This window comes from Catharus ustulatus, chromosome 4, assembly GCF_009819885.2.
Source record: "Catharus ustulatus isolate bCatUst1 chromosome 4, bCatUst1.pri.v2, whole genome shotgun sequence".
NCBI classification, from domain to species: Eukaryota; Metazoa; Chordata; class Aves; order Passeriformes; family Turdidae; genus Catharus; species Catharus ustulatus.
Window position 1 is genome coordinate 8117446 of NC_046224.1, and position 131361 is coordinate 8248806.

General features: G+C 41.6%; 1 protein-coding gene across 3 annotated transcripts; it reads right to left on the reverse strand.

The window, feature by feature from the left end:
* Positions 1–5703: 5703 nt before the first annotated feature.
* On the reverse strand, positions 5704–107876 carry GRM3 (glutamate metabotropic receptor 3). Of its 3 annotated transcripts, none has more exons than XM_033056993.2 (7): positions 107193–107876; positions 69507–69605; positions 49611–50214; positions 36069–36924; positions 15201–16267; positions 11527–11701; positions 5704–6250 (listed from the first exon to the last, which is right to left on the reverse strand). In XM_033056993.2, the coding sequence occupies exons 3-7, from the start codon at positions 50106–50108 to the stop codon at positions 6177–6179; spliced, it is 2670 nt and encodes an 889-aa protein (XP_032912884.1). In that variant the 5' UTR covers positions 50109–50214; positions 69507–69605; positions 107193–107876; the 3' UTR covers positions 5704–6176. The 3 variants fall into 3 exon arrangements, with proteins under 3 accessions (XP_032912884.1, XP_032912883.1, XP_032912885.1); XM_033056992.2 differs by having other exon boundaries at positions 69497–69605; XM_033056994.2 differs by lacking the exon at positions 69507–69605.
* Between the last annotated feature and the right edge of the window lie 23485 nt (positions 107877–131361).

The window sequence follows — 131361 nt, forward strand, 5'->3', positions numbered from 1 at the left end:
TTATGGGGTAATGTTGAATGTATATTAAATACACATTCCTTTTTGTATATTTTGTACCATTGTACACTTATTATTGTACATTGTATTTGTTGTCATGATGTCATTTATATATGGTTGTCAAAGATGATATGCTCACAGAGTAAATGGTTATGGCTTTGGGATTTCACTTCTTGGATCTTTTATGATGAGGGTTTTTATGTTGTTGATTTTTATTCAACTAGTGTGTTGTAGCATCAAAGATATATATCTGATGGACATTCATAAAATAAAGTAAAAATATATTTGAAATTTTGGACTTGAGATGTTTGGTGGCATTGCAGCCTTTCCTGAACATTGCAGGATTTCAGTCATGAGTAGAGCTTTTCACTTCCATCAAATTGCATTTGTCTACATCTCTTTTAATTTTTTCCCTTCTCTCTCCATATGTTTTCTCAGCCATAATTACAGTTCATTCTCCAGAACACCACTTCTTTTTTCATCACTGGACCCATATCCCTGTAATGCAGAAATGCCTTAATTTTTATGAACTATATTTAATTTGACTTAATACCACATAGGTTTCATTTGGTTCCCTTCTCTTTCCATTATATTTTCCAAATAAAACAGAATGGAATTTTTTGACAGCTGTGACAGACTTTGCTGTATGACTCTCCTCAGCTCTGCTTCCAAATGGTTTATCATGATGTTGTCGAACATTCTCCCAGGCAGTCTAATGGTGTAGCTGGTGCAGTGCTACCATACCGGGATGCAAACCAATACCATAGACTTTATTTACCTTAAAATAAGAAAATTGCATTTTTCAACAATTAGGGAAGTGTAAACGGGAATATTTGAGCTGACTTCTGCTATTCTTTTCTTTCTGTGTTAAAGATGTAGTAGAGAGGGGAAGTTTCCATTTTCCCATAAGAGACAAATTTTGGAAGCCTTTAACAGTTCACTTAGAAATCAGCTGTCTGTGACCTCTTCTAGCAGCCTCCCCCTTTTCTTCCACATGGAATCACATTAGAAAACTGTAATTTGATGCCATAAAGCAATGTGAATCAGTCTGTTATGTGTTCACTTGATTAAATGGAATACATTTTATTGCTGCCTTTGCATGCTCTTCTTTGAAATCTGGAGTCAACTGAATCTCTTTGAGGAGTCAGCACATTTTAGTGGTGTCTGTATAAATTATTGGCAAATTAGCAGAACGACATTGTCTCAGCTTTGACAGTGCTTGCTAGGAGGGAAATGCACAAAGAATGTTCTGGCTTGGCTCTGACTGTGTTAGTTGGTGTTTCTAACACAGAATACAATTGATTGAGGCTTGGAGAAAAACTACCTGTCTTAGAGCCACAGTGAGAAATTACTGAGTATCTTCAATGTTCTAAATTTTTTGTTCAAAGAAAGAATTTGACTATTCACTTTTGAAAATAGGTTTTGGGGTTGTTTGATAGTAGAGGGGAAAGTTTGCAGGTTTTATCCTTCCAGAGCCAGCAGTACCCCTAAAATCAAGGTACTTAATTATAATCAGACAGCAGCAGGTGTCACCATTTAGGAGCCAGTGGTTGCTGACTCTTCTCCAGCCAACACAGATGCTTCAATGTAAGTGTAGAAGCAGCTACCATTCATGCTGACACACCAGTGGGGATGACATTTCCTCCTCAGCAAGGAATGCTGCTGGTTGGTCTGTACCATGAAGCATGGAGGACTTAAATAGCTATTCTAGATAATATTCCACAACTTCTCTGGGAAGCACATTCCAGTCCCTCACCACCCTCACAGTATTTTCTCCTAGCATGTAATCTAAATATCTCCTGTTTTTGTTTAAAACCATTCCCTCCTGTTCTATTACTATCTGCCCATATAAAAAGTAACTTTTAATAAGCCCCCCTTAGGTACTGGAAGGCTGCAATGAGGTGTCCCCAGAGCCTTCTCCTCTCAGTGATAACCTCAAGAGAACTCTTGTGAAGTTCTGCTTATCTTTGGTGGTGTTCTCTCTTAGTCTTTCCCCTTGTGTGCTACATTCACTGAATTCCCTTGTTTTTATTTCTTGTTGAAGACTTCTGCACTGTGCTGCTTTGATAAGATGTAAGGGAGGGGAATAGGAATAAAGGGAAGTCAGGCTCACCCTAGAATATGCAGTGTGTGTCACAGTGTGCAGTGACATCTCCAGTCTCCTGGCTGGATGTGCCCACACTGAATTCAAGCAGCAGGAATGAGGGGGACATGAGAGTGGAGGTGATCATAGGCTGCCACTGTGTTCTGGTTGTTCCTCTGGATCTGTAGCGCAGGAGTTCATCAGGAAGAATTCTCCAAGGTCCGTGTGAGGCTGCTGCTGTAACAGCACTAAAAGCCACAGCAGGCTTTTGTGATGTGTATTTGCTACCCCATCCTTTTCCTCTTGCAAAACCAGCCCAGCCTGGTCTTGGCCTTTCCTTCTTGCAGTAAGAAAGCTAAATTTTGACTTTTTTGTGTTGCTGAGAAGCTTTGAGGTGACTCTGGATAAACTTTGTCTTGCAGAGTGCAGGCATTGACGAGTAGGCAATGGCACCATGGACATCAGATTGTGTTTGGTGATGAGTTAAAGATTTGTTTTGCTCTCCCTTACTCTAATTGTACTAACTGGGTGAAAGATTGCTGTGGAAATATCCTTAATCAGAGCTGAAATTTCTGGGTGTGATCAGGATATTTTGGACATCTTTTTTCTGATTCCTGGAATTTGTACCATTCTGGGAAAACATAATATATTTCAAACAGCTTTTGATTTTTCAATTTGAAAAGACAATTCATTGGTTTGGCTATGAGTGAAGCCAACTGTGTTCAATTAATTAAGGAAAAACAATCACTTGAAGAAAAAATAAAATATTTTGGTTTTCCACAGTAGACTTTGGCCTTGTTTTCAAAATTAAAGATTTAAAAAACAAATAACTCTTCTAAAAAAACCAAACCACCGAAAAACACACCCAAACCCATGAACAAAGGCAAAACACCCCACAAACCTTGTTTATTTCAGATTGACCTGCAATCAACTTTTTGAGTCTTATTTTTCTATTGTGTCAATAAATAAAAAGTGATCAGTTTTTCACAAACCTTTCTGCAATTGCGATTTTTATCAGAGAGCTGAGGTACTTGGAACTTATGACATCTGAGTAAAAAACTGAAGTTTTCTTTAGCCTCCAGTCAGGCATTGTAGATGCTGGGTTAAACATTGCTCTCATCCACATAATTTCTTCTGATTTCAGCATTTCACTCCTGAGGGTGCAGGGCTCAGAGCAGTGTGATTACTCTCCAGGCTCACAGTCAGGGTACTTGGGAGGAAGTCTGACAGGACCCCTCTGCTTTGAGGTTAATTGCTCAAATCTTTAAATGTGATGGGAGCAATAAAGAGATGAGAAGAGGTTTGTACTCTAAACTCAAGTTTTACATAAATGGGTACAAGTACTATAAGTTGTTTTAAATAGAGAAACTAAAATAGTGATGTGAGCAAAGAAAAAAAAAGTTAAAATTCCCTTTCTTGAAAGGGTTTCACGCCAGTATGGTGTGGAAAGCCTCTGCTTTGTCATTTTCCTTTTCTGTCCTGCTGGATTTTGAAATGGGATTACTCCATCAGGCAATACCAAACAATTTGCATCCATGGACATCCAATGGGAAGTAGTGAAAGGCTTTCAAGACAAAGCCAAACTAAGTAGAAAAATGTCAGGAGCATTCAGTGAGGATGGGAGTCCAGAGCTCTGCATGTTTTGGTTGGTGTTTTTTTGTATGAAAATCTCCCATGCAAGTGGCTTTCAAGCCAACTGAGTATTCATAGCAGGTGTTCAGACACAGACACCGGGTCATTTTCTCAACAGTGCTATCAAAGTGAAGGAAAATCCTGGCACAGTGAGATCCTCACCTGCTATAAATTAACTTCAGTAGTGTCAATTTTGAATCTGGGGCTGGAATTCATCTGACACAATACCTTAATTTTTAGTGCAAACTCTGTGATCTGAGCAAGCTGTGCTTGCCTTTATTTGGAGAGTTTCATCCCTGCCTGAAGTGTCTGATTGAGATAAGCCAGGAGAATTATGCCTGTTCCTTCCACAAAGGGAGAGGGGCTGACAATCTCTGATGTAGCTATTTACTTAGTCCTTGCAAACAATGAGTGTTAGATGAGGTGCATTTGACCCTGATTGTAGCTTTCCATAAAAATTGAAAAGAAACTCTCACCGGCCTAGACATTTTTAAGAGCTCCATAAAGACGAGACATCAGAGTTATGGTCAGATATTCTGACCTTTTGTCACACTGTGACCAGCCCCTTAGTCCACAGAAGAGCACACCAAAGTCCAATGGATGTAGCTGCCCAATCTGAGGTGCTTTAAGAGGTCTTGATTTGGAAAGGAAGGCTCCCAGCCTGTCAAAACTTGACCCTGGCCCCTGCATCAGAAACAAGCCTGAAACATCAGGCATGCCAGAGGTGTGGAGAGGAAGAAGCTGAATGCAGAGCTCTGCAGGTAGGGTGGGCTGATCTATGCCTGCTCTGGGGAAAGTCACAGGGATTCCTGTTCTGGACAGCTCCATGATGCAGAGGCTGAGATGGCTGCCTCTGTCATGGAAGTGCTGACATCAAGTGGTCTTCGTTGGTGAATGTGTGGATATTTAGAAAATATAAACATCCATCTATGAGTAGGGATTTTAATTTTTGCATTCCAAATAACACCTACTTCCTTTGCCAGTTCAGCCCTAAAGGACTTGCAGCTTTCCAGAAATGTGTGAAAACGTCTTCAAGTGCAGGAGAATTGGACTCCAGAGAACATGTACATCCCACCCTATGTATCCACAGTGTCTGACTTTCAAACCTCTCTGGTGTTGCCTTTGAAGTCAATGAGAATTTTGCTATTGACCTCAGCTGGAATGAGATCAATGGGAACAAGCCCTTAGGTAAATACGCTCAGGCACATTAATCAAAGGTGTGTTTGTTTCCTTAATGACTTTTTGGACCTGGCAGAAGATAGGATTTCGGGTTGTTCCAATAGAGTGAGGGCAGCTTTAAGAGTGCAATTTCAAAAGCCAGACTTTTAAGGTACTTTGCAATTGTCTAGGTAGGTGGCATGTGTGTCTTAAAGCATTTGGTTTGAATGCAAAGGTCACCCCAGAGATGTGTGTAAATGTCTCCTGCATTTCTCTTTTTTGACTTTCTGGTCTCTGTGGTGTTCCAATTACCTTTCACAGCACTGTTGATGCAGACAAGCTGAACCAGCTTTGTTTTGGCTGGCGATATTAAACAGTCTTTGCTAATTTTTTGACAGATTTTCTTCCAACCTAATCTAAATTCTCTTTGTTTTTATATGCTACCAATCTATTGTGTGCATGACAGCATTTAGTTGTGCCAAATGAGTGAACCAGAAATCAAAAATTTTTTGCTAATATCTCATTAAGATGAAAATAGACATTTTCACATTTTAAAATTAACCTATATTTTAATAACAGAAAAATAAATTGAGATGCTTTAATAATGTGTGTGTGTTGGGAGGGGGTCTTAAGAAGAGGGAATTTCTGAATGACCTTGAAAAAGCATTAATCATAAGCACATATATTGTAATAAGGATTTTATAACACAGGCACCAGCCAACACACAAATGCCTGTGTACACACACTCCAGACTTTTTACCCTTTTTATCTAACCTTCTCTCTAGAAAAATGTAATGACCTTGAGAGAGTAAGAAACAAAAATAAAACCATGCTGAAAAACTTTTATCTTTTTATTACTGGCGCCTTTACATTAATACTGCTGTTTTGTGCTGAGAAAACCAACCTGTTACACGTAAGGTAACTGTAATATACAACATAGAAATGCAGTCTAGGTTAATTACAACAAGGAGCTACAAAAAAAATCCGTAGGAAAGAAGTCACCTAACATTGCAACTGTGCTTGCAACAATCACTCCCTTACTGCAGGACTATGCACATTGTGAACCATGGTTATTTACACGTCCCTTACAACCGTTAACAACAGAAGGGCTAAAATCAGTCTAAAAAGTTCCAGAACGTCACTATATACTGTACAATCCTCAAAAATAATTTATTACACTGTTTCTAAAAAAAGGTACTAATTTTGCTTGGATGTCTTTTGTTTTCTGGTGTTCTCTGGAGTGCACAACATGTGCAAAATTTTTCCTAACAGTCTAAAAACTCAAGAACTGAACCACGAGCCACAATCACAGAGACGAAGTGGTGGAGTCCAGAACCTCCCTCCCGTTGCACACGGTTGGCACGTACATACTGGCTGATGCTGGAAAAGAAAGAGAGGGGGAAATCAACCAACTTCAGGGCAGCAAAAAGGGACAACACACAGCTTTAGAATTTCTATTGGTCTGGACCATCTCACCCCATTAAAGCAAGGTGCCCAATAAAAAATCACTGCCTGTGCAGCAGAGCTGGTGGAGGTGCTGCTTGCACCTCTACATGGCAGCTCAGACCTCAGCCTGAAGCATCCTCTGAAGAAACCTGATTTGGGTTGTTTTGTTTTTCTTTTGATGATTCTGTGCCACTGGATCTCACTTTGTAGCACTTTGCATGTGTGTGTGAATTAATACAGCTATAATGATGTTAAAATATCTCCACAGAAAAACAGTGAACCTTTGGATTTTTGTGTTTTATTGGCAAGAAATGCTAAGGTCTGATCCTTTGAGCTTTCACATAATTGGACAAGACATTAATGCAGAAAATATACCTAATTTTAAATCCAGGAGGTAATCTACCATATTAGAATTCTGTGTCAGTCACCTTTTAATTAACAAAAATAAGAATTCTAAGAACATATTGGGTGAAATGAAGACATTTTTAATAACTGAATTTAAAGCAAGGTAATTTCTCACCTAATCCCAGAATAATTTCTGCCTATAATATGCTTCACTTCTAGGAGTTCTGGATCAGGATTCAGTATGCATCCAGAGGTGAGAATCAGATTCTGATAAACTTGTTTACATGGTATAACATTTTATACATCAGTTTTTCATTGCTTTAGTGGTATTAGGTGACAATTGAATCTGAGCATACCATCTGTTTCCAAATGTATTCGTACTTTGAGCAGAGAATATATTACCCTATTCTGCTTAATTTTTTTTTTTTTTTGGTGGATTTTAATTTATAAGCAAACTGTTTTGTTCATCTTTGTTAAAATTATCCATTGGGCATCAGGAATGTGTTTTCAGATGCTCTGTGACATTTCTGCTCAGGGCACCATAATGCTGCTTTTTGAAAGATACATCAGGTTAATGGTAACAGTGACCCAGAGAAATGTGATGCCTTCATCAAAGAAAACACATGGCAAGCAGTGACTAAGAAAACTCAATCATCCAGTGTAAAAAGCAATTTATGCAGCTGACAAGGGCATGCTCAATCTTCCACATCTGCTGCTGGCTGCACTCTCAGTTGCACACTGGTTCTGTAAAGATGCTCAGTATAATTTTTTTAGAAAAAATTGTTCTTTTTTTCAAATCAGCTGGTAATTTTCTTTTTTTTTAATTGATTGAATAAATATTTAATGGAAAATAGAGTTGCTTTAACAAAATAAATTTAGAGGCATCTACTGGACTAACCTACTACTCAGAGGACAGGAGAGACAAGAACGGGCCCCTCTTCTGGATTAGGTCAATGGAATTTGATTTCACAACATGGATGTGTTGTGAGATGTGAGTCACAGGTGTGAAGCAACTTTTGTGTGTAAAAACCACAGAGCATCATGTCTGTGATTTGTAAAAATAATTTGTATATTGTATTCTGGTTTTTATTCTAGTTTTAGCTGAGTATAACTGTATAACATTGTGGCAGCACAATAACCTAAGCTGTTGGATATTTTTAATTGTTGTTACTTTTATTTCTATTTTTGTTGGAAAATAGAAAAATCAGTTCTGCTCATGAAGATTTCTGATTCAAATCTCTGTTCTACTGCAGTATGGCTACAGGCAAAAGCATTTTGTTTCCATGAACATCAGTCACTTAACCAGAATTTTTTTAGCTCCAGGCTTTTTTTTTTGAAGTCCAACACACTGACAAGCATGAATAGCTCAAATACTATGGTAACTGGGTCAGGAGGATATAAAAATTGGACAGAAATATATGGTGGTAGGCGAGAAATGAGTGGCCTTGCCTTTTAAGTTTCCAGGCTTCCTGCACAGCATGTACCTCTCTTGCAGTGCTGGGATGCAGTTATTAACTCTGCTGGGTGAAGTGAAGTGCTCACACTGAGCATCCAGCTCTCCTGAGACAGAACAAAAGACCTTGCTGTTCATTACAGACCTCAGCAGTGTTAATCACTGGCCCTGCAGGGTTCTGAGCTACACTCTGTGTCTTAGCGCAGCCACCAAGGGGTTTCCTGGAATTCTGCTGGATATGCAACAGACACTTCACCTTCACTTTGTGTTGAGACCAAGGACAAAAGTGTGACATCAGCAGAAGCTGTGATTTGGCTCAAGTTCATGCTTTTGATCTTCCTGGCTGTCCCTCATTTTGCTTAGCTAATCCAAGGAAAAAAAACAGAGGTGCAATGCAAGAGCCCAGCACTGCCATGGTGACCTTGCAGCTTTGCCCGCACAACCAAGAACAGGCAGAGCTGAATTTGCTGTCAGTGTGCCACTTAGAATCATAGAGCCATAGAATATCCTGCTTGGAAGGGACCCACAAGGATCCAATTCCCAGCTGTGCACAGGGCAACCCCAAGAATCACACCATGGCCTGAGAGCATTGTCTCCTCCACTCATGCTCACAGCTGGACAGCTGTGAGCTGATCTCAGTTATATCAGGGCTAGTTTGGAGCCAGGCCTGGGAAAATAAATTCAAAGGGAAAAAAATTGCCAGTCTGGCTATAAACAATAGGTTCAATTCTCCTCCTGACCCCTGTGCAGGCCACCTGGAGGAGCTCAGCTCTGTGTGCAGCTCTCCACATGGATGTAACTTGGATAAATGACACCTGGGTGTAAAAGTTCAGTCTGAACCATGAACGTGGTCATGAATTCAGGAAGGCGAGTTCTGTGTGAAGTTCCATGGGTGCTGAAGCCCATAAAAGAGGAAAACAGGGGAGTATCTCAATGGAGGAGACACTGCTGGGGCAGCAGAACTTATGCAGCACACTGTCAGATAGGAAATTTCAGAACCAAAACAATGTGCACAAATAGACACATTCCAAAACATGTCATATACCTAAATAGACTCTTACCCTGCATCTATTTGGCTTAAATCTATATTATTTTTTTAGTCCAGACTTCAGCTATCAAAATGATCAAAGCTCCACACTAACACTTAGACTACCCAAAAACGAAATGACTGTCACCTTTTCTCAGAGTGTTTGACCAGTTTTCATGGTTCAGGAAGCCATGTTAAAAACTGTCTCTGTGTCACTTGCTGTTCAAGAGCTGCTATGCTCATGGCATTCATGATCAGTGGTGGCAACCCTGAGATGCCATGCAGGTGGGAATCCATGGAGATAGGAAAAGCCCTGACCTCCAGAGCTCTGATAATGCAGAACTGGCTTTTCAAAGTTCCTAGAATGCCCTAGAGCTAATTTTGATGAGTTTGGTATTAAGGAGTTTCTGAATGATGAAAACACCATCAAGACCAAAATAAAAACAAGCTGACAGCTCCAGGAGTGATGAGAAGAATATTTTAGACAAAGAATAGAACTAATTTGGATGGCAGCCTTTTTGGAGTTTTATAAATGACAAAACAGTTAAGAAAAATAATGGAAATTTATTTAAAATAATTTACAAATTAATGGAAGGGAGTAAGGGAAGATTTTTCATCTTGAAATTATTGTCACTTTGATAGACAGTGTTATTTTCCCAAATAATTGTCCAAGATGGAAACCATGGGGCCATTTCCTTTGTGTGTGATGAACCTCTTAGCCCTACTTCCTTGCCTTTCCATGGTCTAAAAAGCCCATCAAAGTGAGCATCCCTGATTCAATTACGTGTAAGCAGTAAAAGTAAATAACTGCAGCAAACTTTCTAAACAATGAAGTCCTAAGAGATTGTAAGTCTGGATTTTTATGTTTTCTTAATGTACTCAAGCTGTTCACAAGCCTGAAAATGCAGGTTTTAATGTGAAGATGTGCACTGAGGATGTCTCTCAGTTGCATGCATGCTTACACAAACATGTGTTTTCCAATAATTAAAATAGAAGTATCAAATTCCAAAATGCAATCCAGAATCCAATACAAAGTATTTATGAATCAAAATTATTTCTAAGCTCTTTCCATAGCATGAGAATATTAAAAAACTTGGAAATACCACTTACACAAAATTGATAATGAATGAAAAGAATCTTGTGGGACTTACCATTTCACCAAGAGCCCGCACTGGTAAGAGATTTTGGGAATTGATTGGTCTTTTGGGAGTGTTCAGCACTTCAGGCACATAGTGCCATCTCATTAAATTCTCCAAAATAGCAAGGAGTGTTTGCTCTCTGGTGTCAGGACTGGATGCAGTCCTGACTGATGACACTGGGGACCTATAGAGCCACATGGCTGATCTCTTTTTAAGGGACTCTGGGCGTTCTTGCACAGTGTGTTTTGGGATGCAGAGCCAAGGATGGCTGGGATCCCTTCATTTCCTAATCCCTGCTAATGTGATACATATTAGGGTGCCAATTTACTTCCATGCTCTGTCTGAAATCTGAAGTGCCAAAGCTTTTGAGACAATTTTGAAATTTAAGTGACACTCAAAAACCTTAGGCTAGGTTATTGTGGACTTGCTGGAAAAGCCTTGCTCTGTGTCCCCACTTTCCAGTGTTTCTTATTCCCTTCCTCTTTATAGTTGCATTGCACTTTTCAATTAGATTTCCAGGGTGGACATGGTGTCCAGAGAGCTCTGTGAATGCTGTGTGCTCCCATCTTAGATGAGTTAGTTAAGCTAGACAAAGAAAAAATCCCCCAGAAATATACAGGTGACCTATTTTTTTTTTTTTTTTTTTTGTAATCCATGAAACTCTCTGAGCAACTCACCCAGAAAGAGAGTGACAGCCTCAAAATCACAGCTGTGAACCTGCTTGTGATGAAGAGAGTGAAGATGAAGGAAAGAAGGGAATCAGAGCAAATGAGCTGTCCTTGCAACAGAACACTGATTGCTTCTCCAGGCTGTGGCACTGACAAAGGCTATTGATCATGCTCAGCATACAGATGCAGTTTATGGCATCCCTTGGATGCATTTTCTGCAGACTTGGAGCCTTTCCTTATGATGCAGGTGATGAGCCATTGAGAGCACGCTGCGTTGTGGCCCAGATCGTGTCAGTGCTGCTCTGACAGGAGCATTCCAAGGCAATCTGCTCCTGTCACACTGCCAGAGCCACGCTGAGACACGGGGGCTGCTTGGTGTGTGCATCAGCCTGGGGGCAGTGCGCCCCAAAAACCTTCTGCTGACTCCAGTGAGCTTCAGAGCAGGCTCTGAGCTGACTGCCATGACTTTCCTCCCCAGACACAAAGGAAATGATGCTTTCACAGGGTTACATAGCTCAGCCCACCTTGTCTTTACCCAAGCCCATCACAACCCCACAGCTGGCAGTCTGGGTACTTACACTGGGAGTAAGTGGTGCCGGTGCCACTGACACTGAACCTGTTGAGGTGGAGCCTGTGAGTGACCACGTTCTTCTGGGGCTGGAAAAGGATGATGTGCACCTTGGGTGCAAACAAGCAGCCCAGCACAACAAAGCCACTGAGACTCACAGAGATGCACATGGTGGTGGTTTGCACCTAGGAGAGAGTGGGCACAAAGCACTGTGTTTCAGTATGGAAAGTCTGAAATGCAAAATATTAGAAACATTACTACATAACAGCACAAGCCACAGTCCTGGGGGTTTGCACTGGTGCAGGCTGGTGTAACCCCTGTTGTATCCTTATCATCCACAATCCCAGTGTCAAGGGAATGAGGTGCTGGTGGTGCCCTGTGTCTCTGCATGTAAGGGAGAGATTGAGTGTATTCCCCCTCCTTTAGCACAGAAAGGATAGATCTGCTCTCTTTCTCTCCTACCCTTGATCTTTAGCTGGATGAGAGAACCCTCTGTAATGTTTGTCATGCAATATCTGAGCAATGTTGGCTGCAGTGGGAACCAGCTCACACACAGTGTATGTTCTATTTTATATCAGGTGTCTCATGCAGAGCATCCATCTGAAAACCAGCTCTAGCTCAATCCTAATCAGAGAACTTGAGTAAGCCCTTGCTGAAATAGAGGTGTGATTTGGAGTAAAAATAATATCTGGTGACTGTTTTCAGACCGGGTCTGAAAGGTGTCCTGATTTTGAGGCATCATTTTTTGGGCTCAGAAATGAATTGTTTGTAAGTCTGCAGGATTTTAGAATAGCTGCCTTGGGGCATTTGTCAGCGTAGCTTTGCTGGCACTGTCTATCTTTTATCCTTTTTATTCAATAGCATAACTAGGTGCCAGTTTACTGCCTCATTTTCAGTTTATAGTCTTTTCTTCCAAGCAGATTCCTTAATTAAGATGTTGAATTAAACTGCTTTAAACTCTATTGCTTAATTTGAATGATTATACATCTACGGCTCATTTTTCCTTAGTTATACTCCTGCAGTTCTTTGAGATTAGCCTTCTTCCAGGGTAATGCTTCTCATATCTCCTTGTCAGAAATAATGGGTGCAAATTGGAAAGTAGAGTAAGGAATGGACACTGTTGCTTTACATATATACTGGTGTTTATCATCAGTGAGGATAATTAATGTGACCATTTAATAATCACTGCACAACGTGGATGTTGCAAGGACCATGAAATGTGCTCAGCTTTCACTGGGTGAGTGAACGTGGAAGATCCAACAGAGCCTGCCTGAGGAAAGAACACCTTAGCTTCACATTCTCCTCACCTCTCTGCATTTTGTCCACAGACCTATGCTGTCAGGTCAGGTGAATATTGACCTGGGTGCTGTATAGGTAAGACAAGACAGAGTTTTCTTACAAAACAACAGTAAACGAGGCTACCTTTACTTTCAGTAATTTCAAGTACATTTTTTTCACTATCAAAGCCCTCTTCCCCCACCCTGCTTTTCCTAGGGTTTGCACTGCCTGGAGCAGCTCAGCTGTGCTGGCATAATTACACACTCAATCAATTAAATGATTTGGGTTAAAAATAGCTCCATCCCACAGGGCTCCTTTCAATCCAGGTCACTCCAGTGGTTCAGTGTGTAACCCAGCCTCAGAGACAGGACTGGTGTGCTGGCAGAGTGGAGGAAATCCCACTACACCATGTGTTATGCTAAGGCACATGGAGAACAGGGGGATTTGGGACAGCCAGCACTGTTTAACTAAGGGCTACAGATGTCATTTATCTGGAATTCTGTTAAGCCTTTGATAGGTTCCCCCCAGCACCAATCTCTCTAAATTGGAGAGATACGGATTTGATGGGTGGGCTGTTAGATGAGTAAGAAATTGGTTGGATGGTCACATCCAGAGGACAATGGCTTGGAGTCCTGATGGGCATCAGTGAAAAGTGTGCCTTCAGGTGACATTTCAGGTGTCCTTCAGGTGTCCATATTTGGACCAATTTTATGCAATATCATCATAAATGACATAGATGAAGGGATCAAGTGTATCCTCAGAAAATTTGTGGATAACTCCAGGCTGAGTGGGGCTGTTTCCAGGGCTGTTTATTGGTGATGCTACCAGACTCCATTAGGAATGCACAATTTGATTCAGAGTCAATGTGTGACACTGCTTGGAAATTGAATATGGGCTTTTCAAAGCAACCCCAGAAGTGTAGACTTGTTATGAAAGTATCAAAAAGATGTTAAAAGCATTTTCTGCAGATTTTATAGTGCTTGAGTTGGTTTATTTTGGAACCTTGTATATAAATTCAATGCCCACAAGTGGTTTTGAAAACTCCACTTGGGAGATAAGGCTGTAAAATTCTGCTTGAACAATCAAAGCATGCTCCTCTTGGCCATTACTGTCTGTACTGCCCACTCATGTGACTGTCTGCACTGATATTTCCCTCCTACTGTGTCTGTCTTCCTGATTGCTTTGGGTGTCCAGAGCTGTTCCCCAGTGCCTTCCTTAAACTCTTCCTTCATTAGCTTCAATCCATTACTTGCTATTCTAACTTCTCCTGAGACTGAATAATCCCTTCCTCTCGTTTTGTTGCCTTGAAATTATTTATAGTCTGTGATCACGTCTCCCTGGGTTTACTCTTGTCTAGACTAAATATATTTAGTTCTTTTACTGTCACTCTGCATGTCTCACTGCGCCATTTGTTACTTATCCTTGTTTTCTAGGGGTTTTCTGTACATTTCCTAAGCTGACCAAAATAGTACTAAATATATTGTTCCAGGGTGGCCACACCAAAAGTATGTTAAGTGACATTATTAGCTCCACAGTTTTATAATCTATTTCATGTACTCACTATTGGCAATAAAACTCCCCTAAGGTAATCTACCTTTCTTCTGGGCAGAAAGTTGAACTAATTCTCTGCAAATTGCTGGAAGGGCACTTCTCCCCCAGTCACTTCTCACATCGTAATAACTGTGAGATTTCCAGTGGAGCAGACCTGAATCTTTTTTCTGAGACAATTTCCTTCTGTTCAAAAGTATGATTTTATTGAACTTGAAGCTTTGCAACACTATCTGACAATTTAAACAGTTTAATGTTTCTAAAGTTTGCTGGTGAAGGCTGACCAATATTTGCTGCTCAGTGAGGGATGTGTTTTAAAAGTGCAGAAAGAATAAGAAGTTCTGTATCTAAGTAGAAGTTTGTTGATTTTTTTCTAAAAACCCGGTTTCATAGGAAATTTTAAAATTCTATCCTTATATTTTTTATTTGGAAGGAAATACCATGTTTTAATAGCAGATTCTTTTCCACAAGGAAATTGGTTAGTACAGATTTTATTTTAAGCTCAATTTCTGCTAAATAACTCATTATGACTAATTTTAGGTCATGATCTACTGGGTTTTTCTGTTAGGACTATGATTTCAGAAAGTGATGAGCCCAAAAGAATACTTAATCCATATGTTATGCCTCTATTGCAATCAGACTAACAAAATTAATCCCTTCCAACTCTGGCTGCACATGCTGTTTTAGAAATGAAACCACCTTTCTTAGAAGTAAGCCAAAATCTGGTAACATTGAAAGAGAACTTGTTTTCAAGGGACCCAGGGGACAACAGAAGTGAAAAAAAGCCTTTAGTGAATCCTGACATGGTCCTCTAAAGTGTTGCATAAAATTTATGGAAACAGAGGTCCAAAGACTTACTCTGTAGTCACTGGATGTCACATAAAATATGGGAAGAAAGGCCAGCCAAATGATGCACGTTGTGTACATTGTGAAACCGATAAACTTGGCTTCGTTGAAGTTCTCTGGACACTTCCTGGTTTTGAAGGCATACACAGTGCATAAAACCACGAGGATGACATCATATGTCAAGGACATTAACATACTGGAATCTTTGACATTGCATTTCAGGATGACAGTCTCTCTCTTCTCGGGAAGCGTGTATCGCCTGGTGCCCGGCGCCTCCAGGATGAGCCACACGGACACCACCACCACCTGTACCAAAATGAGACTCAGGCAGATGAACACCTGAGAGCTGGGGCTGATGAACTTGGGCCTCTGAGCTCCGTTCTTTACGCCATCAAATATTCTGGCGATGCAGTTCGTTTTTGTCAGGAGGGCGGAGTAGCAGACGGCGAAGGAGCTGCCCAGCCCCAAACGGCGCAGGGTGCAGATGGCTGGAGAAGGCTTGGCTATGAAGAAGAAAGTCATGCTGTAGGACAGGAAGACCCCAAAGAGCAATATGTAGCACAGTTCACGGCCAGAGGCTTTGACCAGGGGCGTGTTGTTGTGCTTGATGAACACTCCAATGACCATGAAAGTACAAATAAAGCCCAGGCATGCGATGGTGACAGGACCTATTGCCCAAGCATCTTCCCACTTGATGTAGTCTTCTGGTAGGTCATAGCAGCCAGTCAGGTCAGCTGTGGGCCATTTTCCAGGCCCACAGTCTGCACAAGTGAATTCATCAGCCAGGTACTCATAGGTTTCACAGGGAATACAAATCCAACAGCAGACGTCTCCTGGTTGCATATTCTTCATCTCATTAGGAGCACAGGGGTCGCTGCACTGGGAGACAGGGACAGCGCTCCTGGACCAGTGGATAGAGTCCACCTCCAGTGACAGAGTTTCTGCCCACTGACCAACCTTCACATAGGAATATCTGTCTCCAGTGAACTGGAAATTGAACACGTTGTACCGTCCTATCCCATCTCCATAGGCATCGAATTTGACCATACTGTCTGCATCATTGGGAGGGTTGAATGGAGCTGTGGAGAGAAAAAAAGAAAGAAATAGAGAAATGTTATTACCAAAGCTACATCAATATCTTTTTCATCTCTTTGGCAAGCACAGGCACATGACAGCTTATAGAACACAATTCAGTTGTCAACAGGTAAGTCAAGAGGTCTGTGTCTGTCTCAGTTTTGAACTTGGAAGAAGAGCTCAGATAATGGAACTCTATTTCACTTTACATTCATAAATCTAAGATGACCAATTTTGTCTAGGATACAAATCAGTTCTCTAATTATTTTTCTCAGTATGCATCACTCCTGTCCCTCACATTTTCTCTTGAAAGAAAGAGGTCTGCTTCTGAGTCTCAGCATTTTTTGGTGAAACTTGGCTGACATGATATAAGAAAAATTAAACAGTCAGATCATTAAATGTTGCCAGTTTTGATGCCAACAGTCTGGAATGCAGTCAAATAGAGGATTCATTTTTAGGCTGATGGAGAAGTAACCGCGAAGTCCTCAACAATTTCTTACTACACCTTTTTCTCTTCTCCCTCTGTTGTAGAAGTTTTGAATCCCTTCTATTTTGCTTCATTTTTACCAATTTCTGATATTTCTTATATGGTCTGAGGTCCCCAGCATGTGCTTCTTTGGTTCTGTATCTTGTTTGGAGAGCAGATGAAAAAACCACAAGCTGGATCTGGGACCTTCTGTGAAAATAATATTGTAACACTTCTACCTGGTAAGCTCTGGAGAGTTTTGTTTTTCCTCCAGCTGAGGCCAGGGAATGAAGAAATATTAAAAATCTGAGAGGAAATTGCATTTACCATGTGATTTATTGGTCATTTGCTGTAGCATCAAAGGTAAAAAGCTTTACAGGCAGGAAGCAAAAGGATTTTTTTTACCATTGATGAACAGTAAAGGTGATTTTATTTTCCAGTGTCTTTGGCCATAGAATTGGTTCCACCGTCATTGCTGGAATAAATCTTTTTCCCTGCCTCTGTGCCCATGCTGTGCTTGAGCTTGAGCAATATTGTTTAAGGGTGTAATACCCTCCTTCACTTCAATCTCCAGATACTTTGGATTTCCTGTGGTAGATTTATTTAGCTTCTTTAAAACACCAAGGCCAACTTCTTTCACCTTTATTCCTGCGGAGCATTGCCTCATTTTTCAGTACTCTGGCTAAGGCCAGTAAAAGGGACACTGGGTTTTGGCACAGAAGCTCCACCTGGAGGGTTGAAATTGTGACCTGCACATCCTCAGGTGCTGCACTTGGAGTGCATTTCTTTCCCAACTTTCTGCTTATTGTAGGGCAAAGTTGGAATAGAATTTAAAGACACCTACACTCTCTTCTGAGTCAAGACTCTGCTTGCTCTCATCCCTGCCCTCTCCTGCTGCTTCCCACCTCAGCTGTGTCAGCCCTGGTTTGCAGGATTACAGAACCATGGAATTATAGAATAATTCAGGTAGGAAGGGACCACCAGTGGGGCCCTCTGCTCCAACCCCTCTGCTCAAGTAGGGCCATCCCAGAGCACATGGCACAGGATTCATCCAGACAGCTCTGGAATATCTCCAGTGAGGTCTCCACAGCCTCTCAGGCCACCTGTTCCAGTGCTTGGTCACTGCACATAAAAGAAGCTATTTCTCATGTTCACATGTTCCAATTTCTGTGTTTGTCTCTATCTTACTGCCACTGAGAAGAGCCTGGCCCTCTCCAGATACCCCCATGCACTGGTGAGGTCCCTCTCAGTTGTGTCTTCTAAGGGCTGAACAAGCCCAACTGCCCCAGCCTGTCCCTATAACACAGATGATACAGTCCCCTTATCACCTTTGTGATAAATCCGCCCCTCTGCTGGACTTGCCCCAGGAGCTCCATGTCTTTCTTGCACTTTACAAATTAGGACTGGGTAACCCAGAAACCTGTAAGAAGTTTAGTTAATCTTTTTTTGGCTTTTTGTTTGTTTGTTTGTTTGTTGGCATCTAGTTCTAACACTCTGTAGTCCAGCAAGACCTCTGAAAGCACAAAATATAAGAGCAGCATAATCCTCTCTCAGATGGCTAGTCCTGCTGGAAGGGACATGCTCTAAATTAAACAGGTAGATAAATTCAAAATATAGGTCAACAAGAAGAATATTAAGCAGCTTTCCTCCTCTCCCTCCTCCTCCTCATGCACAGGCGTGCAAGCTCCCTGATCCAGGAGCAGCATTAAAACAGAATCATAATGCAGCACTTAACAGCTCCTCAATAATGTGCTGTCATTGCCAGTGTCTTATTTCATTATTCATAACACTTCTATAGATTGCAGAAGCTGTTAACACAGCAGCCCAGCTTTAAGAGCCAGTTTATTCACTTCAGTGTTACCCGGTGAGGAGGGCTCAGAGCCTGTGACTGCGCTGGCACCAGTGGAGCTGCAGGTCAGGAAGGCAAACTGCAAACTGCTTGTTGGACCTCTGCTGTCAAGTGCATACCTTGGAGGCCACAAGTGCCCCAGCGCAAGTTACCTGAGGGTCTGAAGCACCAGCACTTTTCAGAATTCCCTCTGTGTAATATGTTTATCAACCTTTTATAGAAGTTCTGATAGAATATTTGTCATTTAAATAGAGCAAAGTATTTTCCTTAGACTTTGCAGGTAGGTCCAGAAGGCAAAGCAGGTAATCTCACACAGAGGTAGCTTGAAGCTCAAGTAAAACTGCCTTCCACAGGGCTGTTCCCACGCTGCAAGAAACAAAGGATTTTTGTAGGACAACATGTTCTAAGTTAACCAAAGCTTGTAGCTTGAAACATTCATTTTTAGTGGCTGCTGATAGAGGAAAATAAATCACCCTCTTTCAGATGGAAAGGATGAAATCATTTAACCAAACAATGATGTATTAAATTATAGTATGGTGAGCCAAAGCCTACAAACGAGCCCACTGGGTGGCAGCAATTAATATACCCACTGATTATATATAAAATCACTGAGGCATTTTTATATATCATTTATCAACATGTTCTAGGTCCTGTAGGATCACTTCCAAAAAGAAATGTTTTCACAAAATATGATGTAATAATAATCATAAAATTAAGATGCTGATAGGTAAGAAAGATGCTTATCACAAGAAGGCAGGACCATATTCTTTAGAGTAAAAATAACCATTTTTGCAAATTAGTTTTCCCAGAGATGATGTCAGGCTATCATAAGTCACTCTGCAAATTTTTTATATATATATATCTCAGTTTTGAGAGGAAACCTACAGTCTTTATAGCAGGTATTTGTGGCAGGTCTATTTCAGAGCTGTAGCTCAGCTCTTTTACATTCATCCCTTGGGAGAGGACAGACAAGAGTCTCTGGATCTCATCAGCTGCTAGCTAAGACAATATGAACTTTGCCTCCTTTGAGCCTTTGAATCCTCTTCTCATGCACTTCATGAAATGAATTAGCCCTGTGTAAGAAGTTATCAAGTAAAATAAAGGATAATTTAAAAAGACTTATAGCAGTGATGCTTTGTGTTCAGCTTGCAGCATTTCAGCAATGAAGAGGCAGCAGCAGTGACATTTATTAGAGCAGGAGGGCAGAAGACAGAAATCTTTGGAACTCCAGTGGAGGCAGCAAACTCTGTCAGCTCCCTGGAGAAATCCTATTGGAGGAGAGGATTCCATTGTGCAAGTGGAGGACAAACTCCTTCAGCTTCAGATAAGAGAGGAATAAATGCAGATTTATGACTGTTTTAGTAGCAGATACAGATAAAAACATAAAATAACATCATAGCTTTTATGTAGTGAATTATGTCATTTGTTTCCATCTTCCTAAACAGGATCAATTTTTCCAACAGTCACATAACTTGCAAAAATGTGCTTATCTGCTGTTGGAAGCAGGTGAGTTGCTTTTATTAAAAAATCTTTAATATTTTTGGTGTTAATGATGTACAGCTTTTGATGACATGAAAAATTTCAGAAAGAAAGTTCTGCAGGGGAAATTTATTTTATCTTTGGGCAAAATCTTTATTTGAAGAGGTATTATGAGAAATACATTTAAATACTTCTAGTTGTGCACATTGCCTCAGCTGAGTGAAAAATACTCCAGGATTTTTTAACAAGGAATGAATAGATGAGGAAAACAAAGCAGTTTTCATCCTAATTAGGCACTGGAAATCTTTTAAGAGGCTGAACAGCATAGGGAAAGGTGTGTGTCATCTTAACTGGCTTGGAATCAGACTGGGTTTTTTAGTCAGGAACACCTTCGGGCCAGGAAGGATATTTTGCAGATTCTTGCATGTGTCTGGCACAGATTTGAGTGTGTAGATGCTGTCCTATAGAAAACATCCTCAGTAACACTTCCTGGTAGGAATGACAACAGCTATCCCTACATCTAAGAGCATTCCTCATGTCCACTAAATCACACATCTGTTCTTTGTTTGCAGAGTATTCTTTCTACACAAGGTGCACATCACAGAGGCACAGCTCACTAGCTAGGAGGCAATTCATTAATAGCAAGGCTTGATGAAAGCACTGCAGTGTTTCAGCTTGGCAGTTGGCAAAGCTGGGAGATTTAATGTTTGGAAAGAGATGTAAAAAGGACTGTTGGGTCCACTGGAAGTACCTTCTTCCACAGTTTGTTGACTCCAAAGATTATGAGGAGATCGTGATTAAATAGAAATGGGAAAGTAAAGAGGGAACATACTGGAGTTTCTGAAAAGTTGAGTAAAACATCCTTAGTCTCACTAGATGGTGCTGCAAAAACTCCAAAATCCTGCTTTAAGACTGAAAAATAAGACATTTTTTATGTAACAGAAAAATATAGTTATTTTTTAATCACCCCTCCCACTTTTCCTGTTACATATATATCCCGGGCAATGTCTTTTTAACAAAGAGCCTAGATAATAATATAATAGGATATGGTGTGTTTGTCCAACAGGCTCATCTGTGTGTATGATGCCTTATCTTGAAAAGTATCAGAAAAGACCCTGAGAAGGCACATTTCTTTTCATTCTCTTTTATTTCTACCTCAATATGGCTACTTGAGGTCAAAGTGACTTATTTCTGCTTGGCTGCACATTTAGACTGAGCAACAGAGACCTGATGCACCCACTCCCATTTCTGCTCCAGCACAGCACAGTTGGTTTCATACCTGATTGGCAGAGGCACATTGAAATTTGGCAAGTTAAAAGTTACTATGGGGAAAGATAAGAGTGAAGTGTCACTAGATTGTCCCTCTCCATAATTAACAAAATACTACTTCCCACAGAGACAAGCAGTCACTTTTAACCTCTGCACCACTGTCTCTGGATGTGTTTGGGTCATATGCAGCATTGCTTCTTCTCATTTAAGAAATTAATGAGACAAATGAGACAGATTGGTCTCCTACAAATGTAATTTTCCTATCTATGACTACAGATTTTCCATTCAGGTCTATAGTTTTTCTCTTAGGTTAGACACTTGTAAGGAATTTTAAAACTAGTCATAGACCCCCACAACTTTTACACTGGTCAGAGACAGAAATGTTTTCCCCAGGCCTTGTTGCAAACATCTATTAAGGGATACATGTGGATGAGTCAGGTGTCCCAAACTCATGTCCTACAAAAGAGAATGAGGATTTCCAGGGCTCACTTCAGAGTGGTATCCAGAACAGCCCAGCCAACCTGTTCTTTTCCTGTTGACCACCATGAGTGTGGCTGTCTGGAGTACATCACTGTTTATGTACCTGAAGTCAGGTGAGATGGATGGCACCAATGTCTGGAGCTCAGAGCTCACAGCTGGAGCACCAAGTGCTGCTGCATGTCCCAGCTCTCTGCAGTGCACCGAGGGCAGGAGTCTCAGCTGTCTGCACAGGCTGCTGTGGGGTGCTACCCATATCTCTACTATCACAGAGAACAGCCTGGCAACGTTTGCAAAGTAAGATAAAAAGGTCTGAAAATGTAGAATTCCTTCAGTTTGTCATTATCCTCACTATCCTCAGCCTGGCTGAGCACAGAACTCCCAGGCCACCTTTCCTGTGAATTGCTTGCCTCAAGCATAATGTTTTACATTTCCAGGTGTCCTCTTGCTTGTAGGGCTCTTGGGCATAGGTGTGGTCTTTAGGACGTGGGGAGAAAGAACTTGATGTTAAGTTACAAACCTTCCTCAAGGAAACTGTGAAACTGCCCTTATGCTTTTTCAGGAAATTTAAGGAATTAAAAAAAAAATTTCTTCTTTCTTAAAGCATTTGGATTTTGAGACATGGAAGGTAAAAGCATGTAAAAATTCTGCACTCATAGTATTTCTCCTTAAAAATACAAATCATCTCTGAAATTAAGAATATTTCTTGCAGTTCTTTGGGTAAGGTTGGATTAGTTTAAGATAAAACAAATACTTATGGAAAATCATCCAAGGTGTTTTTATTTTATTTTTTTTTTAATAAATCTGCTAGGTTGATAATTATTATGTGTAATTCATGAGATTCCAACATAGAAATGCCTTTCAACTGACACCATTCTTTTAATTTAAGTGTATCCACTTAAAGAAATGGTTGGCACAAGAGGTAAAATGCATGCAATGTAATTCAAACCAGCAATCAACTTGCAATTACAAAGGAAATTAAACCATGACTTCAAACTGCCTAACTCCTCCCTCAGGCCAACTCACTGCTCTGTACTCAGAAGCAAGGGGAGCCCAGCCCCATTATGAAGAATTATGGCCCCTCTTTAGGGTGACCAACACATCAGCTCAGGAGCTGGAAGTTCTGGGCTGGCCTTTGGTAGCTCCTGAAACGTTTTGATCTGACAAGAATTTGAGTTGGCTGGTGAGTTCTCTGTCAGGTGCTGAACATTAATGTTGCTCTCAGTCTGTGGTTTTGGTTGAGACTTTCTGCCAGTTCAGGGGTTTTGGGTACCCTGTGTCCAGTCTGAACATTGGGTGAGGGACATTCCCATGTAACCTCAGAGCTGGGAACTGCTGCCATGCCTTTTACCCCTCTCTTCCCAGCACATCCAAGGTGCAGCTGGAAGAGACTGAAGCTGTATTTTAACTTTGCTAAAATTCAGTTTTGGACTAAACTGGGGACATGGTTATATCACAGGGGATGAATCTTTCTCTTTTTGGAGGCACTGTTCCATGATGTGCAAGTTCCACCCCCAAAGTGCATACACAGCTGTCTAAGGAAGTGTTAAATACCTAATAATATTTTTGCCCTTCTTTGTCAGCCTGAAGGAAATATGAATAGATTTAGTTATTAAGATATTAAAGGAAGTTGGTTAAAACATTCTCTCCTCTGTGGGGACTTGAGGATTAGAGAGGTGTTTCTAGACAAGGCTCTGAATAATTTAGTCAGATAGTTTGCCCTTAGAGATCAGAAGCAAATGAACCATGAAATAAGACCCTCAGGCTGTTATTTCCTAATTGACTTGATATGAAGACACTCCCAAATCAGGTGGACTGACATGGACTTAATTACTTATACAATGCTATTATTTAGTAGTAGAAATATTGTAGCTGTGACAGTCCAAGATGCAAGAAATTCCAAATGTCTAAGAAAGGCAGTATTTCTTATTAGACTTACAGCTGGAAGAAGTGCACAAGCTTTCAGGCCCAAGGTCACTGCTTTAGGTCATCAGCACCATTGCTCAAGAAATTCGACCTTCATTTATTTTGAAGGAACAACTCTGCCTCGAGTTTAGTATATCAGGTTTTTATTTCCTGCTGGAAACACAATTTCCCTTTGCAAACAGCCTCATTACTATCCATTTGCAGAGTAATTGCTGAAAGCTTTTTTTCACTTCTTTACAAGTACAGAGTTCAGAAACACAAGGTCTGATGGAGATGCAAGACAAGATATGACAAAAGATGTTATGCCAAAAGCTTCTTTTTTTTTTTCTAGATATGTGGGCAGTCTAATAAAGGTATTGCTTCTTCCTACAAATCTTATGACTCTATGCTATTATTTTTGTTAAGGAGCTACTGAAAACTCTCAGCAATCATCCTACAAATTGCTAATAATGAGGTAATTTGCAAAATGAAATTGTATTTGCATTAGGGAAATAAAACCCTAAGTAGTGAATTCTAAGGATTGCATGTATTTGAAATAATTGAAGCTTAAATTTATTGAACAATTTGTGGGGGAAAAAAAAAAGGAGTTGTAGAATGCCTCAGAGCTGGAATGAAGACTCAATACCAGAGTGAAACACAGGAACCTTTAGGCTCAGACATGTTATGCAGCTCAGTTATAGCATTTGGCACATCTGACATAATGCTGGTGGAGGAAAAAGAATTGGAGTACAGCTGGAAAAGTAAATGTTTCACACATCACATGGTGTAAGGTTCTGGACTGGATCAGTTTTTTCTAGGAATATAATATGTGAATGAAAAAAAGTGACCCATATTTCTTGAACATAAGTTTAATTAGAGTGTCTATTTTGGGAGTGCAGTTTTCTTACAGATCTCCTATGGAGAGTGGAAAGATATTGAAGGTGAGCTCTGGCTAAGGTGAGATGCCATCAGGGAGGTGGGTAACTTCCTCCATCAATAGTTCCCCAGTTATCCTACAAAATGTGGCAAAGAATGCACGAAAGCTTCAGTTTTGGCCACTGATGGAGAAATAAAACAAATGTTTACAGTAAAGCCCACTAGACACTTTGAATGTGCTCATCTTCCTTTGCAAAGGCATGAGTCTGGATTTTATTTTTAGTCTTTTCCATGTAATAAGGCAGTGGCTGGAAATGCACATTTACTGAAATTGCAAGTTAATTCAGTATTTAACAGAGTCCATCTCAGCTGACCAAATGCTGAGTCAGCCAGAGGGGTCAAAGTGGGCTTCTCACAACAACAAATTTCAGGCAAAAGAGAGTGAGATAAAGGATAACTCTTGGCTTTTAAGGTTATTCCTGCATATCACACACAAGCTGCCAAGGTAACACATCTCTCCCAACATCTTCAGTGCTCATTTGCATGTGTTATACTACAACACTCAACATGCATGTCCTATTAATACTTGCAAATTCTTCTATTCTCAGGGACAAAAGATAAAGCTGAGAGCACAGAATCATTTTTGCTAATGTTTTGCTCCACTGAATCAGTTCTGCAACAGCAATCACTGGACCTCAGGGGAAAATGTAAAATGAAAATGTTGATTTATTTGCCTGTTTTATGGTGGAAGCAGAGACACATTGATAGGATTAGACTGATAAAATGTTTCAGAGATCTAGAAAAGACATTAACAGTACTGCCTCAAACCTTCCTCTGGCTTGAGATAATTTCTTCTCCAAAGAGCCTTTAAAGATAGGTTTTTTATTCTTTCAGTTACTGGAGCATTAACTAGCCATTAGCTATTTATTCAAATGGATGTGCAAATGTAATAGAGGCAGTTTAACAAACTTTTCCAGCACATTTTCATCAGTTCCCAATACCAGTTTCATAGATTTTTCAGCCACTGTCTGTGGAAACCTATCCTGGTAGAGCAGGCCAATCTTTGACACAAATGTGATCACTTGGAGCAGTGATCAGCTGCTGCATTCATCAGAGCAATAGAGAAATGTCATGGGAAAATTTTACTTTTATAGAAACCACAGGTAAAATTTATTTATAAGGATATATAGTTATTTATGTCAAGGGAAGGAACCACATGAGTATAACCTTTTGCTGTTACAGGCAATGACATAACTGATGCTTAGGCTAGAAGAGTCCAGCAACCCCACCCCATAAATTTCTGCATATGGTCAGGCATGTCCGGGTGTTTTGGAGCAAATTTAAGACTTCTTGTAAAAGTTGGAGTCACAGAGAAAGTGTTCTCACAGGAAGAGAGCAGAACAGTTCCGTAGCAGAAGCACAGGAAGATGCTTGAGGCTCCAGAGCTGCACACAAACAGTCAGCTACTGATCCCTACACAAATTCCACCTTGGGAAGAAGGGAAGATGGCTTTTAGGGCATAATTAACAGAAAGAAGAGGATGTTTGCAGCATGTGCATAACATCCTGTGAATGGTGAAAAAACAAATGCAGTAACAAGAAGGTACAAGGCCAGTAACAACCTCTCCAAGAAAAGGAACAGATTGTGGATGTCCCCTGATTGTGGATGCTGGAACTCATCAGTGCTGCTGCCTGAACACCAGGAGGTGTTCACCCCCTCCCTTTGGGGTGTAAAGACCACTGATTTTGGATTTGCTGCTCACTCTTTATAAATTCCATCTCAGCAATCATGTATCAAGTATTATTTCTTATTACAGAATTGGGTTAGGTAAAGTAAAATTTTAAAGAACAGTGGGTGAGTGCTCCTGTGAATGTGTGTTCATGCCTGTCTCTGTACTTTTCAATCCATACAACAAATATGGTTCATATCAGATCAAAGTGATATCAGATGCAGCCCTTAGGAATCACATTCCACTCTGAATATCCGTATTCTCTCAGCTGCAGAGATACTTGTGATTTCTGTAGCACATACAGTCTGCATGAGGACTCTGCTCAAGCCTGGGCTTCCCTCAGCTTTCTCACACCAGTTTCCTCTGAGCACACTGCAATCCCTTCCCTGAATAAAACTATGGTGTTTGCTGAGCCTCATATTTCAGCCACAGAACTGGTAAATATTTCATATGTACAAAGGAGTTGTTGCCTTAGCTTATTCCATCAGATTTCTGGGATCTGTGTATAGCAGCAAGTAGAAAAATGTACTGCATGAAACCTCCACTGAATAGAGGAACAACTGCAGATATGCATTTAAAAAGTGAATACCTCTCAGCCTTCAGAAAGGGTCTTGGATTTCTTTTGTAAGAAATGTGCTACATGTATATGTGTCATTAGTCTAGAAGAGATGGGATGATTCATATGCTGCCAAGTAGAAAGATGGGCTTGTACAAGAAAAGCAAAACTGTAGGAGATGAAATTCAGATGCAAGACTGAGGGGCCTTGAGATTGTGGGGTACAATAACCTCTGCTTTCCATCTGCTGGGTGTTTGCAAGCACCATTCCCATCCCCACAGCTTCTGGCCCTGAGCTGCTCTTCAGATGCATTCAGGAAAGTGTGTGTAGAGACCCTGCATCCCAAATAACTGATCCTGGTAATTTCTTTACAAAATACATGCCTTAAGTTTAAGGCTTTCTATTTGGAGACATGGTCCTTTCTGCCTTAGTGTTGAACCCCTTTTCATCCCAACAGTGGGCAGGTGAGCTGTCCATGGATGGAGCAAAAAGCAAAAGAGTAAATCAAAGGATTACTGCTGTAGTCATGCTAAGCAAGGATTTCATGGAAATTTCTGTTAGAAGTTTCTCTGCCCCTCATATCCCTGCACATGGATATGTGTCTTGTTCCCCTTGCCTTGAAGAATTTTAATATTCTTTGTCTTCACTTGTTATGTGCTCAGACAAATACACTTTCATGTCAGGAAGGAGGAAACAAAAGGAAATGACTCACCCAGATAACAGCAATGAAATATATTTTTACATTATATTCTATATCTGCTAACTAAATAACCATAAATATTGCAGTGATGCCAAGGCAGACATTCTCTGAGATGCTTTTAGATGTATTTAGAAACTTGGCTCTGACAAATGAGGAAATGAAAGTCACACACATTTGTTGTCAGGTCCATCCAGTTTGCAGTTGATGGGAGTTGTGCAGAAGATCAGTTTGTGAAGAGCATGCATAAGTAACAGGAGTTTCTGCTCCATGAAGATGTAGAGCTGGTGGTTTTTTGAAAAAAATGGGAAAAATTTTGGGAAAAATATGTTAATGGAAACAATGACTGTTTGGGTTTAATTTAATTGTCCCTTTTTACAGAGAAATAGGCCTGTATCACTGAGTGGTGGGGTTTTTTTGCACTGGGAATCAGAAATGGAAAAGACAAACTTAAAGGGAATAGTTCAGGTTTTCCAGAAAGCTGAAATAGATTCATATGATCATCTGGCTCCAGTTTAACAAGTGCAAATACAGCAGCTGGCTTGGGACAAGTTTGTCTGCAAACTTTCTATGTGGAATTGATGTAGGATTCAGGCCATGATCCATGTCTAGATAGCAGCACCAGGCTGAGTGTCAGTGTCTCACTAATGCAGCTGTGCTGCTCTTGTCCCTGTTTCTGTTTGACCACTGTTAGCCTGGAAATATCTTTGTACTGTGCTCTACTGAGTGAAGAAAATGTCTTCCAGGGATGTTATTAAGGTTATTTCAGAAGAAAAGACACTTTTCTATAGATTATGCTTTCACTTCTGCCTTTGTAGTATAATTATTAGCTGCCAGCAAGGATATAGGTTTTGTCATATTTGGGGCTAGACATCTGGATTTGTGACTTTCTGTGGTTTTCTTCATCACCTTCTGAAAAGATGAATTTTCTTGGAGACTCACTGGAAGTCCAGGACACACCTGGATTACTCAGAACAGTAAATTGGAATCACCTTGTCATGTATTGTCCTCATCCTCAAGACTTCTGTGGTCATGTTCTGAGCACAGCCTTTGCCTTTGTCAGCCCCTATTGGATATTGTGGTCTACAGTAGTATCTCAGTATCTCAGCATGTGAGATTAACTGATATTAGACATGGAAGTGCCAAAATGCTCTTCTGTAGCAGGCATTAGAGAAGAATCTGGTCCTTCCAACAGGCTTTTCAGAGCCAAAATAGATGCTAAAATGTAAGGGATAGGAATCCTGAACCAAAGTCTTCTTTCCCACCTGATATCTTCCCCTTCATGCTCAGGAAAAAGAAGAGACCTGACATCTCTTTACTTATGTGTACACAATTCTCCCAGGTAAATCTGCATGAGGAATAATCCCATGGTATGTCCTGGGTTCCCCCCTACTGTAAAACCCAGTAGGATTGGGAAAGGGAATGTTCATATTTGGGGGATGAAAAGATTGTATGAGACTTCCTGCTCCTCTGAGGGCTTGTACAGACCCTCAGTGTTTGGGATTCACATATCATTTGCCAGCAAAACAAAAGATAAAATAATAACTATTATAAAACAAGCAGCAGGAAAACATAGGAGCCTGTGATTTAGAGAAATTAGGTTACCAAACCTTCTGTCTCTCAAATATGTGATCTGAAAGAAAATCATTGCTGTTTTTCAGTCATGTTTCTCCACAAACACAGGGTGCCTAATCTCATCCTCATTTACACACTTGCATGGATGCTGTGAAATCTAGAGATTTATGGCTGCCTAAAGGCTACATTATTAATAGGAGATAAGCAGCTGACTATAAATGACATACAAGGCATAGACTATATAATTTTATATTCAGTATTTCATAGCTCAGCTGAAGTGGTGGGTTGTTTAAATATTCAAGTAGAGGAAACTGAGATGGAGATCTAGTTGCAATATTGGGAATGCCAAAGTAATTTCACCTAAATATGTCACTATAACAAGTTTGGGGATATTGCTGGCCTGTGGTTTCTTCAGGCTTTCCAGCAATGACACCCAGCTGGGAATAGGCCAAAGGCAACATACTTCCAGAGATTCATGAGGACTGTGAAGAAAACTTGTTGCTGCTAATGCTGCATTTCCCATCTTTCTGTCCATGGGAGCTCAGTGCCAGACCAGGCAGCGAGCAGTGGCAGCAGTGGTGACAGCAGGCAGTGGTGACAGTGGTGGCACCAGGTGTTAGGTACCTTGCCCCTGAGTAGATGGGGAGCAATGGCCCAGCACACCTTGGCCTCAGCTGCTGGAGCTTATCTCAAGGGGTACAAACACAATCCAACCTCTTCACCTGCTCACTCAGACTAATTACTGGGAATTAGTGACAATTAGTGTTTGCATGGAACAGCAGCTTTTTATGACGGTCTCTGGCTTGACAGCAGACACCATTAACAGGTGGGTCACTGACCTGCCATCATGGTGAGAGAAGTTTTAATGGAAATTTTATTTGGAACATGTGCCCTAGAGATGACAATGCCTCTGTTCCTCTGCCAGCCCAGGTATCCACTTCACAGAGTGCAGTAAGTGACACACAACACATCCAGAGTGCAGACCAGTTGCTGCCACCATGATACTTCAAATCTAAACTAGGTATTGGAAAGGTCTTATTGTATTTTAGTTTTAACCAGTTTACGTCTGTAAAGACCTGAGCAAATTTATCTGATTGCACAGCTGCCTTACCTTTCATCAGGAAGTTAGACTAGAGACCACCCAACCTGCTTTAGTCTTTAATTTTATGAATCTATAGCACACACAATTAAAAATAAATATAAATGCATATATAAAAGTATATGTATATATTAATATATAAACATACTGAAATCTTAAGGAGGACTAAGCAGAGATTGGTTTATTTACACTTAGAGGGTAAATTTACCCAAAGTAAAGGGACAGCAGATCCCATGATGCCTATTAAGACAGGAGGAAGGAGAAAGTAGATGGAGCCATCAAGATTTCCAGGCCATCAAAATCTTGCTGCAGCTCTCTGTGTAGTTACTCCAATGTAACTCCAATAGGGAGAGAATATGGGAAAATACTGTGCAGGTTCAGCTGTTCCTCTGCTCTGAAACAGCAAGTCTCAAGTGTGCTTTCAGAGACTGTCCCTTAGCTGCTTGCAAGGTTTTAAACACTATGACACATTTCTGGTCCCAGGAAAAGGCAGTATTTTTTTCCTATAAATCCTAGACATCTTTTTCATGTATGCTTTTAATTAGTATCTTGGGGAATTCACTCATTTTCCTTGCTTTTATTAGCTACAAATCCATCATGTATTACACTTTTACAATTTTTATGATAAACAAGGCCGTGGATGCCTTCTGCCCATGTGAGCTTTGCCTTCATCTGAAAGTGTGTTCTGGTTCATTCTACAAACAAGCATCACAAGGAAGACCATGAGGACCTCCCTGCTGAGTGAGGGCTGAAGGCAAGGGGGATCTGACCTGAGGAGAAGGTGAGATGACAGAGTAGCAGGGCCATGTGCTGCAGGACTTTGAGCTGGGCTTTAGCCTGCACAGGTACTCCCTGCTGTAAACTCACAGCCAGCCTTTGAAGTTCTGCAGCTGCAATCTGCTGTGATAGCAAATGCAGCATTCTTTGGTCTGTGCTCCATGCAGCCTGGCTGAGCATTGAGTTTTGAAGTGAACTTTTGACAGGAAATGTTTATGGCTAAATCCCAGAGCAGGGACCATGCTATGCTGCTGTGCTCAGAAGTAAGGTGACATCTGCTTGTTGCAGACCATGACTTTAGCTCTTTCTTGCTTGGATGGAACAGATACAATGGAAATGGTCTGTGAAATTGTGTTCCCACAACAGAAGTCACCAGTGCTCAAGAACTAATTGAGAAGGTGAATTTGTGCTTCTGCTTCATATTATCTCAGTGTTGACTGGGGCAGAGTGAGGAGGAAGAGAAGGAAAAAAATGAACCACATAGAAATATAAGACCAGGTAAGAATAGATTTTGTGATAATGTCCAGTGGAGGAAATGGGACAAATCAGACCTGGCTTGCAACCCTTTTCTCCTTTGGAGCAGTCATTTGGGTTAGCCAGGGGAGAGGGCTTGCCCAGGATAAGCCAGTTTTGATGATATGGGCTTTGCTGTAGAAAAGATGGATTTCTGAACACAAAGCGGAAAGGTCCATGAAGTAACTCTGGTAGCTCAGGAGGGAGAAAGGGGGAGGAAAAGACACTGAGTACTTCAAACATGCATTGCCTAAAATTTTAATGATCTGTTTACAAAATTCCTCCACCTATTAGCTGTGCAGGTTCAGAAAACTGCCTAAGAGTTGGACATGCATATATCCCAAAATCCAACCCCCCTCTGCCCATATGCCCCCACACTAGACTGAGGGCAGGGTTAGTCCTGTTATACCACCAGCCCTGCTGAGTGGGAAAAGCTGGAGCCCAGCCCCACACTCCTGGGTGACAGGGCTATTATCCTGCACCAGATAAGCAGCCCTGGTCTTTCATCATCATTGCTACCCTTCCTCCCTCCAGCCCAATGTCCTGGGGGAGCAGCCACACCAGGCAGCAGCATGTAGGGCACAGCTGTGCAGGACCCTGCCACTTTTTTGTCCCAAATGATGGACACCCCTCTTACACTGTGCTGGCACTTGTCAAATGTGAGGCTTGCAATAGTGCTGTGGGCAATGACAACTCTGCTTTTCTGTGTCATGCTGGTGGCTTAAACAAGTTAAAATAATCAGCAAAGCTGTTTGCTGCACTGTCCCCTCCACGTTTGTGAGGGGGCAAGGTTTCTGAATATGTGAGTTCATCCCTGGGTTCACAGCCCTCCCAGGAGCCCCTCTGTATGCTGCCCTTCACCAGGCACTGGCTGGCTATGGCAAGGAGTTGAGTTTACTCTGTGCTCTCTGCAGTGGAGACCTTTACTTTTGTTCAGCACTTCTTTGTTGTTCTGGTAATACAAGTTAACAGCCTCTTGAACCGGCATCCCTTTATCAGCAGAAAACCATCACGATTTAGAACATCAAGTGCTGCACTTGTGCCCTCAGGAGGGAATGTAGAGGATAGGAAGATCAAGAAGATGAACCAGCCTCTATCTCTTTGAAAGGCCAAACAAACACTGAAATTGAGTGAGAGCATTTATCTAGGGGCTGGACTTTGCATTCTCACATCCTGCTGCTGGAAGCTGGAATTAGGCACAGGTGTCTCTTTTTTTCTTTGCTGAAAAGATCCAGGATATCATGATATTTGTCATATATATCTTACTGGCTTGCAAGAAAATGATATGCCTGGTGTATCTCACAGAAAATAAGGAGTGAATTCTCACCCTGTCTTCATCCCACACTGCAGTTCTGTGGAGTTACTTCAATTTAATGAAAAAGGGGAAATAAGTAGGAACCCAGAGATATTTGTGACATACTTGTCACACAGCATGTCAGCAGCAGTGGCAGCACAAGGGTGCACAAATCCTGGCCAGTCCCCTACAACCACCCTGCTGTTAGCTGGTCAGGGAGTATTTCCTTGCAAATCACATTATTGCTGTTCCTGAGAGTCTCACTTCAGCCTTTCAGCTAAATAGCAAGTGAAAATAAACCTTAATCACTCCATACTCCCTCTGTAGTCAGCAGTAAGAGATGTAGGGGCAAATCATCCCTTGCATGGGTTGGAGCTCACTCTGTAAGTGCTGATCCCCTCCATTAACTGTAATCAAAGACTAATCAAAACTACTTTGAGTGTGGAGGGTAAATGTCTACAATTGCTCCATCCCACACCAGTCACAGAAGTGCACCTGATCATTTACTGAGGCGTGTGTGTGAAATGCACCATGTTCCAGGAAACTGGGACCAGACATCCAGCGCCATTTCTTGACTTCTCCCACCATTTCTTTCCTTGATTTCTGTGCTTGCAGGGCTTATCTATGTGGACCTTTCATCAGAGGAGGCATTGCTTAAATAGCTGCTAGGGTATCTGCAAATATGGTTATCACTGCTCTGTTTCTTGCCTGCTTCCTTGTGGTGGGTGTGGATCACTACCCAGGCTAAAAAAGAGAGAGAATCCATGACCTGACTTGGTTGCAGTGCAGCTGCTGGACTGGAAACTTCCATGCCACCCTCTCTCTGTGCTGGGAAAACATTCTCAGGTTTGGAGGTGGAAATATGGGAGTGTCATTGATCAAATGTACCATGCAACAGGGTCCTCATACTGCATTAACAACACCCCCAAATATTTCCTTCAGCCAGGAAAGTGCAAAGAATAATTCTTGGTCCCATTCAAATCAATGACAAGACTTATATGTATTAAAATCTCACATATGTATTAATTTTTCACACCCTTCTGAAAGGAAGAAGGAATGGAAGATTTACTTAATAACTCACTGCATAAAAATCACTCACCTGCTTAAAAAATAACTTACATCAAAACAGGAATTCACATTATAATGGAAGAACTAACCATAAAGAAAAGAGATGAGCAAATCATGTTGTAAGCTGGCAAAAATGTATACGGAACAAAGCCACTGAAAAATAACTTGACAGATTTCTTAATACTTTAAATTGGAAATGAAAATTAATGGAAAATAAAGCTCTTCAGAGTTTCAAATATTTCCATGCTGATTTTTAATCAAATTAATTTGTTTCAAAAAAGAGACTTCTGTTTTCAAAACTGAAAAATTACAGGATGCAATTTTTTTTCCAGCCTGAACAGCTTCAACTCTCAATTCATAAAAATATAAAAGCCATTTCAGTCAAAATTAAAACAAATTTTTATGGCTCTGGATAAATAAAAATTTCCTGAGATTTTGTTCAAAGAAAATTTGGTTTATTTTGTATTTATATCTAGATGTTGAGTGGAAAAATGCTTGGGTGCTTAAAAATATCTGCATGTTAGAAAAATGATTAAGAATCCTGTACTTTAGCAAAGGTTGCTCAGGATGGAATCTATTAATAGTGTTTTCATTTAAGCCAATAAAAACACCTGTAGTGTCAGAAAAATCTTCAAAATAATTGAAGTTTAAAATTTTGAAGTGCCTACTCATTTAGGTAGGTCATTACAGTCATGAAGTATCCCCCTGGCAGGAACAGAAGCACGCCACTGCCTTCCCTCCTGATCAGCATGCCAGGAATCAGCTCCCATGAAGTGCTGTCCTCCTAAAACCACTTGATTTCAACAATTTAAACACATTCAAGTATCTCTGAGGATAAGTGCAGGCAAGTGAGAAAATAGTTTCTATGTTGTAAGTGCTGTGAGGAGGGGAAGGAGAGAGGATTATTCTTAATTTCCTGAGGTCTAAACCCAAACATTTTTTGGGCTCATTCTGCCTTGAGTTACACCAGCTGCACCCCTGGGAGCTAGAGGAGCACTAGGGATGAGGCTGGCAGTATCTAGAGCTGATCTGAGTGAAACACTGAGAACATCTATAAGGAAGGAAAAGTTCAAGCTCCAATTTGACAGTTTGATGTGGTTCTCAGTGTTATTAGCATTCTACACTTATTGACGATCTCTTGGGATTGAGCATGCTGCATCCTACACATGTTTATCCTTCAATTCCTCTTGGAGCTAGTTCTCACTCAAAGCACAGCATGATGGCTCCTTACTATCAACTCAGTCAGTTGAGAATATCAGTTTCATAATACACAAGTTCAACCTAGATGCTTCAGAAGAAGCTCTGTCATGTAGCAACAAAAAGACAGGATGTTCTACACTTTGTTTCCTCTCTATATCTATTTAGCTTTGCTAAGGTGGAATATTGTTATGCCATAGTATTACTAAAAAAGCTAAACTCAGCCATATGTGGTGGCAAAACCACAGAGATGCCATGTGTTGTGCAGCCAGTCCCATGAAGTTAGCTCATATCACTCCCAGATTAACCACCCTCCTCCACACCTCCTGCACATGTTTAATGTAGCTTTTTATACTTTGCCATTAAGCCTGTAGTTCTGTAACACAGGTAATGGCACAACCCCATGTATTTAAATAGTATATATACATCTGGTTCTATGACAGGAATTATTACTTTCCTGTTGCAGGGACATTGGCCATGGTCCAGCAATTATGTAAATTCGTAGCAAAGCGAGGGAGTGAAGGCCAAGTCTTGGCATGGGAATAGCAGGTGGCTGCCTGGTGTAGCAGGTGGTGAAAGGACCATTGGCTTTCAGACATGCCCAAACTGGCTGTGAATTAAATGGGTGTTGGTGTGCGGAATTTTAGAGGATGGAATGCAACATTGCCAAGACCAGCTGCTGCTACCTTCACCTCTTCCTTCTGCTGGAAGCAGGAGAGGTATCAACCTGGCTTTTTTAGGGTTCTCACCAAGCTCCTCTTCCCTCTCCTTGAAACAGGAGGAGAATCAACCTGGGTTTTTTTAGGGTTCTCACCATGATCCTTTTCCTTCTCCTTTCTGCCTTGTTGTGCCAGGACTGACCTTGCCTGTGTACCACCCTGGTCTGAACTGTGTAAATAGCTGCTACCAGGAAATTTGGTAGCACTGCAGAATTACAGTGTTTAATCACATTCTGTAGGTACAAAAAGAGGAGTTATTACCTGTAAAGTTTACTTTCAGGAGATAATCTTTGTACAGTTTCCTGCCATCCAGATGCTTCATGGCATCACAGAGTTTGGTGGTGTTTGGGCACAGAGTCCTCTGCATTTTATGCAAGGCATGAGCCATGGCATACACAGCATTCACAACAAACATGATCTTGGATTCTTGCTCGTAGTTGGAACTGTTGATGGTGAAGTGCTTCTCACACGCCTTTTTGTGTGGTTTCCGGTTCTGCAGGTTACACTGGAATTTTTGCTCCCAGAAGTCCTTGAACCAGGGGTTGCGTTTGTTGTTGTAAGGGCTGAGGCTTTGGAAGTACCTGTCGAACTCTTTAACGGGATGGGAAGCGAGCTCCAAGGTGATGGCGCCGGAGGCGATGTGCTCGTTGCCCTTGACGATGCTCTCCTGCGCGCCCCAGCCGTCGCTGGCGATCCAGGTGAAGGACACGTTGAAGCGGTTGGCGGCCGCGATGAGCTCCCGGGAGTCATCGCCTCGCATGAAGAGCACCACCACCCTGGCGTTGGGCTTCTGCAGCAGCTCCCTGATCACGCCGTCGTAGGATTTCCTGATGTTGGACCGCCCCACCTTCTCCGAGGTGGCGATGCAGATGTTGCGCAGGCGAGCTTCCTGCTCGAAGGCCTCGATCCCCGTCTCGCCGTAGTCTCCCTCGGAAGCCACCGTGGACACGTAGGTCCAGTTGAAATACCGCAGGATTTCAGCCATGGCTTTCGCCTGGTAGAAGTCTGGGGGCACTGTCCGCGCGAAATAATCGTAGCGGGATTTGTCGCTCAGCTTGGCGCTGGTGGAGGCGTAGCTGATCTGGGGGATCTGGAAGAGTCTGAGCAAATTTGCCACCTAGAGACAAAGCGGGGTGCACAGGTTATTAAAGAGTGGCATTGATAAAATGGAATAGAAATGTCTAGGGAAAGGCAGTGACAGTGTTTTTTAATGAGAGATGTTCTGGCGATCACAGATTGAGGATGTTGATGACAAACTCCAGGGAAAGCACTGCACTGAGCGTATGTACAAAGCCTCTTCTGATGCCCAGTTAATTCTCTGGGTCCTGCTGGGATTGTAATGGACCTGTTTAAACAACAGATAATTAGAGACAAATGGACAATATATTTCAGTTTCAGACTGTTCCTTACTAAGGCCGGGGGATTTGCATGCCTTTGCTGCTCATCATGGGATTCATCTTCTCCAAGATTCATTGTATTTGATGACCAAATGCACTAATAAGAAATAAACTTCCATTTTGTGCAAATATCACAAATATACAGGCCTTTCTCAGAACTTTCTAATCTCATTTATTCAAGATAAGTCCCCACCTCTCATATTTTTACTCATTTAAATTTTTTTTTTTGAGATGTTCTGGCTTCAGACCAGCTGAGATGGCACATTTGTTGTGTGTCAGTATTCTTCAAGTGTTCCACCATGTCACAGAACCACAGAATCACAGATTCACAGAATCACAGAACAGTCTCAATTGGAAGACACCCTCAAGGATCATCAAATCCAACTTTTAAGTGACTGGCCCATATGGGGACCAAAACCATGATCCTGCCATTATAAGCACTATGCTCTCCCCAACTAATGTAATGTCATGTTGACCTACAGTTTTTAATAAATATTAAACACTTTTAATAATCTCTATTTGCCCTTCTGGTTTGATTTATGTGGTCCAAAGTCCTGCTTTTTTTTCATATGTGGCTATGTCCAATACTCAAATATTTCCAAATCTACTCTGCTGCTCTCACAGAAGTGCAACACTTGATCACATCTGGAAAGAAATTAATAAAGGTAATGGAATTTTTTTCCTATGATAGTTTCTTAAATGATGAAGAGAAGATTGGTGACTAGAAGTTCTGTCCAGTAAATTAAATTTGAGATTCCTGCAGTAGTACTTGAGATTCCCAAGGAAAACTTATTAAAAATTGCCCAATCATTTATTTGTTTTACTCTTCCCCAGATGTTTCTTTGACCACAGACTGTCTGTAAGAATTCAAAGGCAAAAGACTGTTTTGAAAAAAATGTTGTAAAAGAGGAAAATTTTGAAGGCTTAGACATCAGTAGCAAATTAGACAGTCTGGTAAAAAAAGAAAACAAAACGAAAACCCAACCAACAATAAAAAACAGAACAAAAAACCCAAAACAACATACCAAACCAAACAAACAAACAAAAAAAACCCCCCAAAACAAAAAACCAAACAAAAACAACAAAACAGAAAAATTTTATTGGTTTTCAGCAATCTGTATGACTTAGGATTTTATAGCTTTAGATTCTGTTTTTCCTGTAATTCTGACACTGAACTAGTGTCCTGCTGTAGCTCTGCCCTTGTAAACTGGTGCAATCTCATCTGGGGCAGACTCTGCTGCCAGCCACACACGTACAGGGACTTTCACAACCTCTGGGCCACCTGGAACTGAGGACTTCAGCAGGTCCTTATCCTCCTGTCCTTCTGGAACACCAGGAAAGACCAGGTGTCCTGGCATTGCTGCTGTAGCTGTTGAGTTGAAGTTTGTCTTCACAAAAAAACCCCATTGGTAGTGGTTTATTTTAGTTTAAGCCAAAATAAAACCTTTCCTACAGTGCTTGGGAGGAGTATCCTGAGCTTCAGCTGGCACTGCAGTTTTGCCAGTGGGTTCAGGCACAAGACTGGGAAATGCTGAACAAGTTACTGTCCCTCAGAAAGCAGCTGCTGAGTTCTTAACCTCCCTGCTAGATGGTAACACTCATTAAACTGCCTTGTACTGGAAGTGTGGGATTTAATTTGCATCTGGTGATGGAAATGAACAGCTTTAAAGCAACAGGATAGGCAGAGAGGCTTGTTCTGTCACCAAGGTACAATGGAGGCTTTGAGCATTGTTAAGTCCCTGTGGCTTTGTAACTTTGATTATATGCCCACACATCCACATGGTTTGGTTCACACGTCCTCTCTGAAGAGCACTCTGATTTGGTAGTAAGAATGTACTCCATGTAGCTATTCTGGAACATTTCCTGCAGAACTGTGTGGGCTGGAATTGCTATTCTTGTCTCAGTTTATTCTAGCAGGAATTATTTTATTTGTGCTAAACCATAATGAAGATATGCACACATATAATTCTGCATTTCCCCCCTCAAATTAGCTTCAGAAGAAATCCATTTTCAGCAGCTCAAGTAATGCTGGTCAGTGAGTGGACAAGCCTTCAGCTCACAGGAAGGTGCTCCTAACAAATATAGCAGCTTTATAGCTCGTTTGGTTTCTTTTTTCTGTTTGTTTGTGCCTTTTTTTTTTTTTTTTCTTTTAGTCCTAGCAGCCAAAGCATGCACAGAACTACTCTCCCAGTTTACAAGGGGGGCTTCAGCCTTGGAGGCCACTATACTTCTATGGTCTCTGCAAACAGCTTCAATTCTGATTCCTGTGCTCTGGGGAAAAGAAAGTTCTCATGTGTTTAAGCTGTTTGCTGTAAAGCTCTCATTACAAAGCTATCCAGATGGTAGATTTTTCATGGACTAAAAATTTAAAAATATAAGAAATTCTGATTCATCATAAAGGATAGTGACCCAATCATCCCTGAGAACTATTAATGCTCATGGATTTCAGTGAAGTTGTATATGTTATTAATTCAGATCAGGACACTCTTCTTGAAATTCTCAAGTGGAGATTTTCTGCAATATTTTAACATCTTGATATTAGGGAGTATTTTTTCAAAAAACCTCAAGAGTCAGGCTCTTAGCTGATGCAATTGGTTTCAGAACAGTCCAGTTTTCCAGCAATTTTTCATGTTGATCTGAGCACTTGATTATGAAAATGCTATCCTGGTTAAGAGACCAACAAGATAAGAGCATGGATGGAAGGTTTTGCAGAGGAGCTGACACCTAAGACAGTGTCTGGTCAGTGGAGTAGAGGACAGTGGGATGTAAACCAGAGCTATGTGCACTGAGATTGAAACACCTGAGGCACACCTCCAGTGTAGCTCCATGCTGCCTTGGCATGTGTGGAACAGCTCCAAAATTGCAGTGCAGATCCAGCTTCTGCTAAGTGAAATAATTTATTCTGGCAAAGCTCCAGGGAGCAATTTAATCAAGCCCTGGTGCATGCAATTAGTGCCTGAAATCCATATGTTGCCACTTAAGTAGCAACAGCGGCCAGGTTTTTTCCCTGTCAAACTGGTGGGTTTTGAAGATGCCTTTGAAGATAAGTCTGGAAGTTCTGCATCTGCAAACCAAAACAGCCACTTTGCACAGCCTGAACAAAGCATTCAGAGAGATGGGAAACCTTTATTTGCCCTGTGCTGGGCTTATTAGTGCAGCCACCAGCCTGTGGTCAAGTGCGCACTCCCCAGGCACACCTGGCTCTCTCTCAGCTGCTGGATGGTGGCTGATCTGGTGCCCAACATGAGCAGGGCTGTAAGTCCAGTGCTACCCATGTCCCTCTGTAGGGACATTGGCACCAGCAAATCCTGCACATGGAGTGGCCACAGCAGTGCCAGGGGAGACCAGTGTCCCTCTCCACATCTGTCACTTCTGCTTCTCTGAGCTGCAGGGACAGGATAAATGCCTGTGGGATATTGCCAGTCTCGTTTAAAGCACTGAAAATGGCTTCATAACAACCACCTGCAAGGAGCCATGAATTAGATATAGCTAACAAACACATAAACCTGGTTTCTCAGTGTGTTTGTGTCCATTCAAGAATCCTGCTGGTAAATGGGGACAGATAGGTGACACCTCTATGTCTCAGTAACCTTCGTCTGTCTTATGATTTATTGAATCTCACTGAACATTTTCTTAACATTCATAATTTTTTTTTGCTGGCAGTAGGATTTATTCTGATGTTTTTGTTAAAATTTCCCTTTTTAATAGCCCAGAAATTATTACATGGATTTTTTTTTTTTTTTGAATGTGTGTGGGACTGGAAAACACAGGAAACCTTTTGGAGAAAAGAAGAAAAGATCAATCTCAAAAGTGCTAGAACAGGTAGGGTATCTTTACCATAACACACAATATGCAATACACATATTTATTAGACAGAGGAGGCCCCTTGTTAGATGACAGTGCTCTCTGCCCTTCTGAAATTTAACCATGCGAGAATCCCATGGCACTTAACATGGCTTAATGAATTTAATTTCACAGAGCTCCTTTGAGACAGGAAAGAGCTACTCTGAACAGACAATGAATTTGGCCGTGGAGCAGAATAAGATTAAGGTAAAGGAGGTTTTTCTCTACTGAGAAGCTGGGTAAATTTCTGTTTATATGAGCTGCAGTCTGTCCTAATGGAGACTCTGTCGCTGCCTTTGGTCTCCTGAAAAAGTCATTCTATTTCTGGGAATAAGTAACAAGTCCAGATTCCCAGAGCAAGACCATGGCAAAGCCATGTCCCAAGGTTTTCCTAATTTCTAGATCACTGCTATACACAGGGCCTGAGCTCTTGCTTTGAAGGAACATAGACAGCTGCTAGTGTAAGTTTCATCCAGTTCCTAAATAATGCTAATCTACCTTGTTGGCTTTTTGTTATTATTTGGGCAGTTGGAAGTCAAACTGCATCTAAAGCATTCATACCAATATATAATACAGGGGTTTCATTCTTATTTAAAATTTCTTGTTTCTTAAATCTAAAAATATACCAAAATTTTGGCAGAAAGAACTATTTTATAAATGCAGGAAGGAAACACATTTTCTGAATGGGATGTGGGTGTGTGGTAGGTGGCAATGTAAAGACTTAATGAGGTACCTCTCTAGTCAACAGTCTCACTGGCCTATGCAGTCTCCCCATGGTCCCAACTCCTGGGATGTACATTTTTCCTCGGGTTAAAATCTCCCCTTTTTCAATTTATAAGTATTTTCTTCTATCCTCTGGTCCTGCACCAGAGGATAAAAACATTTACTTTGTGTTCCTGAAAACAAACCTGCACATACTGAAAAGCTGATATTGGACTCCCACCAAACCTTCTCCTCTCCAGGCTAAACATGTGCAGTTCCCTCAATTTCTTCTTACAGGGTTTGTGCTCCAGACTCTCCTTCCCATGATTGATTGTGTTTACTGAATCATCCTTTTACCAAGGTACCCAAAGTTAGAAGTAATATTCTAGATGTGGTCCAATGAGAATAGAATAAACAGAAATATTTATTTCCATCTATGTACTGGCTATGTTTCTGCAGACACAGCCCAGCAGGCTGTGAACCTACTGAGCTGCCAGACTGTAGCACTGGCAATAATAATGAGCAATACTGAAAAGCTGGGCTCCACCATAATTTTCCCTCTCCTCTTGGGATAGAGTAGGCTCCTACCCGGGACAGTGTGACCCAGAGTAACTCAGTCTGGACACTTCTGACACACTCACATAATCTGGGAGTATTTGGGAGGAGGAGAGTTCAGTGATGCAAATGCAGCTGCTCACCTTGGGCCCAAGAAAAAGAATCACTCCAAGCTAATTTGTTTTCAAAAGGAAATTAGGACTTTAAGAGCCTCACTGCTTTCAGAACTGATAAACTTTCATCAGTCTGGAATGTCATGTCTCCCTAGCCCATTTTAAAACTAAGGGTTTTCTCTGGGATGTTATAATAAGCACTGTTGAAGGCAGTGACTGCACAGGGGCTGTGTCAAGACCTGCAGCAGAAAGCACCAATTTGGCTTCAGCAGGACTCCAAGCACGGACCCCAGAGGGTCCCTGGGAATGCCAATATCCCAGTTAAATCATTAAAGGTCAGCTGTAAGGAACTCATCCAGATGCAGTGAGGTTATTTAGCAGTCCCAGCCTGGCTTGTTCTCCTATGGAATTTTCTGGTGCATTGCAGAACTGAAGCTGTGGTTTCCATCAGCTTTTTCACTCTTTGGCATTAAGAGGGCTGTTGCCTAATTTTAAAGTAATGTTCCTTACCAAAACTCCTTCCAAAAGGTAACTCAGAAAAAGATAATTCACTACCAAACAAATAAGAATGTCTGTCATTTTTTGTTAGCAGGAAGAGGGGTGAAGGAAACATTATTTTTAGCCTTGCTCTTCTCCTGAAAATTTAGGCAATGAAGCTGGGAAAAATATAGCTAAATATTTGCAGCAGACTCAGTAGCTGCCACACAGAGAAAAGCAGTGTTTGAACTGTGAAATAACTTCTGCAAAATGAACATCAGAAATAAGGAATACTGTCAGAATAACAGCTAGGATTTCTGCACAGGATCTGGGAATTTCTTTTTAGAATTGAGTTGGTCCTGTGCAATAATAAGTAAACCATGGAGGGTGTGCAGAGAAATGTTGTGCTTTGATGGAATTGTTTGGAAATATTTTTTCTTTTTTCCTGCAGGGGATGGCACACTGAGCTGTCTCTTTGTGAGCATTACTGTTGAAGTGAAGCAAGCTGAGCCCCAAACTTGCACGCTGAAAAGAGATCTGTGCAAACACCTTGCTTTGCATGAAGAGTGCAACTCTTCTCTGAGACTTCATAAACCTGCCAGTGACTCATGTCCCATTTACACATGATGAGAAAAGGTACTAAAAGTGGGTCTGTTGGAGCTAAAGGAACATGGAATTGCTTCTGGAGTTAAAAGAGCTATTGGTGATAAATATGGTAATTTGAGAGCCATTAACTGATGAGTAAATCCTAGTCAGAAGGGGTAGAACGAGTGTAGAGTAAGTCCTAGTTAGAAGGGGTGGAATAACTATAGGTGATGTCTAGGTGACCCTAGCTAGTTCTTATTTTTGGCCACTTTCTCTTGCAGTGGCATCCTTTGCCCCTTGGAACAATTTATTGCTCTCTACAGCTGCAGGAGATTGCAGCCAGATGAGGGTTGGTCTCTTCTCCCTTGTAACAAGTGATAGGACAAAAGAAAAGGGTCTCAAGTTGAGCAAGGGGAGGATTAGATTACATAGCAAAAATATTTCTTTACTGAATTGGTGGTCAGGTATTGGAACAGGCTGCCCAGGGATGTGATGGATTCACCAGCTCTGGAAGTATTCACAAAATATGTAGATGTGGCACTTGGGAACATGGTTTAATGGTGGACTTGGTAGTGCTGGGTTAAAGGTACCACTTTTCCAACCTTAATGGTTCTATGATTCTGTGATTGTATGGTAGAGCTCCTTCCTTCTAACCTGTGATCTCAGTGGTTACTTAACTATCCCTGTAAATTCTTGCAATTTCCCTTAGCAAAAGGAGAAAATGCACATACTGGAGAAATTAAAATTATAGCCCAAAACCAAATCAAAATGATTGCAAAGTAATCAGTTAGTGTGGGATTTTGAGAGAAGCCAGAGGGAGGTACACATATTCCTTTGAAATCCCTAGGAAAGAAATGGCCAGTGTTCTTTGGGCGCTTTGAAAATCTCAGCCTAGTGGCTGTTCTGTTTCTGAATGTGGAATAAAACAAAGAGAGGAACAAACAGCAAGGGTCTGGCTGAGAGGTATTGGAGAGAGGGGAAGAACAGAGATAAAAGAGGAGAGAGCTTGAAGGAGACACATGGAAGCTGGCAAGTGCACGTGTAGCTTAAATGCTGGTGGTGGGTGATGCATCTCACAGAACAGATTTTTTAATAAGGATCTGGTTTACTTTTACAAGCACAAAATCACCAGAGGCTGTCACACAAATTTAAGGATTTTACACTATTTTCAGGGGTGATGGAAGTCAGAAGCTATTGTTAAGACTCTGGTTGGGAGATGGTTTCTCCTTGGAGGAAGGAAATGGAGGTGATTAGCTTTCAGGCTCCATGAGCCCTTGGCAGGCTTTTGTGGCTAAGGAGAAATGACAGCCAGGAAAAGATTGCCAGTAAATGAGTACATATTTTGAATTTCATGCCAGATGGTCACTCACAGGAGTGGCTTCAGCTTTTGTGATAGCAGTAATGCACCGTTAAACCTGCTCCAGTGGTTTTGTTACGGTTTACTTGAGACACAGCAAGGAACTGAAGAGATGACAGCAGGGCACTGGATTCTGTTCTGCCATTTTTTCTGGATGAGGCTCTAGCTTGGAAATAACTTTCATGGTTGTGATCTGGAGGTCTTGTGGGTTGACAGCCAGCTTAAAATCTTTACATCCATGTGAATGCATACATAGAAATTAAAAATACAGGCCACCTAAAGGAATGCCTTAGTTTTTGTAAGAGCTGACTGCAAGGAATGGACCCTAGTCTTCATTTTCAGAAGAATCCAGTTTTCAGAAACAGGGAAGAACATATCCAGCACTTGAATAAAGGTATTCCTGCTTCCACATGTATATTCCTGACAAGAGCTGACCTAAGAATCTTAAATATGGAAATGGGATTGGCTATGCAGGTCCTTCTCTGCAACTGAATACTGCCTCTTTTTCTTATCATTTTTACTGTGTCAGTCTCTCCATGGAAAATATGTTTGAAATTTCTGTTGTGAACTAAGAAAGAGTTGATAACCTGGCTCAGATGAAAAGCCATGAGCCCAAAAGAAAATCTTCCAGATTTTGAATTCTTCACTTCCTGATTCTATATTCAACTCAAGTCACAATTTTATTTCATGAAAACAGATTTTTAATTATTTTTTTTTAACATGAGCTTTTCCATTGACTGAGAATCCTGGCTTGAGTTTGAAGGATCAAATGCTGTGCAGATTGGGCTCACTGCTAATTTAAACACAACATCTAAAAACTAATTATCCAGATCATCATTAACGATAATAGCCTAGTCTGACCAGAAAATAATTAAGCATTCTGCATTCTCTTGTTGTTTTTAGTCTCTGCAAAAAGTGCCTATTGCACATACTGACTCAGTGGGGAAGGTGTTCATTGCTGATTTACCAGCAAAATCTTTTATTCCTTAGTGGAAGGGTAATGAAAGAAGTACAAATCTGACAGCAGGAGCATCGTGAGGTGATTTGGCAGACAGCTGTCCAGACAAAAAGCAGAAGAGGGTGGGTGAAGGGAGGGGAAGAAAAAATATTGAAATATAAAGACAAATTCACAGGAGGGAAAAAAAAAAGCCAGAAATAATTTTTGTCTGAAGAACTCAGCATGTTTTATTTTAAGGCTAAGAAACTGCACTGTGGACTTTATGGTGTTTACAGCTCTCAGCAAAAGAAAAATGCTTGCCAGGGCTACATCTGGAAGCATCCAGCACCCTGGATGCTACTTGAAAACACAGGGAATGGGGGTGCTGAGCCTTGCACACACACACCTGGTGAAATATTTTTACTTTCAGCAGAGGTGTGATTCCAGTTGTTACTGGATCTGCTCTGTACAGGTGACTGGCTCTGAAATGGCTAAGGCTCCAAAAGGCTTGACTTTAATGCTTCAAAGTCCTTACCATTTCAGGCTTGGTCTGAAACGTCTATTATTCTTGACAGGGATTTTCTTTTGAAACAGAACTTGTGACTGGCTATCTTAATGGGATGAGCAACAGGAGTGAATGGCTTAATTATGTCTTCTTTAGGGCTTAATACATCTTTTTTAGGTGGTGTGAAATCTAGAGGAAAGCTAAAAAAGGGAGACTGAAGGAAGGCCAGCACAATCCTTGTCAAGACAAAATAAACCACTGAATACATTTTTCTAGCTGGAAGATGCCTGATGACAAGTTGAATGATTTGTGAAACTATTTATTTTTCTGAAGAACTGTATTAAGAAAGATCATATGTTTGAAAAACTATTGACAAGTCTAGGGATGATCATAGAGTAACTATAAGTATTGATGGAACTATAAGTATTGTTCCATCATCCTCCTCAGGTTTTGAAAATTGTATGACATGCAGATTTTCACACAGCTATATTACCATTTTTTACATGTATTGGTTGGGAAAATCTATAATCAGGACTTCCAATGTCCATCGGACAGCTGCTCCAAACATAAGATTTTGGACTATGAAACATATATATACACTCTATTATGTATATTGGATGTGACTGCATCCAGTCTACTGCCTCAGATTTAGTCTTAGATCAGTGATCAGCAGAGACTGGCTTCAAAAGGACAGGCTGTCAGGTGTTGGACAAGAGGCCACTGGATACTTTAGAAATGTGATCTGACTCCCTCTGGGTTTCTGGGAGGGAATGAAGCACCTGTACCATTTCCTCTGCTCTGACTATTTTATAAATGTGTCTTTTAGGCTACCTCATATCTTCATGTTCTTTGGACACACTTGAACTTAGGGTGGACTAAGAAACACACTGACCACAAACCAAAGCTACAGCCAAAAAATTGCCATTTCTCCACCAGTGGAGAGGGCAGTCAAATGATGCTTCAAAATATTTTGCCAGCCTTCAGACAGCTGTAGCTCTGGGCACTGCAGAACCAAAGGAGTTATCTTACAGCATATCTGCTTTTTGTTTCTAGTCACTTCTGGAACTCATTTAGCTTTTAGCATCCACAACAACCTTCCATTTTCTGGTTTCATTTGATGTGCTCTTTGTGTGATTTGAAGAGACAATGAATAATGATTTCCTTAACAGTCTGTGCTGCCCAAGGTTCTGTACCTATCATTTTCCCCCTTCAGATGTCTCTTTATCAGCCTGAAACGTACTTGTTCTTTGTGCTCCAAGTGATCAGACTCACATAACTGGTGAAGGATACATTCCTGCTCTGAGAGCTGGTCCTCAGTGGGACAAAACCACTTCAGCTACAAGAGATGGCTGAGGTTCTGCTCTGCAGAAACTGTTCTCCTGCACTATGGGTAAGGATTTGCTCTTATATTCCCTACTATGAAAACACAGATGAGTTACACACTGGAGTACAAAAGGAAATAAAATGTAATTTCTTTAAATTCTTCTGTGCTCGTGCATGTCCTGTGGGATCTGACCATGCTCCCAACTGATGGGATTTAATGCCTTCACAAGAGCAGAACCAGTTCCCCAGAGTAATTCTGATGGAAACGAACATTGGATGAACCCTTGCCCTATTTATGAAACAGGCAAATGAGCTTCTGTGGGCTTTCTGTCACTGCTGGGATGGTCTGCAGTGCACAAGAACTCTTATTGCTGTTGACACTGGTGCAGTGATTAAGGCCTGTGCTCAGTCTGGAAAAGGTCCCACAATGAGTCTGAAAAAACATCCTGCACTGTCAAGCCCTTGGAAACCTGCAGCTGACCATGAAGAAATACCAGATGTGGGGTCTTAGTCTACATCAGTCTGGGCTTAAGACACCCCTCACTTGTGATTATGAGTCATGTGAATTGGTTTATTTTATTTGACCCAAAATAATGTGACCACAGAATCACATAATCATTTAAGGTGGAAAATATCTCCAAGATCACACAGAGTCCAACCTTTGACTGAGCACCACCACATCAGCCAGACCATGGCACTGAGTGCCACATCCAGCAATTTCTTTAACATGTCCAGGGAAGGTGACTCCACCACCTCCCTCCCTGAGGAGTCTGTTCCAGTGCTTAACAACCCTTTCTGTGAAGAAATTCCTCCTGATGTCCAACCTGAACCTCACATAGCACAGCTTGAAGCCATTTCCTCTCAACCTGTCACTGGCTGCTGGGGAGAAGAGGGCACCCCTCATCTGCACAATTTCCTTTCAGGTATTTGTAGCTCTAAGGTCCCCTCTGAGCCTCCTCTTCTCCAGGCTAAACACCCCCAGCTCCTCCAGGAGGAGTCCTTCACAGGGCTTTCTCTGTACACCACTCCCCATCTCTGTTGCCTCTCTCTGGACATGCTCCAGCACCTCAGTGCTGCAGTGAGTGTGCCCAGAGCTGGGCACAGGATGTGAGGTGTCAGTGCCCAGTACAGAGGTCACTGCCCTGGTCCTGCTGGGCACAGCATGGTTGATAAAAGCCAGGACTCCATTGGTTTCTTGGCCACCTGGACACACCGGGCTCATGTTCAGCCACGGCCAACCAGCACCCCCAGGTCCTTTTCTGCTGGGACATTTCCCAGCCACTGTTTCCCCAGCCTGTTGTGCTGCAGGGGGTTGTTGTGACCCAGGTGCAGGACCTATGCTTGGTCTTACTGAACCTCATACCACTGACCTCAGTCCATTGATTCAATCTGCAGAGTCTTCCCACTCTCCAGCAGATCAGCACTCCAGCCCAGCTGAGTGACATCTGCAAACTGACTGAGAGTTCACTCGATCACCCCATCCAGGTCATTGATAAAAATATTCAACAGCTCTGGCCCCAGTGCTGAGCCCTGGGGAACCCCACTAGTGACTAGAAGTAAAACAAGGATTTATTTTTTTTCATTTTAAATATCTGTTGTTAAAATGACAGATGTTATGAGCATGCAGCATGGCAGGAACACATCTATTCAGACACATAGGTGGTATAATTTATGATCAATGTGAAAGCAGGTATGTGCACTTACAGCTGTAGGAGTGTGATGAAATGGAAAGTTCAAAATAAATACTAAGACTTTTGGAAACTTCAGATGCCTTCAGGATACACCATAACCAGTGGAAGTGGACAGCTGCCAGAGGTTTGAACTACAGTAAGTATTTTAAATACTGAATTGAACTAATGTAAATTCAGTAAAAATCATATGTTAGACAGACCCCTGTGGCACAGTGATCAAGCCAAGACGTGCTTTTTTGGTGAACTTACATAAGCAGTGGTTCTCTCACTGGAATTGCAGATACACAGTTCTCACCTGGTGGGGCTGCTGTGACTCACCTGTATGGAGACACTGCTGTAGGAACCCCCTATGACTCCTGCAATGAGCAGTGGCAAATTCTCTTGGATGGCATACGAGCCGTCAGGGCACATGTACTCTGTTTCATCCACTTTAGTCAAAGATGCCCTGACAAACTCCAGAGACTGTTCTAAGGCATATGTATCCCTGGAACACGTGTCCAAGATGTGAACTCCAAGCTTAATTCCCGGCAGCAAGTAGTTGTCTTTGTTGATTTCATCAATAGCAAACAGCATGGCCTCCAAGCGCTGGATGCCTCGGTCTTCATTGATTCTCCCACATTCTTCTATCCCAGTGCCCTTTTCCTTGATTGGGAATAAGCCTCCTAAGACCAGGTCTCCTTCTATCTTAATTTCCTTTCTGACAAAGCTGTGGTCACTTAGGGAAAGGAAAACTCCTTTGGAAAATAAAGCTAGCGCAAGGACTTGGAGTCTGGTGAGCATCTTCATTGGTCCTGTTTTAGCAGCTCTAAGAAACATTGGTGGGAGCAAAAACGCTCTTCAGTCCTTCTGATCCATTGCCAGACAAGAAGTGCTGTCCCACAAGCCAGTGAAGAACAAGCCAACAAGCCTTTCTGCTGGACCTCTGAAGGAGAGATGGAAAGAATTAGAAAAGGCAAAAGGACACACAAAGATGTGAGATGCCTTAATCACCAACCACCCCTCCTTGAGGCAAACAAGACTTTTCCAAGCAAATTAAGGTAAACCTCTGCACACATAAATAAGTAAGAGACATGAAAGAGGAGAATCAGAAACATGACAAGAAGGAGTCTCATGTCTGATGCTTGCTCAGGGTATGTAAATGCTTGTGGCTGGACTTTCTCTCTTCAGTGTTAATCACAGTTCAGATCTCAGATCAAAGGGAGAACACAGCAGTGATGTGTATATTTAGGACATGATTTTACTTTCACTAAGGTCAGGACAGTTTACCAATGGCCTGAAAAGGAGAAAAACCAAACCTCAGAGTGAAGATCGCAATGTAACAATTTTGTAAATAAATATACATACAAAGTCTGTTTATGCAACATAGATGCATGACTTGTCCATAGACTCCTTGCCAATATCTCTCCAAATTAATCAAAGTGCTGCCTTGATCTCCCAATCCTGAGATGAATTGTGTGGCAATAGTTAAGCAGAACACTTTAATAATTTATTCCTGTACTTACCCTTTCCTTAACAGAGTATATACTATTAGAGTTGCAGGGTTATTTATAATTTAGAAACACTTAGCACAAAGAAATTGAAATCAGCAACAATTAGGATTTAACACTGAATAATGAATGAGCATGCTTATTGCAAGGCAGTTGTTTATCCTAGTAAAATTTCAACACTGCTGTACCAAATTGTGTGAAAGGATAACTTTTTATTCATATTTATTCCAACATTGTTCTCTCATAAATCAGTAATGGGTCAGATGCACTGTTAAAGGTCTCTCTCTGCTCCCCTAATAGTCTGAGCTGCAGACTGTCTCAGCAGAATTTTCCATTCAGAAATGTCAATGGAAAAAAGGCTTCCTCATCCCTAAATAATCTATAAGTAAGCTTGTTTATTTATCATGTGTGGATTATTAAACAGGTCCAGAAAATATATTTTCTGGTAATTTTTAAGAGAAGTAATGATATTTACTGTATTCAGCAGTACTTTCTGTATCAGACTTAGTACTCTAAACGTTATTTAAGTGTATACAGGGCATATAAATGGTGATACTATCCCACTGGAAATCATTGTCAGACAAAAAGGTGACATTTGTGACATAAATGGTTGTGTGATTAATTATTCAGTTGTCTTGACTTCCATTGTTTTCACCACTACTGTTGGATATCCACAGTTTGGATAAAAACAGGACTTGGGAATTTGTAAATGCAATATCATTCTTATTTACCTCTGTGGCTTCTGTTGCCACTAAATCTCAGCAAACATTCATACATTTATCTTTATAACAGTGGCAAAATGTTTGTTTTCCCTGTTTTACACTGGGGAGGAGAAGAGACACAGAGAGATTAAGATTAGCAGAAGATTCTAAATTCAGATTTTGATTTGCTTGGCACTCACAATCACTATCAAAATTTGGAAAGGTCAACCATGCCCTGAACCCCCTGGTTCCCACTGAGGCACTGAGTCTGAAAAACTTCCTAAACAAGTTCCTCCAAGCTTGCTCCTGAGTGATTTACCTAAGGTCACCAGCCCAGCACAGCCAAGAATCAAACTTTGATCTTTCCCAGTGTTCCTCTGATACCTCAACAATAAACCTCCCTTGTTTCCTATTGCTCCCTATCTGCTTTTCTGTGAGTCTTTTATAAAGTAATATTAAACCAATCTGCTTTCAGCTCTTCAACAGGACCAAGAACAACTGAGTTTCCCCAAGACAAGGCTTTGAAATGGGGCTCTCTGTAAGGTTTTCTAGAACTGTCCTGGGACATACCTGGAGCTACAGTGGATTTACCCTCACAGCAGGGAGGATGCTCTCATTCCCCTGATTCTTTCATAGGTGCTAGCTTCTCTAAATGGCATCACCTTTCACCTCTCATCTCCTCCATGTCTCAGGAATGTGTGTGTCTGACACATCCACAAGAAAGGATAGAAAGGTGCTGAAAATTATTTCAACATTGCACAGGGACAAATGATTTCCCCAGGAAAGAATGCAAAGGTTTTCTATGTTCTGTCCCTTATGCTTGTCACAGTGGTTCTGCTGAGGGAAGCTGGAATCAGGGATGGCACAGCAAGGATCAGTCCCTGCAGAACCCAAGGGATGATCTGAGTAGGTGAGGACTGGCACTTTGTGTTGACAGCAGTGGTCTGAAGGTGTCCAGGGATGTGAAAGGAGGAGGTGGTGGGAACCCCATTTAGGTTGGAGAACACAGGTGACTCATCCCCACTGTCCTGCTCTGTCTGGGGGCACACTGCTTTGTAAGGGGTGTCCATGGGTGGGGGAACATATAGGAAAAACATCCTATTTTATGCATTCAAATTGTGTCTTTTAAAATGGAAAACAGTAAATAAAAACATGGCTTAGGGTATAAAATGTGCCTCTCTCCTTTATCAGACTTGGCAGCCTGCACTGCTGCCCATGTGGTGGCATTGCAGTGTCCTGCTGAGCACAAAGGATGCTGAGGTTTAGAGTGAAGGTGTTAATGCAAAGGCTGATCTCTCAGGGGTTGTTTCCCCTTTGGGCTCTGAGGGATGGAAGCCTCCAGGGTTTCTCATGGGTGGGGCTCCTGAAGGAAGCTGTGAGGCAGATTTGGGCGGTCAGTGTGACATCTTGGTGTGATGGAGACTAAAGCAGATCACAGAGATGGGCTTGCAGCTCAGTTCCTCTCCTGTTCTCTCTGGTGTGCTCCTCCCACATGCTTTCTCTGCAGCATGTGTAACTCAGGACTATATATACAAATATTTAATACCTATTTCAGGCTGATACAGCCCATATTCCTCCTTTTAAACATGGTGAGGGTACCACTGATCATATCAGATCCTTCCTAAAGTGATTTCAGTCAACTTACTACCCCTATTGGTTTTTGCAGTAGGGTCTTCTACTAAAAGCATGTTTCTAGGATATTTAAAAGAGAAGTACTTGCTGATCAAGTGGATTTTTTTTTAATATTTAAAGTTTAAGGTCAGCTGCAGGCAGGGTTGTGTTGTTCTAGGTGTTCTGTTAGTAATAAAAATATGTGCATTCCTGCCCTATAGTCTTTGGATCTCTGGTGGAAATAGAAGTCGAGTCTGGGTTTAGAAGCAATGTAAATATCAACATGAAAAATAAACAGGCTGAAGGAGAAAAGTTTCCATACCTGCTTCAGAGGGTTTCTGACAGCATTGCTCTATCTGAACTTTAGCCAGAAGCACTTAGCTTGTGAAACATCTTCATTTGGCACTCCAGAGCCCCTTCTCTTTCCACCACAAGAAGTCCACAGAGGGAAGCTACATCTGCCCTTGGGGAGCACTGTCAGCACATCCCTTACTGAAAGCAACTCACTTGTGTACGATAGCAGCTGTGCTGCTCTCACTGAAAATCCACTTGCCTCTAGGTCTGAATCATCAGCTTTGGTGGATTGTTTCTCTGTGTGTGAAAAGCTGATTGCACACATTTACTATTTCTTGGTGTAAGACTGCTTATTTACTAAGGATGGGCACATTCTTGTTTCTGTGAAAGCAACTAAAATGAGAAAGAGGTTTGGGGTTTGGGGTTTCTGCGTTCAGCATCCCACTGATACCATCTCTAAAACTAAATCTGTCTTCCAGGGCTATATTGAGGTATTAGCTCTGGTCCTCTGCAGACCTTCTGTCTGTAGCTCATGGGGCATGGTTCAGAAATGAATTCTTATCAGACTTAGCATTTTCAGTCCATTTGTCTAGTGGGTGTCAAACTTCAAAGAGAATTGCAGCTGAATCTTCCATTTAGCCAGATGACTTATAAATCAAACATTATTGCTCATACATCAGTGGTAATTTTGTTCATGCCTTCCATCATACCAGCACCAATGCTTGGTACTGGCAATCCAGCAGCCAATTTTCCAATCTTCCAGGTAAAAGGATGGAATGGAAAGCCTTACTGAGAGCTGAGGCACTTCAGATTGCCTAGCTATTTTTCAAAACCATTAACTAATGAACAGGACAACCTACATGACTGGACTAAAGCTCTGGAGAGGTTTCCTCTCCTCCCTACCATGTGCTATATCCTAAATTTCCCCACATTTGCTCCCCTTCACAGTGTTTGCAGGGCTCATCTGTTTATGCAGCTTCCTGACAAAGGATGCAACAAGAGCTGACGTGGGTGCTGGAGAAGTTTATGTTTAGCTTTATTGTGGGTGGCTCTCCCTTGGCAGTGGAGGATTTATACTGCATTATTCAGAACTATAATGTGCTATTGTGGTGCCTGGAGCCGTATGTCAACTCAGAATCACCTGCTGTCCTTTGTAAACTTTCTTTGGAGGAGAACCATGCTCGGTGTAAGGTCACAGAGGAGGTTCCCACCACACCTGTGCTCTTGTGGCATTTTACAAATATTGAAGCTAATAGTTTCATCAATAGATTTTTCTCCAAGGTCACCCAACAGAGAAGTATCTTTCCCTGAGCCCTTGCTGTGCTCTACAAATTTCATCTTAGGGAAACAAATTTCTAAAACAAGTCCAATTTCAGCTCAAAATTCTGGTGCATCTTTCAAGTGTGACACAAAAAGCTGAATGCAAAGTTTTCTTTCTCTCAGAGATCATGAATAACTTGCATAGTAGCACAGGTCATCCAACACATTTATCACATTTCTTTGTGCCCTGGCAGAACTTGATCTTAATACCTGATGAGAACTGCACTGAAATATAACATCTTATTTAATCAGAAAAAAAGTGTTAGACAAGCTTGACTCTCCTTGCCAATTATAATTAGGGATGTTGTCACCTCTGGAAGAGAAATATTTGTGAAGTAACCCAAAGCTTACAGTGGCAGACCTGTGCCAAGCACACAAATTGCTCACACCCTGATTCTGGCTGGCTGAAACCTGGTAGCTTAAATCAGAACATAAAAGAAAACAAAGAAACAAAAATACCAGGAAAAAGTTGCAGAACGTGTGGTGAGACAGAGAAAACAAGTAAATTTCTATTATGGAAGTAGAGAAGTTTCTTCATGAAACGTTTATCAGGTGCTGACATATAAATTTGCTGAAAATTAATCAAAGTGCTTTAAATTTCAGTCGTTGACTGTTACATCTCAGATTTTTTCCCTTGCCTTGTGAAAAATGACATATCCAGATTTCCAATTAGCTGATTTTGTGAATTTAATTTCATCTGGAAAACCCATACACAAAAAACATTAATTATTGCAATTACCACCAGCAGCAGTATGAGGCTACAAACTGTACAAGTTCACGCTATGTCTAGTTCATGCCATATTGTAAAAGAGTTTGAAAAACTCTAAAAATTTAGGGGAAATTTCAGTACAAAGACATATAAAGCAAGAGATAATACATCAGTATAGAAGTAGATCACTGCTCTTAAAATACAAACTTATATTCTGTTCCTTTAGAACAAGAAGAAAAATTCAGAACACTGTGTTACTATTTGTACTGTGTTAGCATCAACATCTGATGCTTTATGTTCTCTACAATGTCAACATACAGCAGATGCCCAGCCCTCTCCTCAGAGATCTATGATATCCTATTTCAGAAAAAAAAGTATTTAAAATATTAATCACACAGGAAAACAGATGTCTCTGATGTGTTACTCTTTAAGTTTCCAGATATTAAATAATTCTACAGATTAGAATTAGATGCATTCATTTATCCTGGTGAAGAACAAAGAGCCCCTGAAGATCACCAGACATTAATATGGTGTGGAAATTTGGGTCTTTGTTAAAATACATGAGAGCATTTGGCACGGGCTGAGTTCTTCCAAAGTGAGTTTGGTCTCAGGAGGGAGAGTTACAATGAGCAGCCCACCAGAGGCAGAGCTCTGGGTCAGGCCATGCAGGCTCCTAAATCATTAGAGTTTCTCCCTACTCTGACAATAAGTACATTCAAGTGCACTGAGGAGTCCAGCCGTGAGCCCGAGGCTCTGTGCCATCTGGACAATTTGTGGTGTAATGATCTTGATGTAATGCAGGGTTAGACCTTTGAAAGTCCCACCATCTTCCCTTCTGTCTTCTTTGGAATCAGCTGAATCCTACTGCTTTTTGTCCATCTGCTTCTTTCTTCCAGGCATTGGTGACAGCTGAAAGCCCACCAGCAGTGGCTGCAATGAGCAGGCAAGTGCTGTGTGCTTATTGATTGTGTGCTAGCTGACTTCAGTCTCAGCCTTCAAGTGTGGTCCCAGAAAGGCATGGAAAAGGAAAAATGGGAGTACAAAGCCTTTGGGGACAAAGGAGCAGCTGGCTTCTGTGACCTGTGGATGTCACTGCAATTATTCCTGCTAGGTGGTGTGGGAGCACCAGGCTGAGGTCAGCAGGGTCAAATGTTGGGTGAGAGAGGTGAAGACAGAAGTGTGGAGTAGTCCTGCCCAAAGTAAACCATGATGTTTTCAGTGTCATGTCCTGGGGATGAAATATTTATCTAAGAGAAGCTTTAACACTTGTGCTTAATGCAAGTGAGGCTTAACTAAGAGAAGTTAACACCATCCAAAGTATAGCCCCCCAAGGAGTATCTGTGCATTTAGTCCTTACACACGTATTTAACCTTTCCCTCTTAATTGATTCTTAAGCATCTATTTTTTTCTGCCCACACAGAGATCATTGCTGCTTTGTGCTCCTAATCACTTCTCAGCTCTCTGCAAGCCTGCAGGGTTTTCCTTGAAGCTGGATCTCCCTGTGAACGTGTGTTCCAGCTGAGCTGCTCTGCCTGGGCATTCTTGGCTCACTCCAGAGCGAGCTGCCAGATTTCACTCTTGCTGCTGTGCCAAGATGTTCTCACATTTTGGCAATACAGAAAATATGGCTGAGCCTCTGCATATGTGGAGGGCAGAGAGTCCTTTCTTACTACTGTTTCTGTCTGTCTGGCAGCACTGGGAGCCTCAGAGCCACACCAGACTCACACAGCAGCATGTGTGCACCCTTTCTCTTCTCTGGCTGCATGTGGGGCATCTTCTGCTGCCACCCAGCCTGCTCTGATGGGACCCAATCCTGGCTTGGACCCCCAGGCAGCATTCAAACCTGGCTTGGAGCTCTCCACATCACTGGTCAGGATGGGAGAAACTGGAATAGGGGAGGTGATGGCCAGCAGTGGGCAGAGCCCCCTCTGTACCTCCTCCTTCCTGCCCCAATTTAGTGATGAGTCAAATAAAAACCTTCCCACGTTGGTGCTCCTATCCCTGTCTGGTCTGAGCTGTATCTCACAGTTTGCCACAAACACTCAGCTGGAAATTTTCCAAGTTAAGATGGTTCTCATTTGCTGATTGAGGCAATATTTCTCCCTGTGACATATTCACTGCAAGCACTTCAGAGCAGGAGCTGCTGCCTTGCCTGTGCAGGGCTGAACTCTTGTCTCATCGCCTCTCACTATTCAGTGATGAGATTTGATCTGCTTAACAGCCTCACTATCATTTGGCAACATTTTAGGCATGTCTGACCTCCTCCAGGAGAATCTCCTACCTATTCTGGTCTGAGAAAATACCAGGTGTCTCTGGGACCCCCAAAGGCATGGAAATGTTTCTAATGAAAACATTGGTTCTTTCTTTGGGTTTGCCCAGCATCTACACTATGAGGTCAAGGTGCCTGATTACCCACACAGGGTAACACAACAGCACAAAGCAATAGAAAGAGATCAAAACATGGAAACAATCTTCAGGTTTTTTAAGAAAGACCTATTTAGCATGGATTGTAGCTTTTTGATGTTTTATTTCCTTTTTTTTTTTTTTTTCAAACATAAAAGGATTAAAAATTTAACCACAGTAGCCTCTGTTGAATGATCCTTTCCTCGTCCACCCCCTTACACCCTTCCCCCCTGAGCCCAGACTGGTAACTCTTCCACCACATCAATGTTACCTCAGGCAACAGCATTCAGCAGAGTGTGAAATCACAATTAACGGAGCAAGTGTTTTGTAAGTGAGCAGAGACGGCCACAAATTACATCCTGCTATTAGCTGACTTTAGAACAACATTGTTGAACAGCTTCATGATTACTGGGCTGTGGCGTGTATTAAAAAAACATTAATAAAACATAATTGATTGTGAATTGTGCTTACTGCCTTTATAGTTCTAATCACAAAAGTCTCAGAAGTTTGCTGGAAACAAAAGCTGCCCTCAGCTATTTATGGGAACTGGATTGTAGTAAAAATTTTACGGAACTTGTTTTGCAGCTGCTGTAAATCAGTAAACTACTGAAGCCTATGGGGTTTGCTGGCTGACAGATCCTCCTTGCCCTTTTCTTTTCCAGTTGGCAAAGAAAGGCAGAAGACTGCCTTAGCTCCACCAGAAAGTACCACTGGAAGGGGAAACAATACACTCAATGTCAGGTGTGCCCTTAGATGCAGGTGATGTCACCCACAGGGACAGAAGCTGCTGGCTGCTGTTTGCAGAGAGACAGGCAAATACAGGGCTATACTGCAAAAATACTGTCATTTATGTCTCTCTTTTGGGCCCCAGATTATTTTCAAAGCTTAAATCAGGTATTCTTACAGGAACCTGGAATGTTAATTCTGATTCATGACCTTGTCTGGGCTAATGAAGGGACAAAGTACGTCACAAAAGTTTATGGCTGTGTTATAAAATTTGGATGGCCTGCTAAGAATTGATGGACTTTAAAAAGGCTGCTCACAATCAGCGAAATGTGGGACTTCATAAGAATTTGAGGCCCAGCCAGTGACACAAACAGACCGCTCTTCTTCATTAGTTGGTGCTTCAGGTACCTAAACCACACTCTCAGATTGAGAATTCCCAAAACACTTCAGCCTGCACTTGCTGATCAAGATGATGCTTAACTCCACTTCTAAGCCAAATTTAGTTGGAAGAAGATGGACCTCTGCCAAAATCCTCAGGAAAATAGGCTCAGGAATCTGGGCAGGATCTTGCCCTAGCTTATTTAAGAAGTTTCCTCACCCCACAGAGAGGTGGCATAAAGTGAGGAATAAACCTCACAAGTTCTGAATCTCTCCTGCTGTGACCACTAAAAATGCTAGTGCTAGGAGTGTTGAAAAATCTTGAAGTGGATCTAAAATTAGGTAATATAATGCTTGCATTATTTATTGACTTTTTTTTTCAGCCTATGCCCTGGCAAATAAACTTGTATAAACAGTGGGAGTAGATTGCTGAAAAGCATTTCCTGTTAAAGAGCTAGCAGCAAGAGTTATTTTTAATGAAAATAAACCAGAGAAAGAAAATTTTTCCTGTTTCTGCAAAGATTTATCTCATGAAAGCAGTGACAAACATGCCTTGTCCTGAGCAAGGGAGTGACTTCTGCTAAGAAATGAAATGTCAGTCAGTTATCACTCAGGCTGACTTCAGTTTAGTACTCAGCTCTTTGCAGGTGCATCCTGGAACAAACAACTCCAACCTGCACCAAGCTTCTCCTCTTTCCACACCACCTGTCCCTCCCTCAGATCTGATGCAAACTGCTTGCTTGGCTCCTCTCATGCAGCTCCACAGCAGTGTATGTACATGCAGACATGTATTTTTATATGAGAAGAGCCAGAACCTCACACCCCCAACACATACACTGCATTCCCTCACTCTAAATGCCCATTGCTATGGCAACAACAGCTTAACTCAAAGTTTAGAGAGGCATTTAGCACAAATTATGAAAGAAGAGATGAGACACTGGGTAAGGCCATGCGTGGTTTGGTGGCCCACTGTGGCTCCATCCACAGATTGCTCTGGGACACCCTGGGAACCTTGCCCCTTGTGGTCTGTCACCTTCTGGGTGCAGGAAACAGCTTTCTCTAGCACTGCCTTTGTCTTTATTCTTTTCTGTGCTGGCCCTGCAGCCATGATTGGCCACAGAACTGAATTTGCAGTCTGCCCAGACTGGTCCTCAATACCTCTGCTGGAATAATTCATGCCCTGGTAGTGTCAGGGGGGAGTTCCTTGCTAATGAAGGGGAGACACAGGCCCTATTTAGAGTATCTGGAACAGTGCTGGTGCTCTGCATCAGCCTATCTGGAGGCAGAGGAAGGCCCAGCTGAGTTGCAGGATAAAGCACAGTGCACGTCTGTGACACTTCTCCTTGCAAGGAGTTGCTCTGTGGTGCCAAATCTCTGACATAATGACAAAGTAGAGGAAAGACAAACATGAATAACCTCAACAATTCCTAGTGAACTAGTATTTTTCTAAAATCTGTGCAAACTTTGTCTTATGTTCTTATATAAGGCCACATCTTATATTAGCCAAGATGGAAGGTCTACAAGGAGAGGGCATGAAAGGGAGTAGATTTACATTAGCTATAGAGAAGAAATTCTTTCCTGTGAGCTATGTTTTTGTCTCTGGTAGCTGTTTTACCAGGACTTGAGAGTGCTGATATGGATCAGGAACCCCTCAGCAGTTCACATTAGCCAGCAGAGAAAGACCAGAAGCCCTTTACATGACGCGTTCCACAAGAATTTTTATTTCATGCGAAGGGTGTCGAGCATGATCCCCCCAGACAAAGGGAAGACAGTCATATTTATAGGTTCAAGGAGAATTGAAATTACAACCAATAGAAAGTTATACAAAGGACAGCATCCAATCTAAGTCGAAAGTTCTAAAGGTGAACTGACCAATTACACAAACTAATTTCTAATCAATTATCTTCTAAAGTGATAGGAGAGTGACTGAATTCTTAAGGAATTTGGCTCAGCCTTGGTATCTAGGATACCTTATCTATTAAACTAAATGCCAGGGGCAGATGGTTTGGGGGGAATTGTATCATCCACACTTTCCTATGAGGGTGAAGAGGCGCTGGAACAAGTTGCCCACAGAAGCTGTGGACTACCCATTGCTAGAAGTGTTCAAGCCCAGATTGGCTGGGGCTCGCTAGGGGGGTTGAAATTAAATGGTCTTTTAGGTCCCTTCCAATCCAAATCATTCCATGGTTATTCTATGGTGATCCTTTGCTTTGGACAAAGCATGAAATTGGCAAAAATATTCAGAGAAATGTTCATATCTAATTTTAGACATCTGAAGTGAGGTTCCTTCTTTGGAACCTAAAGCTAAGCAGGATGAACACAGATCTTAACTGTGCTCCTTTCATCCCTCACTAGAGGTGGACAAAGAGTTTTGGTCAAGGAAGAGTTAAAACTGCTTTGCATGGATGTTTGTATAGAGGCTTATTATTTCTTGGAAGGTACAGCCCACAGTAAGGATGTACTCCTGCCTCACTCCAGGAGGAGTTAGATCTGATTTATTTTGGGAGGATCAGGACTGGACATACTTTCTGTGTGGCCTGTGTGTCTTGTAATAACAAGCTCTCTTGTTATTACAATTCTCATTGCAATCTAAGATTAAGACTTGGATCTCAAATTTCACCGAGGCAAACATGAATGAATAATAATCCCATTAAAGAATTCAAGGACTGGCCAAGAGTCACTAGCTGTATTTGTTAACGAAACTGAACCAGAGGTGAGGATTTCACTGCTTTGCTTGCACTCTCTGGCTTTGACTGGGGAGAAACTTCATGGCTGCCAACTTTTCTACTGACCACAGGAAAGCAGAGCCATCCACATGGCAGCAGGCATGCAATGAAAGCCACTCTGTGATAATTGCCTCAAATTCTGCTGTCAAGCAGTGATTGAAAAATGAGAGCTGAGAAACCACAAGGCCAGGTGCATGAGAAAAAAAAGTAGGTTAGGAATTGTACATGCCAGATTGTGAATCAGGCTGCACTTCCCTCAAGGGCATATTCTTCCAGTTCCACAGATTGTTTTATGGAGAGGAAGAGGATGGAGAAGATCCATCTCTGGAGATTGTCTGTTTTTCCCAGGGCTGTGGTGTTAACCCACATGCCCATGTCATGGCTCTGGGAGGCAGAGGGCAGACGTCACATGTGATGAACTGCAGAGGAATCTCTCAGCAAGCAGGAAAAACAAGCAAACAGCAGCCCTGGACAGCAGCTCAGGGTGTTGCTGAGCCTGGGGACAAGTTCTGGGGGTCTCACTAAAAGTGCCTGGGAAGAGGGGAATTACAGGATAGCAAGCATGGAAATGCGAGGGAATTTGAGGGGAAATTTTGAAATTCATTTTCTAGGGCAGATAGCTTTGACAAAATCCTAGACCTTTAAGCTACATGACAGCTTGCAGGCAGAAAGAGCTGCAGGTCCCTCAGTTTTAAATTGAATGACCTTATGTGCTTTTTAGGACTATCACACTCAGTTTGGCAGCAAGCAGTGAAATACCCTCCCTTCATGGCTCAGGCCCAGCTACCTTTTTGTCAGGAAAGCAAAATCAGCATGGCCAACATCTTCTGCCTTTTCCTATTCCACACAGGAATGAAAAATATTCATGGAAAACAGGGAGACCTGTGAAAGCAGGTGACAATATTTAAAATGGGAACTCCTGTGGCACCTCTCCAATATAAAATGAAGACAACACTTGAGTAACAGCCTACTCTTATCACAGGCTGCTTGCTTTTGGTACATCCTAGTAGGTTGTAGAAACAACATCTACATTTGCAATAAAAAAAGGTATCAAGAAGGCCAATACTCCTGACCAGAGGAATTCTCACTGATTTGGATAAGCCACTGACAGCTTTGACTGTGCCCTACCTGTAGCTTTCCTGTCTGAAACAAGTCTGCAAGGCGTGAAATCAGGGTTTAGTGCATTCAGAGCCAAGCTTTCAGTGATGTCAGTCAAACACAGGCTATCCCCAGGTGACACTTGCCTTCTGGTTTGAGTGTTTTCTTTCTGACATATATAAGACCAGGGCATTTTATTTTTACCAAGACAGATACATTATCTGGCAGTTTCCAGCTGATGTAAAATAGGTTACAATAGTGATACAGCCTATCTGTGGAAAGCCTCTTTGCCTGTGGTTTCCTGCAGGGAGGATTTTTGGTGTTTGCTCATGGCTGAGTTCACTCTTCAGCCTTTCTTTATCAAGGGATTTTAATCACATTCTTCATTCCTTTATTCAACCACCTTTCTTTCCCCAGAAAGGAAACCTGTAACAAATTAATCTCTTCAAAGCCTGTATTTTGTACAGTTTTGTTGACACTGGCTAGTACTCAACCTTTATTGTAATTGACAGTTAATGTAATTGCATAAGCCCTATTTCCTTAGGAAAACAGCCTTCAAAAGGCCAGGGCATGCTACAGGAGCTCCACTATCCTTGCAGGGTCCCAAGCTTTAACTTTTAAACCTCCCCTATTGTTACGTAAGCTAATAGCACAGCTTTATTCCTAAAATTTGTTAATTATAGAATGTGATTCATCAAATATATTTTAGACAGTGGAATAGGATGAAATAAATTGCACACTACTGTGTCTGTTTCTCTCCATGGATAGTGAACAGGGTTTGTAGAACAGGACAAAGGAATTTCCTGGGTGGAGTGGATTCTTCAGACTCTCATTTAGTCAGTGAGGCAAATATGGCCAAAAGTTGTTGGCAAGCAATTAATTTCACAGAATCACAGAATGAGTCAGGCTAGAAGGGACCAGTGGGTCACCTGTCCAAACTCCCTGCTCCAGCAGGGTCATTCCAGAGCACAGGATTCTGTCCAGATGGTTCTTGCCTATGTCCTGTGAGGGGGACTCCACACCCTCTCTGGACAATCTGTTCCCATGCTTGGTCACTGCACAGGACTGAAATTCCTCCCCATGTTCAGGTGGAACTTCCTGGGCATCCCTTTGTGCCCTTTGCCTCTTGTCCTGCTGCAAGGCTGAACAGGCTCAAGTCCCTCAGCCTGTCCTTGTAAGAGAGATGCTTCAGTCCCTTAAACATCTTTGTAGCCCTTGCTGGACCCTCTCACTTGTGCTGAGGAGCCCAGAACTGGGCACAGGATCCAGATGTGGCCTCACTAGGGGTGAGTAGGGGGGCAGGACCACCTCCCATGACCTGCTGGCAATGCTTTTCCTAAGGCATCCCAGGATATCATTGGCCTTCTTGACTGCTGGGGCACACTGTAGCTCATGGACAGCTTGTTGTGCCCCAGAACCCTGAGGTCCTTTCTATTTTGGGCTGATTCACACCCTGCACTCTACTGACTCTATTGATGAAATGCACATACAATCACTAGAGTCACATGGGACATCAACAACAAAGATATCTCAATAAGAGGGACTCCCCTTCATTCTCAGATTTTCAGTATAGCAGAAGTCTGGCCCCTCTGTCACATTATTTGGATGCTATCAGGCCTTGTGCCTTAGCACTAAAAGCTCTCCTCTGTGAGTAGGAGCAATTCCATATGATATAGGGAGAACTCCCATTTTACAAATCCATCCTCTCTGTGGGCAGTGTTTCAGTTTCATTCTGGGATCATTGATTTGCTGGCTTTGAGTTGTTTTCTTCATCAAGCCCAGAGGATAAGCTTTTTTTGCACTGCATCTTTCTCTCTTCTATGGCTAATGCTAGTTTATTCTCCTTCAATCTTATGTAAAGCTTTTACAGGAGAATACATCTGTGATATGCTCTTCGGCTGCTTTTTGGAAAAAATATGAATAAACCAGAATAAACTGGAAGATTGTCAGTGTATTTTGCAGATTATCTGTGTTCCAACTCTACTCACAGGAAAATGCAAAGTCGATTAAAACCCACCAAGTGTAATAAATATATTTTTTGATTCTGTCAGCATGGCTAAAGATGAAAGCTAATGGCAAATCCATAATACAGTCATACAGATCAAATGATCTATCAATCCATAAGCTTGCATTCATGACAGATAAATGCTCTTATTATCTTCACAGCATGCCCCAGTTAGTCCAGCATGAACTTGGTGAGTTAACTTGGCACTCTGCAGTCAGGGTGTTGGCATGCAGGAAGTTTGTTTGCTACAATAGCATTTAAAATGCTGAAAGTTCCATTTCTTCAGTCTGTGAACTGTTCCTTTCATTGATTATTGCTCAGCTCAGCCCCTCTCAGGTGTATCTCACTCCTTGTTCGCAGTTGTGACCTCCTTGTGTTCCTCTTTCAAGCCTTCCCCCTCTTCATGCCAGCAGATTCTTTATCCCAAGTTATTTGTGCACTGATCCTCAAGTAGGAAACACCCTCAATTTCCACTCAACTAGGGCTTGAGATAACCACATGATGGGAAATATTTGACAAATTTAACAAGAGGCACCACAGTCAGAGAAAACTTGTACATTTTTCAAGATAAATTCAAGAATTTGTGTCAGTTACCAACATGAGACTTGTCTGGTCCACTGGTTCATGAGTCAGGGGTATTATAGACTTGAACAACAAGTTCTCTTGAATGAACAGACTGTTTTGAGCTAGGACTGTAATCACAAGGAATAAAACGCTGTCTAATGCAATGGTCAAATCAAGTACCAGTGAAAGAGGCTCCATTTGTGTCAATCATAGTTATCTTGTTGATGGATCTGTCCCATTGTTAATGTTAAAATCCTTTTTGTTCTCTTGTTCCAGCTATTCAGAATTATTCATTCATCCTGAATGAATATTTCGTGCTTAAACTGAATCTTAGAAGCTTATTTAGAACCACTTAAGATCTTAAATTAAATATGAGTGTAATGTGGGGAGGCATAGAAATGAAAGATCCATAATTTTTCAAGTGTAAAATTAAATTCCTCCCTCCTTTCCTCCCTGATTTGATGCATCTAGTACAAAGTATATGGAATTTGAGTAGGTGTACTAAGAAATTTGGAGCGTTTTGATAGATATCTGCATGTGAGAGATACACGACTATTGTAGGTCCACAGAAATTTATCAATTGATTAGTTTCTTTTCTGATACAAGTTGCAGATTTTCACCATTTACATTTAAAGGCCAACAGAACTGACTCATGCATTTTTTTTCCTATTTTATCTATTGCATCTCAGGAGCTACAGGGAAGAAATTAAAAACTCATCATCTGGCCAGCATGGAGGCTCAGAGCTTTGATGGTTTCAGCTGTTAAGCCTGCTGTTCCACAGAACCCATCTTTGACTCCTAGCTCTGCTGCCCAAACCAATGTGCTGATGTCTGGTTGGAAGCGATGCGGTTCCAGACAGGGGTAGCAATTTATAAAATTTCCATCAGCCTAAGCATAGCAGTGAGCATATATGTGCATGCATGCATGTGGGCTTTGGTGCTGTTTTCAGCATTCAGAAAACAATTACAGGAGAGCATTAGATGTGCTTCAGTGCAGACTGTGAGTCTAAAGTAATGGCATGATCTTCACTCAGGGACCGAGAGTGTCCCAGGAGGATCAGCAAGGCAGCAGGGAACTAAACCTACAACACAACTAATTTTCTCTAGCTTACCTCTCTGTTTTGAACACCTAACCCTTACACTCTGAAATATTTTTTTCATGGAAATGTGAACAGCTCTCTCCCTTTCAGCAGCTGAACCCATAAATAAGATTTTGTATTTCTCCACAATTACAACTCTCTTTATTACAGGGTATAAAGGCATACCTGTATTTTAGCAATGAGAAGCTGTGGAGAAAATAAAGCATGGCCTGAATCAATGACAGAAGAAGCAAAGATCACTTCTTTCCCATAGTCAGCATAAAACTCCTCTCAGAGATCATGAATGTCTAAGAACAATAAAGAGAACAAGAAGCTGCAGGCAATGGGGTATAACCTTCAGTACAGCCCTGCCCATGCCCAAGAATAAATGGTTCCTGTTATAAGACTGATATAGTTGCAAAAAATAAACACCATTTAGGCTACCAAAACATTTTTTTCAGGTCTTCATCATTCAAAGAGAATTTGTTTCCCCTCAAAAAACCTTAATTGAACACCCATTTCTCTTTACCAATGCTGCCTCACTTAAACTAGACAACTAAGGCTGCAGCTTTGCAAAGCTATTTGTCCATAAAGAGAATTAATTTCTATGGGGAAATGCATATCCAGCAGCAGAACCAAGAGAAAAGAGCTCTGTGATAATAGGTCAGAACTATTAAAGTGTCCTGAATACTCGTGTGTTGAGAAGGAGCAAACCCTGGAATTTTCTATGAAGATGTCCTTCAGCACTTTTTGACTGTATGAAAATCATCTAATTTAAATACTGACTTCCCCAAATCCCAGAAAAACTCATGTACACCACATATTTCCTATATTCAACTCATTAAAGCACATGAGAATTTTTTTTCTGGTGGTTTTAGGTTCACAATATAATACACAAAATTCTCTTCTAATACTTGGAAAGGCTTCAGTCTAGCAGGTAAAGCAGTGCACTGAAATCTGGTTCCAGTCTCTTCTCTGCCTTTGGCTCACCTCTTTGTACCTATAGAAAATAGGAGATGATATTACTTGGTGACCTTGCAGTTGTTCCTAAGGATTAATGTTTGGAAAGCAGTGCACGGTAGCCAGGTCAGAGAGTACACTCTGTTCTTCTTTGCATGGAGGAGAATTAGGTGTGCCTCTGATGGCAGCAGAAATTTGGCCCCATTGGATGAACCCCATGATCTCTGGGCTTTAGACAGATCCATTCAGCTGGCACCATGCCTCAGACCTAATTTCAGTGTTGTGACATATCTTGCAAGGAAAGGTGTCTTTTGGGTTGTGAGAGAGTATGTTGATAGGTACAGCAGGAACTAGGGGCATGTTTGTAAAAAAAGGAGAATTTTATCACCTTCTGGAAGGACTGGTGGAAGAACAATCCAGTAGGGCATGTGGGGTCATCTCTGGTGCTAGCATACAGAGAAAAAAAATCATAAACTAGCCATTTTTCCAGGGTTCCCTCTACTTTCTGGGCACATGAATATTCCTTAGAAAAATCCCATGGGACTCTCAGAGAATCTGAGTTTGGCTGGTGCTCCAAAGTGCTTTCTGGAGAGCCTTTCTAATGGCTGTGGGGAAGAGCAGGGAAGCCAGCTGAAACATGAGGGTGTCCACAGCACCTATTGAGTCTGAATTCCCCTGGGCCAGAGCTGCTGGTTAGACAGACACTGTAGGCAGAGTGCTTGGCAGGCTGACTCTGTTTTTGGAAGCCAGGCTTCATCCTACAGCCACGAGCAGGATTCTGCTGGGAACTCCTCACTGCACTGAAAATAGCCAGCCCAGTGCTCGTGTTGCAGCCCACAGTGTGCTGGGGGCTCTGGGCAACAAGGGAGCCCCCTCCCCAAGCAACCCTTAGCCTATCATGCCTTGACAAGCACCAGTGAAAACCTCAGCATACACCAGTCAGGCAAGCACCAGTTATTATTTGCATTAATTATTCATGTATTTCTATTTTATTTAATAACTGAGTTACAGCTATTCATATTACTGTCCCCTTACTCCAGCACTTACACAGACTCAAGGGGCAGATGATAAATACATTTAATACTTCCTCAAATGCAAATGTTTTTGTTTGTTTTTCAATGTTTATTTGCTTGACTGGAGCATTTCACTTGAGCCTTATACCCCAGTTAGTTACAGCAGACTGCAAAGTGGGATTCATGCCTGGGTAAAGGTAATTTGCTTGCTTTACAACACCAAGATAAATACTGGTCTGAAGCACCATCATGAGCTCAATCAGATCTAAGATTTTAAATGCCAAAGATTTACAATTCCATCCTTACAGCCCCTGTGCTCCTCCTCATCTTTTCCCCAGCAATAAGACTCATTTAAAGCTTTAAAATATGGGAAGTAGAAAAGGAGTCATTAATTTCCCTTGCACAACAGCATTCACAACTTGTAAGGCTTTGACAGCTTCCTTAAACCCAAAGGAATTCGGATAGCTGGGGCAACAAATGTGTACCAATACTTTTATGGAAAGGACAGAGTTTTCAGGGCTGAACACACACTTTTGTCCTGCAGGAAGCTGACTGTGATGAGAGTATGTAGGATGCTTTACTACTACATTCACATCTCATCTTGTTCAGCATATTCCCTTTGTGTTCCTTAAATCAATAGAACTGCAGCGAGCCAACAGATTTTTTCAATATTTTGTAGGATGCTCTGCCCTTCTCACCATACTTAATACCTATTGTTTTTGGTAAGACAAATAAACTCCTTAAATATTATATTTGCTACTTAGAAGGAAGTTGACTGTGTGTTTTGGGGGATAAGAAATTCAATTGCAGAAAGCTAAACATATATGCGTGGAGCTGAATGCTTTTGGAAACAAATTCTGTGGGCTTTCATATTTGTATCATTGTCATGATTTTGGATGGAAAATGGAAAACTTGTGATGAATGCATAATAGGCCATTGCATTTCCATCTGAGACAGAAGGAACGTGCTCACTTCCTCAGAAGGGAAGACAGATGAAGGCAGGCAAGCTGCAGAATAAAACAAGAATTAAGTGATAGCCTCTTGATGATCATTGTTCTGCTATCTGTCCATTATCTGTCTGGGTGTAGGTAGCAAACACCACATGAATTTAAATGAAACCCATTACTCACACTCACTTACAGACGTGATGATGGGAGTTGCTTGACAGGTCTTACACAGGAAACTCGGATCTAATTGAGCCCGTTGCTCTGTTGATTCTCCTCCAGCAAAATTCTCTACCTGTGCAGGAATATTTTAAGACCTCACTAAATCTGACAGAGTGTTAGGGTTTTCGGCTTATTTGTGTTTTGTATCATTATTGGGTCTCTACAATAACAGATGGTGAAATCTCCCGAGTAAGCCAAATGCCAGTGATTTTCCTTACAGGATGTCATGCGAAAACACTAACAGCTCGGTTCCTATTAGTACTAGAAACTGATGGGCCAGCTCCAGCACCTTTCAAAGTTCCTGGGTGTCTTTGAATCAGCTCCATGACACAGCTGAATGAGGCAGGCAATCTGCTTTAAACACTCCTTTATTATTCCCAGAGTTTCTGCTGAATATCCTATCAAACAAGCTAAAAATCTCTCTTAAGAGCACTGTCTTTTTAGAATAGACAGGTTCTTTTAGAGGTGAGTAAAATCAGGGCAGTTTGCAGGTAAATTTAAAACACCCATTTGTTTTTCTTGCTTGGATCAGGGACCTCTCACTTCTGAGATAGCCACTGCTGGTGGTTTGTGTTTGCTGGCAGCAGACAGTCACAGGATTGCCTTGGCATAGGTAACAACCAGCTTGGCCAGGCTTGTCTTTCCTTGGTCTTTTCCCTGTGTCTCTTGCTGTGCCATATTGAAGGAATATTGCTTAATGGCTATAATGGGATATGTACATCCATTTCATGCTCCTACAGCTGTCCTAATTGACTCTTTTCGGTCATCATGATTAACTCATCATCTGCTGATCATGAAATCTCAATAGAATTAATAGTTCTCTGTCAGTTGTTACTGTAGGGATATTTATCCATCCCTGAAAGTCCTATACTCCCCACTGGTGATATGAGGTATTTTGGATTCCTTTCACCACATCCATGGCCTTTGAGAGTAAGTTTATAAAGTCCATAAATTTAGATTGTCTTCTATTTATATCTAACTGCATTTCATGTTGAAATTCTTATTTTCAAGTACACATACCTATTTATGATGACCTTTTAAATTAAATTCCATTTTGAACGAACTGCTGGTGGTTCCCTAACAAAGAGCGGTTTGCTTTGTTGGATCTCTGACCTGAACTGGTTCTGAACTGGGGATGACCAGGTCCGAGTCTTCTCATTGTACTTAAAGAGAAAAGGAGAGAAGCTTCTCCACTCCTTCCTGGTTCTTCAGAGGAGGTAACTGAATTTCTGACAAATACTGTGTTTTGAGCCATGTGTAAGTATAAGCAGGGGTCCTGAAGAGGTGACATGCTCACTGCAATAGGCTTCATACCCATGCCAAAGGGAGTCCTTCCCTCTTTATCTCTGTTGGGCAGCAGTCAACAGCCAGTAATGGACACTGAGTGACACAGCAGCAACGGGGACAAGATGTCTGTCAACATAATACAACCCTGGTATGTACAAGTGTTGGTGGCTTTGGGCTTTCATTACTCTAGGCACCCTTGTTTTTCAGAGAGGTAAATCCTGAACTTATCCACTTTGGCATTTTCCGTGAGAGAGGAGAGAGGTAGCAGAGACAGAGGAAAGAAGGCGATTCTTATGAAATGCCTTCAAGGAGAGTTAATTTCTTTTGACTGATGTCTGTGGAGTTTTCATATTTATTTGGAAGGAAATCATGCTCAGCAATTGTCATTACCTCCCAGAGAAGTGCTGCATTTGTTTGAAGGTATATTTGACACATATTGTGTCAAAGCTCACGGTCTCTCAGACATGACATGTGACAGCTGAAATTATTTGACATGCTCCAGTTAAAGGAATTGAGAACCAAATTCCCAGGGGCTGTGGACAGTTTCTGTACATAAAGCTCTCTTTGAGTATAAAGGAGATTTTTCAAAAGCATTCAAAATCGGTTTTTCCTGCTCTCACAGAGTTAATTCTGGATTCTTTTGATCACCAAGGTAGTTCTTCAGTATATCTGAGCCAGTTTGGCTGAAATGATCTTAGCAAATAGGATGGGTCATGGACCACTCTGATCTGGATCCCATCTGACACAGCTGTGCTGTGCCATTGCAGAGAAAATCTCTGGAGCTCCAGAACTGGAAGGTCCCATCCTACAGATCTGATGTGAATGCTGTTGGGGCTAAGATGGTCTCCAGGAGCTGTCTTGGCAGAGTTGTATTTGTCAAAACTCTGTGGCTGGAGACTGTTTTAGCCATTAAATGATGCAATCATATTCTGGTTTAAGAGCTGTAGTTGGAATCTTTGAGCTCCTCTGCCATCAGTACAGATGACCAGAACTGTGCACAGTCCTTGACATGAGGAGCTGCACCCTGTGTGTACAGTTATGTCTAGTCCCATAAATTAGACCTCTGTGGGCCCATTCTGAGGCAATGAGAGCATCAGGCCCACAGTGGAGGGCACTCATCCAGCTGGCCTCTGCCAGCCTCTGAGAAAGGGGGCCACACTGTAAATGTGTCTGGTGAATGGTCCCCACTATGTGCTAAGTCCCCACACATGTCAATGAATTATTCAGAACAATGCCACATCCCAAAAGAACTCCAGGGACCATTCAAGCAATTTCTCAGTATGGGCAATCAGGATTATATTGTCAATGTCTTTTCACTGGCACTGTTTAGCTCATTAGTAATACAAAAAGACAGCCCTCACCACTTCTGCTAGAGAAATCTTCCCTGATGCATCCTAGCACTCCATTTGCTTTGCTAATAGCTGCATCAAGATTTTCCCTGGGCACCATCCCTGGTTGAGAAAACTCATGTGCCTCTTCCTACAAGGTCTCACGTATAAACTTCCAGGTGCTAACTGAAATTCCTCATACCTTCCTGAAGTTGAAAGCTCCTCAGCCTGTGAATACAGCTTCCAGAGTACAGACAGAAAAGGAATTTTCTGCAGGTGCAAGGTGGTGTTGCTGCCATTGCACAAGATATAATTTGAAAATTCTGTATAATCCATGTATTATTGTGAAAATAATAATTGAAGTAAATATAGGTATAGAGAAGGACTGCTACAAAATACAGGGGACTGATGAACCTGTTTTAGGGGGAACAATGTGGCTTCACATGTTTAGCTTAGTGAAAGGAAAGCTGAAGCTTTTGAAAGCTGTCCATAGACACCTCAGGGGTCTGAGTACTCAAAAGGGAGGAGAGTAAAAGACATTTCTGGAATTAGAACAAATGACTGTAACCTGGTCCTGAATAAACAGACAATGGAAATTATAAAGACATTTCTAAACAGCAGAAGAATGAAGTTTTGGAAAAGCTTTCTGACTGCAGGAATAACAAAAAAAAGCAAAATTTAAGAGGGAGCTGAAGAATTCCAAAGAAGGGATTATATGACCTGATGGCTCACGACAGCAAGAACTGAACTCAGTGACCAAAGTCATCCCTTCAGGTCCTATCTCTGACAATCTGAAAAGTACTTAAGAAGACCACATCCCATTGATCTGCAGTGACAGAGAAGGTGGAGACGGAGTCTCAGTCTCTCCAGTTCTAAATGCAGCATGATACCCCTGAGCAACAGTCCTGCCATTCCATATAATAGCAAAAGAGCCCAGGAATAGCTTCTGTGGTGACAGTAACTTGATTTACCACAGTTGTGAAAGAATGGACTCAAAGGGTTATTTTTCCTGAACTGTAGTATCTTTTTTTCCTGGATATGCTATAAACATGAGAAATAAATTGGCAGATATCTAGATACAAATTTTAAATCAATGAGATCTGAAATGCAAGAGCTTTCGTATCCAAATGGCTGTTTCATGCCCTAAATTCTCTGAGTTGTGCTTAATCCTTGCAGCACATAAGGCATGTAAAAAACCACCCACTCACTACTTCAGAGCCATTTTTCTTCATCTAAATGAAATTTCTTTAGTTCCATTCATCTTTACAGCTCATTCAACAGGTCCCTCTGCAGCAGTGAAGGGAAGCATGTTTCAATGTGCTAATCCAGCTCCGAGATGGATTAATTGACTCACATGCCCCTCTGATCACTAGCCAGATGTCTTTCCCCAGCTGGCAAGCCTTACTAATTTTCTTGTTGTTGTTGTTGCTGTTAATTCTGGGTTTCCAGCCAGCGGGGGCTCAATCAAGGGCAACATGCCCTCTGCTGACATTTTGTATTCTTTGGTCTGCTTTCCCTTGGGCAAAGGCATTCAGCTATGACCCTCCTTCCCTGGCTCTTTGTCATCTGGCCTGGAGAGAGCTCTCCTGGTGCAGTTGCACTTGTGTATCCGGACATTGGGCCACCACAGGGCTGAGCTGTGAATGTTCAAGGTGGCTGAAGGAGGCATATGGGGCTCAGAGGTCAATTCCAAGGAGTGACCCAAAATTTCAGATCCGTGCATTGGATTTTTTTTGGGGAAAAGAAAAAGACTCAGAACAAGAGTTAGAAATATTTCCTTTGTTGGGCTATGATAGGAAATTTCTACAAAATGACATAAGAGAAAAATCAAGAATGCTAAGAGGACTGTGCATGACTAGACCAGTTGGGACACTAAATTGGGAAGCAATGTAACATAAAGAGTGGTTTGAAGATGGAATGCATGTGTGCTCTAGGCCCTACTCCTTATTCTCTCATTGCCCTGGTGTCTTGGGCAAGACATTTCACCACTCTAGTACTTTCTAATGCCTAGAAGAGTTTGGAATATTTTTGAGGTGCTTGCTAATGAGCAAGGCAGTGTGAATATTAAATATAATTTGCATCACTGAACACACAGCCATGTATTTTCAGCGTGAAGGCTTCTGCCACGACTTGCAGTGATTTGACTAAAACCATGATGTTGCCACAGGGAAAGATGGCCCTTTTGGCCAGACTGTGGAACATTGTTTCCCCTTATCCCATTGCTTGTCTTGGGTCATCACTGTGATCACACTGAGCAGAAACTTAAAGTATAAGAATTCGAGTGGATGGTACAACTTTTATTCACCTCAGCAGCAACTTCCTCACACACAGGTTATTGGCAGTGGTCACTGAGGAAGGGCAGCTGAGAGCAGAGGAAGCAGTAGCAATATTTGGAGGTTTGTACTATTTAACATCAAATCCCTGAAATTCAGCTATGCATACAGCTAGACAATTCTGTGAATTATGAAGGTGGAAAACTGGTTTTCTAATTTCTCACTAATTGGAGTTATTTATGCCAAGCTGTACAAAAAAGGAATTCCTGGATTATATGAATATTCACATTTTCCCTTCCCTTCCCTTCCCTTCCCTTCCCTTCCCTTCCCTTCCCTTCCCTTCCCTTCCCTTCCCTTCCCTTCCCTTCCCTTCCCTTCCCTTCCCTTCCCTTCCCTTCCTCAACAGGATAGAAAATAAAAGCAAACACTTCTCCTTTTCTTTTTCATTAGAAAAAAGTTGCAAAATATTATTTCATGACAAGGTCAGAGAAGCAGAGCTTGAGAAGAGAGAAGTCCAAGGTGTGAACATGAAGAACTCAGCTACATTTCTATGGACTCAGCACTTTCTACTTAAACTAAAAATGTGGATTTCTTCAGCACCTGAGCAGTTGCTGACAATTCATAGGTGTGTAAATAAGAAGAAAATCTCACTTTTGTAATTTAGCATCTTTGGCCTTTTTTTGGTTTACGTACGTGTCTTGTATAAATATCTTTCCAAAACCACAATTTTCTTCCTGCATCAGGAATAGCCCCAGGGAAGTTGTTTTACAGGGAAATAAGGCCTCGACCTTTGATCACTGTAACCTGGCTTCTCACAACCCTGAAAACAAGTTTCTAAAAAATTGCAACGTGAACAACACACACCATCAATATCAATTACTGCATTGTTAGGTGGTAAATTTTCCCCACAGGGGGTGAGCAATTCACTTGATGTATTTGGCAAAGGGTTTGATTCTCCTCCCCACTGGCAGCGATGTGGTGCTGACAATCTCTCTGTTCTTTGATGGGCACAGAGCAGAGTAAGGAGAGCAGAGTTAGACTCAAAGCTCTGCGAGTGCAGAGAAAAGCAGGCTCTGTCAAGAGAGGATTTATGCAGTCTGAACAGCGAGCTGCAATCTTTGAAGAAAAGACTTCAAAGAGAAAAGGAGAAAAGAAACAATGTCTAATCTTCATACAAATGTGCTCAGGAGTCTCTGAAATTCAGAAACTTCTAAAATCTAAGAATTAATTATCACTTGCCAGAGGGAAGCTTTATTCACAGGTAACAGTTACAGCAACCCGAGTCCTCTAGGTGTAAAACCCATGGAGTTATATTGAACTCAGTAAAGCTCAGTAAATCACTCTCCTTCCTTTTGGTGTACTTGTACCCTTTCCAAGTGTTTGATGTTATCCTTCATGTTGTTTATGTGTGACACGTGACAGCAGCTCCTAAAATTTTGTCTTTGAAAGGAGATGTACTCGGAAATATTTCGGTGACTCACAGGTTCACATTAAAACATGCAACAAAGTGATGCAGCTCCTCAGCTCCTGTAGAGCAATGCAGCCTTGTTAGCTTCTGTTTACTGCAGCAAAAGACAAGATTCTTAAGTCATTTTTCAGCTCCACAGCTGCATAAATAACAAGGAGCACTGGGGGTGACTAAAAGCAAAAGCACTGCTGTTCTGATTCCTCTTAGCAGAATGGGGTGTTTGAAATGATCCTTAGGCTAGGTATCCAGAATATCTCAGCACCTCATACACTTTCATAATTGTTCTTATAATATCCTTTTATGTAAGCATTCCTCATATTCATTTTACACTTGAAGTCTGAAAGCTAAGGAGGTGGAAAGACCCATGGCTGCAGGGAAAGTTAGTGGTGAAAGGAAGAATTAAGCATTTAAATATCTGGAGAACTCAATTACATGATGGTGTTATTGTGCTCAAGAAAGTGAATGATTTATTGTGGATGTCTGACCAGAGTCATACTCAGGCCATGGTAATGTGCAGTTTAAATCCTGCATTTACTGAAGCTGAGGGTGTGAACCCAGCTGGCTGGTGTGGCTCAGCTGCTGCACAGAAACACATTAAACTGCAATAACTTGATTGTGCATCTCAGCCCTCTCTTTTTAAAAGCTGTCTTTCATCTTTAAGACTTCAATGAAAACAGCTGTTGCAGAAGCTCACAAGAGAGCTGTACCACAGCAGGGAAACAGTTCCCTGACATGAGCCAGAGGGTCTTCAGACCCAGAGCAGCCATTTAGTAAACAACAAAAACTCACCTCTCTTAAAATGTCAGTAAGCCAAGGCACCTGTACTGACAGGAAAGGAAATGGAAGACACAGACCAAGTCCCATGCAGCTACTTTGAAATAACAAAACCCTCTGGCAGGATTGGAATTGCTTCATTTTACGTTTACATCCATATGGCTTTTGAGGTTAAATAGAACTTGTCTTGGTATTTGCCCACCAGCAGTCGGGAGGCATCTGTGATTGTTGTCTCCCTGTGCATATGAATACTTTGCATCCCAATAATGTGCACCACCAGCATTGCCAGAGATGGCCAAAAACTGAGTAGACATGGCAGTTTGGTTTGGTGATCTTTGGTCAAAGGTTGGACTTGATCTTGGAAATCTTTTCCAACCTTAATGATCCTATGATTCTGTGATCTGCTGCTGTTTGGGAGTCACTGGCCATCCCAGAAGATCTAAGTAACATGGGGCATTGCATTATCCCATGTCAGCATCCAGAAGGATGCAAAGGACTGAGTTTGACGCTGGTGCTGCATTACAGGCAGGGCTGTGGGTGTTTGTTTTCAAAGGAAATTTTCTTCTGCGAGCAATCAGAAAAATCCCAGGCAGTCTCCTCTCACTGACTGTGGCAGCTCCCAAGACAACAAAACCAAAGGTAATTGGTGCTGCCTCTCCCTCCAAATGGGAAATGTTGATAGATATTTCAAGTATTTGTTTAACTGTGGATAGTTGACACAGCTTGTGAGAGATTATTCTGGGAGGAAAGGAAACCTCCCAAACTCCTCCACTTCCCTCTGGGAGCTCCTCTGGGCTCCTGCTGGGTGCTCTGAGTGACCCCTCCAGGAATGTCCCTGTCCAGGGGCCAGGGAAGAAGATCCTCCCCCAGGATCCCTCAGCTCTCCAGGCATCAGTGGGGCCAAGCTGGGACATCCCAGCCCAGGTGGGGTAAGCCAGGCAGACTCCAGCCCTGAGTGAGTTTGAACCAAACAGGCGATCTGGTGCTGAGCTATTTTTGCCCAGTGGGGGATATCTGCTGTGTTTGTTGGAAGATTTTTGGTGTCACTTATCCCATGCTCGTTATAATGCATTGCCTGAGGCATAATTAAATTCAAAGGGCATGTCTGTGTTGAAAGGGAGGGTTGCAATTTGTTGCTGTTAGGATTTTTCATTAAAAACCAAGCAGCTTTTCTGACTGGCAGGAACAATGGTTGCAGAACGAAAATGCTATTAAATAAGGAGAAGGCAAAGGCTTCTCTTTTTTCTTTTTTTCTTTTTTCTTTTTTAATAACTACCTGCTTGACATCTCCACACTGACTGTGAATAAAGTACAGCATTTAAAAATAGTGGGATTGCAAAAGTAAGACATGGCAAAGAAAAGAAGAGCCTTGACATTAAGAAAGGTCTGGCAGGTGATAGGTGTATTATACATACCGGATTATATGTGTATATGTATATATATATGTGTATATCTATATCAATACACACAAATATCTGTATCTATAAGTGTGTGTGTATGTGTTTTATCTCCAGAGAAGAAATTTGCCTTTGCTGCTGAAATTTTCCTGAAAGCTCAGTTAATTAGTTCTCATAATTCCCATGGAGGCAGACGTTAGTATCATCCTTATCCACAGATGAGGAGATAGGAAAGAGCACGGAGAGAAGGATGCACAGAGAGATTAAGGGATTTCTGCTACAGTGAATTCAGTGTAGAGCTGGGAATTCAGTCCAGCAGGCAAAATCCTAACCCTATTAAAAGCAATGGGAGACTAACTTATGAGAAGCCTGGATTTGGTAATTTTTTCTTGCTTTGTTCAAACCTCTCTGATCTATTCACAGCTACATGTGTCCTGACGATGCTTTCAGAAGAAAACTACACCTGTGACTGAGTACAGCTCCTGGTCAAATCTCAGCTGAGTCCCTCAGTCTCAGAGCTTCCAAACAGGGGCTGTTTCTCTGAGGGACTCTGTACCATACATTTACATATATTTTAAAAATAGTCTGGAGTGATAAGTGAAGTAATTTAAGATCTTCCTAAATAGAATACTATATTCTCCCAGGCCATCAGGGTCACAGAACTGAAATTTTACATCCCTAGTTGCTATATTCCACCTCACAGTGCTATCAAAAATGACTGGAGGGTTTTAGCTAAAGAGATGAGCTACTTTTAAATTAGATTGGGTAAAGCAAGCTCATTAAAGGAAAAAAAAATAATGTCCTCATTTTATAATGGCTTTGTTGCCTTCTTGCTCATATACTTGTTCCAGGGCAGTATTTTTGTATTATTAGGGTGTTTTCAGCTCTTATTTTTAAGCTCACTTCATTAGTGTTGGTAGAACACTTTGAAGTAGAAAATGTGAGTACTAAGTGGTATCACTGACACACTTTCAAGGCAACGCTTTTGCCTTCCCAGAGGTCATCTGCAGAAAATTTGTCACACCTGCAAATGTGCACAAATTGGTGCTGGCACTAGAGGGACAAATCTCCCTCAAAACTGCTGCAGCAGCTGTAAGCTGGCTGCAAGTGCCTGGAAGGGGATTCCTGTTTCCAGCAGGAACCTGGGCTCTGCCAGCCTTGCCCTGAGGAGTCTGGCAGTGAGGCAGCTGTGGAGCAGAGCTCCCCTGTCTGATACTTTTGTGCTGGATAAAAATTCCCTAAACTCATCTGGAAATCTCCCAATGGCTCTCCCAGTGCTGGGCACCAAATCTCCAATTTGTTTTTCCTCAAAAGGACTGTAATGGAATGAGGAGTGTTGGAAGCAGCACAGCACGTGCTGGCTTTATGTGGGATAGGCTGCTGTGGTGGGCAGAAGATGGACCTGCTGCAGCATCTTTGAACGTGGGGACAGCTTCATAGAATCATAGAAACACTTTGGTTGAAATGGATTTTAAGCTCATCTGGGCCCAATGCCCTGCCATGGACAAGAACACCTTTCACTAGACCAGGTTGCTCAGAGCCCATCCAGCCTTGCCTTGAACACTTCCAGGATGGGCTGTCCCCAGATTCTCCAGGTGACCCATGCCAGGGCCTCACCACCCTCAAGTAAAGAATTCCTCCCTAACATCTAACATCTGTATCCTGGGGCTTGTCCACCGATCAGAGGCTTGGCAGTGGTGCAGTGCTGTTAACACCAGGATTTACAGCTCTCCTCCCTCCAGCCTGGAGCCTCCCAGGGCACACCTGAGACAAGGGCTTCCTGTGAAGAGTGGTATCTGTAGAGTCCCGTGGCATGCTTGAAAAGTCTGTGGCATCAAGGTTCATTTGGAAAATCACTGAAACCATGGCCTGGCTACCTGTATTCCTTCCCCACCAGTCCCTGGAGTGTGGGATCACAGGAGGGATCCTGTTGGCCTTGGACATGCACAGTGATGCTGGCAGGTTGAAATGGGAAGCTGTCCTGGGACTGCATGGCAGCCTTCCCTCTGCACTGCAATAGCACAGCTGCCCTGCTTGCTTGTGGCTCTGATTTATTACCTTGTCATATTTCAAAAGCTAAAGCAGGTTGAGCTTGGTCAATGTTTAGATGGAAAGGTCTCCAAGGAAAACACAAGAGCTAGAGGAAATGTTCCCTGAGTCAGAGTCAGGGCAATAATCCAGTGTGGTGTTAAGGATGTTGCTTTTGGTCTGATTGCAAAATCAATGTATGGGCCACTAGTGGTCTGTGGGGAGGGACTGTAATACCCAACATGACTGGGCAATAACTGTCTGGTCTTTCTTTTCCTACAAGGGTCAACTCTACAGCAGTGTAAATTGGATGAAATGAAGATGATGAATCTGGCTGATTGCTTTCTCTGTTTTGCTTTATTACTTGGATTTAGAGGTTTGGTTGTTTTTCTTTGTTATCTTCCTTTTATGTTTCATAATCCCTTAAATGGCATGGCATGACACAAAATACAAATATTCAGTGATTTTTTCCCCCTAATAAATTTCCTAACTTCTGGAAATCCACAACTTAAGGGTCCTCTTAAAGGTCTGGGGTTTTTTTCTGCCTAAAACTATTGTTACGTTGATTTGAATTTTTCCCTCATCACTGTCACAGAATTGTCTGAAATCCCAGACTGCTCACCACTGTCTGCAAGGTTGGATCCATTATCTACCAGTTTCTTATAAGGAACCCCTGAGTCTGTCCCTCAAAGAAAACCAGCCACATCTCTTACTATTACCTCTGTAAATGTTGTGTTTCAGATGCTGGACTCTGTCCTGGGACAGTGCATTTTTCCACATTCATCACATAGCTTTTTTGAAATGGTGCTAATCAAGGAACACAGATATTTTTCTTCTGTGAAGCAAGGTGCATGTAATAGAAGCCACAATCCCTTTTCTAATAGTACAAAACTATATTAAAAGAATACTGATCTGAATTTAAGGAGATGATGAAAATGAACAATTTCATCCATGTACCAGTTTGGCCTCTTTTGTTTTTAAACAAATACCTGTTCTTCAGCTATCCTCCACTTGTAGCACAAAAAGAAATATTTTTCCATGACATGATGGAATTCAGATTCAAAAGCTGTGTTTTCATCTCCTAATTCTTTTTTTCTGGTTTAACAAACTGCAAATTTGAAGTATGAAAGGCGCTAAATGATCTCGTACTAAAAACTGCAGAGCAAACAGAGCATCTCTACTCACACTGTTATTTTGGGTGGTCATTTCAAGAATGAACCAACCAGACAGGTTTGAGGATGGCAAGGTGTTTAAGAGCCATTATGCAAAGACTCTGTGACTGCAGTAATTAGCTGTGGCCCTCCACTGGGAAAACAGAGCCTTGATAAGCACACTACAAAACCCCTGTCAGGAGTACAAGTGCTTTGAAGAGAGCATTGAAAGGAATTTTGCTTCAGAATATAAGAAAGTACGTAATGTGAGATTTCTCAAAGGAGAAGTTTGTGCTTTATTTGGGCTTTTCTCTACAGATTGAGGAACAGAATGTGAGAAAACTTCGCAACTTCTTTAGGAACACAGATATTTGCAGGCTGGACTGCACCCAAGTCCATCTGGCCCAGCATCTTGTGTCAGAGAGTGGCCAGCACCAGATGCTGTAGGGGAGGTACAAGAGCATCTAACAGGTCATGTTTCCACAAGTGGGGAGAACATCTCCCCAATTTCCAGTTATTGCTGCTGTTATCTGTAGATTTATTTTCTTTCTACAACACAAAAATTAAACAGAGGTGTCTATTTCAGACTTTAGATATCATTGCCCAAAGCATTAATTGCTTCCTCCCAGTCATACACTGAATGACTATAATGAAGCCAAAAACCTGACTCCCAGCCCTGCATTCAGTAATTCCAGTAGAGATCCCCACAGTCTGGGATGCAGCATGGAAATGACCACTCCCCTTTGGGCACACAGCAGTCAAGGCAAGTGGGAATCTACCCTGTGGTTTTGGATGGGGTGCAGGACTTGTCCATCAGATCCACACTAACATCCCCCAGCCCTGACAGAGGGACACAGAGGAGGTGTGGGCCAGGCTGGGACCTTGGTGGGGCTCTTACTGGTACTGGCTGCCTTACTGACTGATACTGGCCAAGCTGTTTCTCATCTCTGTGTTGTCTCCACAGAGTGGAGATACTGACATTTCCCTTCTTTGAAAGGCAGTGTGATTGACAGCCGTGGCTAAAAAATAACTGTAGAATATAACAGAAGAGATTGTTTCTTAGGACTATCAGCTCCACCACTGAAACTTCTTAAAACCACCCACAGAACTCTTCTGTAGACAGAGAAAAACACATTCACCTCCATGCAAAGCTGTTCCTTCTGTTCCTCTTTCAGAATTAAGCTGAGCGTTTGACTTGTAATTCTGGGCTTTGGCTTTTTTGTTGTCATTATTGCTATTATTGAAAACACACAACGTAAACTTAACTGTGGTCAGATCCCTCATTGAGCTGCAGTGGAGGAAGGGCATTTGTACTGGAAATTAATATGGCTGGCATGTCTGCCTTGGTTTTGAGGGTAGTGTTTTCATGTTCTTTTCCTTTTTTCCCCAGCTTTCTTCTCTTTTGTATCTGCCTGCCTCTTTCCCGTTTCTTTCACAGCCGCTATTTTTGCTCCAAGCAAAGAACTCAATCATGCTCTCACTCTCTCATGGGCTCTGTGTACACTTGAGGTCAGGCTAAACCTTACTGGAGCCAAACTTTGCACCCTTCCCTTGCCCTTTTCATCTCCTCTGCCTCGTCACAGCTCTCTGTCCCCCAGGTTTTCCTTGTGCTCCTGAGGGCTGCTGGCACACCTGGCTGGGGTTTGCCTGGCTGTGGCACACCTGGCTGGGGTTTGCCAGGCTGCTGGAACACCTGGATGAGGTTTTCCTGGCTGTGGGACACCTGAATGGGGTTTGCCTGGCTGTGGAACACCTGGATGGGGTTTGCCTGGCTGTGGGACCCCTGGCTGGGGTTTGCCTGGCTGTGGCACACCTGGATGGGGTTTGCCTGGTTGCTCTCAGTGCCTCCAGCGCAGAGTTTCTCTTGGACACTAGGCTAGGCACTCATCACTCCTCTGACGTATTTTATCTGCTTCAAACACATGGTTTTCAGGGAGAGGGACAGGCTGTTACTCTTTGTCATGATCCACTGTAGCACAACACAGCTCCCCTGAGGTTCAAGGCACCATATGCTTCTTTAAAAGACACAATCTCTTTGATTTGCTCTTATGTTCCTCTGAACTCACTTCACCCCCATATCCCTTCTTCTCTCTACAGTTCTTTTTACAACCCCTTCCTTCTCAGCACTTCCTTCTTCCTTTTCCCCACGCTCCCCTTGCCCTCCTCCAGGCTGTGCTGCCAAGCCTTGGGCACCTGTCCTGGGCTGGAGATGGGGCTGGGACCAGGGGACACCCAGGACCTGCCAGGAAGAGTCGAGCCACTCTGTCTCCTCTCCCTTACAGGGGAGCAGGGATTTCTACACCTGAACCTCAGTGGGCAGGGAACTGAACAGAAAGAAGAGGCAGAGCTGTATAATGAGCTCACCAGAGGTGGCATGAGTTGTGGAAAAGACTGTATCTTCAGTGGGGAGCAAACCTTGCTGGGAGGAGTGTTTAACATCTGATTTGCAGAGCCTCATTCTTTGGAGGCCTGCAGTAATTGTGCTCACTTTCACTGCCTTCCATTTTCTCATATCTGCCCCAATCTGTGTGATTCCCTGTATATGCTTTTGTCCAGCTGTATTCTATTTTCTTCCTACCATTCCCATCAGTGTGGCCCATGGGCTTCTTCATTCCAACCAGTGCTCCTAAAGTTCCTGGGAGGGGTGCTCCAGTGAGGCAACAATTAATTCCTGTATCTGTAATTTGTTTATCTTCTTCTATAGAGTCTTACAACAAGCCTCGGGAGAGGGATATAAATGATGAATGCAGGTTAATAACACGGGAGTCTGCGGAAAATTGCATTAAAATGGCACAGCAATAACGGATATAAAAACAACTGAAGCATGTGGTGAAGTCCCTACTATATCAAAATATTTCCACTGGTAATATACATTGTAGTTTGTGCTAAAAAGTCTGAAATTTTTAAGTGATAAAAAATTAATATCTCCAAACTTCTAGCGAGAAGAAAGAAGGTTAGGTAAATTATTCTCAGTTGTTACAATAGTTAAAAAAAATAGCAAAATGGGTGAACTTAATCCTATTTAACTTTAATCATTCAAAGGTCTGGAGCCTAGCCATATGTATCAACAGAGCTCCTTCTCTCATCAGTGCACAGAGGCAGAGACCTCAAGGGAGACAGGTTCATCCAACCCAGGAAAAAATGCTTAAAAAGCAGGGACACTGGCTCTCAACTGGAGGAGATTAATTCATCTGGTCTTACGTAGGCAGGATGTGTAACCCTTCCAAGAGCTACACTTGGGAACTTCCTTCTTCCCAAAGCCATTTTTAAAAAATGGCCTCGGGTCACTACAGCCAGACTAAGATTAGCAGAATTCTTTGTAGTTCCTGGTATTCCAAAAAGGAGGCAAGAACATTTCTGTTTGCTTAATGACACAGAGGCAGCTCATGGATTTCACCAGTTGCACTGGAAACTCTCTGCCAGATGTGAGGTGTTGGAAGCTGAGCTACACACTCATCAGGATGCTCAATTGTCTGTGTATCATCTTTGTGAACATTTTGTGTGTCTGCATGAGCTGAGGGGAAGTTACCTCTGTGAGCTGATATCACAGAGGGTTTCAGGAGACCTGCCACAATCTTCAATCAGGCAAACAAACCGGTGGAGTTTCACCCTCTCATGACAGTTCATCATTCTGCTTTAACAGAGTGAAAAAAGCTGTCAAGAGGTGATGTGGGAAACTGTCACACTAATGTGGAAAGGGAAATCTGCTTCCTTTTTTTCCAGTAATAAACAGAATGAGAACTGAACACAGTCTTGGGGCCACCAACTGGAAAAATGTGTAGGAAATCCCATGCAGCAATCCCAAATCAGACTGTGTTCTGTGTCAGGACACAGCATTGTGGAGATGGGAAAAGGGTGGGAGCTACCTGCTGAACTGAGAACACAGGTAGGGTGTGTCATCACAGTGAGATATGTTTCTACTAATACACTCCAGAATAAATAGTGCTGATGCTGCTTTTTGAAATGATAAAGAGGCGTTGGGTAAATCCTTTGGCTGGAGGTGCATTCCTAGAGAGCCAAGAGTGCAAAATCCCACTTCAATAGGATAATGTGGAAGAAAGTACTGCAGAAAAGCATTTAGCTGAAGAAAAACTTAATCCATATAGTTGTCTGTTCTTCCAAAGCATTAGCCAGAAATGTCTGAAATGTTTTTCAGAGTGTGTTCTGGTAGCTCAAAGTCTGCTTCTAAGGTAAGGATTTTTTTTTTTTTTTTAATGCTATTCCCTGATAACAATAAAATTTCAGTTTTCAGCCTGTGGTCTGTGATTCTTCATGGGCCCAGGATTAGCTTCCTGATATCTATGCTTTTCTACTTTTTTGAGAAACACAGTCCTAATGATAATATATTTTCAGCAGAATCTGCACCCACAGGGAGAAATAGGAAAGGTTTAGCAATAAGGAGTGAAAACTGGTACAAAAGGGTTGTTTTTGAACTCCACATGAGAAATTTGACAAAGATTCCTCTGGGCATTTTTTTTTTTTTATTAGCAACACCTTGATTAATGGAATATCACCTACCCCTGTATAAAGAAAGATTGAAATGCAGAGAAGGTAGATGGTGATAATCATTGATAATGTCAACAGTGACACTGTCATTGTACAGAAAAAGTAGTGAGGAAAGTGCTGAGCTGGAGTCAGACTGCCATTTTTATTGCAGAAAATATAAATGTAGCATTGAACTCTGCAAGTTCCCAGCAGGCTGTTCTTAGATAATCATGGCATCTATTTTAGTAAAATGCAGATTTTGGGGATATTTTATTATGCAGCAGGATGGCTGGTCTATAGAAGACATGCTGCTGGATTTGCCACAGCAATCTGCCAGACACAACATCACCAGAGAAGGGGTAAAAATATGAGCACTTTAAAGATGTTGAGGATTCCAACTGATCCAAGATGAGCCTGCAAAGTGCATTTTCTTTTACCTATCCTGAGTTTGCTCAGTGGAATAACAGTCTGTGAGGTAAAAATAGTTCACAAAAAGAGAAAATGCTTTCTCCTCAGTGTTGTCTCTGTTCCTCACTTCCCACATGTTGAGATGTAGTTTGCTTCTGTGACAAGTTTGTGTTGAATATCCAATGGAGAATTAGCAGGTGGAACAGAGATCAAAGTCTGACTCTGCTTAATATCTGTAGCATTTCTCAGCTCTCAGAACCAAACCAAACCACAGGAAAAAAATCCAGGAAATAGACTGTCCCATGACCAGATAAAACCCATGATCAACAGGAACAATGAGGCAAATTCCACATTTTTGTGTAAATCACGTAGGGGGTTCATTGAAATCACACAGCTCAGATGTATGATGCAAGTTACAGATAAAACTTTATGAAATTACAGTCTCTGCTGTCATCTTAATAATCTTTAGCTGCTTGTTCATCTGCATTTGTGGAAAACATGGCCTTAACTCTTTCAATTCGTTATGCTAGTCTCTTTTTAAATAGATAGTAGCATCTTTAATATTCTCCTAGAGCTGTTTTGCTTGACTGTGACATATTTATTTGCCAAAGACAGATGTCCAGAATTATGAAACGTCTAGCTTAATTCACAATTTTTTTAACACAATGTGACATTAGGAACCAAATAATTTTTAGACATGAATTCTGTACCTCTAGTTATCCCCTGACAGTTGGGATTTATTTAAAAAAAATATGTTAACTCTGGGCTGGAGCAGTTTAAGAACAGTTTGGACCTAGTAATATATGAGTCATAAGGAGAGTTGTTTCCTGGTTCTGTGAGTACTTTTGGATTGATTTAAGCAGTAAATATGAAGCCTGGTGAGACATAAACAAAGGTTTATCTATAAAAACAGACCTCTTTGTCTATTTAACTACAGCTATGATCACAAGAGGGTTAGTGCTAGTGGATTTGTGCATTCAAATGGTACAAAAGAATAACTTGGTCTGCTTCCCTGATATTTATGGTGCTGTAACTCAAAAGTTATTCAGTGAAAATCAGTGGAGATCCTTCAATTGCATGCCAGAGTTACATTTTCAACTGTAAAGACATTAGGGGAAAAAAAAAGACATTCCAGGGCACAGCAGGAATATGTTAATATTAAATTTCAATTTTTGTAATTGATTTCTAGATCAGGAAAAATCAAATCATCAAAAGCACTAGTGCAACAGCAACCTCCTGGTGGGTTAGTCCTGGGGACAAAGTGTAGCAGGGTCAGGGCTATGAGCATTCCCAGTGCAGGTGCAGTGACTGCCTGTATTGCAATTATTCCTCTGCCACATTAACAGATATTGGGGCAAAGGTGTGTGATTATAGACCCTTGGTCCAAGGAGAGAACATAAAGGTGAGGAATTTCCCAAGTCCCTGAACCCTGAAGTTAAATACAGCCTGTTAGTATTCCTATCTGTTGGGGCTAAAAGTTAGCTGACTTGGTGAATAAGTAGAAAATCCAGCAGGTGGGGAAATCTTTGCATGATTATGGTACGTGGGAATCTCCAGGAAGCTTTGACAGCACCAGGAAAGAGTTCCCTTGCTCTAATGGAGCCAACTTCAGAATGAGAGACTGCAGAGTGCACCAGAGGAGGGGAATAAAAGGTAGCTTTGAGGAGGAGAAAGGAGAACATGAGGGAAATCGTGAGAATCCACTCCTGGGGGCTATAGGACTCTGATTCCTGCTGCCTTATGCAGAGAGGGCAAAGTCTAGCCTTTAATCAGAGACCTTCAAATGCATGACAGCTTTTAACAGAAGGCAGCAAAGGCTAAAGAAAAGAAAGAACTCAACCCACCAGGCACCAAATTTAAACTAAACTAAACTAAACTCTGGCGAACCCTGTCAGGGAATAAGGGCTCAAAAAGGAAATTAGGGAACCCGAGGTTTCAGGGACTCTTGATGTGAGGAGAAAGAACAGGTATTTATGATACTGCAAATGCCTCTAGATGAAAACTGGAGTCTAGCAGAAGTGACTTTCTGACAGCACCACTTGGAAGGAAATGTATTTGCTTTAATTTGTGCAGTGCAACCTCCTCCACACTCAAACCACAGAAGCTCTGAGCCCAAATCAGCTTTATGAACAGGAAACAGTGTTTTAGTTTAAGAATGTTAAATTTTTTGGCTTAGGAAATTGTAGCTTCAGTCTTTATTATAACCAAGATGAAAGTTATCACATATGCACAGTATGTAAACTGAGAAAAGAGTTTGCATATTTGAGTACCTTAATATTGGACCAGTGTGTTGACACTATGAGATGACTGAAAGAATAACTTAATGTTTTCTGAAAGGTCTGAAATGCAAATCTTTCAAACCAACAAGATCAAGACGAACAGTGTGCTTAGACTTGAATGCTTGCCAGGTTTTCTAATATATTTCTTTCTCACTTTAACACAGTTTTAATTTGGCATCCCTGAAGATTATGGATGGCTGATTCACAGATCTACTGACATTAAAGGCATAGGGACCATAGCTGACTTTCCAGCTTGGCCTCCTGTATAATGCAAGCAAAAAAACCTCCCTGTATTAATTCCCACTTCAAGACTAACAGTTTAGCACTAAGAACTTAGGAAGTTTCTTTGCTCTGGGTTAAAACAAAGGCTCCTGTAGCCCATGTCTGCCATTATTCATTCTCTGACAGAGGTCATCTGTGCACACTTAAGGAAGCATAGGTACAACAGTGCAAGAGAAACCCATCAGAACAAGTGAGTTCTTGCTTTCATGTGTGGTGAAAAAGTCAAACCTCAATGAAAAACAAACTGAATTCTGGGAGAGAAAATTCATTTTGCAAGACAAACTTATCTCCAAATAATAAAGATGGCATTGTGGGATCTCAGACACATTTTGCCTTCCTCCTATGTGTTGCAGAAAAAAGTGTCTCTTTTTGGAACACACACAGAGCAGACTCTTGTGGAAATAAATGAGGGAGGACAACTTGGCAAGGACCAGAGAACAAACCAGCAGCACCATGTTTTCCTCTCTCGCTGACATAGCACCTTGTTAGAGTTCAGTTACAGAGCAGGCTATGAATAAAATTATGACTAAAATTTCAGTCATGTGAGAAACAGGGATAAAACTGGGTCTGAACTGCTGGATTCCCACCCTAGACATGTAGGTGAGATTCTTTTAATGAAACAGTCAGAATGTATGGTCATGCATGTGATATGGTTTATTAAAGGCCCTTTTAAAGTCACTTTATTAAAAACCAACAACAACAACAAAAAACAAAACAAAACAAACAATTTTTGAACATTATTTCTCTCTTCCTAAATGTTTTATATGTCTAAAATGGGTCAGTGGAATCCCTCCTTAAAAGTGTAACTCTTCTTTTTTATCATGAAATATGACTTTCCAAAGATGTAGATCTCCACACTGGGGCTTCAGGTTATGTCTGCTGAGGTGAATCCCACCCTCAAATGCTTCTTTTCCTTGATTTGTATGGGAAAAAATGAGGCTGTGGAATGAAATGACCAAAAGAAGCACCAATTCCTTGGTAGTCACAGTGAAAATACACAGAAGTCACTACAAATACTTCTCTCCCCACCCTTTAAAATTCACAAGCTATTTCTGAACTGGGGAAAGCAAGATTATCTCATAGAAGGGGCAGTGGTGAGAGACTTCTTGCTCTTCCAGTCATCTGAGTGGGAGTCAAGAGAGTTTTGGTCTTTTAGAGGGACATGAGGCAAATTAAATATTACTTCCACAAGCAAAAGGCTCCAATAGAAATGCATTCATTTGACTTGAAATGTAAAGAATTACTTGCCTGTTTAGGGAAGGCTTTTATGTGCTGTAAGTCTGAAGTGTCTGAGATGAGCTGCAAGTATTTGGTTAACTGCAAGGAGTTAGTCAGGAAAACTGAATGATACTAGAGACCCAGAGGCAAAACAATTAACATAGTTGGGCTGGAAAAACACATGACCTCAAGGGCTTGGGGCACAAGATTCTCAGCCTGCAGACAGCAGGAGGTTTGTGGGCAAGAGTGAGGAGATCCCTGCCTACGTGCCAGGCACCAATCCAGATCCTGTCATACTCTCCACAGCCCCAAAGGTCCTCTGAGAAATTGCAATTTTACTTCAGAAGAATGTGCCTGAGCTGAGAAAAGAACTCTGTTTTGTAATTTCAGGTATTCTTGCCTGCTGCCACTCTGAAAAAGTCAGCAAGGGTCTTAGAAGTTCGGGAGGATCATCTCCTAAAGATGCAGGAGGCAAAAAAGGAGCTTGCTAGGCAATCTGTCCATACTCTTGGAAAATTTCAGGGAGGAAAGTGGCTTTGAAACATCAGAAGGATGTCATTAAACTGTGTTCCTGGGTTCTGGAGTGGAATGGGAAGATTAAACAAACAGAGGAAGAGCTCCAGGCCCTGGAGTGTGGCTGATCATCAGCAGTGAGGACAAGAGCCTTGGAAAAGTCTGCACATATCTCTGACACCAGACCATGGCAAGTTCCTTCCCTCCATCCCAGTGGAAGGGAGTGAATTGACTTGCACCTGGTACCAAGTGAGGTTGAGCAGGGGCCAGGAAAATGCCACAGTGAATTTCCTCATTGTGGAAATGCCCCCACCCTGAGGTCTGGCCAAGGTTGCTGTCTCCAGTTGCTTTGCTAGAGAAGAGCAAGGCCTAGTGAAGAGCAATGAGCAGAGAGGATAAAGTGTTATCAGTAACTGTTTTACTCAGGAAAGGCTTTGAACCGATTTGTTTTTGTTGTAATAATCAGCTTGGGAAGCACTGTGACCCTTGAAGGAGTTTTTATTGATCATAGGAGAATAGGCCATTAATAGAGAAGAAATTATCAGAGAAAAAGACATTTCTGACATTCTCAATACTGTTTTCATCAAAGCCCTTTTCACCAGCAATAGCTCTGTCTTTTACTTATACTCTGTTTTATTTTCAAACCAATGCTATTTCCTTCACCTAACACTAAGTCCTTTACTTTGATAGAAACTAAACATTTCCTTTAATGAACATAAGAGATAATAATGTGAAACATTAGTTGGAACCATCATGCAACAAAAACTCAATGCCATTTAAAAACACTTAATGCACAGGCTGACGTTTGCTCTCACTAAAGAGCATAAGATTAGAGGTGCTACAACTTAGGGAAAAGCATTATCCCACTGATGAGATAGTGCTTTCCTTTGTACTAATCACACAGTCTAAAACATGTCTTTGTGTCTATTTCTTATGTTAAAAACTCTAACAGAACGTTCCTGTAATAGGTGACAAAAAAAAAAAAAACCAAAACAATCCTCAGACTCTGTTTTTTTCAGGAGCATTACTTTGAGTATTTCCAGAGGCAATGAATGTTTCATGGCTCGAGGGCCAATTCAGCAGACTGGAAGATCTCTCAGACTGAGAAGTGTGCTGGTTTCAGACCACTAGAGAAGGCATGGCTACACTGGCCTGAGACTCACAGTTGTCCAAATCCAATCTGCAGTCTCAGGTTCATCACAGCTGTGGCCAGACCAGGTTGTAAGCAAAGCTGCATCAGGTTCAGGGGGTGAGAAATTAATTGGGGTGAAAGAACTTCAGCATCAGTCTAGGTAAAGCAGAAATGAACTTAAACCATAAAAATAAATATTTAGGCTAGACACTAGGGGAAAATGTTCTTGTCATAATGGCATGAGGCACAGGGACAGGCTGTCTGGAAGAGTTGTGGAGTCTTTACCTTCACAAGATTTCAAGAAAAAGTAACCTTTTTCCAGGAGTGACACAACAATACTGACTCTGCTTTGGGGCAGGAGATAGATTGAATTGTCTCTTCTGTCTTTATTTATGTTGCACAACCCCTATATTTCCTGTATTTACAAGCTATCTCTGTCCTTGGAGCTTGTAGCAGTGCAGTTACACTGATTTACACTAGTTGGGGGATTGGAACAGGTCATGACTCATGTTCTCATGCCATCAGCTCCTCAGCAGCTTCCTACTGGTGATGGCCAAGCTCAGAGTGCAGCAGCCACTCCCAGTGAGAGGGGCAAGTGAGATGTTTTATTACAGTCCAAAGATTTTGCTGCAAAATCCTCTCTACTGCTGGAGTAAGAGTAAGAGAAGGAAGAGGCTGACTTTGAAAACCCAAAACTGCAGATGTTATTATCTCTTGAAGCTATTAAATGATGGAAGTACAGCACTCCTGACAAATTGAACAGCACTGCCAGTTGCTGTAACATAGACCAGCTCCACTGTTTGCTGCTAATTTATCACAATCTAGCATTTGACCCACTGAATCCTGAATTAAATTTTTATAAATTCGTGAACTATTTATACTGCTTGAAAAATCAATATCTTTTTATTGTTCACCTGTTTAGGACAGATAAAAGGAATATTTCAGTATTCTCCAGGGTCAGTGCAGTGCCTTGAATGATGAAAGACACAGTATCTTTTGAATGGAAGAAAACCTCCAGGACAGAAAGAGTGTAATTTACATGACATATCCTTCCTATCCATGACATGAATACTTTTTCACAAACTCATGACAAAATATAATGTCCTCTTAGAAGAGAACATCTAATTCTTTATCACTCTTTAAGAAAGAATTATTAATTTGGAAAAATTTTTATTTCTGAATTTCTTTGCATTTTGTATGAGCCATAAAAGCTCAAAGGAGTTATTTGAATTTCAATACCATCTCACACTTTTATTAAAATATACTATAACCCTGCTTCAGTAATTAACATGAAGATAGGACTCTTAGTCTAAAAACTGAAATCTCTCTTGTTATTTCAGATTTTCCCTAAGTATGCTTTTGATTAAATAATTACTGAACAGCAGGGTTAACAATTTATCTGTGATAGAGAGCATGCCACAAATTTTCTACTCATGTTCCTGCAGTTTATGCTTTTGCTGATGTGTTTTATGAGTATTTATTAAAGATGACGCCTTGAGTTAATAACATAAACTACCTACTAGTTTCATAATCATCACTGCAGTGCAGAAAACCTCAGAGTTACGGTAGTTCTGCATTGACGACGTCAACAGATTTACTGCATTCATTTCCTTATGCAAATATTCCAAAACCATACATAAGTTTATAACCTTATACAGCGTGCTGCCTACACATGCGGGTATCAAAGCCTGTGAACACGCAGAGAAGACTTTAAAGTTGACAGCACAAGCCATGCTGCACCTTCCTTTCTTGTTTCTCTGTTGTCCTAATATTAGAGCTCATTTAATGCTTGGTTTTGCAGACACAGAGGGTCTTCTGCACAGCCCCTCCAGTAAAATGAGACACTGCTCATGGTCTTTACATGACGTGTCTGTCTTTACTGAAGTCAGTCATAAGGATGTGCATGTGAACTGAGCAGAGACTTGTGATCCATTCTGTATATGTACATTATTTGCCCCTGCATGGCAGAGCTTGCCTCTCCCTGGCAGGACCACCTTGTTTGCTCCTGCAATTTGTCCATTTTCCCTCTCTCCCCCAGGAGGAGTGTGATGCTCTCTGCCCTGACTGCCTCTGCTGCACCTCACCACCAGAGCTGTGCAAAACACAGACCCTGGGATAGGAGCCCTGAATTATGGTCAGGTCACTGAGAGAAGAAGAGGGTTAGAAGGGTGCCCCAAGGGATCTTGATCTTCCTTTGCTATCACCCAAATCAAGATCAATTTTATTTATGTCTTATCTAATTCATGTCTTGGTTAACTTTTTTTCTAGACACTTTGGTGACAGGAACTTCCTCGATTTCCCAACAGTTTATTCTGTCTTATTCCTTACAATTGAAAGCTTTCCTGAGGTCTTGTCTTCTGTGTGACAGTTTAAGCCTCTTACTTACCTGTGACAAATCTATTTGTTCCACACAATTCTCCATGTTGATATTCTGTGCACTCCAAGAGATTTATAGCCTTTCTTGAAACATAATTCTCAAAACTGGGCCCCATACTCCAAAAGTGGCCCTACTAGTGTTGAGTAGAGACTAATCTTTACATTCCATATCTTGAAGACAATATTCCTGTTTATTAATCCTAGTAGAAAATTTCCTTTTTCCACAGCAATATGATACCATGGTGTTGAGTCATGCTCTGCTTCAGAGCTCCTAGAACCTTAAATCTATTGCTGCTGCACTGCTACCTGGCCTGTGGCTCATCTCCCATATTTGTGGTAACTTCTTTGTGAGTAATTTTATGATAAGTCTGTTTTCCTCCAAGGGTTACTTTGAAAGCCAGAATGTGAATGTTAATATTAATGTGTAGGATATCAATGTGTAGCTGATAAAAAAAAAAACAAACAAACCAAAACCAACCAAACAAGCAAACAAAAAAACCAACCAAAATAAACACACCAAAAAAAAAAAAAAAAAACCAACAAACAAACAAAAACCCAACCAACCAAAAAAACCAACTTTATGGAACTTGGAAGACATGATAATCAAGTTAGTTATCAATAACAGTCTGTCTACTTCCATGGCAAACAGATAGTCAATTACACATCAAAATAATATAAAAACTAATACATAGTAATAGTCAGCAATCAGCAATAAAGCTTAGGTCAATTATTTTGGTCAGCTACAATCTGGACTTTCATTGAACACTGCATAGAATTATGCATAATTTTGCAGAAAAATATGTCTTAATTAAACATGGAGAGTATCTGGAATCAATACAGATGGAGAATGCACTCACATTAATCTTATTGAAAGAATTTACATTTTATTTTAGGAGAAGAGCAGTACAGAGAGTTCCAATCACATCTTGAAGTCCTTCTGCTACTGCTCTCATGGAAGTTTTGCTTGAGAAAAGACTATAGGATGCAAGACCTGCATTTCAAGAGAGTTTTTTAATTAATAAATAAGCATAGGTGAATTAATACATGCAAAATAATTCTGGCATGGATAATAATTGAAAAAGCAGAAAAAATACTGAATGGATTAGCACACTTAATTGGTCTTAGGTTGTCTAATGAACAATTAGTCTTGTGTTTAATCCCTCTCAATCCATTCGTCTTTGCAGCTCTGAGTCTCTAAAGATAAACATGGATCATTCCAAATGTGCTTTTATTTTTGAAAACTACTTATATTAGTATTTAGTTGTAATCACTGGCATGGAAACCATCTCATAAATGGGAATGGACAAAAATGGGACATACTAGAGGACCTATACTTGGTGCTTTAAAAAAAGTGTTGCAAAAAACCTGCAGCATTTTAAAATAATACTGAGATAAGTCCTGTCGATTAAATAGAGATTAATATACCTGGAAACTGCATTTTTAAGGCCTTGGGAACACACTGTTGACCACTCAATAAGTGGAATTACAATGCCAGACCCTGCTGACCGTGATCAGAGAGTGAATCTTAGGTGCTTGATTTATTTATTTTCATCTAGGCTCAAGAGCCAGCCTATCAGATGAGTATTTGGGGTTGCCTATACTACAAGTGGAAAGAAAAAAACCATCAAGATGCATCCTGGATTGCCTGAAGATGCCTCTCTGTATCTCCCTATCCCAGACTGTAAAAAATTTCCCTCTCACATGGACAGCAATCTTCCCTTTCCCCCAGTGCAACCAAGGAGTGATTATTTAGCTGTCTCAACGTGACCAAGTTAGACAGAGAAAAGGGACTTCTCTGATACATAATGGTGGCTGGTGCTCTGCAGAGTCAGGCCAGTTAAATCTTCAAAGCAGCTGCTTACCTGTTGAGGAGGAATTCAAGGCTTGGAAGTTAATGGTCAGAAAAAAGTGAGTTGGACTGGCTGTGTTTTAATTCACTGAGATATATAAAGCATGTTTATTAATTTGAAGTCTAGAGGAAACTTTTTTTTTTTGCAATATTAAGCTGCTCGATGAATTACTACAGATATATGAGCTTTTTAGTTTTTCCTTCCTGAGTTTTTTTTCCCTTTTTTTTTTTAATCAGTAACTAATACTCATTTATGCATGAACCTAACAGATGTAAAGGGTTCTCTAAGGAGCCTTTGGAGCAAGTACCTGTGGCAGCTTCATTAGGACCTCTCTGACATTATCCACATCCTGGACATTTTAGGAAATATTCTAGACTGGCCAGGGAAAAGTCTGAGTCTTAATAAAAGGAGAGAAATTAAACAAGTGAGGCACACAGTGTGTCTAAGGGTCATGAAGTTCTGGATTCTCGCCTAATGCCACATTCATCAGGCTTAATGTAGATGAACTCTGTGTGGGTTTGCCAGCAGCAAAGTCAAACATCTCATTTGAGACCTGACTCTGTGATTATGAACCTGAAAGCACGAGCAGCTTCTGCTTTCCCAGGGGCCTGCAGCTGGAGTCCCCATCACACATCTGTGTCCAGCACTCAGCTCTGCATCACGCACATGCATCTCATGCTTGGAGCTGGTCTGGAGCTTCCCCTCCACAAAGATTCCTGCACATTTCCCATGGTGGACAATGCAGCAGTCAAGCATCCCCTCTCTTTAGCAGTGACTGAACCAAGAGAAGCCACAGCCCACACAGACCCTTCTGGCAAAGACAAAGCAATAGGTTCTTCAAACTGCCTTAAAAATTTTCCTTCCAAAATATTAATGTGGATGTGAGGGCTGGCAATTTCTTGGTTGGAGGTAGATGTGTTGCAAACTAGGAATGATCACAAGGAGTCAAGAAAAAATAAAGCAAATTGGAACGTGACAGGAAAAGGACATCACTGTGGCTCTGTGCAGCTCCTGAGGTTCTTTGGGTGAAATGCTGGCTGGAGTGAGGCTTGGAGAACAGAAGAAATACATGGTACAAAGGATTTCTGGGAGAAATGCATTCAAGACAAGGGAAGTCAAGCCTTTCATTGTACTCATCTTTTGGGTATGGGTCCAGATGAGCTACTGGAGAAGGCAAAAAGGGAAACAGCAAGAAAAACAAGCTACTTAAAAAAGCAAATGTCAAAAGAAAACCAGTTATTTCACTGAGTCAGGAGGAGATGACTGAGGGGAACATTACCTAAATGAACATTAAACAGCTAAAATCGAATCCCTTTGCAATATAAAAGTCTAGAATGGAAAAGAAGATACTGAATTGCTTCAAATTTCCATAGCAGAGAGGATAAGAGTGATAGGCTTGGTTGCAAAAAGTGGGATTTAGTTAAACTTTTGGAGACCTTTTGTCCATAAAAGCAGTGAAACACTTAAGATATATGTTTTTGCAGGAAGCTGGGAAATGTCTGTCATTGCAGATTTTAAAGTAATCATTCAACAAGTATCAGTTAATAAAGACTTAAAGACAGTTTATGCCTCCTTTGGAGGGGGAGATGGATCAGATGAGGTCCTTACTGGTGTCATTGTCTGTGGAACTATAAATGCGGCGTTCAGGCAAAGGGAATGTTGTGTACAATCTTTGAAAATGAAGAATCTCACATAAAAAGGGCTTCTTTCCATCCATTTCTAGCCTAATGGATACTGCACTCTCTCAGGATAAGTTCTAATTGGAACCTTGTGCCCTTGCCAGGAAATCACAGGGACTAAGGAACCCTATTACTCTGCAGCTGCTCCCTGGACATTGATTTAAGGTAGTTAGGTCTAAATGCAACTATTTGTCTGCTTCCTTCCTTTAAAAAATGTGGAATAGACAGGCAGATAAGTAGAAGTAATGTAAGACTTGACTTCATCTTACCAACTGGCCAAAATACCTGAATTTTAGGGAGTGGAAGCATCTCCCAGAGAAAAGCAGGGCACGGCTGGGTCACACCCCTCCTTGCTACTGCAAGCTTCAATTTACATTCCACCCTTTGGCCAAAAAACTGATATACAAATTAAATCTCAGCTCCCAGGACCTGATGTTACTTCCACACTAAATTCATCCTTTCTTCATAGTGAATAATGCCACTAGGAATATGTTTATCTGAGCTTGATACTCAAGGTGTTAGCATTAATCACTAAGCTTTGTCCTGGATATCTGCTTCTGGGAAAAGATCTGTTTAGATGACTGATATCATTGAGAATTTCATAATTCTTAGAAACATCAAAAATGTCAATGACAATAAAAATAAAGCATCAAACCTTACTCCTCAGAAGCCTCTAATGCTGTTGAAGTGTCTGATATTTCCAAGAGTTTTTCAATCTCTGAAACTGGTAAAATAGAAACACCTTTCCCACATTTTCCTTGCCTTTAACAAATGATGGTTCTTTAAACCTCCTTCTCCCCTCTTTGTTTGCCCAGAGGATCAAAGCCTTTTTATTTATTTCTTTTTCCTCCCAAGCAGTTTCTGGAGTGTTGAAAAAGCACCACCAGTATACTGAGTTTACATTACAAACAAGTTAAAATTCCCAGTCTGTCAGAGCTTTTCTCCTAGGATACCAAGGAAAGCAAAGTTCAGCTAAACTGCACCATTAATCGGAGATCACTTGTGAGTGAAGAAGAAAAGATTGCTTTAAGCAGAGCTATTCTCTTCTCAGTCCATTTCAGAAAGGAAGGTTATTATTCTCTGAAAGTTATCTGATTTTATTTGTATTCCTGGAGTGGCTCCATTAAGTCATGTTCCCTTTTCACCCATAAAATCATCTTAATGAATCAGCTGTGGGATTGGCCATATGTAAATGCACCTTATGACAGCTACAATGACAAGTGAATGGATGAAAAAGACACGGGCTGCATGTTGCTTTTGTTGGAACAGCAGTGGGGTTTGTTCTGCTTTTAAGACATGAGGTAGACAGTTTATTTCTTTTCTTGGTTATGAAGAAAGTGCTCTTTTTTTCTCTTTTTTTTTCTTTTTTTTCTTTTTTTTAAATTTTTTTGAGGTAAATGTATTTTGTAATAATGGTGTGATAAAGAAGCTTGAGCTGCATGGTTTAGGAGTATTTGGCTAAAACAGACTTGAGGCTTGGTCTACCATTCTCCTTTTCCTCAACTTCTGAGAGCAAAGACTTGCCTGATAACTCACCCTGAGCATCCCTCAGTGTAGGATGAGTTGTACCTGTTTAATAAAAGGCATTGTCTGTGATCTCTGGTATTGTCAGGGCTCTTCCAAAGCCATGGTGGCTGCAAGGAGCAAAATGAGCAGCACAATTAAGAGATCCTGAGGGAATACAGGGAAATGCTTGCAAGATAGATTTAACAAGTGCACTTTGCACAGTGTTTGCAAAATATCTAAGGAGGTTCCTATAAAGTTTGCAAATTTTCTAGTAAAATATTATTTTATGGACAAATATTTCATAATAAGGTAAAGGAGAAACTTAATAGTCTCTATGCAAAAAACGCACTGTAATGTCTATTAGGTGTTGTAAAGTATCTTTTCACACAATTTTGCCAAGGTTTAATCCAATATTAATACATTAATGCCTCATGTGGGTGTTTTTCTTCCCTGCTTTTTGCAAAGCAGAGTTAAATACTGGTAAAATACATCTGCTACAAGGTAAAATCAAGACATTTAATTTGTGGTGTTATACAAATGTGGAAGTTTTACAATAGAACCAAATGCAGTTTCAGTTGGCTTGCAGTGAATATGTCTTTCTGACTGACTAAAGGTTTGTAAAAATGCATTAAAAATCTATAATAAAAAGCAAAGTCCATAGTCATGTTCTTGACTGGTGACACTCAACAATCAAATACACATATAATCTCACCAAAAATTATAAGGAAAGATTTTAAAAACTGATTTTTCATGGCAAAATCAGTTATATTTTTTGCATAAAAATATTAGTTTTTAAATGGTCTTGCAGAGAAAGATAATTTTTGACAGTTCTTAGCCATGTGAGCTGATCCATGCACACTATTTTAATACCTCAGCACTGAACCCTAAATGTGTTACTGTACAATATTCTTATCTTTCTTTTTCTTCCATCCTTTTGTCTATTTATCTGCTTTCTCTTGTCACAAAAATACAGATATATGAAAAGGAAAAAAATTATTCATTCTATGAGTTCTGGAAACCTCCCCAAAATTTGTTTATTGATTTTTATCACATTTCTTGCTATGTGAGTCTAACAGTAGGGTAGCCTATTTCTGCTAAGCATTACAAATTTAATATTTTTAAACACTAGCAGAGCATGTCTTCTCATACTTTCCTGATAATTTCTTCACTACATGGTGCAACCAATGCCAATTAAATTAATAACAATAATATAATATATCATGATTATAAAGCAATACAGAAATTGCTAGCAGCAAGTACTGGATCCAAAAATACCTCAGCCAAAAATCTCTTACAAAACACACATGTAGAAAATGCCCTCAAGCACACCTGCAGGTGTCCCATGGTGGAGGCCTGGCACATACAAGCTGGGGACAGTTTGGGATCTAAGGAGATTTAATCACAGCTATGTTATGGAAAATAGACACTCAGGTGGGGAGCTGCACTTTCCACTGCTCAAGGTCAACAAGGTCAGTACTGGTCTAGGAGCATCTCAGAGAGCCTGAGACCAGCTCCCCATGGGGCTTTTTTCCTCACCAGGGGGGAGAAGTGGATTTAACCTTCATTCCTATAACAGAGACAATTTCTGTACGAGCCCTGCTATTACATGTCTGTGGAGCAGGGAGTTACACCACTGATGGAACACTATTCAGGAACTTTTGGGGCTGAAAAAGTTTAGGAATATATTTAGGGATAAATTTTAGGAATTTAGGTGTGAAACAATATTTTGTAAGATTTTCAAATGGTGTCCCATTCTACACTTCAGCATTGGTTTGACCACAGTGTTCAAAGCCTGCTGCAAACCATTAATGTCCCTTTAGTGTTAGATTTGGCATCTGACACATTAATTTTGAAGAGGAATCTATCAGTAAAATCAGACTGCCCCTTGTTGCCCATTTATCTCAGCCAGCTTCTCTGCAGGGCTCATTCCAAAGAATCCCACTAAATCCCAAGCTGGGGGAGCTGCCTGCAGCATCCTCTTCACAGGAGGGCAGGATCTGTGTCAGCTCAACCATGTCCTTTGGAGGAGCCAGCACAGCCCACAGAGCCTGAGGCTTTGCAGAGCCCCAGGTCATGCAGTTATGTGCTTGTGTGTCCTTTCTCCAGGTGCAGCATTTGGGTAACACAAAAACTGTCCCTGGTTTGTGTGTGGGCTCGTTAGTGGAGCTTTGCATGGGAGTGGAAGCTAATGTTGAAGTTTTACTGTATTTCTCAGCTGAGGGTGCTGTCAGGCTCTATATTCTGCACATTTTCTCTTCTCTCTGTCTTCCACCAGCATGTCATGTTCTAGACAAAGATTTTTCTCAGTTCTCAGGTTCCCTTCAGCTCTTTCCTCCTGGCAAGCCCAGGCCCAGCTCCTTCTCTGTACTAGTGGGAGGTGACTTTTCTGTACCTCCCACACCCTTTGATACTCTTTTCCTTCCTTTTTTTCTTTTTTTTTTTCCTGTCAATCATTTTCCCTAGCCTTTGTCAGTGCTTTTCCTCTGATGTCATGCCAGTCCCAATCCTTTCATTTTGCTTCCCTATTTTATTCTTCCCTTTGTTCTCTCCTCAAGCACTTCTCATTTTCTCAAGATCATTTTTGTTTCTTCTCACTGGCATACTCTACTTCCCCTATTCAGCACCCCTTCTTTCAGGTACCCTGTTCCTTAAAGGGTACTCTAAACTAACACATTCATCTTTCTTCACATGAAAAACCAGTTATCCCATTATTTCTCCTAATACAGTTCTGTCTTATGAATTTGCTGACTTTGTGGTCATCCACTTAGCTTTTGACTTCTCCCTTGTGTAGACTTGCTTGATTTTCCTCTGGAATCTGACAATGTCTCCATTGACTTCACCACCTTCATCAGTCTTAAAATCTCTTCTTCCCACAATGGGCTTATCATTTAATTTATTTTTCTTCCAGCTTGAATAGTCATTTGAGCATCTCTACTGATATTTTTTCCCTTTTCTATCAAGCAATTTTCTTCTCTTTATTTTTCACATTTTTTCTTGTGCAGACATATTTTCCTCAATTTTTTTTTTGTTATTTTCACAACTTTTTCCCTTCTCTATTCACTTTTCTAATGGAGAATTTCAAGGTCTGACAGCATCCACTGAAAGTCCAAGTTCCCATTTCATCCATGAAAAGTTTTTCAGCGATTCCCTCTCTACACACCTTGCCTGGTGCATATTTGATCTAGTTTATACTCTTGGGGATCACGCTGTATGCCTTTGGATGCACTGGCAAAGTGACCTTGAAGGTCAGGGTCATCAGTACTGCCAAGTTCAAGCCACTTGCCAAACTTTAAAGTGTTCTGAAGGAAGGCTGCTCAGTAAGTGGGATTAAGGCCATGCTTTTCCATGTGCCTGTGTTGGGTCTTAGTTTGCTGCTAACCTGATTCTTACATTTTTGGGAAAGCCTGTTGATTTACATGAGGAGCCCATATATTCCTACATAAGCAGTATCATTGCTGACTATGTAAATACTCCCATTATCTCAGCATAGCTATGAAAACCAGCATGTTAATTGTTTCAACTACATAATTTTATATTTGAGAGGACCAATATCAGATAGAAGTAACATAGTTTTACAGACTATTTCTTTGTATAATTTGCTGTAGCTTTTGTAACTTCTTTTCTTTTTGACTTTGATAGGTTCACAGTGATTTACCCCCCATGAAAATTTGCTGCATTACTCTTAAAAGGCAGCTGGAAACAAGACAGTATGTTTCTTGCAGTATTTTTGAAAATCTGCAAATCCCTGAAATAAATGTCTGGAAACCTCTTAAAACAATAGATAAGCAATTAAATCCATTGAGATTGCACAGGGCGTTCTGGGCTTACCTGAAGAAGGGGACTTGAAGAAATTGCACTGATCTGCATTAGTTAAAGCACTCCTAACAATGAGCTGTGGCTTAGTCCCAGTGGAAATACCTGACAATTGCACTGAGGTTATTCCCAGGCATCATTGTGCCTTGGAGGATTTTTTTTTTTTGGTCATTTTACTCCTACTACTAAATTAAACTCAGGATTTTCTGTCAATCTTTATTTTCATAAAATGAAACGTGCTCCAGGTTTGTTTTTTTTCCTGCCAGTTTAGGGATGGATTATGAGAGTGAAAATTGTCTTGCTAAATTCATAGCAAGAAACAGTCACAGGCAGAGACTTGAGGGGATGGTACCCCTGGAGGATACTGCCCTCCTTTCCTGCCACCTCTGGACCCACCACGGTTTTGTTCTGGACATTCAGGGCTGGCTGCAGGGGCAGGTGCCTGATTCTCCCCCTGGTCACCCCATTTTGTTGTCTGTGGCTACTCCACTGCAAATGCAACCCATTCAGAGATTAAAGCACAGACTTATTCTCCACACTAGGAGAGATCATGTCTTGGGTTACAATACAGAGTGTGATAAAAGGTATCTATTCTATCACCATCTGTTGAGGGTGGAGACAGTGATCCTTATCTCTGTGGGAGATATTCTGCTAATGGGCCATCCATTGAAACCAGGCAGGGCATTGTTCTTTATCTTTTCCCAACCCATCCTTCCTCCAGCCAGTCATTTTCTGCTAATGGCCATTGAGTCCCACTGTGGGACTGATAAAATTACTGCATCCCATTGGAAGTTGTTCCAGCCAGGGGGAAGAGCCCAACATTTCTTACCAAGATAAAAACAGAGGTTTTGGGACACTAAGGGAGCCCCTTTCTCCACTGGACTCCAGGGGGAAGCTGAATTTCTCCACATCATCACTGGAGCTCCGGAGGGAAACTGCACCTTGTACAGGAGCACTGCTCCAGCTGAGCCACATCTGTCACTGCAGGAGGATGCAGCCACCATGGAATGGGACTGCTGCCAACACCCTGCCTGACGGGTGTCAGGTTGTACTCTGACTGTGTCAGGGTTTGGAGTTTGTTTCTTTGTAGTACTGTATTTCTATTTTAATTTCCCTAGAAAAGAACTGTTATTCCTAATTCCCATATCTTTGCCTGAGAGCCCCTTGATTTCAAAATTATAATAATTTGGAGGGAGGGGGTTTACATTCTCCATTTCAAAGAGAGGCTCCTGCCTTTCTCAGCAGACACCCGTCCTCCAAACCGAGACAGAGCAAGAAGACAATCTTCTCTTTAGCTCTCTGACCTGGACTAAGTTCTTGATTAAGCTTTAAACCAGCTCTTATTTTTATACCAATGAGCAAAAATTGCCCCAACAGTCAATATTACACCACCTTCACAAAAGCTTATGTGGCTTGCCATAGTTATACACATTCCCATGTAGACAGGGATGCTGTCTGGTTCTGGAGAGTGTCAAACACCTTGGTGGTGTTCTGTGACATCCTGAGAGTGACTTTACCAACGACAAAAATTCATACTAACTGATCAATAACTACAGTACAACAAGTTGGAACACACAAGGTGCAACAATCCTGATAAAATTTTATAGGACTTTGGAGACAGCTTTCAAAAACTGATCAGAATGAAGTCCCTTCAGTAGGATGCTATTGGCAAATTTAACAGCCTCATAGACAGGATCTCATACCCTGTGAAATCTTGAGGCTGGATTCCCAAACTGCACTGCTAAACCAGACTTTTGATGGGTGCACACCTCATGTGACCCACCTGAATACTTATAGGCAAACACAGAATTTAGCCCACTGGTTTTAAAGGTAAAACTGAAATTTTACCCCAGCATAAGCAAGATTAGAACCAGGTCTTTCATCTCTTAGAGTATTCTATGTAGGACTCTGTGAGCCACAGCACAATTTATGTTCTGTAGGACACTGCCATGGGCGAGTTGTGTTCACACAAAACATCCAAATTGTTCTTTCTTTAATGCCACTACATGTCCCTACACTGCCTTCATTTCCAAATTCAGCTCTACTTATGTAACACAGACCACTGAACTGAATGATAGCATTGTTTGTAATGTATTTATTTTATTTTGGCTTTCCAGTCTGATTTAATACTTTGCTTTGTCACATTTATTTAAATGTAAAAACATTATGTGAATCCAGAAAGATGCTCTACCCCTGAATCTTGCTTTAGATCCAGTCTTTCAATGATAAAATTAGAATCTTACTCCTAGACAAGGTGTCAACATTTGCCTAAAAAAACTTTATTTCTTTATTTGTAGAAGCTTACAAGTAGGTCATCAACACAAGTAACCCTGGCAAACATCAACAATGATCAGAAAAGCATTTGGATTCAGGATGAAAGTCTAGTTTTAATGTACTTGATACCTATGCCATTTTACTTGGTTTTAAGTTACAGAGCAACTAATATGTTTTCTATTTTGGAGTGTTTTCTGGTTTATATATAATGGAGGGCTCTAGAGATATTGAGAGTCGTGGACAGCATTATTCTTAAAACAAATCCCTAATAAACAAACAAACTCACAGAACTTAAAGTATGAAGTATTTGAGTAGGGGAAAATTAACTTGCATTGCTTTTCAAATAATTAGTTCATTAAAATGGATTTGGATGAATTTTTCTGATTACAGAAATATAAGTTTTCTATTACCTTAATTTTGAATAAAATTACCTTAATGTGCAATTTTTCCCAATATAACTGGAGAAATTACCTTTTATTAGAATACATTTATCAACATAAATAACAGCAGAAGTCATCATGATTTAGGTGCATTTCAATAAAATGAAAAACATAATTTTCCTAAAATATGTATTTGATCAGGTGGGTTGTGTGATTTTCAAATTGTTTTCCTGAATATTTAATCAACATGAGGCATATGAAGCTGAAACAGGTACCAGTCTGTGTCCCAGGCTGTTCTGTTTCACAGTCTTCCAAATGAATGTTTTTAAAAGCTGATTTAACTAATTGAAAAAAAAACACAAAGCAAGACAACAACAAAAAGAACTAAAACCATCTTCAGCAGGTGGCATAAACTGAGAAGAAGCCAAAAAACTCACAAACTACCAGCAAATCCTTAGTTCAGTTCAATGCAGTATTGGTGAAATGCCTGCCTAGTTTTTCATGAATTGCTTGAGTTTTATCAAGATTGCTGAAATACAAGGACATGTACATAAAATGATCCATTGAAACACTGCGACAACGTGAGGGGATAAAGCCCCAAAATCCAGCTCTCCCCTCCCCAAATCTTAGCTATCCAGTGGCACAGAGACAGACTTTCTCACACCCACATGTGTGTCCCAGCAGATCCGTGTGGCTGGCACACACATGGATGGAAGGTACGCACCACACACCTCTAGGTCTACAGGGGTTTAGATAAACACTGTCCAGGAATAAAAAACACATTCCTATGAATCTGCACGTATAAAACATCCACATGCATCCAAGCAAACACAGAAGCACAGATACACACACCTGCACACCCAGAGACACGGGGACAAGGCACATCCACAGGCACAGGCAGCTCCCGGAGCACACACACACCGGCACAGCTGGCTGTGTACTCACACGGACACACAGATTTGTGGGCAGATACACACATGAGGAAGAGTTACAATGGCTGTATCACCCCTGCTAACCTCTCCTTCCTTTTTGAAATAATCCAATTTTAGGATCCTGGAGCGAGCCAGGTTCCTGCAGGGGAGATATTCCCAGAGGAGCAAAGCACTTCCCATTTCTTTAAGGTTCCCCACCTCTCTCGCCCTCTCTCCCAGCAGCAGATCCAGGGAGATGAGCTGGGCACTCAGCACAGCTTTCCCAGCTGCTGGCTTGGCACTTTCCGCCTAGGTTAAGGAAGGGCATAGGATGGCAAGCTTAAAATCTCATCCCTTCACCCCCAAAGCCTGTGGGAGCAGGAACCTCTGGGCAACATCTGGACACAGCTCCTTCCTGCACATTACCCCCCCACCCCCCAGCTGTCGACTACAGGGGTGCCCCTGAACCCTGCCCTTCCTCTGCAAGTGTAAAAGCCCTTGTCCTCCTCCTGTTCCCCCCTTCCCCGTTTCTCCTGCCCCCCGAATCCCGTCAGGAAACCTCTTCTCAATTCGCCACTCTAAACTTTTTCCCGGCTGCACAACCCGCAAGCCCCGGCAGCAGCTGCGTCTGGTCCAGAGGGCAGGATGGGGCGGGGGTGGGCTGCAGGGACCCGGGATGCAGGGATCCAGGCTGCAGGGTGCGGGATGCAAGGAGTGGGATGAGAGCATCGAGATGCGGGATCCGGGGATGTGCGGACCGGGATGCGCGAACTGGAGACGCAGGATGCAGAGGTGGGGATGTGGGATGCAGGGAGCAGGACGCGGGATAGCAGTGCCCAGCTTCTTACCGTGCAATGAGGATAGCTCCTGGTGAGGGTCTCCAGCTGCCCCCGGGCATCGCGGGCCTCCCGATGTGCTCGTTAAACATCCACCGGGGAGTCTCACCCCCCAAACTTGTGTGAGCTGCTTCCTCTGGGAACAATCACCCTTTCTCCCCCCCACCTTGGATCGGATCCCGATGGAAACTCATCAAGGCCTCCTAAGTGGCCAGAGGTAAGCTGTGAGAGAAGAAGAGGGGGACAGCGGGACGGAGAGGCTCTGATCACCAAGCGATGATCCCCTTCCTTTCCCCTCTCCTGTGGAGCACCCGCTTCCCGTTCCTCTGACCAACTTTGGCTCTGCTCAGCCCGGCAGCGCCCGGGACCGGCGCTGTGAATTGGGGTCCCTTTTCGCTGCTTGGCATCTTTCTAGATTTCCTCTCCTTTCCGGGCAAAGGGGATTGGTGCAAAGCTTTAAATTAGGAGGCGACCTAGAGTTGCAAAGACAGGGAGTGGGAGCTGGCTGGCGTTCGCAGACCGCCTCCCCCGGCGCGGAGGGGCCGGCGGAGCCTTATCCCTACCATTTATTCATTGACTGCGCTCCTAGCTCTCACTCTGGAGCTGGCCACTGCTCCTGGCACGGGGCTGTGGCAGAAGCGCTGGGAAGGAGGCGAGCCCCACGCTGCGGGGCTCCCCGCGGCTGTTTAACTGCGCCGGCAGCGCGGGCAGAGCGCAGCCCGGCCCCGGGGGGAGGACGGGGCTGGGGGGGACGGGACACGGGGACGCTGCTGTCGCCTGGCAACCCTGCATCCCTGCCCCGAGCATCCCTCCCCCAGCGCCCTGATTGGACGGGCCGGGGCGGGGGGAACGCACACGCTCCTCCGAGGATGCTGCGCCCCGGCACTGCGACTTGTCGCATCCTCAAAAAGCCGGGAGCGGGCAGGGTGAGCACAGAGCAGCCGGGAGTGCCGAGGCAGTTCAGGGCGTGTATCGCCGTCCTCCTGCCTTCTCGCTTCCAGCTGGCTTGATCAATTTGCTTCTGCTCTACATCTTCTAGAAAAAAGATTGTATTTGTGTGTGTGTGTGTGTGTATGTATGTATGTATGAATGGGTGCATGGATGGATAAATAGATAGATACAAAGAAAATATACCAACATCTGCACACAAATATATGTATATAACCATATGCATTTGTATATACAGATACATGTATATGAATTGTAGTCTTTATATTATCTCTCTATATTCTAACTCCTATATGGGAAGAGAGAAGAAAAATAGTTACTGAGAAAAGATCACTTCAGGGTGCAGCAAAGCTGGATGCAAAGGGGAAAAAAAAGCTACTTTTTGGCTTGTGTATATTTGAAAACCATAGATTTACATCAGCTGGAGTGGTCACAGAAGGCTGTGGTCCTAAAGAAAGAATTAAACCCGATGAGGTGAGTGAGCTGTAAGAGTCAGTGAGGATGGATGCGTTGACTTCAGACAGGGTGAGTTTAAGCCATGCTGCATGGGGCATTGCTGGTGTTATTTGTGGCTTCATTGCTTATTCTCTGCTATGGGGGACAGTGAGCAGCTGCTTCCTGCTGGTTGGGTGTAGTATGGAGAGGATGTCTGTAAAACCCCAATACCTCCCTTTCCATACAGCTCCAGCTGGGACACTGTGAATTTCTCATATTTTAGCAGGCAGAAGCCCATTGTCTACTTCTGCCTGAATGTTTCCCTGCACCTTTGGACTTAACCCCAGGCAGCTCCCCACCAGTGCTCAGTTAAAGCAAGGAAAGAGACACTGCAGTCAGGAGCTGCAATCCAGCTCACATGGGGCCACTATTGTTTCAGCAGCCACAGTTCCAGTAAGGAGTTAAGTCAAAGTAAAAGGAAATAAAATAATCTGCTTCTGCTTTGTAATATTTTATGTTTAGTTATTTAACATCTGTTTACTTTTGTGATCTACCATTACATTTGAGCTACTTGGATAATTTTATGAGTTTTTTCTTTCTTGGAAGCCAAGGACATTTGCTGAGATGTGCATGTTAAACTGTTTCATTAAGGACAGAAGTTAAACAGGGAGGAAAATGAAAGACAGCAGTTTCTCTTTGGTTTACCTTACTTTAGATTGGATCAAAATGTACATGAGACATTGCTGTAACATAAGGGTAAACTGGAATGAATAGAATATCAGTCTCATGTCTTTCAAATCATAGCACAATTTGACAAATAGGTCCAGAATACAATTTTTTCACAGTCCTGCAGGCTGATTTCCAGGAAAGACTAGTGACATGAAAGATCTGATTCTGCATTGCTTTGTACATAGCAATCATGCCTCAAAGTGAGTATGAAAGTAACTTTTTCATTGGGTGGGATATAAAACCCACTGTGTATGAAATTGGCCACCACAGGCACCAAGTGGAATTTGGCTGAGATAGTTTGTCTGATTTGCAGCAGGTCACTTGGAGCTGGGGAGGAGACCCAGTCATTTGTTCTGTGCTTCAAAAAACATCAGTGGTACTGATGGTTTACTCCCTTTCCATGCCTTGCTGTTGTGCAGCATCTGATATCAGTCCCTAACACTGCTCCTACATGCATTTACATATGACCCATGGCTACTGAGAACAGGAAAATAAACCTGAACAGTCAAACAGGATATAGGGAAAGGGAAAAGGCACAAGGGTTTCATTCCTACTTTCTTTCAGGGTTCTTCCTCAGCCAGTTCTCCTGGCACAACAGGGACTCATTTAAGCGATAAGAACCTACCCCTGTCTTTCTAAAGCATGACTCTGGAGAGCTCATTTCAGTTTATGACTCTGGAAAACCATGTTCATTTTTGTAGGGAACACAACTGTGCCTCAATTCTCTTTTGGGACAGCACCTGGTGCATCCACATAGGGTGCTCTGAAGATGCAGCTGGGTACTGAGCCTGTGTTTTCAGTCAGTCAGATGTTCAGGCTTACAGGTACACACAGTGTGACAGTGCAAGGCAACACAAAGATCTCAGTGAAGCTCTGGGCTGAGCTGTGTTTGGGTGCTGCTGGCAGATCCTTCATTTCAGGCTAAATTGAGCACCTCATGCTACACTTAATTGTAGATACACCCACAGTTAGGCACAGAAATCAGGCTGTGTAACTTCTGCCAGGGGACAGCTTGGAGAAAGCAATCAACAGCCCTAAATGTCTATGACCTGGATCCAAAGAAGGTGTTTTAATATGAAATGTATTTATTTCTTTTCTGCCTGTGAAACAAAGATGGTAAAGCAGCATTAAATTTTCTAAAACAGGAATATTTTGCCTTTGTGAATTATCTATTAGTGAAATAGTAGTTGTATCCAGTTAAAAGATTGATTCCTTTCAAATTGAGATCTCATATAACACCAAATTGAGTTCATAGAAAGCTTTGATGAGCTGAAGAATTTGTTTTTATAAAACTCATAAATGTGATTAACAGGCTTATCACCACAAATAAACAGATGCATGTCTTTTCCTTGCACAGAATTTTAGCATGAGCTTCAAGACTGTACACATGGGAACTTTCCAATTTTACATTTGACAGGAAGATACTGTTCCAGCAAAACACTTTGTAGGGTTCCCTAACTTGCTATAAGCATCTGTTTTGGGACACACTCAAGTTATTTGCTGATTAAAGACTAAAGCAAAGCTCTAGAAAAATTGCAAATGTGCTTGTACAATCAGTACAACAATTGCAATTGGGCTTGTACAGCCCAATCTATGGATTTTGCCCAGCCTACCTGAATAATTCATGAGGCTTATGGTCTTTCCTCCTTTCCTGAGGACCTTACAGAAATGGGCAGGAATAGGGCCATAGATCAATGAGGCTGTTTCTACCAAATTGCTCCCTGCCACCTGATTTCCCACAGCTCTGCATCTGTTTCCTGAGAGGAGGTGATGTGTGAGTGGGCAGGATCCCGTTCTGTGGCTCTGCCTGAGCTAACAGTTGTGGTCATCACCCCAGGCCAATCCTGGCTCATCTCTGTGGTTTGGGGCACACATCAGAAGCACCTAGAGATGGTATCATGTTCTCCTGGGAGCCTGCCAGTCTCAGGGTACAGAACCCTGTTTGGATGGTGGCAGTCACAGGGGTCTAGATGTGTCTCCACAGCACTATGGCCGTGTCAGTCTGTCTGCTGAGACAGAAAGGCAGAAAGTTCAAAGCAGGGATCTACAAAACCCCACACTCTCTGACTCATCCCCACCTGCCAATTGTGAGGGACATGGACACACTCCAAAGGAGCAGCCCAGTGGCACTCAGCTTTCAGAGGAACGTGGTAATCCCTAGGGAAGATCCACAGCAATGAAGAGTGTAAGGAGTGTCACTCTGTCATACTCCAGGACCTCATGGATTGCTGTGGAAAATGATGCAGTGCTGTGGCTGCTGGCTGAACACCAGTGCCCAACAAAGGCCCTCCACTTCCTCAGCTGGGCAGGGCATGGTAAGTATAACAAAAATAGACTCTTCCTTTTCTCTAAACAAACAACACTGATGGTCTTCATCATGAAGTTTGTAATCAAAATGGAATGTCTTCCTTTCCCATTGTTAAGTAGCTTTGAAGAGATTTTAGGTCAATACACATGGTGCAGAAAGTCCCCATGTACATTCAGTGCTGTTCTTCTTATGGCTGATTCATGTGGCATCCCTCAGGCCTTCAGTGACATTGTTATTCCCTCTCAGATGTCCTGTGACGTCTTTCTTAGCTGGCTGAAAGGATTCTGGCTTAGTACCATCAGGCTTTTTTGGGGCAGTCAGCCTTTCTCATTCCCAAGGACAGTGGAACTCTGACTGTAAGGCTCAACACAATAAAAACCTGTGCTTCATGTGGTATGGTCTGGCACATGGAAGCAAGTGTGCATTCCACACTTCAGTGCACATGTAGCAGCATCCTCCCTTCTGCCTCCATCTCCCATGACCACCAGTATCTTTACCTGTCTCTTCTGCCCACCTCTCCTCCAGCAAATTTTCCCATTTCCTTCAGTATTCCTCTGCCTTTTTCACTTTCTTCTCTTTTACTCTTTAGATAGCTGGCTGCCTGCTCATGCCTATAAGCCATGTCTCCAGTTAACCCCAAGGTCTCCTTGCCCCTTCTCCACAAAGAAACCTCTCTCCATGGAAAAAACCAGCAGCTGTTGTTCATCTTCTTCAGCTACAAGAGGCGAAAAGGTCTGGCTTCACTGTGGGAACCAGCTGCCCTCTTTCCACCTCTGCTTCCTTCTCAGAAATCAGGTTTCCCAACATACTGCTGGGGACACATGTGACATCCAGATGTTGTCCAAATGGGGCTCCTTCACAAAATACATGAGCAGCAAGGGTCCCTCCAGGTCCCTGCAATATATACAAGTATACACACTCCACTTGCACCCTCCAGCCCTTCCCTAGCCAAAATCCTGCTGCAGTTTGTGCAGGTGCAGGCATGAACACAACACAGGATCTGCCTGATATGTGCAGGACACTTTAAATCTCTGCCAGCTCATGACTATGGGTCCAAGGTCCACCCCCACTTCTGCATCTTCTCATTCCATCCTTCCACATCATATATGAGGATATAATAACATATGACAAATATGTTATTTGTCTTCTGAGAGGAGGCTCTAGCCTTTCCCAGGAGGTGCAGGGGACAGGGCATGGCACAGTAGCACATTCCAATCTCTGCCATATTTAAAGTAATATGGACAGATGACCCCATTCTACAAAATCCTGGCTGTTACCTCTTTCTCTTACCGTGCAAATAATTGGGTACCAGGTACCAGAATTTCCTACATATTTTGCTTTTGACTTAAGTCACCTTTATGTTTCTATGCATTATTATTCTCTTTTTTAGCATCTGAGCTGCTAGCAGTCTGGCTTCTTCAAACTACTTCATCCTCCCCCCTGAAAATCCCCTAACATTTCTTCTCTGTGAAACACTTTCCCTTCACCCATAGCTCTTCTCTGTAGGAATTACTGCATTTACATATTTTGTTTAAGGTGCTTAGGAATTATTGACAGGTTTGCCTTGCCCCTGGGGGGTGATGTGACATAGTCAAGCTGTGAACCACTTAAAGCTCATAGGAGAGATTACTTGTGACTCTGAATTAGGGCACGGGCCAAGAAATGTAGCACAGTGCTGTCAGGGGCTGTGGCACACAGATCCATTTCCTTTATAATCCCATCATATCTATGACCTACCACACACAGAGCAACGTAAGAGATCTACATTTTCCCATTAGCACTAGATACAGGCTTCCTGTGAAATAAATTTACTCACAGTCCCTACACCACTGCTTTGCAAGCCTGGAAACCCTGTTTTTATTATGTCAGTGAGTTTATTTCAGAATTCTTTCACACTGAGAAGCCATCTGGATATACTACTTTTGAAATATCCTGCTGAGATTCTGCTTTGCCACTAGTTAAAAATGAATGGATAAATTTATAAACAGGAAGTTTATTGTATTTTTCAGCTGAAAGATATTCTAGATTTTATCTTGGCTTAGTTTTTTTGTTGGTGGCATTTTGGTTTTTATTTTGGGTTTTTTTTCTTTTTCCCAACCATTTAATTTTATTAGCACCCCTGGAAGGAACAGTGAGTCCAGAATTAGAAAGCTCAAATAAAAGGAATGAAATTCCTGGAAATGAGACTGGAACAAAAAAAGCAAGAAATCCAAATCAGTCACAAGCTAAGGATCTTGACTTTCCCTTAACAAAGAAAAACCATTTTCCAAAAGGAAAGACATACCTGGGTTTGAAAAACTGTTAGTAGCATAAAATATAATTGAGCAGATGGTAACAAAAATAGCACTTGAGCTGTTTAAAAGCTTTTTATTTAACGCCTCTTCTTTTTTTTCTTCTTTTTTCTTTCCCTTCCTGAATGCTGTTGTCCTCTCTAATTTAAGAAAATACAAGAAATACAGGAAAATTGCGAGATCTATATGTTTTTCTTCAGCTTGTTCTATTTAAACTGCACACCAGTAAATGTGGTGAAGAATGTAAATGTTGCGAAGCAATGAGAACTAACATTGACAGTGGAATCTTAATTCAGCTCCTCGTGCAGTGGATACACTCTAATTGGTTTAACACTGTCTTTTTTTCTCTTTCAGAAAATCCTGACACATCCAGCACCCTAAAGAAATAGGGTTTTGTCAATAGTCTGATTTCCCAGCACTGCTCAGTGACTCTGCCTTTCACTTTGCATACTGTGCACTCATCTTCCTCTGCGTTACAGGAGAATGGTCCATTTATTTTATTTGAAGTGTTTTGAAACTTTTTTTGTTTCATTAATTTTTACACCACTCCTGAGGTACGGGCTGGTATGCTGGCTTTTTGTTTCCCAGATAAGACATATGCATTAAAACCCAGAAGTATTAGTGATTTCTTAGTGCCTGATTTTTTCACATTTGGGAGCTCTACACTTTCAGAATTGTTTACATGATATCTTGAAGAAATGGCTGTTGCTCACCTTATATTAATTTTGTGCTCCCAGCTGTTGGTTTTTATCTGGTCCTAGAGTTTGACTAGGAGAACATTGTGGTTTTCTTAGACTCGTTCTCATGAGTGACTAAATCTTTTTCTATTAAATTATGCAGAGAGGCAGAGAATCAACATGGAAAAGTCCATCTCAACAACCAAGTTTTGTTAAGGGTGTAAGCTGTTGTAAGCTGAGCTTCATCATGGGAAATGCTCAGTAATTAGAATACTGCTTAGCATTAATCCTGGAGTTCTGAGAAGAGAAGAGAAGAGAAGAGAAGAGAAGAGAAGAGAAGAGAAGAGAAGAGAAGAGAAGAGAAGAGAAGAGAAGAGAAGAGAAGAGAAGAGAAGAGAAGAGAAGAGAAGAGAAGAGAAGAGAAGAGAAGAGAAGAGAAGAAGAAAAGAAAAAAGAAAAGAAAAGAAAAGAGAAAAGAAAAGGAAAAGAAAAGAAAAGAAAACAAAAGAAAAGAAAAGAAAAGAAAAGAAAAGAAAAGAAAAGAAAAGAAAAGAAAAGAAAAGAAAAGAAAAGAAAAGAAAAGAAAAGAAAAGAAAAGAAAGAAAAGAAAAGAAAAAAGAAAAGGATATTCTTGATGTATTTTGCCTGGTAGCTCTCTTGTGGAGTGGAAGGAGCACCTCATGTGGTGACAGTTATCAGATCCTGGCCATGGAACAGAAGTAGCTCCCTAAGAACAGTGGTTTGTGATCACACCAAATGTCCATCAAGGAGAGTATTTTCTGTCTAATCCTGGCCAGTAGCTTGTACTTAGAATAACTTGGGGACTGGACAAAATAGAACATTTTTCTCTTGATATACCACTTATGGCTTCCAGCAACCTGTGCTTTAGGGACTTTAATCTTCTTTTGATCCCATTATTCTGTTTGCCTTTACAAAACCCTGCTGTGGGGATTTCCCTCACCAAAATAGTCAGTGTGTTAAAAGCACTTCCATTTTAAAAAAAATCTTAAGCCTGCCTCAGCAAGAACCTTGATCTACTGTATTCTGGAAAACCAAAAATACTTTTTCCTTTCTCATTCTCTTTATTCATGGCTTTAGACATTTTCTGTACCCTTCCCCTGAATAAAAGATGAAAAATTCCAGGCTATTCAGTTTTCTTTTTCTCATTATTTGCCGCTGTCCGCATTTTTTGCCCTTTTCTATTCTTTCTTAACTTCACAGATCTTTTTTCTTAGGTCAGCACACCATCATTTGGGACCCTCCAGGTGTGGGAGAAATACCTATTATTACAGTCTCATAATAATGATATTGGTTTTCCTTTTTCTTCCCTCTTCCTTCCTAAAAAGTTCTAACATTTTCTTTGTCATTTTGACAAAGGAAAGCTGAGCTGGCATTTTCAGAGAAACCATCATAAGGAGTAGTAGTTAACTTAGAATCCATTGTATCACATGCAGAGCTGGAGCTATTTTTTGTCTCATCTGCAGTTTTTACACATTCACTGACAGTGATTTTCATCTGCCATTTTATTGTCCAGTCAGTATTGTGAGATCCTTTTGTACCTTGCAGCCTCTAGTTTGGCTTTTTACTATTCTGAGTATCTCTGTATATAAGTAATAGTCTTGTGTCTCATTAGTCAATCATTTTCCAGATCTTTCCAGACTATGTTAATCAATATTACAGTAATTTCACGACCATAAGGTGCACCGGACTATAAGGCGCACCCGCTGGGAGTTGGCAAAATTCGCAACTTTGTAGATCAGATAAGGCGCACCGGACTATAGGGCGCACTTTTTTTTTGCAGCAAGGCTCCGCCCCCAGCTCCCTCCGCGCGGTTGCTGGCCGAGGCCCCGCCTCAACCCGGCAGTCATTGGCCCCCAGGCCCACCTGCATCCGGCGGGGCCGGGGCATGGCCGCCACCCCTCCGTGCTGCCTCTCCGGGGCCGGGCTATGGCCGCCGCCCCTCCGTGCTGCCTCTCCGGGGCCGGGCTATGGCCGCCACCCCTCCGTGCTGCCTGCACGGGGCCGGTGGGTGCCTCTGTAGGGGCCGTGCCGCCTCCACGGGGCCAGGGGGTGCCTGTGGAGGGGCGGCTCCGCCTCCACGGGGCCGGGGCGTGCCCGCCCCTGCTCTGCCCCACCTCCACCTGGCAGCCATGGCCCTGCCGGCTCCCCCCGTGGCTCACAGCTCGCACTTCCGGGTAGGCAATTTCTTTGAACTTTGTCCATCAGATAAGGCGCACCGAACTATAAGGCGCGCTTCCGGGTTCCAGGGAAAATTTTAGTCAAAAGGGTGCGCTTTATAGTCGTGAAATTACTGTAGTCCCAGAACAGACAACTGGGGAGGGTCTTCCTTCATAATGAAAATTGACCATGAATCCCTTCCCCTTGCATCGTCATTTTCAAACACCTTCTACCTGCTCTTGTCTTTGCTAAGTTTCTGTCTTAGGTTGCAATATAGGATATGACCAAAAGTATGTATTCTATCACCATCTGTTAAAACCAGGTGGGGCAGTGTTCTCTGTATTTCCACAACCCATCCTTCCTCCAAGGAGATATCTCCTGCTAATGGCCATTGAGTCCCAATGCATGACTGACAAAATTACATCATCCCATGGGGAGATGCTCCAGCCAGAGGAGGAGCCAAGCATTTCCTACCAAGATAAAAACAGAGGTTTTGGGACACTAAAGGAGCCCCTTTCTCCACTGGACTCCAGAGGGAAGCTGAATTTCTCCATATCATCACTGGACCTTTAGAGGGAAACTGCACCTTGTACAGGAGCACTGCTCCACCTGAATCAAATCTGTCACTGCAGGAGGATGCAGCCACCATGGAATGGGACTGCTGCCAACACCCTGACTGACAGGGTGTCAGGTTGGATTCTGACTCTGTTAGTATTTTGGATTTCTTCTTTGTAATGGTGTATTTTTATTTTAATTTTCCTAGTAAAGAGCTATTATTCCTATTCCCATTTCTTTACCTGAGAACCTCTTATTTTCAAAATTATAATAATTTGGAAGGAGGGCGTTTACATCTTCCATTTCAAGAGAGGCTCCTGCCTTTCTTAGCAGACACCTTTCAAACCAAGACAGTGTCCTTGAGATGCTTTTATGACGATATTTGTCAGAAATGTTGCAAAGATCCAAATACAAGTCACCTTTATTTTATAGGATCCAAAGTACTCCTGCAGCCATGTGCAGCACAGTTTCCCCATATGAAGAACCAAATTCACACATTACTAAAGGGCATTCCTTGCTAGTTTTCTTAGCAATTTTCAGACTTATTCAGCTCTTTTGTTCCAGGTCTTCCCCTAAATACTATTAAACAACAGCTGACTTCTTCTACTCCTTTGGTAACAGGGCTGAATTAAGAAAGGCTACAGATCACAGATCAGCAGTTTCATATTTGAATCCCTTTACCACTTGGGACACAAAGTTTTTTATTGTTCATTTCATCACTTTTTAAAAAACATATTCTTGACAGCTAGATTTGAGACAGATCACCTCTGAAGAAAGGCTATGGTGAACACTGATGCAAAAAAATAATTTGTGTTTTCTGTTATAGTCTTAACATCCTTCAGTGCTTCTTCTATACCTGGGCTATTTATCGCCCCTCCAACTCTGGCAGCTTTCTTCTGAGGTAGTAAAGTAAAAAAAAATTGCTAGCTGATAGTTGTGGGGTTTTTTTTCACATTTCACTTCAAAACTCCTTCCTGTTTAATGTCTGACACTGAAGCTTTTATAGATCATAAAGCAGTTGCCTAAATCCTATCTCTAAGACCAACAAGCAATAATGTAAATGAGCTATACTGAAGACAAACGTCCCTGATGTTTGTGAAGACATGGATATTTGTGGCCATTTGGATGGCATCTGAAGTGACTTGTGCAAGTGTGAGGTAGATGCCAGGACTCATAAGTTCAGTTTAGTGGAATATCAAAGTACCCTTGCAGCTACCTCTTCCATCAGTCCAGTGACACAGGTTCACTTCATCAATTCTTACCCAGCTGTCAAGGTTTGCTGTAGAAAGTCTTGTGGAGAAGTAAATGGGAAATACTTTGCTGACACTGCTCAAAAGAAGTCTCATTTCTTGGACTGGTAATTTCATTTCTGACTTCTCACCTTTCTGGTCATACTTCTAAACATTAAAAGAGTCAGAGATATTACCCTAGCAGTAAAACCCCCTTTTTTTCTTCTCTTTCTCTTTCATATTTCCTGAATTGCTTTTATGGGAGCAAAACAGGAGAATGGGAAGTGAAATGTCTAACCTATTACACCTGGCTGATCAATATATGTCTTTTTTTGCACTACAGTAGAAAGATGAAGTTGGCTTAGGTGGTTTCACAGCTTACAACTAACTTTATTTACTTCAGCCTAGGCAGCCCCAAAGGAAACCTGTGCATACTAAAGAGTAAAAGGCTTGAGGCCATCTGCAAAGGAAAGACACTTCCCTCTGGTTTTGACTCAATGGGACTGGCTGACATAGTTCAACTAGAGAAAGAAGAAAACTAGCACCAAGTGCTTGCAAAAGGCCTGCCAGATTTATTACCAACACCAACTACCTGTATCTAGCATGTAAACACATATTTCTAAGTACTTGAGACAATCCCACACTCAAAGGGTGGCTGTCAGAATAACTCTAACTTTCTGAACTTGCCAGTCTAGAGAAACACCTGCTACTGATGAAACAGATGAGGCAGGGAGAGGAAAGATGTGACTTGCCATAGATTATGATCCAAGCAAGTGAGAAAGAATGAAAAAGTTCAGAAAACCAGTTGACACATCAGCTGTGCATCATGGCACAGAAAATAAGACCTCAAGAATGTGAAGTATCTATGGCATAAAGAGGTAAAGTGGCTTGGCCACTTTTGGATCATTGACTATACTCAACTGAGAGAAGTAGCATTTTTTTTTAATTTTTTTTTTTTTTTTTAAATGTAAGATGTGTAATTGATCTTACCCATTTTGGACAAATATTTTTAGATCCAGGGTGTCAGATGACTCACATCCTTAAACTGCCTGTCTCCCTCTGCTAATTGTGAAATGAGTCTTGGTGGCACCCCAGACATTTGGCCAGATGAACACCTCGGTAGGTGCTGCAATTGATGATGTCTCTGAGCCCTGAATGCACCTGGTGAAGGGGTCAGAGGGGCTGCAGAGTGGCAGACATCCCCTCTGCAATGCCCATCCTCCTCCTTGGCACCTCAGCAGCCCTGTGGTTCCCAGCCCTGCGCTCCTGCTGCACAGCCATGGAACTGCTCCTTTCCTCTGCAGTGCTGCCAATGCTGTCAGTCACTGAAACTGAGAGGATTAGGAAAGAATAAAGAAAATCCCTACTGCTTTTTGCCTCGGGGCAGCAGAGAACTGCAGGAATGGACACACCAGGATCACCTTGATTTATAGAGTGGCATCCTAGTTGGTCTCATGTATTTAATCCTTCTGTGCCAGCTGGAAGTTGAAAAGTCTGCAGTGTAAAGTTGAATTGTATGCTTATAAGTCTAATTAAAAAAAATGAGATGCAAAAAAAAAGAGTCTGTTTAGGATCTGTAAAATCTAAAATCCATTTCCATGTGACTGCAGATATTCCTATAGCAAGTGTGAGAAATAACAGCGAAATGGGAAATAGAAGCTACAGACAGAATGGTTTTTGTTTTTTTTTTTGTCTTATTAGCATTGGAGAAATAGCAGAAAATATTTTTGTATACTGTTTTGCTTTGACTGACACATTCATGTTCAAATTTTAATGTTGCTAACATCCATTCTCTCAGCAAAAACATATTTTTGTGAATAAATTCTGTTTATGTTATTCCTTACAGTGCTAAAACTTTGTCAAATAATTATTTTAGATACATATCTGTGATAAAAGATAAGTGGGATAGAATGCAGGTGACTGAATGGAAAATGAACTTTGCAGCCTTTCACTTGCACTGTTTCCTAATAAGTTTCTCTCAGACACTTGTAGTGTAAACCTCTGAGATGCTCCTAATACAGCAAACACAGCAAAATAAAACTGAACTCATCTCAAGAATAAGTGACTTTCTATTCAATAAGAATTCTTCACTTATTTCTCTGCACCCAGAATTACACTGCTCTCAAACACAGAAAAAGCAAAATCCAGCACAACCACATTTTATTCTATTTATGTTTATTTACACATGCTTCCCTACACAAATCCTTCCAGTTTCATAATCACTGTCTGTTTTTAATGTGGAAGTTGCTGCCATGGAAAACATGGCAAAATGTTTGTGATAAAATTTACCATTTCATGGAATCATTTAGGATGGAAAAGCCCTCTAAGATCATAGAGTCCTGCTGGATCCCAGAAACCTGGGGTTTTTGGGCTTTCTGTGCTTTCTGGCTCTGACCCCTTGGAGAACATTGCTTTTGACCTGAGGCCTTGGAGAAGGCTTCCAAATTTGAGTGATGAAGTTAAAATCACGGGTGTGTAGCTAAATAGAAGTGTGTGCTTTCACATGGTGAAGGGTTTTAAATTTGAGATTTTTATAGTATAGTAATAGGTATGGCATTTTGGGTGGTGTCTCAGTGTTCATCTTTCTTCTTCCTTCTTCTTTGTGGTTTCAGGTGGTAGTTTCTGGTTACTCAGTCAGTATCACACCGAGGGTCACAGGAAGTTAGTTATTGGGTTAAAAGGGTAAATAATATAGGTGTTAATTCTGTTTTGCTGTAAAAGACCTTGTAGCAGCTGGATTTTCCTCCATTTTGTTCACTTCTAGCAGGTAGCTAGAAGTGCTGCTGATCACTCTGTACTTTTTGATAAGATTTAATAAACAACCAAGCCTGAACATGAGAAAATCTTTTTCCTTCGTGTATTTTGTAATCCTGGCTCTGAGTGAAGGCAGAAGAGACTGAGACAAACCACTAATTAAGTAGTGCAAAACTCCCACCACTCTTACAGAGTGCAGCCATTAACCCAGCAATTCCAAGTCCTCCACTAACCCATGTCCCCAAATGCCACATCTACACGTCTTTTAAACGCCTCCAGGGATGGTGACTGCAGCTCTGGTCTGGGCAGCTTGTTATTTTAGTATAGGAGACTTCTAAGTATTCAAGTTTTTAAGGCTTTGGTTTATTCAAATGAAATTAATTTTGTGTGTTTTGGGGATTTAGGGATGAGATTTGCAAGAAGAAATTAAGGCTTTGAAGATATACAAATGTTATCTAATGCAAATTCCTCTGGTATTCATAAAATCTCATCTCACTGCACCTCATTTTGGATGTGTCTGGAACCTGCTGCTGCACAGCGTGGAATAAGCCAGCCTCCACCTCCTGGGGAAGCACCAATGAAATAATTATCTGCTTGCTAAACATTTCCTGCCTCAGCTGTGAAGCCTGATCCAAATCTGCTTTGCCTGTGACCTTTCACAAATCCATTTCTCCAGGGCTTTTTACACCTGATGGATGCTACAGGGAGCTTGTGGCATGTGCACTCTGCACCTGCAAATCCTGCAGACAGAGAGATGGCAGCTCCCACACCCCTGAGAGGTGCAAAACCTAATTTCCCTTGGGTCCCTGGGTTTTGAGCTTCTGTTTGAGGACACTGTAGGGATTTATCTGATTAAAGACAGATATCTATAATGGAGGCATATTTGTGAGCTACTCACCTGAATCTTCCTTTCTATATGTCTAACTAAGGATGAGGTGAAGAGGCTTCTGAAGGTGCCTTTTCCTCTGCACTGCTTCCAAAGGCAGCCTCAGGCTCCAGCTCAGGTGCAGATGTGTGTCCTGCAGGATTAGGAGGGATGGGTGCCATCCCTTCTCCAAACACCTGGGTACGGGTCACGCTGTGGGGCTGCTCACATTTTCAGGGTTTCTCATGTGCATCAGGGCTTCCTGCCTGGCTGTGACCTGCCAAGGCAGGCAGGCACTTCTGCCCCTCTGTCTAGAAATGGCTCATTATTGCCATGTTCAGGATTGCCCAGAGAAGCTGTGGAAGCCCCATGCCTGGAAATGTTCAAGGCCAGGCTGGATGGGCTCTGAGGAACCCAGGCTTGTGGAAGATGTCACTGCCCAGGGCTGGAGGTTGGAACCACAGGATCTTTAAGGCCCCTTCCAGTCCAAACCATTCCAGGATTCCATGTGGTATTTCCAATTTCTCCAGAGTCACCTTCCTTACTCAGAGAACTGCACAGAAATCTTAGCCACCCAGAGCAGCTGCTGAATTTTCAGATGCCACTCTATTTCAGTGCCTGATGAGATGTCTTGGACCTTGGACCTCTTTCCTTCCTTGTCTGTCCCAAGATGATCCAATTTGACCTAAAATTCTGGGGCTTGCCTTCAAGGTCTGGCACCTAAGTCTTGAATCCTTGTTGTTCAAATCCCCTTGGAATGCCTGAAAACATAGTTTTTCAGGCTTCCCTGTAAGGAGCACAAAAGGTGGAAGAACTATAAAAAATGGCTCTTTATATAAACTAGTGGATCAAACACAGCAATGGATACATCAAAGTGTTTGCCTGCCTGATTTCTATTTCTCTCAGAGGGAATGCAAGCAGGTAAACATTTTCCTAGATCTGGCCCAGAGGCTAAACAGACTTTCAAAGGATATAGAACATTTAGGTATTTTGTAAGTAAACAGTCTTTATGTGCTGCTGCACTGAAGCAGCCTGTTTGTAGTTTTCACGTGTAAGAAAATTTCAACTCATCCTTTTAGACACGACTGTGTGTCTTGTAAGTTGGACAAGATGGCATCCCATGGAGACTAAATATTTCTAGTATGAAAGGCAAGTGGAAATACAACCATGAAACATCCTAACATGCAGACAATAAGCTCCAAAGTGACCTCAGATGTTTATTGGTTCCTATTTTTGCCTGCAGACAGGAACTGCTGTGTTTAAATCAAATCAGGCAACTTAATAATTATATCCAATCAATGAAGAAGATAAAGAGGAGGCTACTGTACTCCTTCACCTTATCTTAAGACCTTTTTTGATCCTGTTGCTGGAATGGAGAGACCACATCAATTTGACTTAGTTTGGGATTACAAACCATGTTAGTTCAAATTGCAACATATTTCTACTTTGTCCTTTGCCCTGCTTCATTTATGGTTAATGGCAGCTGTTCCTCACAGACCTCAACAGAAAAAGGACCCAGCACACCACTTTATCTGTAAAATTATTTCTTGACACTTTTGACTCTAAAGTTTTGTGTATGAATAATCCCCTATTCTGTACAAGAGGTTTCATAGGAAGTGTCTGACAGAGCCAGTACCTAAACCCTTATTTCCTGAGTTTTATTCCAAAGCCTGAAGTGTCATTTTTCTAAGCACTCATCTGAGTGAACCTGCATCAGCTCCTTCCCTCCTGAGATGAACTGTGCTACCAGAGGCTGTTTCTGCTGCACTTGCAGTCAGCAGCATCCCCAGCTGGAAGAGTGAGAGCTGCCAGTGCTTCCAGCATGGATGGCTACACCTGATTGTGTTTATAGGGAGGAGATGAGCTCCTAAGTGGTGCTTTTCTGACCTTTTGCAGAACTTAATGATGGGAGAACTCATTTCCTAGACTTTATGAGCTGCTTTGATTTGACCTCCTTTGATTGGGAGGGGAGATTAGATAAGTGTTCTGAATGTAGGCGCCTGGGGTGTCAGTCACCTAAATGCAGGCATGGAGTGAACTCTCAGAGCATCTGAAGTAGCTGCATATCTTCGATACACAGGAATCACCGGAGGCACACAGCTCTCTGGAGCTGCAGCTGGAAGCCAGTCAGAATACTACAGAATTTTTTTGTACAGTTGATTTTCACCTTATCCTGCAGATGTCACTCACCTTGTACTTAGTCTAGAGGAATCCTTGTGCACCTCTCTGCAAGTTAGAACCATTATATAAATGCAAAAATTAACTTCTGCAATTCTCTTAGTGATGGAAGTGGTAGATGCTTTGGTTTTGGAATGTTCAAAAAAATCTCAGGCAAGCAAAGGAGAAATGATCTTACTCATCTCTTTCTATCTGAGGCTTAACTCCTGGCTTCATCTTCAGCTTTATAAACTGTTATGCCTCTGGTGAAAATCAATAAAGTCATGCCAGCTGACTTGATGGGGATATACCCAAAGCTTAACTAGATCACTTTACTTCAAATATAACAAGAAGACAAGGGCTGCATCTGTATCTTCCAACCTTGAGTTCCCCAAGCACTAAATCAAATCATGCAGTGAATAACAATGGTTATGCCATTAAAAATGTTCAGAGATGGTTAAAAGCCCAACTTCCACCCATGACCCACATTCAAAATGGCCTTCAAATTTATTTTAGGATGCAATATCATGCTTTTGATTCCCCTTTCCCTTGACCTGTTGTGTAGATTAGACCTGTTGTGGAGGAGCAGTGGCGATTCTGGTGACAGATGATGTTCCCAGTGAAGTCTCTGGGGTGAATTTCCCTCTAACTTCTACCGGTGTGATGTCAAACATAACCCTTAGGCCAATTAATTGAATTACACAAGTAAGTTACATTTCTTTGGGAGTATACCCTAGGCAAAACTACTTCCTAAATTGCACCTGGACAGCAGTGTTAGTGAGGGGAAATGTGTGGTATTAACAAAGGAGAAGCTTGGTTAATAATTCATCCAAAAAATGTGCACGATACGAATGATAGTGAATTCCTTACAGAATCAAAACACAAACAAAAATCCCTCTCTCTGTCCCCAGGGATGAGACCCATGACATTTTATCTATATAATTGTCAATCTCCCATGTAAACATTCTTTTAAAGTCTTTAAATTTGAATTTAATTGCTACCAGCTCTTGATTACATACAGACTACATAATCTATCATTGAATCAAATAATTATTATTACTGTTGGAAAATAGAGAATTATGCAAAAGCCTAAAGGAGAACTGCATGGCAGGTGAGAAACAAACAAATGAGGGTGGGGTAATCAATCTCTCTACCATAAAATGCTAATGTTGTCTTAATAAATATTAATTCTCTTCCATTGCCTGATATGCTTCCTACCAGATATGTCACTTAGCCTATGGCATACTTTCATTTAATTTAAAGTGGCACTAGTATTAACACTTTAGCAAAACTCTAATAGTTCCCTTTCATTTTCATAAAAGTAATTAAACTTATCAGTTTTCTTGTTATGCAACAAACCAACCAATAAATGGACAAAAAAAGTTCAATTTGTGGTATTTTTGAATTAGCATCCTATGCACCAGGGATTATTCAGATATGAGATTCTGAATTAACGATTTAAAAAAATTTAAATATTAAAAAAAGAGGAAATAAGAATAATATTGGAAGAGAAGCATGCCTGTGAGTTCCTGCATTGACAAAATTATATGAACTACAGGATAGCTACTAATAATTCATTGCAAGTTCATAATTTCTTCAGATAGAGCTAACCTGGTGACTCCAGAAGGAGGCAGAAATTTAAATAGCACTCAAATAAACAAATACCTTACCATGGTGAGAAGTGAATTGTGTGCTTGGATGGACTGGGCTTTCCAAGATACAGTGAACCTAGAGGATGCACTAAATGGAAGGATGCATTCTTCTCATGGAAGGTAAATTAAAGATCTCTGAAAATAACTGTGCCATGAAATCTGCTCAGAGATAAAGCACTGAGTTAAGAGAGGAAATAATATTCTTGGAGATTTCATAATTTACATTGACCAAATTTCAACCCCCTCATGAATAGAAATGTTTAATATGTTTTAAAACCAGTCCTAATATATTATTCAGAGAAAAGTGTAGAAGTCTGCATTTGATTTGTGACTGCAAAGAATGAAAGGACAGAAAGACAGGCAGCCCCCAAGGCTGCTTTGTCCAGGTGACACATTCCCAGTCTGACTTGTAGTGTTCCATAGGATGAGATTCCCAGTCCTTTGAAGGTCAGTTATGCTGGAACAAAAGTCCAGCAGGGATTTTCTGTTTATCTTCCAGCCATATCTGCCCTGCAAGGGGACACCTGCAAACTCAGCTGCCTCACTCCATAAACAGGAGAAGAAAAACAGAGAGATGTGTGTTAAACTCAGTTGATTTCACCTTATTAGACCGTGCTGCCAGAGGGACTGTTTGCTCAGATGTGTTATCCCTGTCCCTCTGCTGGCAGGTTAGGGACAGGGACAAGGAAGCTGAGAGGTGGAAACCTCCCAGACAGAGTGCTTCTCATCCCAAATTTCTGAGAGCTAGGAGAGGTCATGTGAATGTTGCCAAGTTTTCTGAATAGATTCTTTTAGACTTTCTGACCCTAGAAAGTGATCAGTGAGGATTTGCATTGTAGTAAGAATTTATTTTTCCCTTTTGTCCATGACATTTTCATAATACCTTTTAACAAAATATTAGGTTTGATAGTCCTGTGGGTAAGATCTTGATGAGATATGGATGACATGAGCTTTGTTCTGTTGCGAACAGGGTCTTGGACCAGATCTTCATAAAGGTTTAGACCCCTAAGTGTGTGTTCCACCAAAACTTTCAAGTCTACTAGCTTGAAGTACTTTCATGCCCTTGATTTTATTCAGGTTTATGTGCTTTAGGTGCCAATATATATGCACAGTTGAACACCTCACAAGGTGGCTATCTTTATCAGCCTGCTTTGCCCTTATTTTCTCGGTATAACAACTGTTTTTAGCTGATCTTAGTCTTTAGAAATGAGCAGGATAGAAATTATCTCTCTCTTTTTATATACATATGCAGGCAGCACAGCATGGGGAGGCAACAGGGTTTCTGTCATAACAGTGAGCACAGTTCTTACACTTAATTGGATGATCATAAGATTTGAAAGCAAGAAGATTGTCTCCAATCAATACAATTTCTAAGCAAGTGTTTTCAACTGCACTTTCAGATTCCATGAATTGGAAATGAAGAGACGCCTCTCCTTTGGGGATCTGTGACCTCACAGTGAATTCTGAAACAAAAGCACACCAAACCCTTAACCTTCGAAAACATTTATGGAATAGGGCTTTGTGTTTACTCTCTGGCCACATCTGATGGCAAATTACATTTTTATTAATTTATGTTCTTTAATATTGTGGGCAGGAAGACAAATAACTGTCTCAGTATATAAACACTTCCCTGGAAATGAACAGATGAACAGATTTCAAATCCAGTTTTTCTCATGCTCATCTAATTAGCTTTCTTATATGAGAGGTTGTGGCATTTCAAGAAGTAAAAGATGCTGATTTTCAAGTGAAAGTTTGCAGCTAACTCTTAAATAAATCTGTTATCTTACTTTGGAGACATACGGAACAAACTTTAGATTCACCCAAATTCCTTTAATTTCTCAATATATTTAAACCGTGAAATCATTTAGGTTGTAAAAGACCTCTAACATTGAGTCTGAAGTAGCTGGACCTGAGTGACTCATGCAAAGTAACCCATGTAGAAAGGAATAAAATCTGGATTTTGGAATCTTAGTACAGTGTTTACAACAGCAGGAGTCTTGACTTCTCTTCAAACCAACACCTGGGTTTTTCTGCAAGCCTCTAACACCTCCCAGACCAGCAGAAGGGCAGCAACTACTGCCTAGGCACTAAACTGAAGTGACAGAGAACACCATCAAAAAAGCACATTTGTCAAAGAAATATTTGAACATTTTACAATATTTTAAGAGAGCAAATGAATCTGTTTTCCCACAGCTGAAATGATTACTCACCCCACCACAAGTTTTGATGTCTGTTTTAGTGATAATCTCTGCTGCTTTGAAATACACAAAATAATGAACAGCTGCTCTGGCTGATGAAACGCAGAAGCAAAGTTGAGCTACTAATCTCTCATTAAAAAAAGGCTATTGCATCTGGAATAAAAAGGCAGTAAGGGATTGTTGTTGATGCAGAACAAACCATAATAGCGATAAGAACAAGGTAAATGTATTCATCCTCTCCCTTCCTCAAATCTGACTTTGCTCCCTTTGTGACAGACATTTGGATGGTGGGCACATCCACATGGCTCTTGGGAGGAATGAACTGCTTCACTTTCCAGTGCTGTGTCTTGATGCAGTGTCTTTACCTGTCCTGGTTTCAGCTGGGGAAGAGTTAGTTTTTTTCTTAGTAGCTGGTGCAGTGTTTTGGATGTAGAGTGAGAATGATGTTGATAACACACTGATGTTTCTGTTATTGCTCAATTGTGCTAAATCAAGGGTTTTTCATTTTTCCATTCTCTGCCAGTGACCAGATGTACAAGAAACAGAGGAGGAGCATGGCCAGGGCAGGGGACTGGAACTGGCCAGAGGGATGTTCCATACCATTCAACACCATGCTCAGTACACAAACTGGGGGAGTTGGCCAGGGAATGACAATTGCTGCTCGTGGGTGGGCTGTGCATTGATTAGATCACGGTAGGTACTTGTATTGGGGATCACTTGCTCTTCTCTCCATTACAAGTGTCATTATCATTATGATAACTACTGGACTTGACTTTATTTCAATTTTAAAATATTTTTCATCTCAACTCATTAATTTAACCTTTTTTTTTTAAATTTTCCTTCCCATCCCAATGGAGAGCAGGGTGAGTGGCTGCATGGCACTTATTTGTAACCAGGGTTAAACCACAACTCTGCACTCAATTACCTATTGGTGATGTTTTTGAACTACAAGTAAACTATGTCTGTTTTTCTTTTTATACACATTAATTATTGTTATTTTAGCCAAAGCTTGCAAAATTTTAAGCAGAGGAGTGTGAAAGCAATGTATGAGGAAATTACTTGAAGAAAGAAAAAGAAGCAAAGGCTGGTGAAACTGGCTGATCTAAGCCACTTCTCATAAAGATTCTCTTTCCAACCTTTCACCATCTTGGTGGCCCTCCTTTGGACACTCTCCAATAGCTCAGTGTATTTTTTATGTTGTGGTGTGTTGGAACCCTGGAAACTGAGAGGTTTAGACTTTCTGTGCTGACCCCCAGGAAAGCACTGCTTTTGAACTGAGGCTGTGGAGAAGGCTTCCAAAATTGAATGATAGAACTGGGATCGCTGGTGTGTAGTTTGATTAGAAGTGTGTGATGTCACATGGTGGAAAACATAGCATTTGGGGTTTTAGGATATAGTAATATATATAAAGCAAGATGGAGGTTTTAGAGTGGAGGTTTAGTCCTCCTCCTTCTTCATGGGTCTAGGTGATTTTGTATATTTAATGCAGATAGAAAAATCTGCATTTTGGGCCATGGGTGGTTGGTTATTAGGTTAAAAATAAAAATAATTTAGGTGTCATTTCTTAATTGGGCAGTTGGCTCTTAAAAGGCCTTGTAGAGAGAGAAATGCATCTCCATTTTTAGCTTGTTAGCTTGATGTGCTGTAGAACTCATGGTCTGTGGGACTGTAATACAGATAAGAATGAATAAACATCTGAGTCCAAACAAGAAATACCATCTCGAGCATTTAATACCAACCCTGGCAGAAATAGAAGATAGAAAGTGATAGTGGTGCCCAAAACTGCAGGACTTGAGGCCACCCCAGTGCAGAGCAGAGTGGGACAATCCCTTCCCTTGCCCTGCTGATGGCCCAGTCTGTCTCTAAACCAGGGATTCCCTGTCCCAGGTACAGAGTGCAGCACTAACCCTGGTTTTACTTCACATGGTTTTAAAAGACTGACACCCCTTGTGCAATGTTGCTGCCCAGAGAGCAGAGGTCACAACAAACACGGGTGCTGAAGTGAGCACACTGACCCACACAGCTCTGCAGACATTTCCTGGCTCAAATTCAAGGGCCCAATGGATTGGGATTTTTCCTGACCCATGAGGAATTCTCACATCACAGCCACTTTTCAGCTGCCATAGATACACCAGTTGCTTCCTGCCCTCACAGTTTGCTGGGAGAGGTGGAGGTAAGAGATCTCTGCCATCCTTTTAGCTGGTTTAAGAGTCACTTGGTGTCAGTTCATGCTGAGCAATCAATTCAGGCAGAGCACTGTGACTTCTCCCTTTCCTTTCACTGAGCAGGAACTGGGTGCAGGGAAGAATCTGTCTTGTGGTTACCCAGCCAGGGCAGTGGAAGTGAATTGCAAAAGATGACTACTTTTATTTGAGAATTTGATTTATAATCCTTTTTGTTATATTGTTTTTAAGAAGATAGGTCACATATAGTTCACATATAAATCATCATAAAGTCATGGGTGTCCTATAAATCTTCTGTGTACAGGATGAATTCTGCAGAGAAACAGATAATTAAAGAAAGTTTCATTTAGGAAAGCTCTATATGCATGTTTTGTACCCTTATACCTTAATTAAGTTGAAAACAGTTGAAAAAATGTAAGAAAGAGAACAAAATAACACCAATGCTTTTCAGAATAAGCATTGAAAAGAAAAGATCAAGCAAACATTGTTACACTTGGTATTTCATCCAAGGTTTCAAACCCATCAGGATTTATTAGAGATTAATGGAAGGATAAGGTGAAACATGATGGTGATCCAACCAGAAGCAGGGCAATTGTCAGAGGACTCTCTCTGTTCATGTGTGAACACATCACCTCCTAGAAGGAATCAATCAAAAGTGAAGGCCATGGAAACAATCCCAAATAACATGGTCCTAACTGAAGTAGAGCTGGGACAGAACCACAGGTTGTGCAAATTTGCAAAGCTCAGTGATTTTCTGAGTTACAAAAACAGGGGATCTACCTATTTGTAGATTATTTTTTAAAATATGTGTTTGCAAATAACAGAAGTGTTAAGTTCAGTGTGCCTGATTTTCTTCTCACTTATCTCAGTGTCAATCAGGGATATCTTCACTGAATTTACTTAACAGGCTTCTTTCTACCCTCTGGCTTCCCTGTAGCTAGTCCTAATTAGAACTGTGCAAAGAGTTGGCTGGGTAAATCATTCTCTAAAAAAAAAAAAAAAAAAAAAAAAAATTAAAATTC

What these genes read in the sequence shown, in the direction of transcription:
- GRM3 (XM_033056994.2), bottom strand. Translation starts at nt 50,108, where the DNA reads ATGTTTCTTAGAGCTGCTAAAACAGGACCAATGAAGATGCTCACCAGA. An exon ending in TGACATCCAGTGACTACAGA is followed by an intron (nt 11,702 to 15,200) that starts GTAAGTCTTTGG and finishes ACTCTCTCCTAG; the next exon opens with GTGCAAACCACCACCATGTG. An exon ending in CGGCACCACTTACTCCCAGT is followed by an intron (nt 6,251 to 11,526) that starts GTAAGTACCCAG and finishes TTTCTTTTCCAG; the next exon opens with CATCAGCCAGTATGTACGTG.